The sequence below is a fragment of the Prinia subflava genome, chromosome 1 (genome assembly GCF_021018805.1).
Source record: "Prinia subflava isolate CZ2003 ecotype Zambia chromosome 1, Cam_Psub_1.2, whole genome shotgun sequence".
Lineage (NCBI taxonomy): Eukaryota > Metazoa > Chordata > Aves > Passeriformes > Cisticolidae > Prinia > Prinia subflava.
This window is the reverse complement of record NC_086247.1, coordinates 3,618,999-3,725,803: the sequence shown is the minus strand read 5'-3', so window position 1 is coordinate 3,725,803 and position 106,805 is coordinate 3,618,999. Positions and strand designations below refer to the sequence as shown.

At 48.3% G+C, this 106,805-nt stretch overlaps 1 protein-coding gene and 1 long non-coding RNA gene across 2 annotated transcripts; one reads left to right on the top strand and one right to left on the bottom strand.

The window, feature by feature from the left end:
* The first annotated feature begins 9,665 nt into the window (after positions 1–9,665).
* Positions 9,666–44,583, top strand: LOC134561914 (uncharacterized). The gene is made up of 3 exons (XR_010083013.1): positions 9,666–9,806; positions 42,430–42,543; positions 44,061–44,583. It is a non-coding gene; the product is annotated as an uncharacterized LOC134561914 (long non-coding RNA).
* An 8,348-nt stretch (positions 44,584–52,931) lies between these two features.
* On the bottom strand, positions 52,932–95,056 carry PTP4A3 (protein tyrosine phosphatase 4A3). Its single transcript, XM_063406485.1, has 6 exons — positions 94,907–95,056; positions 62,923–63,738; positions 61,563–61,655; positions 58,434–58,564; positions 58,026–58,100; positions 52,932–57,572 (listed from the first exon to the last, which is right to left on the bottom strand). Exons 2-6 carry the CDS (start codon positions 63,025–63,027, stop codon positions 57,455–57,457), a joined length of 522 nt encoding a protein of 173 aa, XP_063262555.1. The 5' UTR covers positions 63,028–63,738; positions 94,907–95,056; the 3' UTR covers positions 52,932–57,454.
* Between the last annotated feature and the right edge of the window lie 11,749 nt (positions 95,057–106,805).

Genomic DNA, 106,805 nt, shown 5'->3' with positions numbered 1-106,805 from the left:
AGACCATCTATTTTAACCCCCTGCCATGGGCAGGGGCACCTTCCACTATCCCAGGTGGCTCAGAGTTGCATCCAACCTGGTCTTGAACACTTCCAGGGATGGGGCATCCACAGATTCTCTGGGCAGCCTGGTCCAGTTCCTCACTACCTTCTACATAAAGAATTTCCCTCCCCCAGCCCTGAGCACCCACTGTGCAGTCAAAGTGTGCATGGACATTTTTGGTTGATACTTTTGAGGGATTTGGTGAACACCATTAGGAAGTGGAATCTGCAGGTGCAATCACTAATGCCAAATTACTCATGGCAATCAATCACACCTATGTTTAGGGGTTTTTTTTGGCCACCAGCTGTTGGGGGTTAGATTTAGGTTTTTTTTCTTCTCACAGAATTTTTTCCATAAATTTCCAAGAGGACTTGATGACTACTTAGTCAGAACAAAAAGGGGTACTTGAGAGATATAGCAGCACGAGGCTACACCTATTGTTTATGAGTCCCTGGGAGTGTCCTTCAGAGGGGAGAGATGATGAGCTTTGGGAAAGGCAAAAAGACAGATCTGGGGGAGGGGGGGGCACTCTTGCTCTCAGCGCCGAGGAGGACGGTCAGGCTGCCCTCTGCCTCTGCCTCGTCCTGGGAAATCTACCGTCATCTGCTGTGTACCCGGGAATCCTGAACTCGCTTTCTCCAGCCTCTCCCCCCACCGCCGCTGCTTCTTCGGAGCTTTGAGGTTCCCCTGCTACTCTGTAGCCCTGCACTGCCCAGCCCTGCCGGGACACCCCTGCTGTTCCAGCTGCCAGCGCAGAGCTCCTCATCTCATCCACCAGCCCGGGACTTTCCTCCCTTCCAGTTCGGCCTCTCGGAGCCCTGCAGGGGCGCCGAGATCAAACTGCTCTGGGCTTTTGTAAAAGAAAGCCCTCAAGGTTCTTGGTTCTGTTTATTATTGATGCTATAGTTGTTGTTTTTTTGTCGTTTTGTCATATATACTAGTAAAGAACTGTTATTCCTACCCCCATACCTCTGTCTGAAAGCTCCTTTAATTTTTTTTAATTGGAATAATTTGGAGGGAGGGGATTTGAATTCTCCATCTCTAGGGAGGTCCTGCCCCTCCCTAGCAGATATCTGTCTTTCAAACCAAGACACCAGCAAAGCCAGATGCCTTTGCATGACCACATAACTTCCAGGAATTCCAGACTCAGGCTTTCATGCCCTAAATGCTGGTAGGTTTTTTTTTCAGGTTTTTGTTGAGTATTGTGCTGCAACCTGTTGAGAACTTGGATCTCAGAGCCTCAGGTAAGGCAAATACAGAATTTGCCCCCGTGCTGCTGACCAACTATAATTAAACAATTAAACTGTGCTCTCTTTGGATCATGGATCACTTTTTCAGCTCTTAACACAACTGGTCTGTCATCCATTATTAGACCATCTGTACCTTGATACAAATAATTTATTGTAAACTTTTAGGAGCAGGCACTGAGACTGGTCTGTGTGAATCCAGGTACCAGACTCGTAAAGAGCACCAATGACCTGATGACATTGATGTGTTGGGTTTGGAGGACACTTGGCTGTGCCAAAAAACTCCTGCAGGGAGCAGGGATTATAGACAAGGAGGCATCATCTGGTGCTGCCAGGATGATTGGGCTGTACTGGTTTATTTGGAAAACAGTAGTGAGAAAATAGTTTTTTACTCTGATGTACCATCACTGCAGAAAAGAAGAGACACAGAAAGGGAAAGTTCTTGTTCAGCACATCCATGGCAGAGCCAAGTAATAAGTCCAGTTTCTTATCCATTGGATCACACACTCCCAGTCATAAATAATTCTACTCTCAAAGGTTCCCGGTGTCCTTGTCAGAACCAATACACTGTTCATGGCTGAAGAAAGACAGACTCTTATAAAAACCAGAAAAAGAGTTCCTTGTAAATCACATCTATACTTAGAAATGTGTTAGACTTTTCTAAGCTCCAGTTCAGAGCATATAAAGTATTTTTTTTTCTTTTTCCAAGTTGAAAAATCCATCCAAAGGTCAGTCAGAAACAGGAATAAAACTGTCTTTCTAATCTCATGCTGCTGTAATAGCATTTTTGGCAGTGAATGATAAACTTGAGCAGTTGAGGTTTACATGACAGATGAAGTGAACATGTCTTTGTCTATACATTAAATGACCCACCACTGGCCCTTTTTCATCTCTTCACCCAACCTATGAGACTATTTATAGATTTTTACTACAAATGGACCTCCTGAACAGAGGAAGGCAGGTTGGCTAGGTCTGAAGAAAGCATCACAGTGGAGCTGTGCCCATAAAGCCATCATTCCTGGGCAGGATTCCCATTTTAGTGATAACCTCCCAGGAATATTAACTCTTCATTTACCTGACAGGGATTTTTACAGTCTGTCACAGTTTTTAGCAAGTGTAAAGGGTTGTTCAGGGAGATCCTGTGGTCCTGTAGGTGTTGGACTGAAAGCAAAGTGCCATATTCTGGCTAGAGCTCTCAGACATGTCCAGGAAATGAGATGTACTGTCACTACACAGGTTGCACCTGGCTGCAGGAACATGAAAGCCATGATTCAGAGCTCTCAACTTGAATGAAAAATGGACACTTCTCATTACATAGTCCTTGATGGGTAGATAGTGATAACACTCAAAGATGGCAGAGATTTGGGGCTTTTCTCTCTCATGCCTCATAGATAAGAAAGCCTTTCTGGAGACCTGCAGTCCTTGCTCTGTTAACTCTGGAGGAATATATTCAAAGTGGTTTCTTTTGAATATCTGTATGTTCCTTAGAGTGGAGGCTTTTCCATGACCCTGGCTATGTCACTGCACAATAATGTGCCCTGTCTTTGCAGGGAGTCGTAGTGGAAGCCAGGAAATTTCTACTGCAGTGAATATGAGGCTTTCACCCCTGGATATTTTATCTTGGTTGCTGAGGGTCAGGTCATGGATTTGAATCCTGCTGTGTACAGGAGGGGCTTTGCAGTAAGAAAGAAGAGTTCTCTTCCTATTTTGAGTGAGTTTTCATGCTATTGCCTAAAAGGTATTTGAATAAGCAAGTTCTTCATCTTTTGATGCTCTTCTGCAGACTGGTTGTGCTGAGGTACCTGCTGGGCTGAACTGCCACTGATCTCAGCAAGACTCAGTGGTGAGGTGGTTCTGGTGAGCAGACCAGATCTGAAAACACAGGTACCTCCAGGCTCAAAAAGGTGTCCTCAGCCTCACAGTGAAATATATTGGCAAGCCTCCCCTAGGTACACTGGAGACTTCAGGTTCCAGAGCAGCTGGGGAAGGAGAGATTTAAGACCACAGTTTTTGACATATGAGCCTGAGGTGGGAGCTAGGGAGGCTGTAGGCTCCCAAACCTTTCAGGAGGATGGGGTCCCACAGGTCCTCTCCTGGATGGCTGCAGTCTGTGGGACATTTTCTTCTTCAAAGCTGAACAGCAGCTCTCCAGGCCCTGCAGGAAGCACTTGGCTGCTCCTTGCCTTTAGGATGCCTTGGTGCATATTCAGCTGTTCATGGCTCCAAGCAAGATGCTCCTTTCCCCATCTTCCCTCTTCCTCCAGGACAGGGGCCCCAGGCAGTGTCAGACTCAAAAGGCTTCAAACTTCCAAGTGTTTTAGGTACTTAGAGTAGCTGATGAGCTTTCCAATCCCATGCTGTGTAGAGGAGCACAGAGCAGCTGGGAGAGTATAGATTTAGCCTGGCACATGTCTGAGGAGTTTTTGAGGATGGAAGAAAATATTTCCTGCAGTTCCTAGTGCTGGGAGCAAAGGTGGCCCTTGGAGCCTGCAGGAGCTTGGCTCTGTTCTTTGAAGACATGAACATCCAAGGTATCCTGGGGAGACAGAGCAGAATGGGCTCTCTCTGCTCCAACAGCTGCTTCCAAACCACTTCTGCAGGCAGGCAAATCTGCATCATTCCAGAAAGAGCAGAGGCCTCTCCAAAAGTGAACATGCAGAGATGGAGTCAAACAAGTTCAGCCCTTCATGGAGTTCAGCCCTTCATGCTGCCAAAAAAATGCCTCTCAGCCAGTAGAGGACGGCACAACACTCTTGGAATCCTTGTGAGCACAGTGGGAGCTCTTCGCTTCAGTAACATTTGCAAAAAGCATCCCTTTCCCAGCCATCCTCCTGTGTCCTTCTTCAGAGCCAGGCTGGGCTGTGAGAGGCATCAGAGCTGGCAGTGGCACACAGGACATTGTGGCCACGTTCCCATGGCTGGTCCCAGGGCTGCATGTCAGCAGCCAGCCCAGCCTGGCATCCTGAGCTCTGCATGTCAGCGCATGTCATGGCTTGGCTTAGAGGAGAAGGCAGAGAAGACAAGCTTGGGGCTGGATTCAGTCTGTCTGTATGGAGGTACCTGGTCCCACTTGAGATGCTGAAAAGCCACTGAGCTCACAGGTCTTCAGCAGGACTTGTGCCTCGTCTCCCAGCTCTGTGAGGAGTGTAGGTTTTATTAAAACGTCTCAGGCATCACTAGACATCAGAGCACAGAGAGCTGGATTCACTCTGGTGTGAAGAATCCTAAGCATTGGTGTTTTCCTGTCTTCTGGGTGTCCAGATTCCTGCTCCAGTCACTGTGTTGACTCCAGTCAACATAGTCAGGTAGTCTAGACAGTGACTCAGGCCCAAGCCAGGAGGGTCCCCAATTTGTTGCCTACATGTAGGTGCATTTTAGAGGTGCTAACTTCACCTGTGTTTGCTCTTCTCTAATTACATGGGCTTCCACGTGCCATAACTGCAGAGTGTAAAGGGACAGCTCCAATGGGTCAAGGTGCCACCAGGTGCACAGCCAAATTGAGCCCCAGCACCCTCTCCCAAACTGGATGGGCAGTGGTATTGTCACTTGGCCAACTGTTCAATTGAGGGATGGAACAGAACAGATTTCAGCCTCTTTTGTCTTCATTTAAACTCTTGAGTGGTGCTTGAGCCGTGTGATCAACATGGGCTGTGTTGGTGGGATGGAAAACAAGAGGAACTGCTGGAGGTCCTGCAGTCAAACTTTAGCTCCAAAGGGAAAACTCCACTGTGAAGTTTACAGGCATAAGGGACAGATGCAGACAGCAAGAGGGTTTGTCCATGAAGACATTTCAATGCTGTCCATGCAGCTTTCTGGGGTAAATAACAGCTGGATTCTCAGAGTGGTCCCAGGCCACCCTGTCCACTCAGGGACTCGATTCTGTTTTTCCAAATGTGTTTTTTCCTCTTGCCTCACAAAAGCAGCTTTTTGTGAATGAGAGCAGGTCCATCAATGGGAAACAATAGCTCATAAAGACATAATGAATGATTCATTTGAAGTCCTGCCAGGGGTTATTGTTTCTCCCAGTGAGCTTTTGCCTGAGCTGGAGGTTGCATTCAGAACCTGCAGTTTCCTTGCTTTGCTGCTCTGTGAAAGGAGCTTCAGCATGAGGATACTGGGAACTTGGCTGAGCTCCTTTTACTATGAACTTTTCCTTTTATTCCTGTCCCATATTACAGAAACTTAGGTATGAGACCAGACCCAGGGAAACACGAGACTGTATCTGAGGAGTTTCCTTACCACATGAACATGGGGATATTTTTTCCCACAGTGACCAAGTGAAAAAGCAGATTGCAACCAATCTGCATCTCCACTTTTCCTCTTCCTCTCCTGTGACGTAAGCAAATCTTCAAGAGTCTTTAGTCAATATCTACAAAAGCATTTGAACATACAGTACTGCAGTGCCACTGTGAAAGCATATATGATGGAGCAGCCTGGTCCCATGAACTGTCTGGCTGTGTGATGGCACATGTCCTCCTTTCTGTTGTGTAGGAACACATGTTCCCTCCCTTCTAGGCTTGCCACAGTAAATACAGCTCCAAGAAATCATTCTTCTAACACCAATAAAATCTGTCATTTCAAATTTTTTAAAGCAGTCTGTTTTGTAGCTATTTTTGGGATCTCTGCCCTGTGTAAAATTCCATGCCCATTTCAAATACACTTACTACATTTCTCCCATCCTCTTGCTCTGCCATTCTGGCTAAAATTAAGATTAAAAATAAAAATAAAACCCAGAACCAATGTTCTGTACAGCCCAAAGTGTCTCAGCCAAACTGAGTGATTTTGAGGCTCAGTGGCCCAACCTTCAGAGCCCTTAAGGTTTTAATTTACCATTAGTCAACAGCACAACTCATATGGGTCGTAGTTCAGCTGGTCAAAGAAGGACATAAAAGACTGATTGGTTAATGGCAGATCATCTGGCACTTGAGAATTTTCCATAGTTAAACTTTTGATGGAGGAGGTTGGGTGGAAGCACCTGCTCCCATTCCAGCTGTGCAATGGGATGGGTGCCCTGCAGCATAGCAGCAATGCCAACACCAACTGGGTTGGTTCCCAATCTTGACAAGGGCTACCACAAACTGGGTATCAGAAAAATGCTGGTCCAGTGCAAAGATGCCCCTTTGTGCACTTGCACCTTGGCTGCTTGAAGTGACTTTGACAGGTAACACGCAATTCTTCCCTGCAAGGAATATTAAGTGTTGGAATGGGCTGCCCAGGGAAATGGTGGAGTCACCATCCCTGGAAGTTAAAGAAACAACTAGATTTGGCACTTGGTGCTGTGGTTTACTTGACATGGTGATGTTTGATCAATGATCTTGGAGGTCTCAATGACCTTGGAGGTCTTTTTCTACTCAATGATTCTCTGATTCTGTGGTTTAATTTCATGTGTGGGTATGTAATCCATGAACTTGGACATTAGAGGGATTTATTTGTCCCAGAGTAGAAAAAGGGAGGGAAAAATCTATTCCCTTTAATTTCCAGATTTATGGATTCATGTTCTTCTTACCCTACTCTTGTTAAATGTGTCCTTGCTCTCTCTCAACTAGTTTGCTGTAAGTGTGTAGCGAACTCAAAGATCTATGTCTGGGACGAGGTGAGATGTTTGGGAAGGAAATAATACCCTTGTTTTATGTAGATCAGCACAGCCAATGGAGGAATTGCCAGGACTTTATTGGGCCAAAGTCAGCTGGCTGGAATTTGGTGGACAATCCCGTTGGGTTGATGAGTAAGTGTGAAGAATCTGAACATTACTGATGCAATCAAGCGGGTTAATCTTTTGCAGTGAAGTCTCCTGTTGAAAAAGATGGAGAGGGACTTTTGACAAGGGCATGTAGTGATAACTGAGAGGGAATAGCTTTAAACTGACAGAGAGCAGGTTTAGATTGGATATTAGGAAGAAATTCTTTTCTGTGAGGGTGATGAGGTCCTGGCACAGGTTGCCCAGAGAGGCTGTGGATGTCCCATCCCTGTAAGTTTTCAAGCCAGGCTGAAGGGGCCTCTGAGAAACCTGGTTTAATGGGAGGTGTCTCTGGCCATAGCAGCAGGGTTGGAGCAAGATGATCTTTAGGGTCCCCTCCAATTTAGACCATTCCATGATTCATGACTCTGAGAAATCTGTGGGAGTTTTCCTTTCTGTCCTTTGGCTTTTAGGCAGGATCTTCCTCACGAATTATGGTAGGCCATGTGTCATGCACAGAGACATGAATACAAGAGCTGTCACAGGACTTTGTGTCTTTACTTGAGATGTATTAGCTGTTCCTTATCTTCTTCAGAATAGTACTTTCAGATAAAAGAGTTTCCCGAAACAATTTGTTAAAAGCCAACCAATTGAAACCTGAGACGAAACCTGAGCTGAAATTATTTTAATTCCTCTTCTTTTTAAACTCCAGGTTGCTCATGGCTGAGTGCTCCTCTTTCTTTGTGTATCTACTGAGTAGCCCCGTCTACACCCAGGGCAGGGGGTGACAGCAGCCTTCCTTGGAAAGGAAGCTCTCTGGGCTGTCCCTGAATTACAATTTAAAGTGGTCAAGCTCTTGTATGAATATGGCAAACCATCAACATGCTCTGTGGTATATGCAGGGATATGTTACATAGACAAATCCACCTGTGAACCTGAGTCTGAAACATGCAAAATTTCCTCTGATGATGCAAAGGAGCCCTAAAAATGTAATATGTTTTGGATACAAATGTAGTATGAGATGCAAATGTAGTATTTTTTTTAACGTCTACTCTGGCATAGAGGAAATAAAGATAGTAATAAAGAAGATAAAAACGGTCTTGTAGTAGCGACAAAGTTACTGCTCTCAAGGGACTGTTCTCTAGGGCTGGAGGCCACATTCTGAAGTTGCCTCTCTGTCTGTGGGTGGACAGGAGTCATGCCTGAGGTCCTGTTTGTTTCCTCTGCTTCAGTCAGAGCTCTGCAGTCTTTGCACCATCCCCTCCCAACCAACTGCACATTTCTCCTGCCCCATTTGCACTGGGCAAATGCTGGAGTTGGCTCCTTGGAACTGACTGAAGAGAGTTGGAAGCGGAAGGGTCTTGGAAAAATGAAACTTTTAATCCCATGCTAGACCAGTTCCTCAACCAGCCTTTCTGCAGAAAAGGAGCGTGGGAGCTCATGTGAGCTCTGAACATCATGGTGGCTGAAGCAGGACTGGCCTTGGCTGCAGCAGTTTGGAGATGACTGCAAGGCTACACTTGGGCAGATGCTGGTAAGGACACAGTGCCATGGGTTATTAACATTCTGAGCTCAGAAAATGCCTCTTTTCTTCTTTTCTGATGTGCACTTGGCCTCTGACATCACCCCCTGCACTGCTGTGGCAGCCTGTTGGAGGGGATGTGCTGTGCAAACTTGGCCCATGTGCACTGAAGCATCGAGCTCCCTCCATCTGCTTACACAACTCGTGGTATCCATCAACCTGCATTCAGCCAGAAGCACATCAAGAAGATGAATTGACACAAAAGGCAACAGTAAAATATTTAAGGAATAACTAGTCCACTCGTATATTTTATATTTTTTTAATTTGCACTATATAAAGCTTTTCTGTGTGCTTGAGCAAGGAATCCAAGCTCTTTCCTTTAGGAGTTTACTAGAAACAGGTACTCATTTCATTCCTGGAAATTATTTCAGTCCTGTTATTGATTTCTTTCTATTGATGACTTTGGTAGCTTTTGGCAAAAGACCATGGGTATAAAAATGGAGGAAGAAGTAGATCTCAGCAATATTGTTTTGATTCCATGCACCCAATGACCGTGTGGCCATAGATTAATGGGAAACTGATGTTACTTGTCTTTGTCTGCCAGCACAGCTCTGAGGCAAAGCCATATCAAACACAGAGAAACAAATGGGGCCTGTGTGGGTGCTCTGTGCTGTTACCAGAATTGGCCTCTGGTTCTGAGGTCTTCCAAGGTCACTCCTGACTGCTTTGGATAGGACGCAATGACATAAGCATGACTTCCCACCTAGATTATATTTGTTACAACCTGTCTTTTATGTATTTGATATAATTAGGGCTATTGTGATATTCCATTATTTGTAAAGAGTTCGTATTTGTAAGTGACATTCTGGTCTTCTTTGTTCTCAGTTTCAGTTTTGTTCTTTCACTTTCATCACTACTGAATCAAAAGAACTCCTAAATCTCCTCCTAAGTTATCCTGATCATAAAAGTTCCCTGGCGTGCCTTCAAGGGCAGATGTGGGCTCAGTAGAAAAGGAGACAGTCTCCAAGACCAAGTTTAGAACCCGGTTGTGCTGTGTGTGTTGCTGCAGAACCAGCTTACCCTGATCCTTTCCAGGTATCCCTGCTGGTCTTCCCATCTCCCACCTGCTCGTCCTATTCCACTCCTACAGGTTCATATTAGTTATTTACCAGAAAACACTCTGACATGTCCAGGGAGGGAGATCCTACCCATCTGTGAGCATGAGGATGAGGAGCTTGCTTGCTCCAAGGGAGGAAGAAAGGAAGTGAGTACCTGTGGCTTGATCATCTCCTCTCCTGGCTTTGGTGGTTCAGCAAAGGTGAGGCATTTTCTCCCAGGTTTCTCCAGAGCCTGGAAAACAGTGTGATCTTTGGGATGTCTGTGGAGACTGTGACGTCCTCAGTTCTAGGAAGTGCTTGCACTGCACATGCTGTTTCTTTGACTGGGCTTTGTGCTCTGGCCAGTGCATTTACTGCAGAGTGCTGCTGCAAGGGCAGCATACCAAGGGCTTGACTCAGCCCCTGCTTTTCTTTTTATGGGGTCTCAGTCCAGTAGAGCCAGGATGCTTGGCTAGCCCAAGGTCATCTCCTGAGGTACTCAGATACTGCAGAGAAGTGCAAACCCCTTCATTTCAAACGTCAAAAGTGGATTTCTGTGGAGGATGAGTGAATAGCCAGTCCCAAATCATTCTGAAGGCAGCCAAGTATGGTGCATGTTGCCTTCTCCCTCATCCATCAATCCTGCCCTGGCCTGATGCAAAAAGCCTGATAACCTTTCTCAAAATACTAAAGGGAACAATCTGAATCACTTGAGGATGAGTCAAGTTTGTATGGATTCCCCACAGGCAGGCTTGGCAGCTGGCCTAGCACTGTTGCAGAAGGATTAACTTGTTCTGTCCCATCACAGCAAGAGGAGGAAGAGCTCTTCTCAGAGTGGCTTGAGTTTCTAAACTGGGGCCCACCATGCTCTGCACAAGTATTTGGGGGAGGCACATCAGGTGCCAAATGCAATGTTCCTGGCAGCTGGGGACTCAGATGGGCTCCATGTGCATGAGGAGTAGGCTGAGGTGAAGGGGGCAATGACAATGGTCTGGGGGAGCTTTAGCCACACTGTTTTCTGTGATTTCCCTCCTCATCACTTGTCTGTGCATTTCCCACCACCGAGGGCTGTGACTTCTGGTTCTTCTCTCTGAGTTCAGTGAGAATTTTGCTATGGACATAAAAGGAAGAAATAGCTGCCCATTTCAGGACTCTGAGCCACCAAGAGCCCCAAGTTAAACCTCCAAGTCTGGTAGAGGTGCTGGGTTTGGGTGTATGAGAAGAACATAGAATATGCTAAGTTGGAAGGGACACCCCAGGATGATTGAGTCTAGCTCCTGCCCCTGCACAGGTCACTCCAAAGATCACACCCTGTTCCTGGCAGTGTTATCCAAACACTCCTTGAAATCAAACTGTTCAAGTCAGATGGTCAGGAATGGTCAGGCTCCAGTTACCTCAACAGGGGCATTTAGTGGTAATTGAGGTACCCTTGGGAATACTGGCTCATCAGTTGGTTCAGAAGGTGGTGGATCTCCTGTAGTTCCTGAGGGGACAAGTCTTCCATCCCCATGTGGACTTCCCAGACATTGGCATGAGACATTTTGGAGATTGGAGCTTGCACAGGTTGTGGGATGGAGGCCAGTGGCTCTCATTCTTCTGAGGTTGGGTGTCCCAATTTCTCATCTTGCCTCTTCTGGTCACTCCTTGTAGCTCTTTTAGGGAATTTGGGGCAGGATACTCAAACTTTACATGGATAATAGTTCTATTTGGGTAATAGCAGGTGTATCTCTTCAGCATGCAATGTATTCCAGTTTAACATCCCTCCTGGCTGGAAGGCAAGTACAGGTGCTCACATGGAGGGTCTGTACCTGCCCATTGGACTCCTTTTTTCTCACTCAAGTTCTTCTACCTTCAAAGGAGCTGAACCTTTGGGTTGAAAGATAAATTTCCAGCTGTGTGAGCTGTGTGAGGTGGGACATGCAGCAAACCCAAGCTACAAAGCGTGTTCTTCCCCCCTCAACCCTTGCTGTGTAATGCTCATGGTACCCACACCCATAAAACCCCTTGGCCAGGTGAGTGGGAATTCATCTAACTGCCTCCAGGGTGGAATTCAGCTCTGGATGGAGACCCAGATGTGTGGGAGTCTCCATGTCCATGTATCCATGTGTACTAGGTGTCTGAACTCCCATCATACCTGGTGGAGAGAGACCAGCCAGAAAAACCTTGATTCACTTGCAAATGTGTGGGTTCCTAGCCCTGTGTGAGATGCTTCCCAGCATCTCCCATAAAATCCTGGAATGAAAGAATCATTAAGGTTGGAAAAGACCTTTAAGAACATCAAATCCAACTCAGCCTCCAGCTGCTCACAGGGATGGGGGCTTTCAAATCTCGTCTGTTTATTGTCCTAAACTTTCCAATTCTCTAAAACATCCCCAAGGAGCCAGGAAGAACAATCCAGGTATCTCCAACTTTCCTCCAGCTTCTCAGAAGCAAAGGAACAGCACAGCCTGACCCACTTGTCCCCCTCCTTTCCCCAGCCTTTCCAAGGGAACGCTGTGGCCTGTCCTTCTGCAGTGCTTCGTGACACCAGTTTCTCCTAAGGCAACACAACCGCAGGGCAGAGGCGAGGCACATTCCTGATAGGACCAAGATAGCTTTTTCCCATAGCTCCCAGGCAGTGGGAACAGGGCGCTTTTTCAAAGGATTGCTGTGCCTAAAGTTAAAATAACAGGAGGAACAGAGTGGGAGATCCAAGCTGGATTAGAATACTTGGGGCTCGATTCCTTCAAATTGAAGTGGAAGAGAGAAGATGACAAAAGGATGCACTTGGTGAGTTTCCAAAATACTTCTGTGACCATTTTGATGTCTCTTTGGTCTCAAAGCACCACGGGAGTAAATTTGCCTGATTCCAGTTTGTACATACAATCCAAACTGCAGCTTTGTTTTGTTAACAGGGATTACCCAGGCCTGTGGTTTTGTTGTTGTTTCCAAAAGTTTTCTCCGGCAGTTGGGGTAGATGAGTCCCTCTTCCCACTGAGTCCCTCTTCCTACCCCCCCATGGAAGAACAATATTGATATAAAGTCTAAAACACTTAAAATCAGATGGGCTGATGTTGTTTTATAGCTTGGAAGCCCCAAGCTGTCTTTGTCCCTCTGATTTTTCCACAAGTTTACAAGTAATGGAAAATCCTGTCTGCTTTCAAGCTATAAATCTCCATTGGCTAAGAAATGCCTCTCATGAAAGAATAAATATATGGGTGCTCTGGGGTCACCATGGTGTTGTAGGTGACAATCTTTGAAGCTTTCACAATGGAGCCAGTAAGAGCAAGGAATGGGAAAATGTGCTCCTTGTTATTTTAAAGCTATATCTTGAAAAACAGGAACTTGTGCCAGGACAGTTTATTTTGGTTAAAGCCAAGTTGTGCAGCAATTCCCTTGAGGGAAAACTGAACTTGAGAGGAGAGAGCAGGAGAGAGACAAGCTTGGGGGGAGACTGAGTGTTTAATCAATGCTGAGTGGTTGTTGATGCTTGGAAACATCAGCACCAGTTTTGGATCAGATGAACAATGTTCTCCACAGATGTCTAGACAGCTGTAGGCCATGAAGAACACTGTGAGTTTAAGTCACAGCTGGACTCACCTCATCCAACACGTCAGTGTCACTACAGCTCAGCCTTTGTGCTGTTTTGTCTTCACATGTCCCCCCATGGCTGGAGCTGAGGGGGATGCACAGGCTGTGCCTGCAGCAGGAAATTACTCAGGACCATGAATATCATCTGTACAGTTAAACTGGATGGGCTGCAAGGCAGGAACTGGCTGAGAAAAGTCCCTCCCACTGTAGGAGATCAGGTTTGTGACGACCTGAGGATTCTGAACATGTGTAAGTCTGTGAGACCTGACAAGAGGTATCCCAAAGTCCTGGGGGAATTGGCTATGCAGTTGCCAAGCCACTTTCTAAGATATTTTAAAAATCATGGCAGGCAGTGAAGTCCCCAGGGACTGAAAAAAGGGAACCATTGAACTTATTTTGAGGGAGAATAAAAAGAATGACCAGGAGGACGCTGGGAATGACTGACCTGTCAGCCTGAACTCTTCTAGCACCACAAAATCTTGTCATGAGGATTTTCAGAGTGTAACCACGTCACATGAAGAACTGACTTACGTTTTGCCTTGAAGACTCCTTGTTATAGTTTCCTTAGATTTCCCTAGATTTTGCATTAAAAGAGACAGTGAAAAAATCACTGAAGCCTTTCTGTTCCTTTCATGGTTTTATAAATCTCTGTCATCCTTCCTATTGCTCTCTCTTTTTTTCTTCCCCAGCCTGAAAAATCCTGGCGTGCAAGTCACTCCTAACTTTCAGAATGCCAAAATCCGAGATGATGTTTTCATGGTGCTTCTAAACCAAGATCTTGTTCCAGCCCATCATTTCAGTCTGTGTTTTGAAACCTCGCTTAATCCACTTCCGATCCTTCCCACATGGAACTAGCAGCACAGCTTGATCCTCAGAGCAGCCAAATTTTCCATACAGAGATCTGTGATCATTTCATGGGGAGACAGAAGGCAGCTGAGATGAGTGTCAGTGGCAACATGTGGCTGTTAAATGTGAGCAGCAGAAGCAATAGCTGCCCAAGGCCCTTGGGAGTACGTGTCACCCCCTCTGTTCACCTGCCAGGGACATGGAAAAGCAGCTGCAGTTCAGGGAGGCAGAGTGGACAGTGGGATTTGAAATCACACCTGGGGCTTTGGAGCCAAATCTCTGTGACTGCAGGCTCCAAGCTGAGTGTGTGAGAGCTGCAAACAGGAATCACCCTGGGCACACATCCTCACTCCTTCCAGGAGCACAACAGCAGCCAGGGCCCTGGGGACTTCAGTGTTTTCCATCCCTCTGAAGTCCTTTGGAGAACTGGACAGGCTGGCTTTGCCCAGAAAGGGAAGAAGGTTTATCCTATGGGAAAGCAGCTGGAATGAACACAGATCAAAGCTACCCTGAGACACAGCAGTGGAAAGCATTGGAGGAGGAAATTGCAGAAAACTCATTCTGCCCTTTGGATAAGACCCATCAGTATCAATTTTTCCTGTTCCTCAGACTTCTCTTTGCAATGGTTCTGGAGGAGTTATCACTGTGGGTGTTGTGCCTGTCACCAGGTGAGAGGGAATGGATGATAAGCAACTTTCAATGATCCTCCATCCTGCTGGGCTTAGGTACCCACTTCTGGATGCTCTTCTCCCATCCAACATGTTTGGAAAAAACAGTTTTTCCTTTTCCAGAATTTCTGACTAACTAATTCCTACTCCACACTTGTTTGTCCCTTCATGTACCCTTGTTTTATTTTTATATTCTGGAGAAACAGATGTTTGGAGGGAGAGCTGGTGTGTGTGAAGTGCTTCACCATCTCATCTCATCTCCAAAGGATTTTCTGTCTCAGGAGAGTTTTCCTTTCCATCCTCTTCTCATCACCCAGATTCTTTTTCTGGGAATTGCCTTCCAGAATCTGCCAATCCCTTTTTGCCATATCTGCTGTATTCCCTAGCTGCAAAAAGAGCATTTTCAAGCTGGTTGCCATAGTCAGGATTGACAAACCCTTGTTTGTAAAGAAAGGGTTGCTGAAAAGCCAGATTGTCATTACAGACCAAAATATTCCCATTAAGGACTTCGGCAGTTAAAAACATGTAGTTTAATGGCTCTAAGAGTTAATTACTGCACTCCTGTGCTTTTATTTTATTGCACTTTATTGTATTATATTTATTTTATTACTTACTTTATTACATCTTTGCTCCCTAAAGGAATGTTCAGCCTTTTTCCCCCCCTTTTTTTTTGTTTTTCTTTTCAGATAGAAAACATCTCACCTCAAAACATAAAAACAAAAATTCTGATTTGGCTGCATTTAGATGAAAATGAAGATCTTAAGATTAAACAGAGAGAGGTTGCTGCACCACAGCCACTTCCCATATCTGGGTCAGCAGGGATGTGTTCCCTGGACATCTGCCCTGCTGCAGGTGCACCCAGTTCCTTGGGGTGCCCCTGTCCCACCATAATTTGGGGACATGGGAATGACCAGGGGTGTTGTATTTCTCTGGGGAATGGTTTCTCCCTCCCCAGAGACCCCTGGAGTCTTTAACCATGTAGTTTAACCCTTCCTCCCCTTTCTGACCCTATTGGCTGAGTTCCAACTATCTCTCCTTAGCAGGAGCCTAGATAAGGCCCTGTTCTTCCTCATTTATACTCTTTCCCCCCCTGGAAACCATCTAAAATAAACTTCTTGGACTACATCTGGGGGTTAGAGCCTCTTTTGGAATCTTTTGCCTGGTCCCTGAAATATTCCTCCAAAGCTCTCTAGGATCTGAGCTAGCCTAGGAACTCTGGGGGCTGCAGGGGGAAGATTTCACAGGGGTTGCCATATGGGGAAGGGACCCGTGCCTGTGGATGTGGATGGCATCTGTGGGGTAGGGGCTGGTGTGGGACAGGGGCAGCCCAAGGAGCTGTCGTGTGGGGAGAGTGTGGGGCAGGCTGGGTCTGTGCCCAGCATGGGCAGGGCCCAGGGGAACAAACGGGGCCGGTGGCAGAGCAGAGCAAAAGGCAATTTTTGGCATTGGCTTTCCTAGTACAGGAAATGTGAAGTTCCAAGTCCCCATATAAGGAAGAGCAGAAGAGGAGCCATGAATCATGGCAGGGCATGAGTTGGGGAAGGACTGCAGGGTACACGAGCTGGAGAGGCTGAGCTGGGAGGTGCCACAGCAAACCTGGAGCAGCATGAGGTGCCTTGTCCTCCTGCAGCCTGGCAGAGGCCCCAAGGACATGGGGACTGAGGGTGTGGGAGGAGAAAAGTCCCTCGAGCCCCTTGGGTGGGACCACAGGCCATTCTTCTCCTGGGGAGGGATGAAGGAAGGCTGCTGGGCTGTGTTCAGCCTCAGCAAACATGGACTTGTGCCTCTTCCCTGTGCTGCCTCCTTTGTGGGTGCTTTGAACAGGGTTACTCTGACACACTTGAACCTGTGAAGGGGACCAGGAAAGTGGTCACAGCAGCAAGCCTGACAGAGTTCAATAAGTTCAATAGTGGTCAATAAGTGTTTGAACAATGATCTCAGGAACTTGGTGGGATTCTTGTGATTGTCTTATGCAGGGCCAAGGGTTGGACTTGATGACCCTTGGGGGTCTCTTCCAACTCCGGATATTCAATGATTCCATGATTCCATGGTTTGATCTCTCTCTTCCTATCAGCACTAAAACCAGACTGCAAATCTTCAGAGTCACTGGCAGATCTCCTGACTTCAGCAGCCTCAGGATTTTGCATCATTGCTGGGTAATTTGCCCAAAAGAGTTTTGGGAGGAAGTATTAAGAAAAAGGATCCGGTAGATGACCAGTGGCCAGACATCACGTATGAGTCTCTGGATGCTCTTATTCACCATCTGCATTAACTCCAGATGTGCACAGATTGAAAAATATATTTGGGGAGCATCTACTGACCTGACAAAGTGAAATAATTTCCCATAGACTTCCCATTTTAAATTATTTGTTTCCATCTTTCTGCTCCTTTGTAGCAGAACCTGTGGGGTTGCAGTTGGAAGGGAGGAGATGGGGCACCTTGGTGAAATGGTGTGTATTAGCATTTTTTTTCTATTCCAGGCTACAGCTGACTGGAAAAATCACTCTCACCACTTTGAGGGCAGAAGCTCATGAGAGAGCAGGAACTCTTGGCAGTCCCCATCCAGTGCAATGGAAGGTGCCAGCACTGTGTGACATGGGAATGGCGTGGCAGCGTGGACCATGTTCCACACAGTACCCAAACCCAGCTCTGAGCATGAGACAGTGCCACCAGACCCAGCCCTGGGACTGCACAAGGTCTGTATCACCAACAGCTCTGTGCAGAGCATGGTTGGATTCAGTGGCTTCATAAATCTTAGAATCATTAAGGTTGGGGAAGATTTCAAAGATCATCATGTCCATTAACCCAGCACTGCCAAGCCCACCACTAAACCACGTCCTTAGATGCAACATCCATGTTTTTTTTAACACTTCAAGGGATGGTGTTCTACCACTTCTTGGGGCAGCTTCTTCCAGCACCTGACCACCCTTTCAGTGAAGACACTTTTCGTATATCCAATCTAAACCTCCCCTGGCACAACCTGGGGCCATTTCCTTTTGTTCTGTCACTTGTCACCTGGGAGAAGAGACTGGCTCCAGTCTCTTTTCAGAGTTGTACAGAGTGATAAGGTCCCCCCTGACCCTCCTCTTATCTTGGGATCTTGGGTTTGCACTTGGGAACAGTGTGGATGCTCTTGGCAGGGGCACAGCACCACCAAAGGGTTGGATCCAGAGGGAAGCAGCAGCTGCTGGTTTGTGTTGGGACACAGGATGGATGCTGCCTTGGGGGTGTGGGCTGTGCTTGAGCTTTGGGTTTTACTTGGTCATATCTTCCTCTTAGCTGGTGGCAGGATCAGTCTGAGGTTAGTTCTGCACTGGCTGCAAACCCACCTTTCCTGCTTGGTAAAACCCCCAAATCTTCAAAAGTTTGTGGCAAAGGGTGTTTCAGAGAGCATCTCCTTTGCCATAAGTTATGTTTCACTGGAAAAGTCTTTGGTTTTGATTTGAGGGTCAAGAACTGGCAAATCCACCCCTTCCCATTACTGACTTGTTTCAGTGTTTTATTATCCATATTGTTTAAACATGTGCTTAATTTTTCTTTTGAACTTGTTTGGTTTCCTAAACACAAGTTTGAGCTGTGCTGTCAGACATTAAATCTCTCCTGCAGACACTCCAGAGGTCTGTTCTGACCTTGCCTCATTCTTCCTTTGCCTGTAGACAGCCGACCACTGGGGCAGAACAGCTGATTTATCCTGATGTAAATCAAAGCACAAACATAGCCCCAGCATATTTTTATTTGGCCAAGAGAGACTGTTGAGTACAGCTGTGATTACAGGAATGCAGTGGGTGACCCGTGTGAAATCTGGGCTGCTGAGAGGCACAGATAATCCTGCATGATGCTGTTAGGACTATCACCATCACAGCATGACCTGTGGTGGGCACAAAGCCAGTGCAGGTACCAGGCAGGGTCAGTGTGCAAATTCACAGGAGCACAGAGAGCTCCAGCATTCCCAGCTTTCTGTGCTGAGCCCAGAAAAGTCTGGATGGGGAAGCAGAGTCACTGTCCACCTTGCCACGTTTGTGCCTCTGCTTTTGGACTTGTATACCTGTACCTTGCACTCTCCCCAGGGTCATGTAGCTCAGTTTTGCCCTCCAGCAAGCTGTGATGCATTTCTCAAGCTCCTCTTTATCAGCTGAGGAGCCAGGGAGCATCCTGAATAAAAGCTACGAGCAGGACATCTGCCAGAGAATTGCAATTTTGCCTCAAGTAGGTGGGTATGAGCCAGATTTGCCGTGTGTTAAATCTTGATTTTTCATCATACATTCAGCACCGTCAGCTAACCCTTTTATTTTTTATTTCTAATTTTATTTATTGCTGTTTTGAAAACCTGAGCCTGCCCATGGCTCTGCTGTGGTTTTCTCCAACAACACCTGCCATGGAGGGAGTCAGCTGCCAAGAAGAACAAAAATACTGATCCCAAAGCCTCTAGCTGTGCTGGCTTTGCATCCTTGCCCTGCTGCAGCAAACATCTACCCCTTGGCAGTGCAGGAGAGGTGGTTTAGAGGCAGCTGTCTCTGGTTCCTGTAGCTCATGTGGAAAGCTTACTCTGCACCCACTCTTATCTAAACATGCCTAAGCCCCAGCATGCTGCTTCAGCTCTGCTGGCTTTACACTTCGGGCTGTTTTGAAAGTGAATTTGTAAAGCCATTAACATTATTTAAACAGTTTAGCCACAGAATTACCCGGTGGTGCAATCCAGCTGCCAGAAGTGGAGACACAGGGCTCCTTTGCTCTGTGGATCAAACAAAACTTGGCCAAAGCATGTGGGCCCTGGAGGATGCCAAAACCAGGGGTGATGGAGGGGAGTGAGAGCTCACTGGCTTTCCTCTTGGCAGGAAATCTCATCAAGTGTTGGGTTGTAATTTTTTCTTTTATGAGCTGGTTAGGGTCCAAATCGGACCAAAACCAGATTTGTTTCCCCTTGAAGCTTCTGGAAGACTGGAAGGCATCAGGCTGCTGGTTGTCCTGATGCAGCTGGCTTCCCAGGGAGCACATTTCAGCTGGTGGGTCCAGGGCTTGGGTTAGGGACACGTGGGGACATCAGAGTTTGCAGACAGGGCTTCCCACACCCTGAATCTCATGGCAGACCTCACCTCCTCTTGGACAACATCCCACCAGCTCCTGGTTTCCCCTGTGCTCAGGGAAAGTCCTTTCACAGTGCAGAAAGTATTCAGGGGAAAAATGCTCAAGAATTTGAGGAAAGACTCTGGAAACTGAGCTTTTTCAGACAGTTGCAGATAATCAGTTCCTCCAAGCTGAACATGTGACAAGGGTGATGGGGGTGAGGCCCTGGCTTAGGTTTCCCAGCGAATCTGTGGCTGCCCCATCTCTGGAAGTTTTCAAGACTGGGCTGGGTGGAACTCTGAACAACCTGGTCTAGTGAAAGGTGTCTGTGCCTGTGGCAGGGGGTTGGAACTGCTTGATCTTTAGGTCACTTTCCAACCCAAAGAATTCCGTACTCTGTGACATGCTTCTTATCCTGATGCAACTATAATAAAATGGATAAAGCATAGAGGAGTGGAGAAACTGAGGCACAGACACTTCAGATGACATCTGAGAATTACAGTGGGTTTCCTATGAAAGTCAAGCTTTCCTCCTGCAGATTCCACTGTATGTGACATTCAAGGCAAGATCCTTCATATTCTGATAATATGTAAGAGGGCAACTAGTTAAAAACAAACCAAAATCGAGTTGTCACTCTTGTCGAGGAGTCTGAATCAGGATTGTTTTTTCTTACTTTTCTTTTTCTCTTGGCTGCTCTCTTAGGACAAGCCCTGAAATTTGTCATAGTTCAGAATAAAACATTCTTATTTACCAGTATTCTTCCTTTTGAATGCATTGCCTTTCTTGGCTATTTGATTTCATTCCTCTGAAACTTTCAGCCGTGCAACCAGGAGAAACAACGGGCATTGTTTTATATTTAGACTGAGTGTTAAAAGCTGGAACATGAAAAGCGACAGCAGCTGCTGGAAGGGCTCAGACCATCAGCTCCCTCTGCTGACCTGCATCGGGGAGAAGCAGTGCAGCCAAATTTTGGGATAAAAGTGAAGATTGGAAGGGCATAAGGCAATATTACTTCAGCAGCACAAGGTGGGGACTCAGGGATGACTCTCCACAGCCTCTGCCAATTCAAGAATGAGAAGACACCAAGAGAAATTACTGAGAGTCACATTCCAGAAAAAAAGAGGTGGTTGTTCACACACTGTTATAAAAGCTGTAGAGTGCCTTGCTGCAGGAGGTTGTGGATGCAACGCTTGTGTACGCTCCAAAAGAGACTGGAAAAATCTGTGGGAAAAGTTTATTGATGACTACGAAATACAAAGATCCCTTTTCTTACCTGGGAAATTCCCAAGCCACAAGCTGCTGAATGCTGGGAAGTGTTTCAAGGAAATATTACATGTTTGTTCTAAGCTCATGTTCTTTCTTGGACATCCACTGCTGGAGGCAGGATGCTGACTCACACAAGTTGTTCTCCTGCTGGTCCCAGGGGATGGCTGAAGGGTCCAGGAGAGGTGATGGACATACAGCATGGTGCACTGGAGCCAGGGAATGAAAACATCTAGGATGGAGTCAGAGAGATCCTTATTTCAGTGGGAAAAGGGATGCAATTATGATCTGTTGTTGTCTCAGTCTCCATGCTGAAGGAACTGACAGTGTAGAGACATTGACACCAAATGGAGACACTGAAATAGCCCAGAGGATACAGACCTTGAGTTCAGACACAGCCTGGTGACTCAGGGTTTTCTTCTGAATCCTTATTTTTGAGCTAGTGGAAACAGGCCAACATGACTGACATTCAAATGTAACCTTGTAGGATGAAGAAACTCCTATCAAACAGGATGACCATAATTTGCAGAGAGGTCCCACCATCACTGGTGAAGCCACTGCTAAGACTAGGTGGGAAATGGTGCAGAAATAATAGGAAGCCCAAAATATAATGGATATTTCTGAAAATCAAGAGGTTGCATTAATACAGCATGACATTGAGCTGGAGAATGGTGATTGTTTTGAGGTGTCTCTTCAGAGCTTTCAGGGGAAATGTTGCTCTGGTACCCTTGGGAGCTGAAAGCTTTGTTTTTCTCAGACCTCACAGGAAAGATGGCACAGATGCCTGACACTATCTTCAAGCTTTGTGGGATCATTTAGGCAAACTCACGGCAAACACAGTATGTATGTTTCCCAAGGGACAGATCTGTACCTGATTTGTCAGTGCCATTGACCCCCATGGAGCAGTTGTGGATAGGGTTCAGCTGCTGAAACGCTCCTTATTTGAAGTAGATCCTGTGTCTTATCTAAAGAGCCTCATGTGCATGACTTAGATACCCTTGAACACCTTTCTAGATGTCTCCTTCCAGGCAAGTAAATCCACCCCAAGGTGGGTATCTACTGGAGGTTGGGCTGGATCTGGTCCTAGGGTTTTTGACTATACCTTTAGTGCCTATAGTGGAAATTCAGACACCACATCTACAGGGGAGCACCTAAACATGGGTGTCCCCACCTGGAGGGAGTCTCAACCTGCTCTTCCTCCTAGGAGCCATTCATGCACACCATTTCATCCTGTCTTCATTCCCCTCAGATAAACTGGGGAGGAGAGAACAAACATTTGGTTTGTTACAGAATAATGCCCCCAACCTCCACATATAAACCCTTGGCCACACAAATGAGGGATGACAAGGAAGAATTGGCCTGGAGTACAATTTTCTTGGGGTTTTTCTATCCACTGACGAAAGTGGTGGTACTTGTGACAATATGGGTCAGCAATTAGGTCTCTGTGGCCTTTCCAGGCTCTGTTCCATTTTCCAAAGACCCCTCTGTCCAGCAAGACAAGAGCTTTCTTTGCTCTCAGAGCAGGCAAGGTAACTGTTCTAGGAAGAATTTGACATTTTTGTCATGGTTGGCCCCAGTATTCCTTTGTTTATTTATGGTGACATCAACTGTAATGGTGGCTTACAGAAAGTTGTGCAGCTCTGGAACTACATTTTCTTTTTTCCTTTGAAGAGCTCTCAGGAAAAAATGTTACAGTCCCTGGGACATAAAGCCTTCACTTGATGGATAAGAGTTTTGTTTATACAAGAGCTGGAGATGAATGCCTGAAAAACCTATGCCCCAATCCTTCTCCTTATGGCCACAGCTCTGTAAGATGAGAGCTCATGTCACACCTGCCTCCTTCTTTCATCTTATAAAACATTTATTCTTCCTTCCCCCATAAAGGTTGTCAACACTTCTCTCCCTTAAAAAAAAAAGAAAAAAAAAAAAAAAAAGAGAGAGAGAGAGAAAAAAAAGAAAAAGATATTGGCATACCTCCAAGAGAATAGTTGTGTCTCCAAGAGCAAAGTTGCATCTCCAATTCTATCGTGTTCTAATTTTCTCTGCAGGACTTTCAGAAAGGAGGTGTTGTGACTAGATGAAATGAGAAGTCATTTCTGCCCCACCAGGCAAACTGCCCAAGTGATGAACTAGACAAATAAAGAATAAATACCCTTATGGTGGGAGTATAGTGCAGACCCTCCCATACCTTGGAGCATTGCATGGCACTGACGTGCCAGCAAATCCAGTTGGGTTGTTAAAGCTCCAAGCAAAACGGACTGTAGTGCATGTCTGCCTGGTTCCTGCCATGCTTATCTGCTGCTTAATGTGGGGGCTCCTGGGAAGCCTGGGCTTTCTGTGAACCTTCAGCATGCTTCACAGGTGAAATGGCCAGAGCTGGAGATTCCAGGATGCTTGCCTGGCAATCTGCCTTGGATCCTGGCCTCTGTTCCATTTCCTGGGAAAATGGAAAACACAGCACCCCAAAGACCCTTCCCAGTACTGTCACCTTCATCTGCACAGTGTCAGCAGCATGGGGTGATGAGGACAGCCCCTGAAATCAACAGGGAATGAGCAACCACTGCATGACGATGCCATGTGGCAATGCTGGGAGGCTCCCAGCCCCACGCCTGATTTCCCTCATCTCTCTCCTTGGTCTGGCATGATGGATTTGCAAAATCCACTTGTCTCCTGAGCACTGCCTAATGTGGGCCATGTCAGCCTGTGGGGCCTTCTCTCCGGGCAGAGCAGGGTTCTGATCTCAGCAGCTCCTTGATGTACGTTCACCCTGCTGTGAACCTGCCCTGACCACCCACACACAGGCTGAGGGCTCGTGGTGACGGGGGGAGTTTGGCTCACACAAGGCCTTTGCAGATAGAAAGCTGATGTGCAGGTACATTTATGGCAACAGTGAATTTGCTGCCTTTCTTTACCCTTTTTTCCCCAAGGCTGTTTACTGCTGCCACTGAAACCTCTGAATGTTTTGCTGTTGGCTGAGATAGGAACATGATCTTCCTTTGAAGAGAAGTAGCTTTAAGTCATGGCTAGAGGTACAGAAGCACAAACCTACCAGGCACAGAGCAGCCCTAATTCCTTCTACCTTTGCTGCTTTGTTCTTCTCAGGGCTCAGATAAACAGGTCTCATTTTTTGCCCCTTGGAACCAGTCATTTTGGTAAGGGCAAGGCATTGCATGACTGGATTGAAGACTTCACTGCTGTGGACACAAGGTTTATACTTGGCTTGGGCAGACCAGGCAACACTGTGCAGTTCCTGGGATAGCTTTCCTGGGACTGTGTTGAGAAATCTGTGCTGGTGGGAGCTTCCCACAGTCAGATCCTTTGGGGAGGTACAGCACAGCCATCTCCACCACTGGAAATAGGTGCAGTCCTCCCTGAGCTCACTGCCTGCCTGGTGACCTGCTGGTCAGCCTGTCTTCCTGCTCAAAATCCTGGGAGAAGGAGCATGCAGTTATCTTTTCCTTATGTGGAGTCATTCCCCAGTGTGGCCCCAGCCTTCCCCAAAAATGCATTTCACATTATCACTGATAACAGAGCTGATTATTAAGATTAACTGTGTTGCTGAAGGGTTGTCAACTTCCAAAGCCCAGTTAGGCTGGGTGGAAACTCAGGACCCAGTCCAGATGTCAAGTGCTGAGACTGTGAGGAAGAAAATGCCTTGTTCTTCCACGAGGAAGGACCCACCACCTTCCAGACCTTGAGTGGAAGGGTAGGCACAGTGAATATAAGCACGGCAGGGTATGGAGGACATTGTCTTTGTTGCCTTTTTTTCAGGTGCACATTGTGGTTCAATCCACAGATAGACACAGATCAATCTGTATTGAAAAAGGTACAGAGCCAGGAATGCCACAGAATCACAGAATGATTTGGGTTGAAAGGGACCTTAAAAGTCCCCCTGCCCATCCCCAGGTCCCTGACATATGTCAAGGTACCAATGTCTACCAAGACATTTTCTTCTTTCAACTTGGACCTCTTCACATCTGATCCTGTTGCTCAGGGGCCTTTTGAGGCAGCCCCATTCTGGATACATCCCTCACCTTCACCATGGACAGTGATTCTCTGAAGGGTGGACGGGAAAAGGAAAAGGAAAACCAGGAAAAGAATCAGAAGGAGAAAATCATCAATTTGTAAACCAAAAGATCACTTTTTATCTCGTTCTGGGGTGTCAAGGAACAATTTTCTGGTCTGAAGTTGGGCTGGATGAAGGTTTCATTATTGAATCATGGAGGGCTGTTATAGAACAGATTTAGCAAGCCCTGTCCAGGATTCAGGACCCTCTATGAGTGAGAAAAGGCCTGGAAAAACTCTCTAGTCATTCTTGCTGCAGAAATTATAATATGTGTGTGTGCTGCTTAATGTAACTCAGGAGCTCTTATCTGTATCAGATCCATCTTTTTTTCATCAGCATTTTTCCATCATTGATTCCTGGGCCTCTGTCCCAGTGGAGATGAAGGGGAAGAAGTTCTCCTTCAAGAACTGAGGGGCAACCCTGGAGATGACAAATTCTTGGAGCTACCAGACACAGGAACAGCAGGTTGGCATCAACACTGCTGCTGATCTTGTTAGTGGAGCCGGCACATGGGGAAGAACTTTGGATGTGCAAGAAGGCCACCTTCTACCCCCAGATGGGCATGGGGGAAAAAAGGGCCATTTTCTGTAAATTCATATGATTTTAGCGTATTATTGTCCAGTTTTTCCATGTTTGAAAGCTGAGTGAAAATAATTTTCAGGTTCTTGGCAACTTAGTCTAGAGGGGGGAGGTTGAACCAGATAGCCCCACCAGTGGTTCCTTCCAAACTCAGCCATTCTGTGATTCTGTGACTAAATTGATAACATCCATTAGATGGACTGAGTTGTCTGTCCCAGGGCATTTTTGAAAGCCAAAATTATTGCACAAAAATTGGAAACTTCTTGTATAAATTACCAGTTGGACAGAAAATGCTGGATTTCATGCAAATAAGTAGTTTCCTACAAAAAAAAAATTGAATAGTCTTTAATTGTTGTCAAATGATTTCCCCAGATTGAAAGGCACATATAAAAGAATGAAATGAAGGCTGAGTACATAATTCAGTTAAATAACACATGCCAGGAATTTAGCTTCCTTTTCTTTTTTTAATTTGTCCTCTAGGGGATGAAGGTTTTCTTGATTGTACATATTATAGGATATTATTTTTCATCTTGTGGTGGTAAACATTTCTCAGTTAGTGACAGCTTCATGTCTGGTTAACTTTTTGCAGGGTAATACACAGATTAAATAGCAGAATTTTTGATCTTTGTTGAGATTAATGACATTTAGGATGAGGCTGCACCACAAAAGTTAACCCTCTTGAATTATTTTTGAATGTTCACTTAATGCATGCCTTATACACCAATTTTCCTGCCAGGAAAGCCATCCACTGGCATTCTCACTATTAATTCAGCAAAGAGGAGACTCATGAGAGGCAGATTCACTTCCTCCTTTGCACTTTTTTTTTTTTTTTGACATCTTTGCCCATCCCATCTCTCTAGCACTGGCACCCTTGATTTTACCAAGTCAGCCCACATTTCTGAGTCAGACAGCTGGGAAAAACATAGAAGTGAAAGCAATTCACATATTGCTGGAAAAATCACATCGTTAAATGCCAAGAGGTTCTGACTGCACGGATTGAGAAAGAGGCAAATGCCAGTAATTGGCCTCAACACAAATTTATTTATAGCAAAACTTAAGCAGGGTGAAGTCTGGTCCTCTGGGTTCACCTCTCAGGATCAGGCCCTGGGTCTCGTGGGATTTCATTTCTCAGAGAACCACAGGGATGGCAGATGGGAAAGACTTGTTAGGTCACCCTGTCCACATGCCCCGGCAGGAGCGGGACGAGATTGTCTCTTCACTGTGTTCTCAAGCGCCTCGTCCAGATTTAAACTCCTCCAGCAGGAGAACTGTTATTGCAAGAAAATTCCACTGCCCACATGCCCTTCTGCAGAACCGCTTTTTTAAGGCTCTTGATGTCCGCTCTGTTAATTTTGTCCAAATTGCATCACAAAAGAGAAAAGTGAGAGTATCGAACGTGACCTTGGGCAGCTCAATCTATAGGATGACTTAAAATAGAGTTAAGAGCAGACATCACAGTGAAATGTGGATTTCCTACAGTTTGAGTTAATATTTTTGGCTATCCTACCTTTGTGTTTCTTTACATTGAAGTGGTTGGATTTCTTAAAATTTAATTTCCCAGTGTTTGCAATGCTTTTTTCTTCTTTTTGGCACCTGCACTCTGTAACTTGCTTACCTGAAGGTTGCTGATAAATTTTCAACCTTGACTTCATCTGGTTTTAAGTTATTTTTAATCTGTGGTTTTATCTCCTGTTTCCAGGCTGTCTGAAATAACCACCTTTATTAGCTATGTGGTTATATTATGCATGCTTGGCCCTTGGTTGGGTAGGAGAGGTTGCACAGATGTCCATGTAAAATCAAGGACAGGCACATAAAAGTCCTACTGTAGCGAGTAGAAATATTAAATTTCTTTTTTTTTTTTTGTACTAAAAAGTCATGGGAAAATACCAATTCAGCAAACACAAAATTAAAACCCGGGTTAAAAGTGATTTTACTGCGTCCAAGGTTAGGCTTCAGTGGAAGCTGGCCAGGATTATGGGCCAGGAATTCTGGAACCTGCCAGTTTTGGAGCCCTGGGTGAGTTCACAGAGCAGGGGAACGTGGGCGCTGTCCGTGGCACTGCAGCACAGTTGGTATCAATTTCTGATGTGGAACTGATAAAATGCCAGCTCTGGTGGGTGTGCACCATGGCTGGAAACTTTCCAGTTTGTAGGAAACTAAAAATGAGGCATTCACTGACATGAATCCAATTTGGACAGGAAATTTTTTTCCTGTCAACTTGGGAACTGCAGTCTCCTGCCAATTACAGTCACAATTGTGTCATTTTGTCTGTGAAACTCTCGGTCTCACGGATGCATATGAAAAAACCTGTGCAACTTTAGTATCTTTGTTTAGTTTGTAATACAAATGAAATTCATAGCTCTGGAGATGAGCTGCTTAATTTCCAGGTGTTTATGAACTGCTGTACCACATTACCATCCATACTTGTGAACAAAACCTGAGAAATTATTTTTTCAGCATAATTTTCAAAAGAAAGTTATTAGACTCTAAATCAGGTTTTTCTTTCCCTGCAAGGAACTGAATTCTATGCAAAAGCCAGCCCTTGTTTACTATAACTTGTTATAAGGCAAATATGCAAACACTTAAAGGAGAAAATTCCATCTTTATAGGAAGGTATTTTTATCAGAAATAATTAACATCTGAAAAGACTCAGCTACAATACACGTGGGATGGTCTGTTCAGATACTAATAAGAGAAAAACTTAAATGATGGATTCATCTTTAATGCTTAACTGTTGGAGGCCTGTTATAAAGTGAAATGAGTTTTGCTCTCTCTTTTGTTAGTGCAGCAGTGCCTGGTTTGTTTTTCAGAGTTGGCTTTTATTCTACCAGAAAATGGCAAGCTACTGAAAGAGAAGGGCATGGGGTGATAGAACAAGGGTTAAACTGAAGGAGGGCAGGTTTAGATTAGATATCAGCAAAACTTTCTTTACTGTGAGGGTAGTGAGACCCTGGCACAGGTTGTCCAGAGAAGCTGTGGCTGCCCCATCCCTGGAAGTGTCCAAGGCCAGGTTGGATGGGGCTTGGAGCAACCTTGGGAGAGTGGAAGGTGTCCCTGACCATGGCAGGGGGCTCAAAACTGGCTGATTTGTAAGGTTCTATCCAACTCAAACCATTCAAGGATTCTGTGAAACTTTGGAAAGCTCTTGTGAACTGCCATGAGAAGTGCAGTAAACACTGCCTTGGGAAGGAAAGGGAAAGAGCTAAAACTGCAGCCCACAGATTTGTGCTGTGGAGAAGAAAAATGGTTGCTTGTGCCCTCTCTCTCCTGTCTGAGAACCAGCCAAGGAAGGTCTGTTTTGCAAAGATTAAAGCAAGATAATTTGGGGAATTCAAACAGCACAAGCAGCAGAAGGTGGAGGTACAGAAAGGCGCAGGCTGAGGTGTCTCTGAGTTTCTAAAACCAGGGCTGGGTGTTGGTGGGTGGGAAGCCAGAGAAGAACTTTGGAGGAGGACAAGCAGAGAGATGGAACTTCTTTGATCACAGGGGCTAGCAGAGAACAGATCTGCTGGTCACAGCAGCTGGGAACTGGTGTGAAGGATGAGTTCCAGTCGCTTGTTTTGTAGGCAAACATGGAGCAAAGTCCCTGGCTGCCACACTGACTACTGGTCCCACTAGGAATAGTCCTGCAAAGCTCTACAGTTTGAGCCATGCTCAGGCAGGAAGGGCAGCAGATCCAATGCCCACTCATCTGCACAGGCCACTGATGCCTGCAACAATAAATTCTCCTGAATTAGGGAATTTCCTACTACTCTGAGCTCTGCGGAAATGACCGGGGCATGGCTGAACACTCCTTACGTCCAAGACAAGGTGGCTGTGTGCAAGTTATCTGGTGGGAAAGCCTGGCTTTAACTCCTGACTTTTGTGTTAGGGAATCATGCAGGGGAGTGCTGGCTGTGTCAGTGGTTTGACAGTATGAAAAATGACATTCCAGTGTGGTCCCAGGAGTGTTTCCCTGCTGACTTAGAAATAGAGACTATTGGGCTTGGGTTAAGAACAGAAGCAGGATGAACTCTGCTTGGCTGAGCTCTTGTGGGTTTTATGAAGATCCCTCTCTAACAGAGTCCCTTTCTAGTTATTCAAAGGTGGTAGAAAACCAGCAATAGTTACATCAGGTGTGCAATTAGGAATTATTCTGCTTTCTTAGCTGCAAAGCTCACAAGGAGAACCAGCAGCCTTCCCTGGCTCTGGAGCTTTTCCCATTCCTAATGAGACACTGCTGGTATGGGACTGTGAGGCAAGGTGCAGGGGTCTGGAAATGGATGAGTTTTCCTCTGGAATTGACTTAATGCATGATGCCTTATCAGTCACTAAGGATTGCCTGGGAGAGGGGTCCCATGGGTGGGTGGGAGCAGGACAAAGCTCAGCTCTGGTGGCAATAGGGTCTCACTGGGGCATTACAGCAGCATCTGTGTGCATCCAGCTCAGGCTGGGGTGGACTGTGAGAGGCTGGCTTATGAACACTGTGGTCAGATGAAGATCTCAAAGGAGGTCATAATTTCAACTAAATATTGAGTTACAATGCACTGGGCTCTTCACTCGGTGTATTATTATTAGCAACTGCTTCTCCTGGCAGGTTATTCTGGTAGGTTCCCCCCAGAGAACAGGCCAGCTCACAAAAACCTGACTCTTCTTGTTATTTTTATCCAGGAGCAGCTGACAGTAAAAGTGACAAAAGAATTGATGGGGGAAGTGGTCCAGAGCGTGAAAAATCCGGTCGTAAAAGCCAGAGTGTTTGCAATAAAATATCTATACATAAAGGGAGAGGAGGGAGGGGGGCGGTTTAGAAGCAGGGCTGGACAGAAAGCAGAGCAACAAATTGTGAAGACAGAGGAACAAATTGTAAATCCAGCTGTCAGGGCTATAATATCCATTGGCACCTTGTTCTCCTTTTCCTCAAGGGAGCTCATGTCCATGCCAGTGTCTACCATGGGTCAGGGGTTGAACCCACAGGGATGATAGGATGCTATGGGGTGGAAAAATGGGCTTGGAGACTCCCAGGGTCACAGGCAGAGCCAGAAAACCCCTCTGCTGCTGTCTATCTGCTACAAAGGGTCTTTCCTCTGATGATGAGCAGGATTGCTGTAGGGATTTGGGACTGGGAAGATGGTCTGGGCTGCAGAGCAGGGCAGCAAGCTGGGCTGCAGGGTCAGCAAAATCAAATCAGGAAGAAAAAGCTGAGTTAGTTAAATGGATAAAACCAGTGCATTGTTAAACTGACCCAGCTTTTTGGGGTTACTCTTTGCAGGGTGTAAGGCTCAGGAGAAGCTGCTGTTTTCTCCAGTTCTGTTTGGGGACAAGGAAAGGATCAAGAGCTGGGAGCAGAAGGAGCAGAGAAGATGCCAGCCCAAAGGGAGGTGAAGTGCTTTTTCACATACATCAAAGAGCAAACTGGGTGGCATTAGACAACAACTTCCTGGTAAGGTTTCTCTTGGTGCAATCCCTTGGAAATTGATGCTGAAAACAAACTGAGTGTGAAGACACCTGAGATCTCTCTCTAGGCTTGGCCCAGTGCCCTACACTTCTGTTTCAGAGATGGGAGAGGGCTCCAAAGCATGCCTAGGAAAGGAGGTGCTCTTAGAGGGCACAGTGGTGCTGTCTTGAGACGTTTAAATGGGAGTGAGAGCTTCCATAATCCCACAGCATTGGGCATTAGAGCTGGCACTGGGGGAAATGATAGTGATTCCTGGCATTAGGTGTGGGATTTTCAGTGTTTTGACTTGTGCTCCTGGCCTGTGCTGGACTGAAGATACATCCCTCCAGTGGGGACAGGGGAGAAAATACTAACGAACACCAGAGAAGACCCTGAGGTGTATCCAGCCAGAAAAATGTAAAGAAAGGAAGGAAACTAATTTTTTTTTCCTTTGGCAGCCCCTTCTGAACTGCAGGATGTTTAACTCTGAAACGTGTCTCTGTTATACTCACATGGAGTAGCCTTGGCTGGGTGATGGGAGCATATGGGGGACAGGAATTGTCTGTGGCATTTCTGTCAGCATTTGGGCTCTGCAGGCTGGTGCAAGTGGCTAGGGGAGTGGGGGCAGGAGGGAAGCTGAAATGCAGCACATTTAAGGCTGATATTTCCCACTTTGCCTCATGTAGATGGGGTGCTTTAGGGCACCATCCTGCAGCCATTACCCCGTGGTGTGGATGGGCCAGCTGAGGCCCAGCCTTGCACCCAGAGTGATGCCCAGCATCACCTCCAGGCAGGCAGAAGACACCCAGAAGACATTCTAGGCATCAGACTCCTGGCAAAAACAAGTGTGGTGAGTTCTGGGCATGCACAGGCTGTGGTGCAGCTCTGAGCCTGCCCCTGGGCCACAGCTCTGCTCTCTGGGGGAGGCTGGTCTGTGCCCTGAACCCCACTGACTCACACAGGGACAGCCTCTGGCCCAGAGGGGGATGTTGCCTCTCATCCCAAATAGCTTGGTTCTCTGGGGGATCTATGCTCATCAAACCAGCAGAGAAAGGTCTGAAATCTCCTCTTTTCCATGGGCTGCCACCATCCCAGGCCGAGTCTGTGTCAACCAGCAGGAGCTGCAAAACTTGCCAGACAAATTGTTCTTGTTTGGAGGCAACTTTTCTCCCTAGTTGCCTCCAGAAGCTGAGTCAGCTGGCATAAATTCTTCAGAGCAGGAGCAGATCTCCTCTCTACATAGCATTTTCAACTGCTGGGCTGCTGGCTAGGGTATCACAAGGGGTAGGAAGTGAGGAAGGGAAAGTTCTGGAGTGTTACATCAGGATCTGACACCAATCTGTGACAGAGCCATCTGTCTTTGGAGAACCTGGGATCAGCTCATATTATGGATATTAGAAAAGTTTATTTAGGGAATGACAGGGAAAGAAACTTCAAGATGTTTTAAGATGGTGGCAAATCCTGTAAGAAGAGATAAAGCTGTCCTGTGGGAAGGGCTGGGGTCTGCCAAGCAGGTGCACACTCTGTGCTTAGTATGCACAGTATCCTTCTGCTGGCAAAAGAGGGTTTCTACCTTTATTTCTGAGGACTGGCTTTTCTTATCGTGGGTTGTTTAGAGGACTTGATTTATACTTTCTCCAGCCCCTCAAAGTCCAAATGGCTGGTGAATCACAAGGGGTACATATTGCTCATTGCCAAGTGAAGTCCACACTGTATCAAAACCTTCCTGCACCAGCTCTTAGCTGCTCTTGGGGCACTGCTAAGAAATCTTCCCCTCCCTGCTGAAGACAGTTCTGAAGGGGGAGAAAAAGGCTAAAAATCAAGGGAGAAGAGAGAAAGATACATGGCTTGGCACTGGAGAAAGGCTCCTTGGCCTGCTCCCCTGCTTTTGGATGGTGCTGAAGTGCCTGAACTCCATCAGACACCTGCATGGGCTGTGTGTGCACAGCACTTCAGTCAGGGTCCTGTGAACTCTCAAAGATTGAAGGGACGCGAGGAAAACTTTGCCAGGACCCTTTGCAGTGCTCTGGGCATGCTGGAAATTGATGTCCTCACAGTCAGGAAAAGACAAAAAGAACCAGATTCCTGGGAAAGGAAAATCTCCAGAGCCTCGTGGAAAACCAGGCACACAAACTGATTTACAGCAGTTGAAAATCTGTTCTCCACATCCTATTAAATATAGAATAATGTCCTTAATCCCCAACCTTTCTTTGTCACCCTGGTCAATAAATAACTGCTAAACTCTGCCAGTGCACCTCAATCTGCTGCCCCTTCAGTGGATCTGAAATGCAGATGTCGAGACCAAGGCAGACTCTGCCTTTCTTTTTCAGTATTTTAGGGATTTCCTGACGTAGAACTCACAGCCAGATCACTGTGCTAAGTTATCCCAACGAAATCCTCCACAATTTTTAATAAATCCTTTGTCATCTCATGCATAATGTTGGCCTTCGCAACCTCCTTTGTTAATGAGTCCCACAAATTAATTACATGCATTGTGTAGAAGGACAGCCCTTTCCATTTGCTGGTATCAAACCCTTTCCCTGCCTGACTCTGGATACTGGTTGGGTTCTAGCATGATCTGGAGTCAGAAAACATTTTTTTGTCCATATTTTGTCCTAACTGGTTTCCAGTTTAAGGAATTCCACCTCAGAAAGCACAAAGCACACAGGGCTTTATTTCCAAAAATCTGTAACCTTCATTCATGATAAAGAACTGGCTTTGTCTGCTGTCTGAGATAATTTAGGCTAGATAGGGGAAACTGAGAAATAGTGTCCTAGAAATCAAGAAATTTATGTGGAGCGTTCACAGGAGAATGATGTTTTTATCACTGAAGTTTTTTAGTCTACGAGTAATTTGTGTTTATTTTAGCCTATTTTATCCAATGAATAAATAACACTGTGAGGAAGGAAGTCTTTATTAAGGATTCAGCCTCCTTTCCCTGTTCAGTTAACGAATTTAGAGATTGCAATAAATATACCTTTGAATCCAGAAAAGGCTTTTCAGCAGAACAAAGGCAGGCCAACACGAACACTCCTAATCAAGGAAAGACAGATATATTAAAGTCATCAATCCAAAGCCTTTCATGCCTTGTTTCTACATCAGAAAGATTTCTAGGTAAAACCTGAAAGCCCAAACATCTTGATAATGAGACAAAAGTCTGCCATGAGTATCTTTTTTGGGTAAATATTAGCAAATTTGTCTAGATATGACTAGAATGTTTTCTGATTAATTTTTCCCCCCATAACATGTGCTGTTATAATTGAAAATGAAACTTTCAGTGGGAACATACGCATTTCAACGAAACCTCAGTCAAGAAAAAATTCTTAGTCCCAGTCTGAATTTGGGGCCAAAACCAGCGAGGCAGGGAGTTTTTGTGCTCTTTTATCTGAGCCTGGAGGATGTGGAAATCCCACAGAACAGGGATCACAGTGGTTGAAATCCCTGCTGCTGTGAATATCAGCTTTTAGAAAGTGGAGTGACACAGACCTGACAGTGGAGGTTCTTTGCAGTGATTATTAACCACGGATTGGGCTCTGTTATCTTGACTGGGCAAGGCTCTGAGTCCAGCTTTGGGAAAGGTTGGTGGCCTTCCAGACCATGGGATTCTGGAATAACAGGGGTAAATATGTTTTCCCTTGTGGCAGTGGTTGGAAGTTGGGTAGCTGGGTTGGATGAAGGTGGAACAGAGATGTCAACTGTGGTAAGTGACCTGTCTTTGGCTGGGTGAGCCAAAGTAACCACATCTGTCCCAATCCCTCTGATTTTCTGGGGATAAAAATGATGATTTAAGTTTTTTCTCAGTCAGAAGTTCTGAGAATAAGGAAATCATGGTATTACCTGCTGCATGGAATAGAGGCTAGTGACAACTCTGTGCAGTATCTACCTCCCAGCTGCCTTCATCCTGCTCTCTGTTCATCCTTCATCTCTCCTCTCTGAGCTCTTCCCGTGTTCAGATGTTGCTTATCCTGTCATGCAGGGGATTGACACCACCTGCAAACACATCTGCCTGACTGAAGAGATCAGCTGGGTCATGGCTGAATTCCTTGAGAACTTCCAGAAGAGAAAGGTGGATGAATTCCCAGTGAGCTCTGTCACTAATTTATGTAGCTCGGATCCATAGCTGCTAAACAATGACTGATCAGGGTTTGTTTGACAGCCGTGGTCTAAACCTTTGCACATGTTAATGTTAGGACATATTTTGGTTCTGATGCAGAATTCCCCTGGGATCAGGCTGTGCTTGCAGGGGCAGGTGGGGGATGGAAATTTTTACTGGCTGTGACCTGGTTTTTAAACCACGTCAATGTATAGCAGGTAGTTATTATTGCAGTAGCAATGGAAAAAGTCATGTCCCAGTGAGGCCAGACTGGTTTATTCAACCCTGCCACCTCCTCCCTGCTTCCCCACAGAGACTTCCTTCACCTCTGCATAGGAGGGAGACCAGGCTCCCACCTGAACAGGTAAATCACATTCACAGTCTTGTTCAGGTAGGAATAATCTGTAAAAAATGCTGGACAGTGATGGGCCAGGCTGGGAAGCTGCATCTTTCAGCCTGTGTATCCCCAGTGTGATAATGGGGCCAGTCCCTTCTCGTTGGCTGCTGGTTTTCAGACCAGCATGTCAGAGCTCTGTGCAGAAACAGCTCAGTTTTCCCAGAGAATGCCTTAGCAGGTCTGTTTTGTGTCCAGATCTGCTCATCACCCTGTTTTGTGTCCATGCAGGTGTTTCTGTGTGCAGCTCACAGCCCTGCTTGTGCTGCATCCCAAACCAAGCCAAAACATTGGCAGAGATGAGTTACAGAGCTTGTGGAATGAGCTCTCCTCCCACCCTTGGGGTTGCAGGGCTGTGATCCCACCTGGACAGGGATAAGATGGCACAGGCAGGGTCTGTCCTGTCACCCTGCCAGCACTTCCCACCCAAGAACGAGCTTTGTAAATCCAATTGCTCTTTACTGAGCAGCTCCCTGACAGATTCTGGGAGCTCTGGCAGCGTACCTCAGGGTGGTGAAAATGCTCATGGCCAGGCAGATTGGGATGGCTGCAATCTGCCTCTGGGAGTGAGTCCTTGGGAGCTGCTAGGGGGGAGCCCCAAAAAACTCAGAGACTACAAAATCTGCTTAACATCACTGCAAATCAGTGCTGCAGCATGTGGGGGGTCAGTGATCAGAGATGTGCATTTATCAGGGTTCTGTGCAAGCTGCTTTTAACCCACTGAGGCAGGAATACCTACATGTCTGTATGAGGTCAGGGTGGTCATGGCCTGGCAGGAACTCAGAGAGCATTTGGACAGTGCTCTCAGGCACATGGTGGGGTTCTTGGGGCTGTCCCATGCAGGGCCAGGAGCTGGACTTGATGATCCCTGTGTGTCTCTTCCAACTCAGGGTATTCTATGATTCTGATTCTCCTGGGCCAGTGGACAGGACAGTTTCTTGATGGCTCATGCTGCTCAGCCCTGACCTTGCTCTTGACAGCTTCCACCCCCTCTGCTCTGACCCCGTATATCCAGCCATGCTTTAATCCCTGTAAATATTTCCTTGTCCTGAACACAGTGAAGGCTGTTTTCTCTCCTCCCTGTCTGTTCCTCACAGGGTGATGGCAGTGAATTCCTATGGGAGCACACCTTAGCTGGAGACAGGGCGACACCTGCCAGGCTCAGGGATTTCAGCAGGGATGAGCCGTAAACATACAGAAAACCCCAAACCAAACAAGCCAGGGATGCCTTTTCGGAGATGAAGCTGGAAATGGGCTGGTATCGCCATCTGCTGCATGTTCCCAGAATTAACCGAGCAGCTCCAGCATGGAAATACCTGCCTGAAAACCTGACCAGAACAAAGGTGGTGTTGCTGGTGTTGCTGCTCTTATCAAGGAGAGATGACTTTCATCCTCAGCATTTTCATCCTAATTCTCCCCTCAGAAACATTTAGGGCATAAAAGAGCATGTTGATGAGTGCTGGGATAGAGGAAAGAAAGAAAGAAATGGGCAGTGGAGGCTGAACCCCTGTTTTTCATAAGAAGCATCTATGGGGTTGCTAAATGTTTTCTAACATATCTTTAAGATAGATGATCTTTTCTATTTAAGATGGAGAGCTGAGATCACACCAAAAAAAGTTTTATTTTCTAGTCATGGGGGCAAATAACTACAGAAGTTGCTATATAATACAAAACAGCAGCCAAATAGCCAAATTTTTATTTTCCTCAGTCTCAGTGTTTTCCTCTGCTTCTTTTCTGTCTAAGGAGAAAGCAGTACTGTGTTCACAGGCACCACCAGCACAGCTCAGCTGAACTAAGGATCTGGGGCTCTGTGTGTGTCATGGCACAAAGTTAAAAGCAAATGTTTGGCACTAACTTTATTCAAATGAAGATATTTTATTTGAGTTTTCCGGGAAGAAAAACAAACAAACAAAAAATGGAATTATTTGAGCAAAACCACAGCTTTTTCTCACAGCAAAACTTGATTTTGCAAAACTTGCCTTTCCTGCTGAGCAATTGTTCCTCAGACAATTCCTACAGCCCTTTCAGAAAGGCAGGGGATCACCAGCTGGCATCTTCTGGACTGTATGCAATCAATTAGTTCAAACCAATTAGGCAATTATTGGGTGTTCCTAAACTGGAGTTAATTTCAACAAATTGGAAACAGCCGAAGCATTTGGCATCAAAAAAGCAAATCCAAAGGATTTCCCAAACCAGGTACTTCCCTCTCTGCACTCCCTTTCAGAACACTTACCTGTGATGTTGGCCTTGGCCCTGTGACAGTGAAAGAACATCATCACCTTCCTAGGCAGGGGATCCCAGAGGTGTCTGACCCATCACAGAATGGGGCAGAAAAGCCTGTCCTGAATCCGCTCTGGAAGGGTGGATCAGTGGTCCAGATTGCTCCAGCAGGGATGCAAAACCAGCCAGATTATTGGAGGAGTAGACTGGGATCCTAATCATGGGCACCCATCTGAACGTTGCTCTAGGAATATTTTCCCTTTAAAACATTCCCTTCCCTCATGTGGCATTCTTTCCAAACAGGAGCTGGAGCAATAAAAAGCAGAAATGAGACTTGGAAATGGGGCTATCCCTAACTTTACAGTGCAAGGCACTAAATGGCATAAGCTTTCTCCAGGTTTCTGGGGGTTTAAAGAGAATTATGAAGTTGTCTAAACATCTGGTACTGTTCAGAATACTCCAGGATACCCTACAGATATTTATGGAAGGCCACGAAACCCTTAAGACACCCATATCCTCTTGTGGCAGCTGGAGGTTGATGGGAACACCCTATCTGATCTGAAAAGCCTGTGTTAGGACAACAAATTGCACCCTTAGCATAAAGTAAAGCCCATGTAGACAATTCCATAGCCAGTCCTACGATATCCTGAGTTGGAAGGGACCCACAAGGATCCTCGAGTCCAGCTCCTGGCCCTTCACAGGACAGTCCCAAAAATCACACCATGAATCCCCAGTCAAACCCTCTGTTCAGTGCTGAACACCTCATGTTGTTCTGGACTTGCTCTGCACCCTGGGAAGGTGCAGATTTGTTCTGGTGGGACTGGAGAAGAAAGAAGACTTCAGAAGAAAGGATCCAAAAAGAAGTTCTGGGTTTGTGCCAGATCACTGTAAGAAGTGATCTGAAATGGAGGGAGGTTGAGCTGGAGCAGCACATGTCTGTTTCCCAGGGTCTTCAAATGACCATGTGAACAAATCCTACAAGATCCCAAAGATCCCCATCTTCCTTCTGATCAGCTGAGAAGTAATTACTGAGATTTATTTCAGCTGAAGTTCTCAGTGGCACATGTTGGTTGACCCTCTGTACTGAATATCCCGTTTCAGGGAAAAAACCCTCCAATCCTGTTGGATCCAATAACCTGGTTGTGAACAGGGTCCTTCACCACTCTTTAACACACTGGGTGGCAAAATGTCTGCTGAATGCAGGGGCATGGATTTGAATGGTTGTGAAGAGGGATTTTTGACAAGAGCACACAGAGAATGTACAAGGGGAGTGGCTTTAGGCTGAAGGAGGGTAGATTTAGACTAGGTATGAGGGAGAAATTCTTCCATGTAAGGGTGGTGAGGCACTGGAGTTGGTTGTCCTGAGAAACCATGGATACCTTATCCCTGGAAGTGTTCAAGACCAGGTTGGATGGGGCCTGGAGCAACCTGGGATAGTGGAAGGTGTCTCTGCCCATGGCAGAGGGATTTGAACAAGATGATCTTTCACATGTTTCCCAATCCAAAATATTCTATGATTCCATGAAGGATTTGGTCAAGTCAATATGGGACTGAAGACAAAAACCTGTGTCTGGTCCCAATGTATCAGTTTTCAAGGGGGAGTCACTAGGGAAAAAGCAGCGAAGGTTTGTAGTGAAACAGGCCACTAAATATATTCCAGCACAAAGCTGACAACAGCTAGAGCCACATGTGATATGCCTCTGGAATCCTAGCAGGGTTGATTTATCTTGGTGTTAGGCCTAATATACTTAGAAGCCCTTTATAAATAACCCAGGACCTTTTGCACTTGCTGTTTTACAGACTTGCTTTGTTTATTTGACTGGTTGAGCTGGGCCTGTAATTTTTAATGAAAATAAACTCCTTGTCAAGGACCTTTTCCTTTTGGGACCTTCCAAAGGACACATAGAGCAATTCTGTGCTTCTTCCCTGCTTCCCAGCAGTCCCATTTATCTCTTTGGCTTATGAAAGGCAAGGCCTGGGGAAAGGTTAACTGAGCCCCCGTGGGTTGTGTTTCTTCAGGCCCTCAAAGAGGAATCATAAAAATCAAAGAATCACAGAAAGGTTTGGGTTAGAAGGGACCTTAAAGATTGTCTTGTTCCCTGCCATGGGGCAGAGACACCTTCCACAATCCCAGGTTGCTCCAAGCCACATCCAACCTGGCCTTGAACGCTTCGAAGGATGGGACAGCCACAGCTTTTGTGAGCAAGGAGCCTTCTAAATCTGGGTTTGGTTTTTCTGAGGGGTAGGCACTCAACATGCAAGCAGAGCTCAAGTTCACCCCAAAGGATCAAGAGGAATCCACAGAGGAGGGTGGGTGAGCAGCAGACAGGTGACCTGGCTCATGGTTTGGAAAGGGGGTAGGAGGGTAAATTCCATCTGTTCCTTTTCCAATATCCAGCCTAAACCTCCCCTGACACAGCTCCAGCCATTCCCTTGGGTCATGTCACTGTCACCAGAGGGAAGAAATCAGCTGATAGGGGGAAACTATATTTACTACTTCTTCATTTATCACTCTGTTTTTTTTTCTTTTCTGCCCTCTGATTTTCGGGTATTCTCCATCTGGGATGACTTGGTTTGTTTTTTGCTATACATCTGTTTTCCCCCTGTACTTTGCTTATCTCTTGTCACCAGCATTTTTCTTCTAACATCCCTGGGATCAGCAGAGGGAGTGCAAGAGCAAGGAAAAGAGAAATGCACACACTGAATGTGAGGGGGTTTGATCTGAGGTGTTCCCTGTGCCTGGCTCAGGGGTGAATGAGCCTTCTGGAGAAGAGACCCTTCTGGCCACCTGCTGAGTGAGTCCTTCTGCATTTTGACACAAAAAAGGGACATCAGACATTCTCAATAATCTTTCTTCTCCTGGTGGATATGAGAAAATCTCCATGATTACATTACAGCAGCAGCACCAAAAAGCAAATCAAGGTAGTGTGAATTTAGAATCCAGGTTCAAAGGTTTTCATATAGATAATCTAGAAATCAACAACATTCACGCACAAACCCACAAAGAAAAAAGTAGAAACTTGTGAAAATCACCTAGTCAGCTACTATTTCACCATTTCAGAGAGAACAAAAGGGATGAAGGGCTTTGTGCTAGTCAGCAACGTGACTCGGTGACCCTTGGTTTGGCAATGACAAATGTTGTCTTTGTTATCCAGAAAATCCAAGGTCCTCACATCTAGCACGTTGCACAAGGTTGCATTTACGTGCCACTGAGGCCAAGGAGATTTGAGCACACAGCTGAGAGTGCTCTGCTGAACCACAGCCCCAGCCTGTAAATATTTGATAACTTAGCCCAAGAACACAGGGAACACAAATCTTATGGATCCAATGGGTAGCTGGTGTAGCAGTCAAGGCACTCAACCCTTTCCCTCATTTAACAAAAACAAACAAACAAAAAAAGTACTTAACTATTCAAATATCTGCCCTTCATTAGTCTTTTCCCAGCAATTATTAGCCCAATAAGGAAGCACATCATATGGCTGCCTATAAGCACAAGGCATTATTGCCCATTCCTTTTGCTTTGAAAAAAAAGCAGAAAGAAATCTCCCCAAAGCATTTAAACTGTGTAATTAAGATAAAGCCCCAAAAAATCAAAGGCCTTCTCTCATATCTATCTGCCTCACCATGTGATGGGACCATTTTTTCAGTGTCAGCTCCCAAAATAAGGGCACAATAGTAATGAATACAAATGACCTAAAGGAGAAAAAAACCCCTGAGACAACACTCACAAGGTATCACAGGGGTTTCAGCTCCCCTTACCCAGTTTGATGGAGGCAGCATGAACATCCAGCCCCACCTATCAGCTGAAAGGGTACTTAGAAACGTTGCTGAATTTGGGGTGCACCCATCTTATTCTGCATCTGATCCCGGGCTGGGGAAGCAGTATTCTGTGCATTATTCCTGAGAAATGCCCACTAGGAGACAGATCTTCACTCCTCAGCCTCTGCACTCCTGAGGAATACTTTAACTGGGCACACTGAATGTCCAAGGTGAGGTATGTGGCTTTAGAAAAAGTGAGGTTTTCTCAAGATGCTGTGGTTCTCCTCTTGGAAAACTTTTGGAAGAGCACTCTCCATGGTGCACTCTCCTAAGACCACTGCTTTGGAGTCTGCTGGGCTTCTTAAAACCCAGGATCCAGGAGCAATTTCTTGGTCTGGCCCTGACAGAGTTCATTCAGGAAGGGTTGGGTCCAGCTGCTCCAAGCAGTGAAGTTGTTTCACGAACAATCTCCTGTAACGATTTTGACAGGAACATCCCTTGCTATGCACAGGTTCTGCCCATCAGCCCTAGGGAATCTGCTCCCCTCCAGGCTGCAAAAGACCCTTCTGCAGAGCAGAGCCCAGGGAGCAGCAGACCTGTGCCCACAGAAGCTTTCTACCCTCGTGCATGGCACCCTGGAGCAGTGACATCCTGGGGCTGTTTTTCTGACACCAGTAGGTTTTCCAGCCCCAGTTTGCTGTGAGTGGCTCCAATTCTCCCAGAGTTTGGAGCAGCAGAGCAGAAACACTAAAGAAAATTCATTGCAAACCTGCTGTGGGTGCTACAGCAGAAAGCTGAGAGCTCTGCAGTGTGAGGGGCTGGAAAAGGCCTTGGCCATCCAGATGGGAGCCTGTGGAAGGCTCATGGTTTCATTTTTATATGTGTCTTCTTCCTTCTCTTGTGTCCCAGGTTTGGGTAACCACGCTGGGGACATCCAGCTGAGCCAGGAGGGCAGGAGATGAGGAGGAGCCTCGTGACATTCCAGTGAGCAGCCATGGCCCATCCCTGACATCCTCAAGCCATGTGAGTTGTTACTCCCACTCTGAGGGCCAGACCTGTTTTACCACTCTCAGATTTCCTGAGAGCACAGGGTGGTGGAGGTTATCAACAGTGATTGTTTGATGTGTTTAATTGGCCTGCAGTTAATTATATAATGTTTCTTTATAAAGAAACTCATGAAAGAGAGCTGCCAGCACGGCTGATGCATTTGTCATTCACATGGCCTGCCTGGGGGATGGCCAGGTTGGCCTTGTTTAAGTGTTTTAATCTTGGCTCAGGAATAGTCCACTACAGCTGGAGTTACAAAGACCTGCTCCCAGGTGTTCTCTTTTGTTCTATTTATTCTGTTTTATTTTATTTAGCCTTTCCCCCCCCTTGCTGGTTTCTCCAGAGAAGTTAGTGGAGAGGAAAGAATTAGAAGTGAGTTTGCCTTGTCATGCATTACATCCCTTCTGCCTCCTTCTGTCCTCTCAGACCATGGAGTTTGCCTTAGGACCCTTCCCTGGCTGTCCCATGTGGGGAAGCCCAGGGTGTGCTGGTGCTGCAGGCTCCTGGAGAGGTCACTGATACCCCACGTGTGGCTGGGCCAATGCTGGGCTGGGCTGAGAGCAGCTGGGCCTGCAGCTCACCCACGTGTCCCAGCCAACCCCACTGTTCCACTGCCCACCACAGCCAAGAAACTGTGCTCCAAAAAGGAGTCAGGCTGCTCCAAAAGAGAATTGATTTACCAGCAGATGAGTGGCTGTCTGAGGCTGCACCTCAAGCCTCCAGCCTTCTCTGTCTCTGTGTCCATGACCTCATCTGCTGCCTCATGCTCCAACCCACAGTGGTGTTTTCTCCCCAGACTGGTGGCAGGGTCTGAGATGCCTCCAGAAGGAACTAGATGTTCCAAATGTAACTGAGCATCATCATGAAGCCACACCCTACAGTTCCTTCTTCCCAATCCAGCATGTGTCCCACCCTGACTTAACCCCAAACCCGAGGCTTCCGTCTTCCTACATCCTCTCACCTTTTATTACAGACAAGCCTTGTGTGATGGAAAATGCACCATAAACCAAAGCACAACTCTACAAGGCTGTGCAGAAACTCCACAGTGAGTTCTGACCCCTCTGACCCCTTTCTTTTCAGGGGTCAGAGCTGATAAATGATCCTGAGCCCTTTTTTCCTTGGAAGGGGATGAATGCACAGCTTGTCCACCCTGGACAGCAGCAGGGCTGGGCCCAGAGCAGTTTGTGTAGGTCTGCAGAGAGGACATTGTTCTCCATCACCCCTGGGGCTGGCAGTCCCCAAAAACATGACAGGCCAGTGATGGTTTATGGTCTTCCCAAAGTGCCACTGACAGAGAGGGGTTGCAAGACCCCAGGGAAGGCTTTGCAAACCCAGCAGGGATCCTCTTGGCACAGCAAAGTGTTTTTACCACCACAGCCCAGCTTTTCTCCCTTGTTTTCCTAAAGAAGCAAGATATATGTGAGTAATCCAGGCAGTTTCAACACAAATGATGCTGAATAGAAGAGTCCTTAAGGAGATTTTTTTCTTTCCAGATTTGCAGGGGAAAAGCAGCCCCTGTCCTTGGGACTGTGGCACTGAGGGTCCCCTCCCTGTGCTTGGCAGGATGGAGGACAGAGAATCACTGGTGCAAAAATGGGCTGAGCTGTGCCTCTGCACCCTGAAGAATGTGACTGTGGGACATGGTGCCATCCTGAGGGACCTGGACAAGCTTGGGAAGTGGGCCATGGGAATCTCAAGAGGTTCAACAAAGCCAGTTGCTGCACCTGGGTTGAGGCAATGCCTTTTATCAATCCAGGTATGTGGGGCTGACATAGGTCTGAATTAAGGCTCCAGGTTCTGCCAGTGTCTGTGTGAAAGGCAAGCGAGCAACTTTCTCATGTTAGCCTGAGAAATCTTAAAGAAGAATTCAAATAAACCTTGGGAAGTGAGAAACTATCTGCAGGTGGTGTTTTTCCAACATGTTTATTGGAAAGAAATGTTTACAAAAGGGTGCAGACACTGAATAACCAATCATGTTCTTTGTACCGAACTACTCTATAAAAGTAGAATTTAGAAGAATAAAGTTTGCTCTCATCTTTACCGTCATGGAGAGTCATGTTGTTATTTCTGTGCCATCTGAAAATCATAACAACACAAGTACAACACAGACATGGACCTGTTGAAGTGGGTCTAGAGGAGGCCCATGATCAAGATTAGGGGGCTGGAGCACCTCTGCTTTGGAGGCAGCCTAGGACAGCTGGGGCTGTTCAGCCTGGAGATGAGAAGGCTAAAGGAAGGCCTTTTCAGTGCCTAAAAGGAGCATATAAGAAAGATGAGAAGAGACTTTTTAGCTGGGTCTCTAGTGGTGGTTCAAGGGGCAGTGGTTTAAACTGAAAGATGGTCAATTTAGATTCAATATTAGAAGTTTTTTTACAGTGAGGGTGGTAAAACACTAGCACAGGTCACCCAGGGAGTTGGTGGATGCCTCATTCTTGGGAACATTCAAGATCAGGTTGGATGGGGCTCTGATCAACCTGGTTTAGTTGAGTCTGGACTAGATTACATTTTAAGGACCCTTCCAACTCAAACCATTTTGTGATTCAGTGATCCATGGAAACCCCTCTGCCACCTGCCTCTACCCAGCCTCCATGCAAGCATCCCCATCCGTGGCACACTGGCTTTTAAAACCCTCCCAGTCTCCTGTGCCAGGCTGGATCAAGGCTTATGGAGGGGAGGGTGCTGGGCACCACCTCTCTTGGCTGTTTACTGACTTCAATAAATCCTGTTTGCAGCCACAACAGCCTGTTTTTCAAGAGGGAACAGTGACACTGGAGTAAACCACAAGACCAAGTGGTTTTTCACCCAAGCTGTCTCTCAAACCAAAGTGGTGTTCCAGGCCAGTTGGCATTGCAAGTCTGGCTGAAGCTCTCCATGGTCTAACAGGGCAGTCATGGCATCTCCTTTTCCCTTCAGCTGGACAGGGAGGTCAGACAACCTCTGCTTCCCAACAGGACACAAAGGAAATGCTCCATTCGTTAGGGTTCATTCCCTATCTGGGGGCAGTGGCTCACAGCCATCAGTAGATGATGGGACCAGGCAAGCCGGGCCATGTGTGATGGGAGGAAGAGAATTGAAAGGGTCGGACGCTTGGATTCATCCCGCTGGGTTGTCATCTCCCCCCGGATTTATCACCCAGCGCTAATGAGAGGCAGCCAGCGCTGTGTGATGTGGACAAGCCCTGGCTCCGCTCGCAGGCAGGGAGGGCAGATTTTGGGCTCTGGGATGCTCCAGCTCAGCTCGTGTCCTCAGGAGCTCTCGGGCTGAGCCGGGGGCTGGGGGAGAAATGCGAAGGGCAGCAAAAGCGAGACAGGCTCTGCTGGGGCAAGCACAGCCCTGAGCCAAGCTTTTCCTCTGGCAGCCGGCATCAGGCATTCACAGGGGGATTATCTTCTTCTCTCTCTCTCTCTTTTTTTTTTTTTTTTTTTTTTTTTTTTTTTTTTTTTTTTTTTAAACTTTTGTGTGTGTGTGTCCTGAAGTGTCTTGTATAGGCCCTGGAGGGGTTAAGATTATTTAAACCTGACGTGTCCCCTCTGGTCCTCCTAATGTTGCCAACCCCGCAAGGCTGCGGATGCTTTCCCACCTTCGCTCACTGCTCCATCTGCCAGGAGCTGCGGATCCCACCCTCCACCGAGCCATCCCCCAGGCCGTCCTGGGCTGGAGGAAGAGGAAGCCGCCCACACCACCCCGAGAATCCCCCCATTGTCCTCCTCACTCCTGGGAAGCCCCAATGACACAGCCGGGGCTGAGCCTCAGCAGGGAGGGGAGGAATCTCGGGCAGGATGCGAGGAGCGGGAAGGACCCGCAGCGCGGGTTGGGTTTGGCAGCCCCGCTCAGACAATAAAAGGTCAGGCTGCAGAGAAGCTTCTTTTTTTTTTTTTAATTTCCCTGGCTTTTGTTCAAGGCTGTGTCCTTAAGGACGGGGATTCTCTACGCCGGTGGCAGGCTGAGAGCACGGGTGGGCGGCTGGGGCTTTGTCTGGCGGGGTTTTTAGTGTGCAAATGATTTTGCTGGAGCACAGGCTGCGAGAGGAGGAGGCTGGGCTGGGTGTGAGCTCAGGGCGAGGAGGTGAAACTCTGCACCAGGATTTGGTTTGGTTCAATATCTCAGGTATCTTCTTTTTCACACTGAAGTTTTAGAGGTTTCCAGGGGACCCAGAAGATCAGGAATTGAAGCAGATGCTATGGAGGAAAGTGCATGTGTGGAATAAAATGAGGGCAAACAGCCCCAAGCAGAGCCTGAGATGAGGCAACAGGAGGGTCTGTATGGAAATGGTCACACAGGGTTTGACAGCTTGCTTCACTGGTCTCAGCAGTTCAGCTGCTTCACCTTTGATTTTGGGTAGGATCTGACATTTTTGAAATGGTGCTGCTGCTTCCTAATCTTTTCAGGGCAGGGACATTTTCCTAAAGCTGTGCACCCTCCACTGAATCACCATCCCTGCAAGTGTTCAATAGACACTTAGATGTGGCCCTTGGGGACATGGTTTAGTGGTGAACACATTGGTGCTGGGTTTATCGTTGGACTCAGTGATCTTACAGTTTTTTCCAACCTTAATAACCCTGTGATTCTGTAATCACACCCAGCCTGACCCCTGCTGTCCCACAGCCCCAGGGTCCAGGACCACAGCACTGTGCTGTCATACACAAAGAGGTTTGCAGGGTCACTATGGCTGTGCCCCTCCTCCAGCTCAGGGAGGTGAGCTCAGTCTCACCTGGTGTATCCTGCCAGGCTCCCCACAACCATCTCCTCTCCTTGGCCACTGTGCACAGAGACACAATGAACCCTCACGAGTTTAGAGGCTGCCATAATATCAGTCTTCTGTCTGACTTTCATACAAACTTCAGGACAAAGTAAGGAAACCGGTTTTTGGATACAGAACTGCTGCCTCAGGCTCAACCCAAGCAAGCCTGGAGCTCAGATCCTTGCAAGATGCAAAGGCCTTGATGCATGGGCCAACACCTTCTCCTGGTCTCTGGTACCAGTGCTAACGTGGGGCTGAGCCTCAGGAGCCTGCTGAGCAGCAAAACTGCTTTTGTGGGCCAGACATGTCTAGGGGTGATGTCAGGCTAGTAATAACAACAGGCTGATTGTTAATAAAAACAGTCTGATCTAGAATCTGATTCACGAAAGCATAAATAACAGAAATATAAAAAACGCCAGTCAACGTGGTGTTTTGGAACAGGGGTCTGGTTGTGCCAGCTTGATGTCATTATTTTAGATCATAAGGTTGGCCCATAAACATAACTGGGTGTGCAACACGCTTGTAAAATACTAGATTTGTACAGTGTGGTGTTCCAGTGGGGGGAAAAAGCACCACGCATTAGAAGAGCACGTATTAAATGAGCTAAGAGTTGGCTGTCTGACAGATCTCAAAAAGTAGTGATCAGTGGGCAATCACTAGGGCCTGGATTTGTTTCTTTAGTGGAAAAGGCCCAAAGCTGTGCAGCCTTTTCCTCCAGTGAGCTGGAAATAAATGTGAAATTGCTCCTGAAGAAGCTGTGAGGGGAGAAAAATGGGGTGGAAAAGGACAAACACACACAGGGACTGGTCAGCCCCTCTTAGTATGAAACCATTTCACAGAATCATAGAATCATTAAGCTTGGAAAAGACCTCTAAGTGCACCAAGTCCAACCATTAACCCAGAACCATCATGTTCACCACTAAACTGTGTCCCCAAGTGCCACATCTACATGACTTTTAAATACCTCCTGGGATGGTGACTCCTTAGCTTTCTTGGCTGGCCTGTTCCAGTGCTTGATCACCCTTTCTGAAAAGAAATTCTTCCTGATATTCAATCAGAACCACGCCAGGTACAAATTGAGGCCATTTCCTCTTGTCCTGCCATTTGTGACTCGGGAGAAGAGACCAAGCCCCACTTGGCTCCAACCTCCTCCTTTCCTCCAGGTCTCAGCTCCCTCAGCCACTCCTCATCAGAGTTGCTCTCCAGACACTCCCTCAGCACTGGTGCCCTTTTCTGGACACACCTTGGCATCTGCATTTCCATAGAAATGTTCTATGACTTCAGTCCATCCAGCTGGAAAGGACCCCAGTGGTGGATTGAGGGATCAAAATGTGAGGGGGCCCAGCTCAGACTCTTCAGGACATGATGGATCACGTGGCAACAGCTGATGGAGCCAGAGACATCTCTGCAGGGCTTTGAGTGTGGTAAATCTGCATCTCATGAGAGAAACACTCTCAAGAGAAAACAGAAGACAGGTTGAGTTATGGGTGCATGTAGAGGAGTGATTTAACTGCTTCAGATGAGTCTGAAAGCCACATCTGATGAGTTGTGGATGTTGAAATCTTCTGACAAGCTGTGGATACCCCATCCCTGGAAGTGTTCAAAGTCAGTTTGGAGTGGGCTTGCAGCAACCTGGGATAGTGGAAGGCGTCCCCGCCCATGGCAGGGGGTTGGGATTGGATGATCTTTGAGACCCCTTCCAACTCAAATCATTCTGTGATCCCAGGATTCAATGAAACTGAGTACAATCACACTTTAGAGAGGACACTGAGCTGTCTGCGGGGGGAGCAGGCAGCCTGGACATGATTCCCTCTGTAGCCATGGACATTTTAACTGTAACACATAGAGCTGGAGGAGACAGGTGCAGTGTCAGGAGAAGGCACATGCTCCAAGGGGAGCATCTCTCTGGAATCTCCTTCAGTGACCCAGTTTTGCACCCTGTGAGCTATAAGATATCCTTTCTTCTCTGGGATCTTCATAGGACTACACGATGATTCCAGCTGGAAGGAGGTCTCCTGCTCAAAGGAGGGCAGTAATGGGGGTCAGCCCAGTTCCTCACAGCTTTACCCTGAAATATTCCCAGAATGGAGACTGGATAGAACAAATTGAGGAACTGCAAACAGAAGGACGAGATTTCTCTTCCCAGATGTGTCACTGGGCTGCAGCTGGGGTAGTCACAGTCGTGCCTCTCTGCATTACCCAGCTGTGTTGTCTCACTCACCCCAGCAGATTTGCAAGGCAGACAGAGGCACAAGATGGTATTTGGCAGCTCCAGATGAGTTCTCATGATAAGCCCTTCATCACAGCCCTTGTTTTGAGTGCTGAGCACCCACCTATGAAAACCGAGCACCTTGAACGGGGCCCCCCAAAACCAGCCTGGCCGTCCTCGCCTGTCACCCACGGCTGCCTGAGCGCTGCAAAACAAGGCGGCGTTGTTTGCTTTAAAGATCAAAGCTCATTTAAATGCGTTGCTTCTCCCTGTCTCCACCTGATATCCAGACAAGATGCCCTGGCTCAGGTGAGTCAGCCCTGGCTGAAGTCAGCCGCGGTTATCTCTGCGAGGCGGAGGCAGCTCTTGCGTCGTGCCTGTGCCAGGTCTCTCTAATCGCCTCCGCCCCCGGTGCTTGGACCGAGCCCCGGCTTGGCCGTGACCCGTCCCTGGAGGCTGCCGGGTGCTGGGGGAGAGCGGCGCTGCCTCCTCTGCCCTGCGAGCCCCAGGGGAGGTGTTGCAACACAAACCGGCACCTGCAGCCAGGGAAGGGCATTTTTCACAGCCACTGCTTCTGCACGGAGCTCTCCGGCTGCGTGCGGCACATTCAGCTCTCCAGTGGGATGCGGGAGAGGCTGTCAGTTGAGTTTTTCCCTTTTTTTTTTTTTTTTTTTTTTTTTTTTTTTTTTTTTTTTTTTTTTTTAAACGATGAGCTGACAAAGCTCCAGGTGGCTGTTTGGCAGTCACGCTTTTCTCCCCAGTTGCTGACGCCGACAGCGAGTGACTCAGCCCTTTCCAAGCTCCCTGCAAGCCTCTCTTCTCCTGCTGCCACTCAAATGTTCTTTCTCTCCGATGGTTAAAACAAATTCTGCCTCGAGGTCCTGCCCGGCGAGAGGCTCAGACAGGGCAGCACGGCTCCTCGCTGTGGTCATGGCATGGAGCGGGGATTTGCAGGATTCCCTTTCTGAGCCATGGGGGTCATTGCTTGAGACTGGGCAAAGAGTTTCTCCTTCCCCTCCTTGTTCTGTTTCCCAAGGAAAGCTCCCAGGGCAAAACCCACCCCTGGTGATCCGCATTCCTGTACCTTTGCCAAGCAGTGCCTAATTCCCCACTTGACTTTTCAGCTATATTTGTTGCAAACATTATAATTTTCTTTCCAACCCAAGAGCTGCCCTACATTTTCATCCCTACGAGCATGGGAGTTTCCAGATACTGCAGTGCAAGCAAGGCAGCACCTCCCACCTTCCAGGACCGTGTACCCAGACCCACGGGGTCTGCCAGGTCCTGGGGGGAGGTGGGACCTTTGCCCCTGCACAGCTGAGGGTTCAAGACTCCCTGGGCACAGAGGGAAGTGGGGAGACCCTTTCAGGCAGCAGGATGTCCTCAGGTGGAGGTGTTGCAAAAGGGCTGATCCCAAGCAGGTAGATGGGATCAGGGATGGGAGCTGTGCTGTGCCTGGGAAGAGCCAGTGCTGGCCATGGCAGCCAGCAGCAATCCAAAATAATCAAAGGAAGGTTTCATCATGGTTCAGAATCTACCAAGGCAGCCCTCAGAAAATATTTTTTAATCCAGTCTTATGAGGTTGGACTGTGGCTTTGCCTCCCTGCTCTGTGGAGACCTGGCTTGCTGAGGTGGGTTAGGAACAGGGACAGGGAAAGCTGTGAGCCATGGGTCATGTCCCAAGGCTTTGGGATCTCCAGTATGAATGTGTGGGTGTGAGCTGAGAGTTCTAGGGGTCCCTCTGTGGTGGTGGAGCTCTGAAAGGAGTATCCATGACAGTCTGAGATCAGTCTCTCTGTAATCTATGGCATTGTCCCTTGATCTGATGACTGGAAAGGGAGTCAGGGATAAATCCGAGATGGGGGTGTCCACCTGGAGGTGGGGGGAGGATCTCACTGATTTTGTTGTTGGCAGGACTGAATGCACTGCAAGATGGGGCTGTGCTGGGCCTTGCAGGTACCAACATCCTCTGCAGATGGTTGAAGGCACTGTGGACCATGGCACCAGTTGGGAAGAGATCAGAGAATCACAGAATACAATTATAGAATAGTTTGAGTTGGAAGGGATCTTACAGATCATCCAGTTCTGCCCCTGGCTCCACCATGGGCAGGGACACCTTCCACCAGACCAGGTTGCTCCAAACCCCATCTGACCTGACCTTGAGCTCTTCCAGGGATGGGACATTCACAGCTTTTCTAGGCTGATCCCTGTGAGTGGCCAACTTAGCCTTTTCCAGAACCCTCCAGTTTAATGAACTTTCATAGTACTCCTCTTAGGGAGGGCAGGGACTCGTGCATGGGGTGGCAGCAACCTAACACGGAGAGCTGGGATCTGGCCTGCAAAGAGGTGCACGTTTTTGGTGACGGAGAGCAAGGAGGAATGCAGCAGGTAGGAGACAGCATGTACAGGCAGGAGCATGGGTGGGTGTTTCTCTAGCACACATGCCGTGTTCAGCAGTCCCCCTGGCCGTCCTGTTTGAGAGGAGAGGCAGCAATTAAGCTGATTGAAGGCCCAGTTGCTTCTTGCTCAAGGAGGAGGCAGTGCTCCTTGCAGCTGCTGTTCAACGCTTGCAGGAGATAAGGATCTGCCATGCTGAGCACTTGGGAAGTGCTGGGGGAATCCAAGGACAGCTCTGGCCATGCCACTCTGCTTCACCTCTATCTTCTTCCCAGCTGGTATCTGGCTTAAAAGCCTTCCTGAGCCTAGAGCAGCACAAAGGGAGTTTCCTCCCCACTCTTCCATGCAACCCCATGTAATTACTTGGGAGCTCACACAATTTTGTGTCAGCTTTCCTTGCTTACCAGCCTGTTTATGCAAGCTCCAGCTCCTCAGCCTCTGGTCTTTGCCTTCCTTGGTCATGGGGAACAGAGTTAAAAACCCAGCTGACTTCAGGTGGGGTGCGTGCAGTGTCTCCTCAGGGTGTATTTTGGGGTGTCCAGTCAAGGTTAGGCCATGTTCTACTGGATGTAAAATCACTGAATGGTTAAGGCTGGAAGAAGATCATAGAGTTCCAAGAGCCTCACCATTTTCCAGGGAAACCTTCCCCTAGATCAGGCTGTTCCAAGCCCCACCTAAGCTGGCCTTAAACATTTCCAGGGGCAGCCACAGCTTCTCTGGGCAACCTGTGGCAGGGCTTTACCACTCTGACAGGCAAGAATTTCTTCTTTGGGCCTAATCTAAACCCACCTTTTGTCAGTTTAAAGCCATTCCCTGTTGTCCTGTCACTCCAAGCCCTTGCAAATGCTCACTCCAGTTCTCTTGTAGCACTGGAAGGTGCTCTAAGGTCTTCCTGAAGCCCCCAATTCTGCATCTGGAAGAAACTCCCCCATCACTTCCACCCTTGGCCAGAGTTTAGCTCTGCCTTTGCCTCCCACATCCTGATAATTCCCATTAGCAGCACCAGGCTCACAGGGATGTACAAAACAGTGAATGCTTTTTATTTCGCTGCTGGAGTGTAACCACTGTAATTTCATAAAACTCAAAAAACCAAAAAAAAAAGTGATTACCGAAGGCATACATTTTTTTGTCCTTTTTACACAAGACGTTAAGTAAACAGACAAGTTTCTTTTTAAAAAGGTTATAAAGTGTCAAGATCCTATACCTCATCTGCATATTCAAAGTGATGCCATCTGATACAAAAAGCATTGGGTACAATAATTTAGCTATGGCTCAGACAAAAAAAAAAACCAAACCAAAAACAAAACAAAAACAAAAACCCCAAACAAAAAACCCAAACAAAACCAGCCCCAACAAAATAAAAGTCTTCTGGGCTTAATCTACACACTACTATGGTCACCCAGGGGGTTAAAAAGGAAAATATGCAGTTCTTTGTTGCACAGAAAGGAACAGCAGGGAAGTGGAGAGTTCATTGGGGGATCATAGTCTGAAGGGAAGAGTGGAACGCCCCCCTCCCCGGGAATGTCTGCAAGAGCTCAGCCCAGAACCCCCCTGTGCCAAGAAACCAGCCACATTTGTCTCCCACCAGACAGAATCCCATCCAAACCCACCCGCCAAGCTGCACCTACCCAGCGTGCTGGCAGCAAATAAGATACAAGACCTTGGAAACTGCATGGAAGTCACGAATCTCCCTGTGCACTTTCCCACTGGGACTAATAAAAACCAAACAAACCCAATGAAAAAAATAAAAAAGGAAACGACTCGTTCTATTGTGGGTAGAGCCAGACTCTGCTTTCTCGGGAAATCTGTTCCTCATAAACATCTGAAGCTCCCAGCCCAAGCACCACAGTGTCAGCCTTACTGCAAGACTCATAATATGAATTTAAAAATGCGAAGTCTTTAAATGCGTGTCATCAGAACTTCCTTAAATGAAGAGCTGGACATTTGTGATGGCCACATTTCCTGCCTTCCCACCATCCCACCCCCTCCACGTGCTCCATCTGACTGGGAAACAAACAACAGAAGGGATATTTGAGGGCATATGTGTGCCATGTGCTACTGGTGAGAGGACACAGCTACAAGTTCGTGCTCAGATTGATTCCCTCACATGAGACTCAGCCATGATTGACTCCTGGCTAAAGGCTACAAGCTCTTGGTTTGATGGTTGGGGCATCTCTGCTTTGCCATCTCTTGGGTCTCCAAAGCTCTTTCACCGATTTGGAGCCTTGTCCCTGCAAATTGTGGTGGCTTTCCACGGAGGGTGAGGGGGTGGATAAGGGTGAGAAATTATAAATCCCAGTTTCTGAAGGAAAGGGCAGGATGAGGTGGCTGCTTTGTAGCCAAGGCCATGGGGGTGTCTGTTCCCTGTGACATCTTCCAGGACTCAATGGAAACAACCAGAGCAGTGACAGCATTGGCAGATACATGAGACTTTTAAGGGTCTCCTTTCAGCATCTTGGCATTTGAGGTGAAACAAGGATCAGTCTACAAGGAGAGAACCCTAGACCAGCCCAAACCATGAGCCCTTGGCTGTTTAGGCCTGGCTCTGGTGCTGTCTTACTGAGCTTCAACCTTCCCTTTTGCCTAACTGTCTCAAGACTTTCAAGCTCTTCTTTGAGATTTCTAACCCAAATCCCCTTTGGAAGACCCCTCAATTTCCCCAGCCTGTTGCTTCTGTAACCCTCTCTAGGCTGAAACATCGAGGAGCTGGTATCTCAGAGGAAGAAGCCCAAGTCCATATAAAAAAAATCCCAAATAATTGGCAGTCCAACCCAGAGAAACTTTAGAATTCAGCCCTTCATGCAGAACAGCAGCTCTTGGCCTGCCGAGGCATCTTTCCCATGGAAGCAGCAAATTTTAGGGTTAAGGGGAAGAAAAAAAAAAAGGAAAAAAGATCTAGGACAATTAAAACACCATGATTTGGTTTGATTTTTTTTTTTTTTTGCAGTGACTCATAAACTGAAGAGGATCAAGATGTCACTCTGCCATCCAGATGCCCTCAGGATTTGGCCACAGGGTTAGGTCAAGGACTACTTTTATACCAGAAGCTCCCTAATTTTAAGGTGACTGGTTTGATGCTACATAAAGCAAAGCCTGTCCCTCTCATGTTCCCCCCAAGCCAACCCCCCAGGCTGAGGCCTGAGTGAAGTCTTGCTCAAGAATGGCCAAAGGAGGCTGAATTCAAATCCCTCTGTCCCCAGCCTGACTCCAACTCCAAGGCATTGGGGCTGAATCCCAGGACCTCTTGCCCTGGGCAATGTTCCAGGTGGTGCTGCCATGAGCATGGGTGAGGAAAACTCATCTTGCCAGGACAGCAACATCTCCAAGCCCATAAAGCAACAATTCCCACAAAGAAGGGCATGGGATCAGGAGGTTTCCTGGCTAGCAGGGATTAGGGCTGTCACCACCACAATGCCAAGCCACCTCCTATGTCCCTGGGGATAAAGCAGCACCTATTTTAGCAGCAGGAGGACAGACCCAAGCAGGAAGGGGATGGTGACCCACCCAGCAGGGTGCTCTAATACAGGGTCAGGCCTTTTTATCAGCCCAATCCACACTATTCCAAATCAACACAGACCCTTTGACCACTGCTGCCTTCTACACGAGCCATGGCAACCAACAGCCTGGGATAGAGCAGAAGAAACTCAAGGGACTGAGGGCTGTCCCACAATGTTGGACAGGCCCAAGATGTGTGGTATGACAACTCTAGGACGTGTGGAGAGTCCTCACCTCACTCAGCACCACAGCTTATCCCAAGGGATGGTTTTCCCTGCCCTGCAGGGGGGTTGGCCCCCATCAGGACGGGTGAAGCGGTGCTGGAAACAGCTCCAAACACCTCTGCTGCCCGCCCATGTGGTGGTACAAAGCAGTCCCCAACCTTCTGCAGGTACTGAAGGTACCTGGTCCAACCAGCCTTCCTCATCACCTGTCCCAAGGGATGAACACTCTGAAGAGGATGTCTCTGGATATCTACATTTTGGAAGGCACACAAACCTTTGGAGAGACCCAACAAAGGACACTGAGGGCATCTCAAGCTGGTCGGCCTAATGCCCCAAGAGGTGGATGATCAGCCCTCCTTGTCCCAACAACTGTGATCCTCTGCAGCTGAGGGGTGAGCAGCAGTGAGCCCAAAGGACACCTGGAGCATCCCCTGGGCCACATGCATGTCCTGGTGACAGTGGATGACACCAGCTGTGACACAGTGCTGGGGATCAGTCTGGGGGACCATGGGGTCACCTCCTGGGCTGTACTGGGCAGTGATGGGAGAAAGAAAGGCCCGAGGATGTGTGGAAGACAAACAGGGTATTTTTTAAAGTTTTTTTTTTCCTTTAATTAGCAAATGTCTTTTTATCCTCATTAAAAGAAAAAACCACATCCCCACACCCCCTACGTGCCCACTGCTCCAAGCGTTCAAAGGCAGAAAGTTGAGAGATGTTTTATGTCCCAGCTCAGGGGCAGCTCTGAGCCCACCCCACCTGGGTCTGTGCCAGGTGCCTCGGTGCAGATATGGAAAAGGCAGGTACAAAATTAGGTGATGTGCTCTTGCCAGGAACCCCCAAAATCCCCTAGGAAAGCTGCAGCCCAGCCCCTCAGCCAGCAAATACAGTGGTGGTGCAGGACACGGATGTGGCCTTGAGAGGCACATTGTGTCCCCAGGGCACTGCAGCCACAATTGGGGTTTGTGCCACTGCTCAGGGATGGGGACACGACAGCAGAGAGCTCACCACCCTGGGCACTGAAACTGGAAGCTGTAAGTAAGAGCACCCCACCCTTTGTGGGAATCAGTGCTGATGCAGCATCTCAGCAAAGCTGAGTTCCTCAAAGCCCTGCCGTGGTCCCTGAGGTTCCCAGCAGCTCTGCCTTCACTGGAGCAAGTCCCCATCTGCAGCATCCTGGCTGGCACTGAGGCAACAGGGAGGTGGTGACGTGACAGAGGGGCCAGGAGAAAAGGAATGGCACTGGGGGTCTTAGCTCAGCCCTTCCCCTGGTCACAAGGGTCACTGAGCTAAGAGCCCTTGTCACCTCTCTCACCTCTCCCTGCAATCAGCACCTTCCCTCCCGAGGCCACTGTGCCATCCCCACCTCCATCCTTGCTGCTGCAGCCCTTGTTTATGGAGAAGAGGTGGGGAAAGGTTTTTTGGAGGTGCTCTAGCCCTTCTGCACCCCATCCCTTCTCAGCTGGCACAGGCTTGCCTGCATCACCCCAAACCAAGCACCCTTTGCCCACCCCTCTCAGTGCAATGGGAGGGGAAAGGGAGGAGGAGGATGGTGATGAAGAACAATCACACGAGCTCATTGCCTGCTAACACCAAGAGTCAAAGGGCAGTGCTGCCTTCCCTCCTCGGGGCTGCAGCTGGAGACAGCAGCCTTTTTTCGGGATCCAGCAAGACGAGTGTGCTGTGAGTGCTGGAACACACTGGAGATGCTCCATGTCCCCAGCCCAGCCCTGGCAGAGGGGTGGCATGTGGGGAGGTGAGGGGGTGGGATGTGTGCGAGTGCCCGGGGGTCTGTGCACGGATTTTGGCAAGAGGTCATTGAGGTTACATGATGCAGCATTTGTTCTTGTGGTTATGAGGGTCCTTAAATCGGAGTCTCTGCTTTGGTCGGTATTTTTCCAAGTACGTCAGCTGCTTGCTGTTGATGGCTCCTCTGCGCTTCCTGTGGGGACAGAGGAATGCCACAACAGTCACAGGTGTGGCACGAGATGCCCCCCATGCCAAACCACCCCTGTCATTGTGCTGAGCCCCCCAGCCTGGAGCAGGAAGGGATTTTGGAGGCTGAAGCCAGGTGCACCCTCCAGGGATGGAGACAGGCTCTGACCCCAGCAGCTTTCCTCGCTCATCCACCCTTTGAGTACCATGACATGGAGAGCTGGGAGTGGGGCAGAGGTGGGGTGACTGCCAAAAGCCCCTCAGGGATGCTGCCAGCTGCTGCCCCAGTCTCCTGCAAAGGCACACAGTGCTCCATGCCAATGCCTTGTTTTCCCACTCCCAAAGGAGAGAAAAGCAACCCTGGGACAACCAAAAAAGCCAAACCCTGGGACATGCCAGATCTCTCCATTCCTTCGGAGAGGGACTTTCTGCCCCACCACCACAACACTGCTCCACTTACTGTCGGATGAACTGGATGGCATCTTCATACTTCATCCCACTCTCGATCAAGGCCAGCGCGACAAGGACGGGAGCGCTGAAAGACAAAAGCAGTGGCTGTCATCCCCAGTCACACAGCCCGAAGGCTGGTATCCATCATTTAAAGTTCAAGGAGAAGCTCAGGTAGCAGATCCCCCCCATCAACACCTATTCCCACTAAGGTTTCACAAAACTCTGCTAAAAAAGGGACTGGGACAAAAAAGGAGGAGCACTGGCATGGTTGTCCCTCTCCTGCCTTTGTGGGGAGGTGGCAGCGGGGACAAAACCCTGCTCAAAGAGGGGCTGGGGAAGGGAAGGAGGAGAGCTGGCATGGTTTTTCCTCTCCTGCAGTCATGAGGGGTGGCAGCTGGAGTGCTGAGCCAGGACTCACCGCCCCAGGCCGGCCACGCAGTGCACGGCCACGCAGCAACCGGGGTCCTCGCAGAACTTGGTCTTCAGCAAGTTGAGCCAATCTTCCACAATCTTGCTGGGAGGAGGTGCTCCATCATCGAATGGCCAATCCTGCAAGGTTGGGAAGAGAGAAGGGCTGTCAAGTCTCTGGGGAAAACCTTTCAGGGGTTGTTTTTTACTCGGGGTGATGGCGTTTGGGGTCTCAGCTGCAGGGAGGTAAAAGAGTGCCAGAACTAGGCTCACAGTATAGCTCTGTGGAGATACAGGTGGCTTTGTGGCATCATCTGGCATACAGGAATTCCCTGGCTGCTAATTCCAGCACTTGGGGGTACATTGTAAGGGATTTGAGCAAAAGTGCCTTGAAGATGGCGGAAATCTCAGGACTTGATGTGGTGCTGAAATTCAGCTTCCTGCAACGCCATGGAGGGGAAGACCAAAAGAATGGTTTGGGGACCCACTAACACAGCCCTAGAGAAAGTCAAAGGGAAGGACATCACTCCAAATGGGGCCATTTAAATACCATCCTTCAGGAAAAGCTATTAAGGGACAAAGGAAAACAAAATCCCATCTTCTTCTGAGCTTCATCCTCAAGTTGCAGGGGTTCAAAATTGGAGCACGGTGAGGAAGTTGTCAAATGGGTTCTGCATTTGATACCCCTCAGCCCTGGGCTCAGTTATGAGGGGTAAGTGGAACAAAATGGGGATTTCTTTCCCTAAAAAGATTTGTCAGGAGGAGCATGGCCACTGGCTATGCAGCACTGGAAGAGAGAGACAAGAAGGGCAGCATCACTTGCAGAGGATGTGGCTTGGTGAGCCCTGAAGGGTGGGGGGCACCAGGCCCTAATCCTAGATTTTGAGGAGTGAGTCACTAAGCTGCTGTGCTGGAGTCATCCTTGGTGTGAGATGGCAAAGTAAGCTGCTTCACTTCAGTGTTTGAACAGGTGGTGTGATTTCTGTTGGGATTTGATAGCAAAGGAGCAGGCTGGACTTCAGGGTATTTGTAGGGCTTGAGTCAGCTCCCCCTGGCCAGCTGGGCCATCTCCTCTGCAAGGCCCTGTCCTCCCTGCAGCCATGAGTGCAGGTCAGGGGCTCACACCAGGGATCAAAAGCACACCACAGAATCATCCTGGGATGGAAGGCACCTTCAAATATCACCTAGTCCAACCCTCTGCCATGGCAGGGACACCTTCCACTATCCCAGGCTGCAGCAACCTGGCCATGAACACTTCCAGAGATGGGGCAGCCACAGCTTCTCTGGGCAACCTGTGCCAGGGTCTCACCACTCTCATGATAAAAACCTTCTTCCTTATGTCTCGTATAAATCTGCTCTCTGTCAGTTTAACAGCATTCCCCTTTGTTCTATCATGACGTGCCTGTGTAAATAGTCCAGCTCTCATGCAGACCCTTTAGGGACTGGAAGAGGCTTTAGGGTCTCCCTAAAAGCTTCTATTCTCCTATATATGGTCTATATATAGAACCACAGAATTGTTTAGGTTGGAAAAGCCCTCTAAGGTCATCAAGTCCAACTGTTAACCCAGCACTGCCAAGGCCACCACTAAACTGTGTCTCTAAGTGCCACATCTACAGCTCTTTTAAACCCCTCCAGGGACAGTGACTCTATCACTTCCCTGAGCAGGCTGGTTCAATGTCTGACAACCCTTTGAGTACATAAATTTTTCCTAATATTCAATCTAAAACTCCCCTGGGGCAACTGGAGGTCATTCCCTCATGTCCTGTCACTTGTTACCTGTGAGAAGAGACCAACCCCCACCTGTCTACAACCTCCTTTTAGTTGCAAACAGGGTAAGATCTTCCCCAGGCCTCCTCCAGGCTAAAAACCCTCAGCTGCTCCTCACCAGACTTGTGCACCACGATGTATTTATACATAGATATATTTATAAATAGATATATCAGGATACAGACAAAAAAATATACCAAATTGAGTATACCAAATAAAAATATATACCACGATACATATATCGCAAAAATATATAGAGATTTGATATAATTACAGAGATACTTCTGTATCTGCAGAGATAAATCTATCTACAGAAAACCAGGTTATAAATATCTCTTGATTTCCCTTATACAGTCTCTATATGATTATAGAAACTTTGATACAGAAGCTATTTAGTTTCTATACAGTGTCTTGTATACTTTCTCTTAACTCTCTATATAAAACACATCCTAGATATGTATCTTTACATATAAGAGATGTAAAGAGGTATGTATATCCTAGATATAGAAACTCAGACTGGAGGCTCCAGTTAGAAATGGGGTAAAATACAGAATTTGGGGTGTAAGTCAGCAGATATGATCTCCAACATATGGACTCCATATATGTAGGATACAGCAATCTCTCCAAGATACATCCTGTAGAGACACAGATTGCATCTATATCTAGAGACATCTGCATCTGGAGGATCTGTATCTAGAGAGCCACGGGATTATCCACCTATAGTCCTGAGGATCTAAGACAGAGCCTCATCTCTCTTACACTATACAGACAGAGCTGTATAAAGAGGTCCTACACACAGAGGACCACCCCAGGAGACACAAGGCACTTCCAAACCCTTCCCTAAATAATGAGCAGAGCCTCACTTCCCAGCTGGAGCTGAACTCCCTGGCAGGGCTATCATGCCTGACATCATCTCCAATTACTTATCAGCCAAGATACAGCCCAGGCAGCTGCCTGCTCTGCCTTTCCCAGCTTGCTGCCTGCTCCCTTTCATCTCCCCCAGCTGCACCAGCCGGCTGCTGGAAGAGCAAAAAACCCTCACACCACCCCCCAGGATAAGATAACACCGGGGGTAATGGGAACCACGCGCATCTTCCACGTGGGATCAGGCGCTCTCATCCCTGGATGTTTCAGAGCCTGAGCAACAGGCAGGGAAAGCAGCTGCCGACTCAGCCGGGTGAGTCACAGTTTCGGCTGCGTGGGCAGAACTTCTCTTTTTAAAGCACCAGCCTCAGCTCGGCTCAGCTGGGCTTCCAACGCTGCTCCTGCCTCGCCGTGATGCTGTGTTGGGCTGTTTAACAGCCTCAGGGGATGAGATGTTTAGGGCGGTGTTGGGGCAGCCCTCAGGGTGCCCATCCTGCTGCCCACTTACCATGACGGTGATGCCGTCCTTCTCCAGGGGGGTCTTGTCATAGGTCACTTCACACACTCGCACGACCGTGGTGGCACCGTATTTCTTCAGGTCCTGGGGGGGGGAAGAGAAGGAGGGGTCTGAAAAGACCCTGCCAGATGCACCCCAGTTAACTCAAACATATCCAAGCCCTGCTATGACCACGTGGAGCAGTATGGACCCTAAAACAGTGCTGTGCCCCTTCTCTGAACCCTTGACCTGTGGTCCATCCAGCCTGGCAGGCACAAAGAAACATGAAATCCCAAGACACCAATTGGGATTTTTATCCAGCATCTTCATGACTCCTCAGAGTCACAAATACCAATGGGGCCATTTATTTTTAAGCCCTGACAGCCACATTGGCAGGCGTTTTACACCCCAGGCAAAGAAGCATCCCTGAATGGGTGCAAGTCCTCTGAAGGAGAAATTGTTTGTGCCTGGGGAGGTCACACTCCTGATGCAGAAATGCATGGAGGCAGCTGGGGGGGAGTCATAGCATGCCCCACCAGCCGAGCTCAGCATCTCACAGATGGCTCAGGGGCTCCTTCTCCACCTCGCTGCCGTATCCCATCATCACTCCAACACGCTGCAGGCTCAGGCGTGGGATTTGGGATGCTTCCAGCATGGCTCATTGCCCGGCGAGAGGATTGCCCCCGGACTATGTGCCCGGTGCGCCGGCCTCGGCGGGCACCATGAGATCATCCCTGCCAATGATCCACCTCCTTTGTTCCCCATGTGCTCACCAGACCGTGGTGAGCCCCACAGGCTCAGCAGCTTGGCCAAAAGTCTAAGAGACTGGAGGAAAGGAGAATTTTTCTCCCTTCCCACTGGTGTGGTCCCCATTGCCTTGTGCACAGCTTGCAGAGTATGGGGTGGCTGTCCCCAAATCACAGCCACCTTCCTCAGCACTCACACAGCTGCTGGCTCTTCAACACCAAGCCCTCCAGCACTACCCAACACACTCTGGGCATTGGAAATACACTGGGACATTTGGGATGAGAAGCTGTTATTGAGGTGCTGGGAGGAACAGGGCAGGTTGTGTGTACCCATGTGCATCGCTCCAAATCCCTGTGACATGACGTGCTGGGGGATCTGGCAGGGGATGCAATGGGAATGGGGAAACTCTGCTCCATCTCTACTGTGCCCAAACATCACACTTAGAGTCCTGAAAAACAGTCCTGAAAAAATCCCATCCCAAAAAGTTGGCAATGATTGGACCCACTGCCCCAGGATGCCACTAGTGGTATCAAAGAGGATGTACTGTCCTCCCATTGACATCAGCATTTAGCCCTAAAAGCTGCAACTGGACCCTGGTCCCCAGCTTCCAGTCTCCCCCCCTTACCTCCAAGAAGGTGTTGAGCGTGGCATTAGTGGGGTTGTGGGTGATGAGGAACCTCATGTTTTTGTAGCAGACCTCCACGGGCGCAGGGCGGTTCATCCGGGCCATGGTGGGGACAGTGGGAAGGTGAGGTGGTACTGATAATGGTGGGGGAAAAACCCAAGAAAAGTGTGGTGTGGAGGGGCCGAAAAAACCACCAAACAAAAACCCAACAACCCCTCTGCGCTTCAAAAATAAAAATACAACAGGATCGAGAACTCAAAATACAGACGTTGTGCAAATAATCCCAACTCCTGGGAGCGTGCCTGCTTCCTTGACACACCACAAGCCCCCCAGGGGGAAAAAAAAAAGCCAGATGGGGGGGGAAAAAAATAATATTAACGATAATAATAATAATAATAATTAAAAAAGAAAAAAATCCCTTTGCTGTAGTGTTGGCGTCCTCCGCGTGTGTGCGACGGCGAGCGGCCGCCGCCTCCGGTGCCGCGCGCTCCCGGGCGCTCTAGAAAGGCCTCTGCATGTGGGGGGTGGTGGTGGCGGGAGGGTGGCCCCCGTCACGTTACCCCATCGGGGTATGTGGAGTACTTGGGGGCGGCACGGGGGGCCGGGAGCCTACGGGGCGGCGTCGGCGGCGTCCGGCAGCGGCGCCTCGCTGGGGCGATCCATGCACGGGAGCCTTGAATGGTTGAGTCGGAGGGTCGGGGTGCTGGGCGAGACGAGGAGAGGCGGCCGGGGGCTGCTTCACAGGGCGGGCTGCTGCGGGCTGCGGGGCTCACAGCTGCTGCTCAGCACCTCCATAAATCCCAGCGGAGAGCGAGGCTGCGGGGGAGAAAGGGAAACGCGGTGGTGAGAGTGTCCTCCTCCCTAGCGAAGCTCCTGCCTGGTGTGGGTGCCCCTGAAGGCACCATCACTTTCTACGTCCCGTACATCCCTGAGCATCCTCATCTTCACAGGAGACCACAGATTAGAAAGCGAGGTGGTATGTAAAGCTAAAGCTGGAATATCATCTGGAGAGCTGAAATGGCACTGGAAAGCCAGAGCAGGTAACTCACATTTCACCCGCAGAACGGAAAAGCACATGGCAGAGAAAACCTTGCTCCCATATGCCACCCAACATCTGCACCTGCTGGTGCTGAAGCACCCAATCCATGCCAGCTGACCCCACTGACACCCATCCAGACCCTCCAGACCTCACCTTTGTGTTCCCAAAAAGCACGTTGGATATCTCCACCCCAAATGCACACTGTGCCCGAAACCAGCTGCCGCTGCTGCTAATCGGCCACATGCTCCTGGCGCTGGACTCATGTCCACCAAATGCACCTCTAATGCTCTTAGGAGAATTAAGCCGCCTGCAAATGAGCTATCTTGGGAGGGGGGGCGAGGAGGGGGTTGCGTGTGTGTGGTTTTGCCAGGGTTAGTGATGGATGTGTCTCCCTGCCTGCTCATCCGCATTCCCACACCGCCGGCACATCGCTCCCGGTAACGGAGCCCGGCCCCTCAACCCGAGGCATCTTTGCTTTCAAGGATGGCAGTGGGAAGAATTAAAGAGAGAATCAATCCCCACTGTGGCAATACCCAAATCCATGAGATGATGGGCCCAGCGGGGAGGCAAGGGCTCTGCCAGCCCCACTCAGAGCTGAAGGAAACACAGCCAGAGCGTCCCCAGGTTGTTCCCTACTGGACTCTTGTTTTGAAGCTGGTCCTTCCCCCAGGTCAGTGGCTGCTTAGGGCCGTGTAGCCAGAGCCTCAAAATAGACCATAAGCACATAAGTAACCCGAGCCAGGCCAGCAGACACCTCCTTGCCTCTCCTCACAACAGCCAGAAACTTTCCCCTCTGGATTGCTTCACCCTTATGCAATGAGACAAGGTGGGAGCAGGGAGATGAGCTGAGCCCTGGCCAGCTCATCACAGCACCCGGCTCAGTCCAAGCCTGAGCATCATTTACAACGTGTTTAACAGCTCCTCCAGTGGTACCCAGGAATGAAAAAGTTAAATAGCAACAGGAAAAAAGCCAGGTGAGGTTTTTTTCCCCTGCAACCAGGGGAAGCAGAGCTGCTCTGCTGAATGTGCCCAGTTTGGCTGCTAAAATCATGGACTCTTCCCAACAACCATGTGCCATCACACCTGACTAATTTTTTTCCCATAAAAAATGGGATAATGCTATCCCAGAGCCCTGCAAGGATGTTCTGCAAAGTTCAAACCCTGCCTGGGCTGCAGGGCATGTGTGGGGCATTCAGGGGGGAAGACTTTCCAGTTTCCATTGAGAAACCAGATTTTAGCAGCTGATGGAGGCTGGGAGCTTGGCTGAGGCATGAGAGAGGTGGGAGCTGCCTCCCTGCAGCATTTTAGGTGTGATTCAGAGCAGCTCAGCCCACAGATGATGCTGAACCCCCCTGGGTAGCTGAACCTCCCCACCTGGACCACAGCAGCTGGAGTTTTTGCTCAAAGCTTGTAATGATCCTGCAGGATGGGCTGGGAAACCTGCTCTCCCCACAGTGTTCACCATGCATTTTCAGTGATGATCCCACCCATCACTTTGTTTGCAGGGTTTGCTTCTCCCCAAGATGATCTCACCATGGCTGGGTAAGAACCAATTTGGTATTTCTGGAGGGTAATTTTGGGCTGGTTTTGGCTATGTGGCTCCTACATGTCCAGCTGCCAATCTGCTGGCCAGCACAACCACAAAAAGAGCCAGCAACCCAGTGAGGGAACATTTCCTGAGGGGATTGATTGCCTGCTGGCAATCCCCTCACCAAGGTTCACCTTTTTCATTTTAAGGAAAAGAGAGCTTAAAACCCTGCAAAGGGATGGAAGGTGGGAGAGATGGGCAGCCACAGTTGCCTGCTCAAAGAGAAGAGCTGATGCAAAGTAGGAATTGTCCCAAACCATCACCTTCAAAGCCCAGTTTCTCTGAAACAAAGGACTTGAGGATCGTTTGCTTTTACTTTTCATGCCTTTGCTCTTCAGGTTTCCAGTGTGTTTAATGCCATCTGTCCTAATGATTTGATCAGATCCCAACGATCGATCTGATTTGATGCACCAGAGGTGCACAAGGGAAAGCATAAAAAAACAACTTTTCCCCCTCCAACCAACCTCATAGCTTGTTTGAACTGTCTGCCAGGGACATTAATACAAACTGTGCCCATGTTTACCCATGTCCTGGATTAAATCCCACCCGCTGAGCAACCCCGTGGGACTGGGAGCTGCTGCCAGCACCAATGCCTGCGCTGCCCCTGCCATCATCCCAGCTCATGCTGCATTGGCGCTCCGGATCCCGGACAGTTTTTTATTGCCTTGGGTGTGCTCTCTGCCAGTAACGGAGGCTCAGTGGGAACTGCCTGCCTATGAGAACACCAAGTGCTCCTTTCCCACAAGGTCTCCTCTCCAGTGGAAGCGTTTCAAGTATTTTGGCAATCGCAAGTCCCAGCAATTCAGCCCCGAAGCCTGTAAATCCCTAATGGATATTCAATCACAAATCATCCCCGGCGTTTCAGGCTGCGATGCTGATCTCCATATTAAGCATGGCAGAACAATGTGGAAAAGAGAATTTCAGCTAATATTAATAACCTGCCAAGTGGAATATAAATCCTTCTGATCTGAGCGCTCCGGGGGATCTAGAGGAAGCATGTGAGGACACAGTGAACAAGCCCTGGATGAGGATTCTCACCAAGGCAGTGCTGGCCTGTCACGCTCAAATCCATCTTGGGGAGGCCCAATGAAGAAGATGCAGCCAGGTGGGGGCTGGTCTCTTCTTCCACGTAACAAAGTGACAGGACAAGATGAAACAGCCCCATGTTGTTCCAGGGAAGGTTTAGATTTGGTATAAAGAAAAACTTCTTCACTAAAGGGGTGCTCAGACATTGGAGCAGGCTGCCCAGGGAAGTGGTAGAATTAGTATCCCTAGGAGTGTTCAAAAGAGGCACGGATGTGGCACATGGTTTAGTGGTGGACCCGGCAGTGCTAGGTTAACAGTTGATCTCAGAGATCTTTTCCAGCTTTAATGATTCTGTGATTTTCTTTTAACCATGTCTGTGGAAATTTCTGCTTACACAAGAATTCTGCAGCCAAGAGCCCACTGAGGATCCAGTAGGAACATCAGTGGTGGCAAGAGAGCAGTGAAGGATGCTGCTCTGGAGGATGGGGACCACTGAGCCATCATCTCCTCATCTTACAGCCCCAAAGCTGAGGGGATCACAGGGCTCTCCGAAATATTCCTTTGCAGGGTGGCAAGACCATTACAAATAATTACATTACCACCAGTCCCAGATGTCCAGGGACTGAGTCTGCAACAGAGGGATGAGGCTGATCTTCCTCACAGCAACTTGATGGAAAATAAAGGTCAGATCTTCACCCAGAGAATGGAAGAGCTTGGCTGAAGCAGCGAGCAGATGCCTGACCCGATGGCTGTGCTGCTGGTACCCAGCTAGCGGGACAGGGATGGTGGAGTCAAGTTTTCCTAAACACAGCACATCCCCAAGAGAAGGAAAAGGAAGCCTTGCAGAGCCAAAGTGTCGCTCCACATGGGCTTTAGCAGCGGGACTCGGAACAAAGGCTCTTACTCACCCAAACAATGTGTATCTCACCCGTATATAAATATAGCGATCTCGGAGTGAGCACATCTCCTGTTCAAAGTTCATCTTCAGAGAAACCCAACAAAACACCCAGCTGTGTCACACTTTCTTGACCTCTCTCCTGCTTTCAGCTCACATTGCAAGACACCGACCAGCCCTTTCCCCTTAAAGCTGATTAGGTTCTGCTCTCCCTGCTCCCAACAAGCACTTCCATCATCCTGAAAACTGAATCCTAGTTTCTCAGTATTTGTCACCAGTTGTCATCGTGCAGAAGTTTCTGCACACATTCATTGCCACTGACACGAGTGACCATGGAGAGCAGGTCTGTGAGGCAGCAGCTGCACATGAGATCTGTACCAGCAGTACCACCCTGTCACCACTGTCACCAGCATGAGCAGCACCATCAGCATCACCACCACTGCCACCAGTGTCAGCACTGCCACCACCATCACTGCAACCAGAATCAGCAGCACCACTGTCACGACAACCACCACAATGACCACTGCCATGAGCACCACCACTGCCACCAGTGTCACCACTGCCACCACCATCACTGCAACCAGAATCAGCAGCACCACCACTGCCACCACAATGACCACTGCCATAATCACCACCACTGCCACCAGTGTCACCATTGCTACCAGTAGGAGAAGCACCACTGCCATCACTACTACTGCCACCAGCATGAGCAGATCCACTGTCATCACCACATCACCACTGCCACCAACACCACCACTGCCGCCAACATGAGCAGCACCAGCAGCACCACTCCAACCAGTGTCACTGCTGCCACCACTACAAGCAACATTACCACTGCCACCACTGGGTTCCACCAGCACGGGCAGCACCATCAGTGCCACCACTGCCACCAGCACCACCACTGCCACCAGCTCGAGCAGCATCACCACTGCTGCCATCGCCATCACTGCCAGGGAGGGCAGGTCCCAGGACACAGGAGAGCCACAGCGCTGTCCCCAGCCTGTGACTGCAGCTGGGACATGGCCAACGAGCTGAGACTTCCTCCAGTTGCATCCTCACGGAAGGAAACAGGAAAGGCCCGGGAGGAGAGCGACGGAAACAAAACACCCGGCAGGAGCCGGCATCTGTGGGGAGAGGTGTAAGCAACCACTGGCACATCCTGCTCCAGGTGCAGAGCTGGACAGAGCAGATGGGATGTCCTAGAAAAGCCATGCTGGGTACTGTGGTGACTGTGGGGTACTTGCTGCCAGGAGCAAAGCAGTGCCCAGCACTATCTGCCAGGAAGGCAGTGTGGGGTTTTCCTCCAAGAGATTTTTTTAGGTTCTTTCTCTTGCTTCATGTGATGTTTTCTTAGCAAAACACGACAAGGAGGAATAAAAATGCACAGGTGTGGAGGGAGAGCGATGGGGGGCTCTTGGCAGCCCATGAAAACACCTGCAAGATAAACCATGTCATGCATCTTCCCCCACATCCTTTTTAGTGTGCAGTAAATACTGGCTAACATGAAATGTCACGAAAGAGAGCTGTGCAGCCCTTGATTTTACAGCTCCTGTTGGACTTAAGGAGTTTGGTAGCATTTAGAGAGCAGGGAAAGATGCCAGCATGATGTTGGCGTGGACATTTGCAAGCAGGAGGCACTCAGGACACCAGGAAAGAGGGAGGAATGGGGAAGCTGAGGCACTGAGCCAGCCAGCCAGATAAAAAGAAGAGCAATCTTCCCAGCACTGTACAAGCTAGGAATGCACCGGAGGCACTGGTAACATGATCAACTCTCTCTTATCTTGTATTTGCACCTTTTGTCTTTGAAAAGAGGCTGAGGCACAGTGTGGAAAGTGTCTACAAAGGTCCTTTGGGAGTTGTTTTTCCCTCTCACCCAGATTCACAACCCCTGGGCACAGACTCTGTGCCCACATTGAGACTCCTGAGATGCCACCAGAGCTCATGGGGCAATGCCCTGGAGGAAACATGATGCTTCAAACATCCCTTCAACAGCCCTTTAACTGGAATTTCAGCTTTCCCCTTCATATGCAGCCCCCCAAGCAACAAGAATTTGAGATCTACCTGGACAGCTTTTTAACCTAATTCCTTCTTGCACCAGAAGAAATGCAGCCATCAGAGGATCATAAAAACCATAAAAAGGCACTAAACCTTCCACACTGTGGGGAAAAGGAACCCCTCCAGCTGAACACAGTCCCCCATCCATCCTTCCCACCGTGTCCCCAGCAGTGGACGACTCACAGGCAGTCAATGGTGGCCCTGCTCACAGCGAGATCCTGGTGTTATGATCAGGGATATCAGGGATATCCCTTCCCCCAGCAGCCACGAGGAGCTTGCAGCTGTGGTGCCGATGTCAGAGGCTTTTCCTGGCTTGAATTTGAAGGGAAAGGAGGAAAAAAAAGAAAAAGAGGGGGGAGGAAGAGAGGCCAACTCCACTGGGAAAAGTAATAACAGGCTTGGGGCTGGCTACCTCCCAAATCTGCAGAGGGTGTGCCCTAGAGGGTTTTTTTGGGGGAGGGGTGAAAGGCTCGGTTGTCTGGGGACAGATGGTCCCCACGCTCCGGAGCCCGATGCGCAGGGAAGTCAGGCACTCCAAATTCTGGGGGCCAGCTCCCCACATCCTTCAGGGGTTTCTTTTGGCCAGAAGAACCAGGAAAAAAAAAAAAAAGCAATTCTGTGTGTGATTGGGCATTTCCAGGCTTCAAGCCTTGTCCAACAGTATATTTGGAAAGAAAAGAATCCCAAAGCAGCACCCTCACCCCAAAACACACACAGGGGGCAAACTGACCCCAGTGGTCCCCCTCAACAAGTGCCACTGACATTTGTCTCTCCCAGCCTGAAACTGTGGTGCAGCTGAACATCTGCCCAGCTTTTTTCTTGTGGTTTCTCACAGTATTCTGAGAGAATTTAATACTTATAGCAGGTGGCAAAGTTTGGGGGTGGGGGTGCAGAATGATGCAGTTTTTGAGAAACAGCAGCACACTCCTGGGAAGGGCAGGGAGGAGCTGCCATGACCTTGCTTTTGAGGTACAGTTTGAGCCTGAGCCTGCGTCCCACCAGACCTGAACTTTGCTATTTGCCATGTCCCTCCTCGGTGGGGGGATTCTGATGGGAAGCTGTCCCTACATGACCTGGTCTTACCTCGTCAGGCCACCAGCAGCCCTGACCCAAGGCCACCAGAGCCGTGTCTGCGTCACTGGCGCCTCTTGCACAACCCCCAGCCCAGGCTGGCTGCGGTGGCTTTGATGGAAGTTTGCTGATGATGAAGGGGGCTCCAGGGCACTCAAACCTACCCAAAGGGTGGATTTTGACCTGCAGACAATGTTGAAATAGCGCTCTGTGACATGCTGGGGAAGCAACACAGGACAGAACATGCTCTGCCTGTGATGTGTCCCATGGAAAGATCTTTGGTGACATCAAGCTATGGTCAGGATTGTCCAGAGAAGCCAAGCTCTGGAGAAAGGCAGCTCTTCCAAGTCAGTGGCACAAGGTTTAGATGGTGTTTGTGGGTCTCTGAGCTTCCTCCACCATCCAGACCCTGTGCTGCCTGGGGTTGTCCTCCCAAACCATCTCGCTCTTGCTCTGCACTACTTGGTTTACACATTTCACCCCATGGAGACAGAGTCACACAGGCTGCTGGGAGGTGGCAGCACCACCAGCCCTCTCCTTTGTGGTGGGCACCAAAGCACTTCTGAAGGCAGCCACCAAGCTCATGGGGACAGTGCTGCATGGAAGCCCCTGGGTTGTCTCCTCCTCATCCTCCCCAGCCATGGCCATTGTCACTTTAACAGCAGAAACTGCCCCTTGAAATAGCCCTTCCAGGGATGTTCCTTTTCCAGCAGGATGGGATGCAGAGATGCTGCATGTAGGTGAGAAATGTCCCCTCAGGACTATCAACAATACAGAGATCCTGGGGGAAACACAGTTGAGTGTCAGCCAGGCTAATTAAAGGCCATGGAGGAAGTGAAGGGAGATGGGAAAATAGGCTGCTCCTAGGTAGGATGTGGCAAGGTCTGGCAGTGTTATCAAGATCCCCCAGCATGTCACACTCCCGGCTCCTCCCATTAAGCCCAGGTCCTGCAGAGAGTTTTTTCCCCTAAATTCCTCTTCCAGAAAACTCCTTAACTCCAGCAAAAAGCCACAGCAGAGCTCTGTGGTTGCCATAGGACAAGTGCTCTGCAAAAGCAACATGTCGACAAAGCTCTAGGGACAAAGGTGGGTACTTCCAAGCTGCCAGTTTTGGATGCATGGCTACAGCATGGCCTGATCCTGCACCCTCTCTTACCCTCCTGGACCCAGCCATCCTCAGCAACAGGGACAAAATCCTCTGGTCCTGCTGCCCTTGCGCAAAACCCCAGAGCTGTGCCAAGAGCTGTCCCCCACCCATGGGAGCTCGCAGAGCAAATGAAGGTGGTTTTCTTTCAAATAAAAGATCAAAGGGCATGAAATGCTAAAAAGTCACAGCTGTTCTTGCTGGAGGGACATCAATGTCTCCACTCCCTCTGCAGAACCTGTCTGATGTGTAAAGCACTGCCTGATGTCCTCAGCCCGATCTGCACCTGGTCCGCATGGGAGACGGGAGACTAAACTGGAAGGAGGAGGAGGGAGGATCAAGCATCACTTTGGAGGAATCACCTTAATCCAAGGTGATTAAGGCAGTGCAGAGCTCAGATTGCTCAGTGCCTGCAAATCAGAATCATAGAATTGTAGAATCATTCAGGTTGGAAAGGATCTCCAAGCTCACCAAGTCCATCCTTTAACCAGCCATCCTGTCCACCAAAACACATTCCCGAGTACCATGCCTACCTATTTTTGAACACTTTATTTCCACCACTTCCCTGAGTAGCCCATTCCAATGCTGAGTTGCTCCTTCAGTGAAGAACATCTTCCTGACATGAACCTGCTCTGGTGCAACTTGAGGCCTTTTCCCAACTACAGAACTTCTGAAACTCAAAGCCCCTTGGAAACACACCTTGCAGCTGGGCTCAGATGGGCATAAAAAGGTGAGGATGTGGCTGTGGCTCTTTCTCCAGCTCAGGAATTGGTGGCCAGGGAGACCTCATTGCAGGCTTTCAATGTATTAAAGAGAGGTTGAAATAAAAAGACTGAAAAAGACTTTTACACAGGCCTGTAGTGACAGTATAAAATGTAACAGCTTTAAATTGAAAGATGGCACATTCATATTGAACATACGAAGGAAATTTGTTATGATGGGAATGGTGACACACTGAAACAGGTTGTCCCCAAAAGCTGTGGCTGCCCCATCCCTTTAAGTATTCAAGGCCAGGCTGGATGAGGCCTTGAGCAACCTGGTTGCAATGGAAGGTGTCCCTGCCCATGGCAGCATGGTTGAAACTAGATAATCTTTAAAGGTTCTTTCCATCCCAAACCATTCTGTGATTCTCTGAGTGCCTGATGGTCAGGATGGTTGGGTGTCACCATGACCCTTGCCCTGGGTTCTCCACATCAGCTCCCACCCAGCTCCCCACTTGTCTCTTCATCAAGTGGGGTTCAAACAAGATTCCAGTTTAACCAAGGTATTTAAAAAACCTTGCTGGAACAGGACACTCTGAGAATTAGGAAGATGGGATGAAAAATCCTTTGGGCTGGAGCCCTACAATGCTGCAAGTTGGGACTTTCATGGTCTTGGATTGCAAAAATGGGCTTGCCAGTTGCCATCAAGCCTGTCCCTTTCTGGGCTGCACACCAGAAGCAGAGAGCAGCTGCTGCAGCCCCAGATGAGCATATTTTAAATCACATCCTCACTTGTCACACAGAGATGCTCTGGCATGCCAAGGCTGCTCCCAGCCACTGTTGGAGGCGAAACCAGCTAAAAAAAGATGCCAAACTATACAGATCCTGGTGCTTCTTGAACTTAAATGATCTGTCTTTTGATACAGAAGATGAACAGTCATCCAATCCTGTTCCTGTCATTCACAGGAAGGATTTCCAGCAGTGGCTTTGTAAAAGCCAGCAAACGCCCCGGTATCTCAGGAAGGGAAATTGCAATGATTTGCATGAGCAAAAAGCTCGTGTCAGAGCCACTGTGAGATGATGATACTTGGTGCTCTTCCCATCCTGCCAGGGAAAGCAGGGAGAAGGTCATGCAGCACAGCCAGCTGGCTTTGATGGACCGTGCCCAGGAGATTCTGGAGATCACCGAAGGAGAAGAACCACATCCTTGGGGGAATGGCAGGATGAGGAAGAAATCCATCCTGCCTGGAGTGGAAACATCATCTGAACACCACAACAAGAGAGGATGCCACATTCCATGGAACAGTGGACCCAGGAAAAAAGCAAATCCAACAGCAGGACGCCACAACCTCAAAGCACCTTTCCAGACTGACACCACTCCTGGGACAACATGGAGCTGAAGTGGTCATCACCAAGTGCTTTTGGGGCTGCAGGAACCTGCAATCAGCATCACATCTCCCCAAAATGCCAAAAGGTTGGAAGACAAGCGTCCAACTGTTCAGGAAGTGCCCAGGAAAGCTTACTCATGAGCATGCTTTGCCTTTGACTTTCTTTCATCTAGATTTTTGCATAAATCCGGTGCTGCCTTTAGGGAAATGCAAATTCCCTGGAGAAAGGGGAGCGTTTGAAGGTGCTGGCTGCTCTGACGCGCCAGGCAAGGAAGCGACGCTTTTATCACCTGAAAATTAAATAAAGGCTGAGATGTGAAGCCTCCCCACCCTGCTAAGCAGGAAAACTTCCTCAGCTCCTAGGGCCGGATCCAGCAGGGATGGGACAGGCAGGATGCGGTGTTTCATCCGTGCTCTGCACATCCTCCCCAGCCCCAGGGGTGATCTTTAATGGCCTGGAGACACGCAAGCTGCTCCGGCTCTGCTTGGCTCCCAGATGGTTTCTGAGGCATTTTGACACCCTGGCGTGGGTGGCATTTCCCAGCCACCCTTGCTGTGCTGGAGCAGGCTCTAATCAAGCTGAAAGCAAATGAGCTTCCCTGGGTAAAGGAAGCTGCAAGCCCAAATTCATCATTTATCATGAAGCCGACTGATGATAGTAAATGTTTCTGGAGATGCACGTGCTCTGCCTCTCAGCAAGGTAAAAGGGAAAGGAGGTGAATGAAAAAGCAGCACCAGTAAAGCTGTCTGGATTAAATAGTGGCTTTGAGATCTGTCCAGAATGGTCCCTGTCCCTCTGCTCCCAGGGGCACATAAGAGGGTTTCATCCTGGGGAGGAGGCAGATAGACATTCCCTATTCTGCTGGCCATGGGTGTATCCTGGGAGGGGTTTTCTCCATCTCTTTTCCATGCTGCTTCCTAAAGAGCCAGGCTGCCGCAAACAGAAAAAAAACCATTGAGGAGTATCTATGGAGACTTTGCAGAACACCCAGTGCTGACTTAAGGCTCAATTAGTTCCCCCATTATAAGCTCTGTTGGTACAGAGAAAAAGCAAAATGAGGGCATTCCTATTAATATACCTGGCTCCATGCTGAAATCCACACTATTTCAACTATCCTAGAAGAAATACCCTACAGGCACAGATATGTACAGAGTACTCCAGCAGCCAGCACAAAGGATCTTTTGCTACTTTACAAATAATTTAAATTTGGCATTGCATGTGACAACCAACAGCAAAACCAGCCTGGCATGGGCTGGATCACAGTGGGACAGAGGGAGCAGAGACAAGGGACACTGAAGATGTCCCCTCCAGCCACAGGACATGGGGCTCATCTGCTCCAGTTTGAAGTCAGCAGGTACTGGTTTGGCTCAGTTCCACCAGCACGAGGCCATTGTGACATCGACTGCCATCTTGGCAAAGGCACCACGGAGTCGATCTTGCCATGGGAGAAGTTAAAAAATAAAAAAGTTTATTTTCAGCTTGATCTGTTCCCAGCTCATCTCTCTACAAACAGGCAGCTGTATTGGCAGGGCACTGTGGGCAGCAGTGGACAGGGAGCCAAAGGTTGCTAAATGAGCACTGTAATTCAATGCTGAGGCATGGGGTGAAACTCTGCTGTGTGTTCCCACACGGGAATTTCTCTGGCATTTTCTTTTATCAGCTGGTCGATAAAACATCCCCATCCTGTTTCCAGATCTCCCGTAAGTGTCATTCGTCACGCAGATGGAGCACATCCTCTCTGCTGTCATTAGCACGTCCCGGGCTGGCATTTACAAGAAATGCAGCACAGGGACTTCCCTCAAGCTCCACCAGATAGTGGCACCTGAAAGATTGTGGGGACCTCAGCAAGAGACTTCTCTGCAAGGTTTGGAAATGCAAACCAACCTCTCCCATATAGCTGGAGCCAGTCTCCTTGTCTGAACCTTGCAAGCAGGCAGGACTGTGGGGATCTGCATCTGGATGGGTGCACCCATGGAGCCATCACCTAACTCAGACACAGAGGAACACCTGCCCCAAATCTGCTCCTAGGACTGGCACAGTGCAGGAATAGGAGATTTTAGTTAACACTATAGATCAACTCTGAGCTCACCCACTTCTCCAGCTGCAGGCAGGAGCATCACTGTGGCATCGCTGCCTCCAAAGCTGGTGACAACATCACCAACTCCTCACCAGGAGCATATCCCAGCCACCCTTCCAGCATACAACCAAGGATGACACCAAGGATGAGGAAGATTCACAGCATCCAGGACCAGTAGCACATCCTTCTGATGCCAGGGCATTGATAAAATTCTGGTCTTGAACCTGTCCACTTCAATAAAACAAACAACAACTTCATGAAATCTCCCCTAACTTTAGTGGACACCAATTTTAGCCCAGCTGCCTGCATGACGCCTCTGCTACATTTCTATGCCTAGCTTCAGGCAGATATTCTGATTTTTGTAATGCCTGAAGACAGTTGTGGGGAATACACAGCCGTATTTAAAGCAACGGCAAAAATAAATCAGTGTTTTAAAGGGAAACAGAGGGGGGAAAATAGCCTTGTTCTGGAAAAAAACCCTAAGATTTGTTGACAAAAACCACCAACATGTGAGACACTTCTATTCTGACCCCCATCTCTGGGCCATGAAATCACAAAGCTGCACCACGGGCTGCTCCACTTGTCCACAGTTCACTGCCACTCTGTGCTTGTTCTCTTGGGGGAATGGAGTAAGGTTACAGGGCCTTCCTGAGCAAAATCTTTTTGCACATTTGTCATCATTCAGATGGGTTTAAAATCTGATTAGTTTTTTCAGCTTTCATTTTTGGAAGTGATTTTTCATGCCTTACATTTTAGCAGAAAGCACTAAATGGATGTAGGATGCTAAAGAGCAGCTCTGGGATATACAGAAGGTATCTCCATGTCACATTACAGTACAAGCCTTGTACAATACCAGAATTTGAGACAAACTTTGTCTCCAAATCACGCCTTTTTCAATGAGTTCATTTTCAGGAAGCTGTCCCATCCACTAACCTCAAAAAATGTCTCTGGCTAGCATCCATTAAACCAGATAAATGGGAGTTTTTAAGTTCATAACTTGAAATGAAGTTAGAAAGTTTCGTCTTTCGTTTTCTAGAGCTGATTCACGGCCAGCCTGACCCAAAATGTGGGCTTGCTTCAAGTTTTTTGTCATTTCAGGGTTCAATTGCTGTTTAAAGTGATGCTCTACTCCTGCCTTAAGTCTCCTGTGCTCTCATCCCAGCTCAGTGCTGGTACAGCTTCTCTCTGCACTCCCCAAGGCCTGTGTGGACACATTTTTTTAACTTGATCAGGTAAAATGCCCCTGGATTTGCTTCTTTGCCAGAAATTCAGAGCAAGGAAAAATCAAGCAACGATTTTGGTCCTGGGGCTACCCGAGCATCATCCCTGATGCTGAGCACAGGCACAAAGCACCACCTTGGACTTATTTTTATCTCTAGAAAGACATCTGAGCTTTTCCAAACTGAGCTTTCCCCCTCTCTGCTACGCCAGTAGAAGAATTGTGAGCTTCCTTACCACACTGAACCTGGCTGTATTTCTGGTCTGCAGAATCAACAAGAGGAGCAGCCAGCTTTTTGGCTCCCTTGGAAACTCTGCAGTCCAAGAAAATCAGACGAAACATTTGAATGCGCTCAAGCTTGTTCGTCAACAGTCTGATTTCTGAGGGAGCTGACCCTGCGTCCAGGCCAGCCAACGCTGCACCAACAGCAATATTTTTGGGTCCTGTGTGGAATACTCCTGCAACAGTCCTGCTGCCAAGTCTTGCAAAAGTTCCCAGGCTGAGGAGCTGGATGTGAGGAGCATCCACTGCAGGCTTCATGTGAGTTGATGAAACATCTCAGCTCATTGGGGAAGGGTCAGAAGTGGGGAAGGATGTCCATCATGTTAACTACAACGCAATAAAAGCAACAAAATACCTACAGAGGACTGTCTCGCATCTCACACTGACTGTCACAGGAGGGCTGAGGTTGGAAGGGATCAACTCCAACCTCCCCAAGGGGTGGATCATCGATATGGACATCCTGCAGATCAGATGGTCACTGCAGTCATGCATTACCGCCACGCCTTGATAGAAAGATGAAATTCCTGGTCCTGGCTACTTGAACTGTGCTCCTCTGAGAAATAGCATCTAAAGTACAATCCTAGAGTTAAAGGATATAATTTCCTCCCTTTGCCCTGCCCAAAGTCACTGAAGGACATGGAGCTGTACGGAAACACAGATCTCCTTTCCCAAATGCCCTCTCTCAGCTCCAAGCAGCACCAAACTCTTTCACTAGGGTCCTTCAGGGACAGGAACTGCACCCTCAACCCCAAAATGTGGCCATCACTCTGGATCCTCCAAAGAAGCTCATCCACAAAGCCCAGCTGAGGCACAGTGCCCAGTAATGGCCCAGGATGAGGCATCTGAGTGAGCCCACAAGGTGGAAAGTTCAAGTGGCTGCTATTTATTTGGCTTTGCAGAGAGCAGTCGCCCAGGCTGAACATGGGCCAAGCACCTTCCCAAGGCAGGAAAGGCTGCTGGAGTCTTTAAATAACCACCAGTGGTCAGGGCTTTGGTTTACAGCTTCTCTGGATGGAAAACCATCCCTCACTCTGTGTCTGCTCCAGCTCTCTCCTGGGTGTAAATGTCAACATTTGTCTCATTACCTTCTAGGTATACATGTCCATATCCACCAGCCCCACGTGGAAGCTTGACAGAAGCAGGAAAAGTTCTCCAAGCACAGGCATAAAAACACATATGAGCTTCTTATCCCTTGTGAAAGATGAATTTTATGTCCTTTAGTCAAAGCTTCCCTTTGCCTTTGTGTAAATTTGTTCCCTGGGGCTCTCCTCACCCTTCCCTTTCTGCTTTAAGGTCCACACACATCTCCTCAAACTCCAATGCTCAACTGCACCACCATTACTGCTCCTCACCTTCCTGCTGCTGGACTGATGCGTTACCAGTTCGTAGGATTAAAATCAAGAATAAAATCCTTCCTCCAGGGCAAGTAGAAAATGCCAAGATCCCTCCACAGAGGCTTTTCTCAAGTATTTCTCTGGGGACTTGAAATCAGAAATCTTGCCAAGAACCTGGGTAGAATGGGTCACCCAGTAAATCCTGCTTTACTGATGGAAAGTTCCCAAAAGCTGTTTCACTGGGAAGCCTGGTTACTTTGAGCTTTCGGATTGCCAAGACTCTGGGGAACATAAATGATTTTTTTTACCTATAGCTGTCATTAACATATTAACCTAAAATGATGGCTAGTAAGAGGAAGCTCTGTAAATAAGCAAAATAACATTTTACAGTTGGAAAACAAGACCTTGTCCTGACCTCCTCCCTTGGGCAGATTCACTGGTGCACAGCAAACCAGTATTTTATTTTAAACTGTGCTTGTAAAAAGTTAAAAAAAGCTGCTTCCTTGACACTTGAGTCAGGTAAGGACACAGCAGGCCAATCTGCCATATAAATAAGCCTGCTCTTGTATACACATGTGTTTTAAAATAAGCTTATGAAATGTAAACACATGGCCTTTAACAAAAAATAATTCAGCCTCACTGAAACCATTTAAGTGGGACTGAGCCAGGCTTCAGAGATCTGCACAGGGCACACTAACTTTGACCCAAAAACCCCTTAGAGACAAATAACACACTCTCATAAACATGCAAAAAGGAGTAAAATTCAGTATTTTTCAGAAGGATGATCCCTAGAGCTGCATTTCTGTCTTGGCTATAGGAAGAAGATATTGGGGAGGGGGGAGAGTTTCTTCCAACCCATGTGACATGTTCCATACTGCCAACCTTTTTTGTACCACCAAGATGGGCAATTTTTCTATTTGTCCCTGGCCTTTACACCCCAGGAGAGGGGCCAACCACCAAGAAATCTGGGCTTTAAAAATAAAACACAGCCTTAGATTCAGAAGGGCAGGTGCAAGGGGAAAAACTACTTTTAACCCTCACTCTGCAAGAGGGGAATGCCGAGACCCCTCTGAGTGGTGCTTGTCTGAGTTTAGAAGATTTATTTGGAGTCGATGGAGGAATCTGACTGGTGGTTAATCCTTCTGCTGGGCACTGGGGCTGGGGAAGTGGACATCAAAGCATTCCTGCATCTGCTGGGGAAATGGGAGAGGCGGCAGACAGGGCTCTGCCTCCTCCCTGTGTGGCGGCTGAGGCGACAGGCGGCCCAGACCTGAGCCTGGAGCTCTCCAGCACCCAGAAAAGCTGTCTAGGTGTCTAAACAACCCCCTGAGGATGGATCTTCCCACTTGGTTTGCTGGGTTTCCATCCTGCTGCAAACATAAACATGAGGAGATGCTCCAGCCCTCTGATCGTTTTTGTGGTGTCCTCTGGACCTGCTCTGGCAGGTCCATGTCTTTTTTGTGCTGAGGACCCCAGATGTGGGCACAGTTCTCCAGGTGGGTTCTCACAAGGCAAATTCTACGATTCTATGAAAATGAGCTCCCAGCAAGCTCATGAGACTAGTGGCTGGTGTCTCTAGATCCATCCATCCTGAGATCCATGGTGGAAGATTTTTCCTACCACTGCTTGAGGATGGTTTAAACCTCTCGTGAGCTGGTTCGGCAGCAGTCCAAGAGTTAGCATGTGGCCTGGAGATGAAGAGCACATTAAGGATTTAGCAGGACCTGACAGCTCATAAAGGGTGGCTAAGGTAACTTTGTCAAAGGCTGGCATTCCGGACTTCTCCACCCAAGGAGCCAAACAGCCTCAGGCCAGCTGTCTCAGGGGAGTTCTGGGTACACTGCATAAATCTCCAACCTTATTAAAGCTCCAAAGACCACAGAATCCAGCTCCTGACCTTCTCTGGAGCAGAAAATGACAAAACATTTCCTGTTATTTATAGCAGCTGGAGAGCCTGATGGGAAAACCCCACTTGTAAAACGTGGGCTGCTTGCCACGGCTGCTCTCAGGGAACGGTCAAGCTGCTCTGAACTCCAGCCTGGATGGACCATTTTATCCCTGGGGCCACTTCAGCCTAGGCAAGACGAGTCCAGAGGCTGTGCAAGAGGAACAGGAAAATCGATCTTGCTTCTGCTGGCTCTTCCAGGTCATGTTTGCATGGCCCAACTTGAATTAGACAAGGCTGAGCATCCCAGAGAGGCGGCTTCACCTGTGGGCTACAGGCACATGGCTACTCTTGAGGAGCACTGTTAGCCTGTATGAGGCTCCACCTGGATGAGGCTGACCTCACCTAGGAGGCAACAGTCAGCTTTTTAGGGAAACTGAGGAAAGGGCACAGCCCCCTTGCCCACCTCCACTAGGTGCCATCCCCTTCCTCCAAGCACGGCAGGACAGGCACTGGCATGTTTATCTTCTGCCAGTTGGATTTCCACCATTCTGGCACGCAAGGAAGGTGCCTTCTAGTCATGCAGGTGCAGGAAACCTCGCATCCCAAGGCGAGCTCTTCCTGCACCGGGCTTTGCTGCTGGGAGCCTCTCAGCACTGGCCTAGCTAGAGAGGAGTATTTGTTGTCATGCTGTCGATGAGGATTCCCAAAGCTTCTGTCTTGGGCCGGCGCCAGCGCGGGTGTTCTGCTTGCTCCCAGGCTGAGGGAAGCAAGCTGCTGGTCATGCAGGGCTGTGAGATGCTGTGAAGGAACTCACCAGCCACGAGAGGAGCAGCTGGCCCTGGAGCTGCCATGAAAGGCTGAAAGGCTCGATGGCACCCAGGGACATGCATTGACCACTGCCCTGCCAAAGTCAAAAATAAGCCACTCGGCTGAGGGTAGGGTGACACTGAGTGTCATCAGTGTCAAGGCACCAGTGAACAGCTGTTGGGATTTAGGACCACACTGGGAACAGCACAGGTCAGAGTCCAGAACTTCATCTCCATCATGAAGCTTCTGCTCCTGTCCAGGTAATGATGCCTTCTGCAGGATTCAGCTTGAGAGCAGAAACCTGAATTTAGGGACCCAGGAGCCGCATTAGTCATCACAAAAATCACAGAATGGTTTGGGTTGGAAAGGAACTTCAAATGTTGTCTAGCCCAACAATATTTAGTCCTGCAATGAGCAAGGAGACCATCCACTAGATCTGGAGACCATTTCAGTCACCTGGTCCCAGGCTTCTTGACAGGCTCCTCCTGTCCTCTGCTGTTGGTCAATCTATGTGGCCCCATGGCCAGTGTGGGAAACTGAGACTCTTGACACATCCCAAACCAGAGCCATAGCCAAGGCCTAGGCGCATCTCCAAAGAGCCCAGACCGATCTTCTCCCAGGGAGATCTCGGCCCTTGCCATGGACAAGTTCTTTCTAAACACCCCCAGGCAGTTTGCCTGCAAGCCCAATTAGTAACACTGTATTTTGTCAACAAAGTCGGGTCAGCAGCAATTCATAGACTTCACGCTGGTTAACCTTTTCCCATCAAACAAGCCCAGGGATATTTTGATTCTCTGCCCTTGAGAAGTTTATTTGTGTAGGATCCATCCACTTACCAGCTTCCGGCAATGAAAAGACACACAAGGAGCAAAATTGCTTTCTAATAGTTGGGGAAAGACTCAATGGCTGTGGCCAGGGCTCCCTGGCACCGGCACTAGAAAAGCAGAGCACTTGCCAAAGCCACCTGAGAGAGTCCAAGAGGCTTTAATTAGCCTGGGAGAGAAATCAGAATGAGTGCAACAGCCCGACCATCGCCCCCAGATGCAACAAGATCTTCTGTGGAGATCCTGGAGGCGTTCTACTTGCTGGAGGCAAAACGTGTGGACAGGGATTGTGGAATATTGAAAGAAGACTCAACAGAGAAGAAACATCAGAGAAAGCCATCCCCACTTTCAGCCTTGTCCATATGCCATCACCCAGGAGATGACTCAACATCAACCCAGTTCAAACGTAACTAGTGCTTTTCACTGCCCAGGACCACATCTCATCATCTGATGCTCACAGGATTTTGAAGCAAAAGCAGATGACTGGGATCAAGGGAAAGGGCTACCTTAGCCTTGGCCTGGTGAGGATTTTATACCTCTTAGAAGAAGAAGGACCAAGGAGAAAGATTTCTCACCTTCTTCCTGAGACGTGTGGGATGCATTTCTCAGCCCAGGATCACAGGGTGCTGCAGCTCACAGGTTGTTTCAGCTCCATTAGCCCAGAAACCTTCAATGTGATTCAAAAGGATTGGCCAAAACAGATTCAACTTGAGACTCCCTCACTGCCTGGGCTCTCCTGGCAAATGATTAACAGATGCTGCACTGGCTGGCAAGCTCTTCACCCAGACAGAACAGCATCTGGCAGGCCCATTACTGCCTTGTGTGGTGGGTGTGCCCTGGAGAGCCTGGAGATTTATTGCCCAGATATAAAGTGACTGAGCTCTGTCCCAGGAGCACTGCGAGAGAAAAGCTGAATTTCTTCATAAAGGAGCCTGCTTATCACAATTTCAATTATCTGGACATGAAGGGAAGGCCAAGAGGGCAAAGCCACCCCAGGGTGATATGGGGAGGTGACACAGTGCTGGCTGCAGTGGGTGCTGCCAGCTGGAGGAGAGGGTTTGGTTCAGTGAAGGAATGGCCATCCCAGAAAGGGGCAGGGAAAGCTGTGCCTTTTAGCAGCAGTTGGGATATTTTCTTCAGCACATTCCTCTCCCTCCAGTAATCTTGTGGGAGCCTGGAAGGACGGGTTGTGAAATGTAATTTCTCCCTGCCAGCAGCTCTATGGGGATGCCAGGAGCCTGAGCAGCCTTGCATGGAGGCAGGACCAGTGTTTATCCTGCTACAAACATGAGACACTGACAATTAAACTGGGAGGTGAGGAGAAAGCTTTTCTCACCATATACCTCCTCCCTGGCCTGGCTTGTCACTGCATCAGGATGGACTCAGAGTGTCCCAGATTGAGGCAAAGGATATGGGGCATGCACATCGTGATGCAATATTTACCTTTTGAGATCTGGGTGAGGTCAGGCATTTGCATCACTTTGAGCTGTATTTGCTCAGGGACACAGAGTAAAATCCTTCAGCTTTCACAGTAAATCCCAGTTTGCAGCAGTAACTGGGAGAAGAGCACAGTGGGATGCACTGGCTCCTGGGTGGCAACTCCAGGCCACATAGGACCTTACATGGTGTCTGAAATCTCAGTACATCCCTTGGCAGAACATTGGGCTGTATCTGGCAGCAGCTTGAGAGGACACTGGTCACAGCCACGTGGTGGGCTGAGCTGTGCACTCTGTGGTGTGTCTGTGTGACGTGCCTTCATCCATCTCTGCTTTCAATTAAAGCTACTAATGGTTTTAGCAAGAAAAGACTAAACCAAGAGCATCCGTGGCAGGCTTGCTAATGCTGGCCAGATGTGCTGCTCCTGGCAGGTGCCACAGTGGTTGCAAGCGTGCAGGTGGCTTTGCAGGGGGAAAGCAAGAAAAACCAAAAAGTTATAGGTCATTGCCATCAAACCAAATCTTCCAGACTCTGAAAAACTGAATGGAGCCAGTCCTGGATGCTTTGCGGTCTGGGCTTGGGTGAGGCCCTAGGGCTGTAATGGTTTTATTTAGGGCATGCAATAACCTTTGGCTCCTATTGTATTTGGGTTTGCCAGAAAGGCAGTTGGTCTGCCTGAATTAAAGCTGGTGGTAATTACATGCCAATGCCTCCTCTGTAGCGAGGAAGGGCAAAACCTAAAAAGAAAACCACGTGTGTATCCCTCTATTCACCACTTCACGTGGAGATATCCCTTAACCTCCCACGAGCAGAAATCCAGCTCATGCCCAGCATTAACGCTTTGGAAAGTTACTGACAACGCAGTCCAAAAAGGAGGAGAGATGTGGGAATGCTCCTGGTGTCAAAATGCATTTTGTAAGCAAGCAGACTCATCCCCTGAAGGACACCCTCTGCCTTGCCCAGCCACCAACCCACCCAGCAGCCTTCCAGCCTTCCCGGCTTCCCCCAGTGAGCGTGCCAAATACAAACCAGATGCTCCAAAATGCCTGCTTGAAGACATTCCCTTTCATCTGGTAATTGCTGCTTCCGAGGGAAAAGATCTTAAGCGGTCTTCAAACCCTCTTGAATGACCTAGACACCTATTTTTGTCCCTTCTGGGCTTCTAAGCATCTTTGGCTTTGGCATCTGAGCCATCCTGCTGCTCCTCATCCCCTCTTCCTGCCAGCTGATGGCCAGTCCCAGTCTCCTGGGCAGCATTTGCACCCTTAGGACTGGTTTATGGCCACCCACTTGCCATTAGCCATACGTAATCCAATCCCACTACATGGGGTGCCAAGATGCCACTGAGATGGGCATCACTGCTCCCCCAGCATCAGACAGGCATAGTGCAGGAAAGTCAGGCCAGGGGTTACAAAAATGAGGTGCAGAAGGCAAAACTAAGATGCTATTTGCAGTAATGGCAGTGATAACAGCTCCATCTAAAACTGCAGCAGGAGGAGACCCACACCCTCCCCAAATCTGACCTACACAAGCCTAAACTTAAATGAGATACATCTGCATTGAGGATTTTCTCTTGTCCTCTTCAGTCACTGCATTTCTAGCTTTGACAAATAAATAGCCAGTCCTCAAACCTCAGGCTCTTTATTGCTTATGGTTCCTTCCCCTTCATTTCTAGGAAATTAATAACAGGAGGAGAAGGTTGCAAAACACACTCTGACCTCTCCTTTAAATACAGTGAGAAATCAAATAAATAGGGAGAGAGGAACAAGGAAGATTGCAGGCAGAAAATGCCCAGCTGTACCCACTCTGAGCGCTGGAGGCTGTGGATGCTGATTTAGGCAGCGAGAAAACAAGATGCACAAAGCAAACCCAGCGATGAGAGCAGGATGTGATGCACTCCCATGCTGGAGCTGCAGCTGTGAAGGAGCCCATGGGCTGCTCAGAAAAGACTCAGGAGGGGAAGTTAATGCCCAGTGTGATGTGCTAAACAACCATGGCCTGGAGGAGACGAGCTAGGGGTCAAAAATCACTTAACATGGAATGATGCAAAGGGGCCTGCTGGTTTCCTCCTGGTATCTGCTGCTGATGCTCAGTGCCCCATCAGCATCACTCTCCCTGACAGTGCAGATGAGCATTAGAGGGAATTGTGTTACACCAGCCCAGCAGCTTCACTGGAAACTGGGAGATGAGAATAATCCTGCTAATAACCACAGAGGCCAGCTCCTCCTCGATGATGCCAATTTACCCGTGGTTTAACAAGGGCACAGAATGATGGAAGGATACTGCAGGGAAATATAAAATCCCTCCTCAAATGGACACACACTGGTGCAGTTTGGATTAGGCAGAATGAAAAAAGAAAGAAAAGGTTCTGAACTAAAGAACAACTTGGAGGAAGTAAGGAGCTGGTGAGTGATGGCACCTGGAGCATCATCAGTATCAAAGGTATCTTCCAACCATCAAAGGAACCAGTCAAGTTCTGCCTGCCAAGAAGAAGGCAGGGTCTAATTTGGGATGGATAAGCCAGCATCACAGCATTACTAGGAATAAGCACAGAGCTCCCAAAGAAAGCAAATGAAAGGCAAAGAAAACCCATGTCAAATATGCAGCAGTGAAAAGTATGGTGAAAAATTATCATCTTGAGGGGAAAGCAAACAGGCTGCAGCTCTTCCCATACATCCTGGATGGTCCAACACCTCCAAAAGGGGGCCAGTGGTAAGGTGCCAGGCATGTATTTTGATCTGATGAACTTTCACATTCTAAATCCACTTCAGCCTTTAAGCAAAGTGCCTGGCACAGGTGTGCAAGGGAAATGTCTGCTCCACAACACCAGGGCTGAGATTAGCATGGGCAGGAACACAAGCCCTGGCACTAGCAGAAAGGAGAGGGAAAGGTGCTACTGAAGGCTGCACCAGGAAAAAAAAAAGCTCATCAAACTCAAAATGGTGTTTGCATTGCAAAAGAGAAGTGTGTTAATGAAATTAGGTAATGATTTCATATTGGAAAGCCTTTGTCAGGTGAGGATGGTTGGGGTTGTCCTTTTGCAGGCTGGGACCATCCCCAGTGAGAATGTTGAGAGGCTGCATGGTGGATTTTCCTTTTCAATGGGTAAGCTGCAAATCAAGTCACTGGGTCTGTCTCCTCTGCAGGAATGAGGAAGCCTAGATGCCCTTATACCCCCTCCAGCCATGCTCCACCAGAAGCTCTGGGTTATTTATGTTGGCAGACCCACGGCACTTGGTAGAGCCTGCCAGAGGATAAATACCAGAGCAGGGAAAGGAGCCATCCAAGCTAAAAGCCAGTGCTAGTACAAGAAGAACAAGGCCAAATGGGTACGAGTCATCCACAAATAAATTTAAGCTGGAAACGAGAGCAGTTTGTATCCGTGCGAGCAGCAAGGCTCTGGCAACAGCCTTCCCAGAGGACTTGCCAGGGTCAAACAGCTCATTAGTTTTAAGAAGGAAGCTGGCAGGGGGTTTGTGTCATGGCTTGTAATGGCAGAGAGGAGGAGGGGACCAGCCAAAAACTGATGGTGGCCCTGGGGCTACCTTCAGCAGGACACGGGTCTGCAGCCACAGCGCACACCCCACCTGCGCTGCTGGGACACAGAGGGATCCACGTGCTCTCAGGGAGAGAGGGAAGCTGCACAGGGAGGAAAATAAAAACACACAGCTCCATTTTTCCAGCTGACAGGAGCTTAAATACTGGCTGGGAATTGGGCTCAGGGCCCTGTGTGAAATTCAGCTTGGCTTGTCTTGAGACAGCAGCTCTACTCCCTGAGCACCCTACGAGAATTTCAGTAATAGCAGGGGGAATCAGACCTACTTGTCAAGCGTGTTGCTATTTGTACAAATGCTCTGTACTGGAGGGATGCTTGAAGAACAAGTCCCCTTTTTATAGAGCGTTGGATGCTGGCAGTGAGCCTGCAAAGTAGAAGGAATTCAGAGAGGAGCAACAACAACAACAACAACAAAAAGCCTAAGGGGCTGGAGGGATTAGTTTGGGAAGGAAAAAAAAAAAAAAAGGAGCTAAGTGTGTGGTCCAGTGGATGAGACTTTGGGTTGGGACTGTACCCAGTGCTGTCCTATCCACAGCAAACCTTCCTGTGACATGTGCAGGTTTCCCTACTCGTCCTTAAGAGGCAAGATGTGTTTTCTGCCACCTCAGGAGACAGCTCTGCTATGTCTACACAGAAAAAAAAAATTAAAAATTACATACATGATAGAAAGTTCAGCAAGAAGCTGCCAGAGTAAAGGTCAGCCCATGAACAAAATCAGTCTGAGCTGGGAGCAGCTTAGCCATGGCAATGAAGGGTTTGTGGGGAAAAGCCCCCTGCTGCAATGTTTATTTAAGAGTGGTTTTACCCCAAATTAGCTCAATTCATCCCTAAACCCGCTAAACCACTCAGAGAGGTGCAATAGCCCCAACTGGATAGTCTTGCTATCAGCATCCTTATTTTTTGGGGCTCTGAGAGGGGCAGGAGTGACCTGGATCATGCGTTTAATCATCAGCCTTCAGCCTGGCTGCACTTGCACTGGTGCCAGGGCCCTGGAGAGGGGACTTGGGCAAGAGCCCAGCGCTGTGCAGGGAAAAGCTTTGCTGTCCCCAGCTCGGGGTACTCAGCCCCACGGGGACACTCTCATGACCAAAAAGTTGCACTAGCCGGGATGCAGCAACGCATCACCCTGGGGAGCACCAGCACAGGCACATCCAGAGCCTTTCAGGGATGAGACTAACTCTCCAGTTTGTTGACCAAACCTCTCTCTTTTAGTGCCTGTCACACAAGCACGGATGAAGCTGTAATTTGCCATGACGGGATGTAGGAGAGGAGAGGATGGAGGCTGGGACAAGCCTTCCCTTAAATGCCCCCTAACGCCACCTTAAAAAATAATGAACCGGGGGCAGTGGAGGTTACTGGTTTGCTATGAGAATTTTCATGAGCATGAGAAAAAGAAAGACCACATTGCTCCAAAGTATTTTTTTTTTTAAGCTAGCTTCAGGGCTCTGGGAGAGCAAAGCTTGCTGCAAAGTTTGTTTTCTGTTGCGTCCACGTTACCAAGCAGAGCTGGCTGTGGAATGTGCAGCGAGGGGCATCCGGCTGCGCTGCACCCCTGGGTAAGCACTGATGGCCAGGTAGGGTGGCATAGTGAGGGCCACTGAGCCCTGGCCATTGCCTCCAGTCCAGGACATTGCCCAGCCACCCATTTTCCCTATTTAGCACAACTTTGCTTCCAGCAGTGCCCCATTTCCAACAGTTACGTTGCACATGCTGCTAATACATAAACATCATACAGACATCAAAAAAAGTGTTTTTTAGATGTTGGGATAATCAGGGCAATTGCCCTGGCACCTTTTCCCGACGTGCCAGGGTGCAGTGTGGTAGCTGGCAGCTCCTAAACCCTTCTCCGGAAAAGTTCAAACCCTCAAATACTTGGAATTGCTCTTTGAGGGAATTTATTTTAAAGCCGCTTTAACGGCAGCTGGGAATTACCAGGGAGGCACTTTGCTCTGCTATTTCCCAGCTGCTGACCCCGTTCACATGAAGGGGGCCCCGGGCAGCCGCCCAGCTGGGATGCTTGGGGACATGTGCCGAGCCAGCACTGCCTGGAGTTGCACCCAAAATTCCCTTTATCCCAGCTTGCAGTAAAAGCACAGAGAGGGGCTGTTGGGCATGGCAAGAGTGAGAAAAATCAACTCCCACATCCAGCAGTGAGGGAGTGAGCTGGGATGTGGTAGGGTTATCTTTTAAGACCCTGCTCCCATGAGGGCTGAAAATTGCACCCAATAATGTTGCTTCCTCCCCAGAGCAAAAGCAGAACTAGAGGGTGTGAGCCTCCCAAAAAACAAATCAACATCCCAACCTGTTGGTGGTATGTTGTTTTTTAAGCAGCATTTTAGTCTTAAAAAGAAAAGGGTTATTGAGCAAAATCAGTGACAGCAAGTCAGCAGCTAAATGTCATCAGGACTGCAAGTGACAGGTCCTGATGGAAGGTTGGAAAATGGCACCACCAGAGCTGTGGTTGCTCCTCCTGCAAACCCTCCATATGGCCATTTCCCTGAGAGGGTTAAGGAGCCCTTCTCCCCTCCACACCTACATGGGGACACCATGGCCACCCTACCTGACTCAAGCCCTGGGGATGAGCTGGGAGCCTGGAATAGGTGCAGGTGGCTGGATTGGGTCTGGTGTCAGACAGAGGCAACTCCAAGCCCAACAGCCGCCAGATGTGAACCCACCTGCAGCCACTAAGACACCAAAGTGAAGGGGCCCCCAAAGCCACAGGCAAGAGTTGGCCTGATAGGCATCAGCCCCCTGCAGCACCCGTGGCTTTATTCTCCCTACCGTCACGCTTGAAAAACATTTGTGGAAAAACACAGCAGAACGAAGAGGGTTTGAGTGGCAAGTCAGAGAAGGAGCTGGGGGAAGAAAACAACTTGGCAAGGAAGGAGGAGCTGAAGGACACAAGTGTTCCCATTTTGGTTCAGAACTCCCTAGGGTGCCACTTGGAGCATTTATTGACCAACTCGCCTGCCCTCCACGAGTTGGCCTTGCAAACTGTGGCAGGAGGGAGGCTATTCCTGGTCAAGGCATGTACAAAAGCAACACTTTCTTAACTCTATAATCAACCGGTGACACACAAAATACACAGTCAAGGACTTTCCTGGAGAGGGCTCCAGCTCTGCAGTTACTGCACCTGCAACATCACCACAAAAAGCCATCAGGTGCTCTCATGAAATGCTTCAATGGTCCCCAAAAAAGAGGAAAAAAAAGAGCTGAAGTCCAGCCAGGCAGACACACTGCTTACAAAATCAAAGTGCACCCTTGACTCCAGGGATGCAGCAGACAGAGAGGACTGAGTTGCCTCTCTCAGTATTAGAAGGATAATAATCATTGTCACGATAAAAAAGAATGAGATGCAGCCAGGTCAGATTCATTAAGGGTGAAAGGCAATGGTTTGACTCCAAACCCAGCTGTTCTCCCCAGCATTGATACGATCTTCCCAGCACAAGTCTGTGCGGGAATTCATCATCCCCCCACTATTCCTTGCAACATGATAACACAGCACATCACCCCCAGCTCCCAAGTTAAACGTCTTATTAACTGCAGTGACGTAAAAGAGGAAATCTCCAAGAACTATTGCAGAGATGAGAGGGAACACATTTACCATCAATAGGCAATGATACTGCTGCAGAGAGATCTGCACATAAAGCAGCACCCAGCCCCTCCTTCCCCTCCCTCCTCTAATCACTCCATGTCATGGGAAACTAAATCTGACATCCAAACAGCCCCGATACGAGACACTCGCTGTAAAAATATTTTTAAGATTGAAAAACAACAAAAAAACTTGCCTTCCAGGAAACCATTTGGATACAAACCCTGCGCAGCTGCAGCCACCCTCGGTGTCGTATTCATCCCTCCTGCTTCGGCTTAGAAATCAGGCAGGGTGGGGAAGAGGAAAGGAAATAAAAAAAAAAGAGGGAAAAGAAGAAGCGATATTGCAGCTGATGAGCTGCGAGAGGCTGTTGGCAAAGTGGTCCAGCAATCATCTGAAATTCAGACGGTCACGTGTGGGTTCTGTCTGCAGCTCCCGCGCAGCCCAGGCTCAGCACTTCGCCCAAGTGCACACGCAGCAATTCCCCGTGCCGAGCTCTCCCGCCCCACTCCCACACGCTTCCCAGCCCGTGCCCCATCCCAGCCGTACCCAGCAGGTTTTGGCACTGCAAGGTGACCCAGCTGCTCTGGCCACAAAGGTGGATTTCTGCCATGCAAGCGCAGGGCACGCTGAAAAGCATCGCTAAGCTGCAAAACCACCCTCCCTTGGAGCTTCTCCACCTAAATCCAAGCCCTGCAGGCAGTGCTGTCTTCTCCACCGGGATGTGCCAGTGGCCATCAGCCCACTACATCATCTGGGGCTGGTGGGGGGTCCCACTGGCCTGGAGGAGTGCCCAGAACATGCTGTACCCACTCCCGAGGCCAGCCTGTCCCTGGGCAACCCTGGGCATGTCCAGCCCCCGAGCTCCCTGAGCAGCTATGGTTGCGTCAGAGAGCAGTGGGTGAGCCCAGACACCTCTGGGGTGAGGTGGCAGCCAGCTTCTTTCTGTCTTTTTCTTCCCTTTAATTTTCATCTGGGACATTGCTTTGGAGCCAAGGGATGCTTCAGGCTCCATCCTGCACTGCCCTGCAGTGCAGCAGCTCCTGCGAACTCACCAGGACCAAGCAATCACCAGAGGTCCCTCTGCAAAAGGCCATGATGTGGCTGCAGAGACCCAGCCCCACTGTCCCATCCCCAAAAATCTTTAGGACAACAAAACCATTTCTTTTTTTCTCTGTTTGCACCCATTCTTCACATAAATTAGCAAGAGGAATCAGGAGACTTAATGTTCTACACCGCCTCTGCTTCACCACCCGGCTGGAGACGCATCGCATGGCACTAAAGTCAGGCAGATACAGTGGGACTAAAAAAAGAGCATGGTTGCTTTTTTTTTTCTTTTAAAGCCGGATTGCCTTTCATGGTGGCTATATTTATAGGTAGAGCTGTTGAAATTTTAAGGGCTCCTTGCCACAGGAATCCAATCGGGTCTTGTGTTCGCAAAGTGGCGCAACTTGGCAAAAATGAACATTTAAGGCCAATGGGTGATGCTTCCCTTCCTTAATTTTGGGTTAAATCGGAAAGGGAAAAGGACAAGATGTAAAATTAGCCATGCACGCTGCTGCCATGTGCCACAGTCTGTATTTCCCAGATTAGGAGCGTAACGAACACGAGACTTCACACCCGCCCCTAGACCGGCACTTTCCTTTTCTGTCAATGACCAAAAAAACCCAGCTTTCACGGGTGTTTATTTTTGCTTTCGGTTTGGCTATCTGTGGCACACACAAAGCCTCCTCTGCACTTCGTTTTGTGGTTGAAAAATCCCGTCAGGGTTCAGCTGCAGAGTGGTAAAACTCGCTCTCCCTGTCCAAAGCCGCCCGGGAGCACCACCCGCCAACACGCCGCAGCACACGATGCCCAGAAACCCCGCAGTCTCAGCCCAAAAGTTGGCAGTTTTCTTACACAACAGCATGCTACGCTGCTAAACCCCTTTTTATTTTAATTTATGCTATAAAAGCGTGTTACGCCCTGTCCAAAGACGCTACCACCCTACTGAGCACGTCTGGATGCTAAACTTTGATTCCCTATGACAATGTGTGTCTATTTAAGACAAAACCCAAACCATAATTAAAGTTATCGATAGGAGACGATGTTTATTGTTTGCTATTTTAACATCAAGTGCTGTTCGACTTCAAGCCACTGATTTCCATGGCTTGCAGGGGATGCTGAAGCTGGAAACACGCCTTAATGTCAGGGTTTTTGATGTTTCTCTGGGCACTTCTGCTGTCAAATCAAAGAAATGCACTTAACAGGCCAATCCCAGTGGATGCTTCTCACCCAGGACTGCCTTGACTGGAAGTCGAGTGATCTTTGAGCTATTAAGGCACACATAAAAATAGAAGTTTTAACAAAAGCTTTTTCCTTCTGCAGCCCCCTCCCTAAGCAGAGCCAACAGGGTGATGGCTCATGCCCACACCTTTGACCCAAGTTAACCAAAGTTAAAGTTTTAACATTCCCAAAAGGAACAAATTTCAGGTTGGAGCTCTTACCAAAGGTTCCTTCACTTCAAAGGTCCCTTCACTTGCCCAACTGTAAAATTTGGTGGCCTCTGAGAGCCCCACAAAGTGTCTGTGTCAGAGACTGTGCTGCCAGCCAGCATCCAGGTGGTTAACTCTGAAGCCAAGTGACAACACACTGTTAAGCCCTTGGATGTATATAAATATTGGTGCAGAACATAGGTGAGCCCACAACCTCAGCTTTAAATCCACCTGCAGCATTTTTAATGCATGTTATTAGCAACAACATGATAAAAATATCAGTGATTCTTATAACACTGGAATTTAAATCCAGCTCACAACCTCGTAGGGAGCTCTGTGATATTTTATACACAAACAAGCCACTAGACCCATTTATCTACATTACTCTTTTTCCACTGCTGCCAATAAATATACGACTTCATTAAGGCTCAGTTTTCTTGCTGGTCCTCCTTTGGCCAGAAGGATGCACATAAACCCAACCCAGCAGCTCCACACACTCAGTTGCCCCGTTTACATTTCAGTTCCTTTGAGCAGAAAGATGAAGCTGTAACCAAATGAACTGGAGAAACTGGCAGCAGCACAAACTTGACAGATTCCAGTTAATTGCTTGGATTAGTAATTCCAGTCGCATGCAAAAATGCACTTTACCTACGGCAGAGAAAGGCATGGCATGGGGTGTCCTCCTGCTGTGTGACCTGCCTGCCCAGGGAGTGGGAACTCCTGGCCTTCCCAAGCCCCCACGGGTGGCAATGCCAGGAATGGCTCAAATACAGAATCACTGAATCATCCCCACTGAAAAAGACCTCCAAGATCACCAAGTGCAACCATCAATGCACCACCACCACCACGTTCACCACTGAGCCATGTCACCAAGTGCCACAGCCACATGTTTTCTGAACACTTCTCTGGGCAGCCTGCTCCAAACACGGCCCAGGAGAGGCCACCCCTGCCGCAGCTACCGATGCAGAGCAGCCCCATTCGTTTGACGAAGAAGGAAACATCCTTAGGGATGGCGAGACCGGACAGCCTGGAGCACGGCGCTTCCCCCCTTGGGCCCCTTGTGACACCGATCGCTGCGTCCGGCCCCGGACGGGGGTGGAGAGGCCCCGCGGAGCCCTGACAGTGCCACGCTGCATCCCACCCACGGAGCGCGGCGGGATGGGCGCTGTGTGCGGGATGCTCCGTGTCCGCACCACGGGGTGGGGGACTGCGGCACCGCGCGTGGGCTCCCAGCGGGGCTACGGCGGGGAGGAGGCAGCGTGAGTGACCCTGGCACACCGGGGCTGCAGCTTCCTCCCTGAATTCTGGGTTCAATCTGAAGGTGCTGTAGCCTCGCTGGGGCCCGGGGGGGTACGCACGCTGCTAGACCCCCACCACAGCCCCAGGATGGCTGCAGCGGAGCCATCGCCCCGCTCCGGGGGGACATCGCCCCGCGCAGCCTCCTCCGCACGCCGCGGTGGCCCCGCAGCCGGCGGCGCACAGACCCCTCCCGCCCGCATTGTTGCGCGGGCGGACCCACGTGCGGCCACCACCGCCGCCGCTTCCCTCGCCCGCCCGCCCGCCCGACCCCGCGCCCGCGCACTGACCTGCCCGCCGGCTCCGCTCGGCTCCTCTGGGCTGCGCTCACCCCGCGCCCGGCTCCGCTCGCCGCCCGGCCGGCCCCGCTCGCCGCCCCCCGCCCGCACATGCAGCCGCCGCCGCCGCCCCGAGCGCGCCCGCGCACCCGGCCCCGCCCCCGCGCGCGCCGCCGCCGCGTCACGTGGCGCCAGCAGGAGCCAATGGGAAGGGAACAGACGGCGGAGAGGGCGTGGTCTCTGGTGGTGTGGGCGGGGCCGGGGAAGGGGCGGGATCTGTGGGAGTGGGCGGGGCCAAGGGCTGAGGGGAGAGTGAGGGAAGGGGCAAAAAGAAAAAGAGAAAGAAATGGAACGAGAGGAGCTGGAGCACCTCTGCTGTAGAAACAGGCTGGGAGAGCTGGGGTTGTTCAGTCTGGAGAAGAGAAAGCTCCGCAGAGAACTTAGAGTCCCTTCCAATACCTAAAGCGTCTCCAGGAGAGCTGGAGAGGAATTTTGGACAAAGGGCTGGAGTGACGGGAGAAGCAAGAATTGCTTTAAACTGCAAGAGGGCAAGTTTAGATGGGAAATTAGGAAAAATTAGGACTATTAGGATATTAGGAAAAATCTCTTCTCTGTGAGGCACTAGGACAGGTTGCCCAGAGAAGCTGTGGCTGTCCCATCCCTGGAAGTGTCCAAGGCCAAGGTGGATGGGAACAGTGGAAGGTGTCCCTGCCCATGGCATCGGGTTGGAACTGGATGACTTTAAGGTTGCTTCCAACCCCAAATATTCTATGATTCTAAGAAGAAGGAAATTAAGATGATGAGGAGGAGGAAGAAGAGGAAGAAGAAAGAAGTGGTCATGACAAGAAGGAAGAGGAGGAGGAAAAGAAGATAAAGATAAAAAAAGTGATGAGAAAGAGGAATAGGAGAAAGAAGAGGAAGAAGGAGGAGGGAGAAGAAAGAAGAAGGAGAAGAAGAAGAAAAGAAGAGGGAGAAGGAGAAAACAAAGATGATAAAGAGGAAGCTGAGGAAGACAAAGAAGAGTCTGGGGGAAGAGTGAAGGGGACACAGCACAGGCCTGGGCTCAGTGCAGCAGTGTCCCCTATGGGGAGATGCTCTTAGTTCCCTGACCGATGATGGAAGGAGGCTGCCCATTCCTGAGGCTATACAGGATATATTTAACATCTCCCATTAGTGGCTCTGAGTACGTGTGAGGCACAGGGGTCACCCAGTGTGTCACAGACTCAAGCTGGCACAATTCAGGAGCTCCTGTCACTTAATAGCCAAGGCCCTCACCTCAGGTTGTCAGCCTTTGTGTCTACAACCCATGTCTAGATCTGTGATGTAAGGAACCACCATAAATTCAAAGGAACAGGAGCAGAGCACCTATTGCCATCACAAGTTTTCATTTATTTCTAACTTGTCAAGGACTCTCTTAGCAGAAGTCACCACAGAGGCAGCCAAAGGCTTAAAAAAATGAAAAGAATAATAGGGAGCTTGGGGTCACAGGCACAGAGGTATGAGGTGATTCCTCAGGAGACACAAACACATAGAGATGAATATCAGGAGATCCTCAGATGTTATTATATTTTAAGGATATTTTTACCTCTTCCCTGAAAGGCACTAAACTGGTGTCCTCTAAACCAGAATGGTCTGAGAGTGCTTTATGTTTTTGAGAACACTGTTCAAAGTATGCAGTCCTCCTCTGTGGTTAAGGGATGACCTGGAAGCATAGATCATAGAATATCCTCAGTTGGAAGTGACCCACAAGGATCATCAAGTTCAACTCCTGGCCCTGCAGAGGACAACCCCAAAAATCACCCCTGAGAGTGTTGTCCAAATGCTTCTTGAACTGTCAGGCTTGGTGCTGTGAGCACTTCTCTGGAGATCCCCTTCCAGTGCTCAACCAGTGTGCTGGCTTTGAACTGATTGACATTCAGTGAGCAGAGAAGAAATCCTCTCCTAAACCTATCTCACAGCAGAAGGAATAAGTAATTCTAGTGGGTGCATTGACGTTTAGCCAGTGCCCAACCCACCACAGCCACCCTCTGGGTGAGGAACCTTTTCCTAATATCCAACCTAAACCTTCTCTGACACAGCTTCAGGCTGTTACACAACACAGCCTTGACGTCCCAACCTGTTAGGACCTACAGCAAGTCCTCCAGCAGGACTTGAGAAGGGCTGATTTGGCATATGACTGTTTCAAAAGAGTAAAGGAAATAAGTAAAATTCACCAAAGTTTCTTAACACCATGAATCTTATGCAACTACAGTGTAATTCGTGTAAATGTATAAATGGATCCTTGGATAAAAGCTTTGGAATCTGTTGATTGATTTCAAAGGATATTCAAGATACTTAGTGTCTGCAAGTTTGAAACGCACTGCTGGATAAAAGGGATTTTCATTCTCTCCTTCCCCTTCACCTCTCAGTGCAGAGCATAAGTTTAACCTTGGTTAGGCATCAGCAAATTCACACCTTGCAAAGAAATCTGCTGAGAACAGAAAAAAACTTGTGACTTCCTTTGCTACTGACATTTAGGTTCTGCTGTCTGACTCCCTGCTACTTTTTCGAAGTGAGAGAATTTTCTGTTTTTCACATCAACGTTTTTTTAATGAAAGCTCAGAGTGTGACTTTTGGTGATGCTAGAATCAGTCTGGCAAAGCCTCGGGAAAGCTCTGGAGGGCAGAGGTCCCACTGCTGACACTGGTGATGGTGGGACCAATGGAGAAGTCTGCCTGTGACTGCTTTCTTTAAAAGCCAAAAAAACTGAAAACTGAAACAAACAAACAAACAAATCCAAAGAAAAATGTTGCAGTTGCTGCATTTGGTTGGGTATTTTTGGTCAGATCTTTTCTTGTTAGAACAGCACTATGCCTTTCCCTTCCACGGGGATTCCCAGGCACGATGGGGAACTGTGCTTGGCTCCGAGGCAATATGTTTGTTTTTCTGCATCCTTTATTGTTTGTAAAAACGACAGACTCGCCTTTCTCTCAGACACAGCAAATGTCAGTAATCTGGTTTTGTTTAGTGGAGAACCTGAGAGCGTTGGTTGGCAAAGCTGTTCTTTTGCTTCCCATCTGAAATATCACATGGCAAATTGTAGCGCTCGAGCACAACCTCAGCTTGACAGCTCTGGCAGAAGAAAAAGGACCAACAGCATGAGGCTCCACCACATTCCCTCAGAAGTGCTGTCAAACCCAGCTTGATCCCTCTTGCATGGGTGAGGCTGAAGGGTTGCTGTGCCTGGGAGTGTTGTTTCTTGGCTGGGGGTGTAAATTCATACCAGTTTGGCTAATGCTCTTGGGCACCACAGAATCAGAGAATATCCTGACTAGGGGAGCTTTTGTCCATTGTGAGCTGGAGGGGAAATGGAGGCATTAAAAATTGATAGGCAATGCAACTGGGGAACACCTTCAGGTCTCCTGGCAAGCCTGAATCCATCTTCAGTCAAGCATCTGCCTTGCTTCTCTGTATTTTGGAAAAACAAGCAAAGAGAAATGTTTCCACAATCAGGTCACAGCCTTAAGAGGATCAAGTAGGCTTCACGTTAGCTGTAATTTCTGAATTTGAATGGATTTTCAGTACAAATATCGACAATCTCCTGTGCACGTGAGCATCCTTGAGCATGTTTTTCAGCCTAATGCACTGAAAAGCAATGTGGAAGGATTGTAACCTCTGCACAGATGCTAATCCCAGAGGGCTGTTGCCTTGGCGTTAGTGGAAAGCCTGGCTATGTTTTAATGTGTGCTTGTCAAAATGCTTGTATTACAGCTGGGACACTTTCCTTGAACTAGCCCACGCAGCCTCCGTGTTTGCAGAAAGGCTAGAAATGCAATCCATACACCTGCTTTGTCTAAATTTCTGTAATCTTTTTTTTTTCCTGCCCCTTCTGTCATTTCCATTTCAGCCAAACTCAACTTTCTTCAAGCCAGGACACCATTAACAGTGAACTGATGGAAAAAATGACTCTGCTTCTAGCCACCTGCAGACAGCACTTCTCACAGCCGCCGTGTTAGAGGGGGAAGCAGCACAAAAGTGATAAATCTGGGTTGGAAAGGTTGCAGGAGGAATCACTCCTCCAGGCTAGGAAGTGAAACATGAATTCTTGAGATGTCAGTGTTGATGTTCCAGCACTGCTACCTCCTTCCCATCCACTAAATGTTCAAATTGAGCAAGTCTTCCACCGATTTTCTCAGCCACTGGAGCTTGTGTCTTGACCCTGTACACGAGGTACTTCTGGTCCTTTGAGGCATTATCACACCATGTTCCTCTGGGGCTGCACCATCTCAGTGAGGTTTCCTGATTGAGACATCACATTCACAGGCATGACAAGCCGCCAGGATTTCTCCAGTGACAGAAGTCCCAGAAACTTCTCTGTGTTGACTACTGGTTACTTTTTATTTCTGGGAGAGATAAAAAAGTTGAAAAATGTGAAAAAACCACTCCAAAACCACACACTAAAAAACCCCAACCTCAAAGCTTTTGCAATAGTTCTGATTTAAATATTTTTTTTTTTAATTTGGCTTTTCCTCCAGTAGAGGCTAAAAATGGAGCACTTAGCTCTTCAAGAAGAGTCATTTAATAGCTGGACCAGCACTTGGAATTCACTTGAAGGCACTGACTAATTCAGCACATGAGCGAAACTGAAGTTCACTCATACGTGGTAACGCCTTTCTTTTTCCCACACTCATCAAAACCTTGTTTGCCTACTTCACAGATTACCCAGGTATTAATATCCAGTGAAGGCTTCAGAACAGAAAGAGCTTGGTCCAGAGACTCCGAGGTTGCACTTGCATGTTAAAGAGATGGGCTAGGCTATGAAGCGAACTCTACCACTGCTGCAGATATCCTGGTTTCTTACAGCTGCCTTCCTACACAGCTGAAGCTCAGTCCTGCTTTCTCAGGCACAGGGCATAGTCCAGGGCTCTCCTCTGGGCTGAGAACATCGTTAAATCCTTGCAGGCACCGAAATCTGGAATAGCATTTTAACCACATCAGGGAAGGCGAGATGGGTCTCCCAGGGCAGGGCTTCTTCACAGGCGGTCCCTGCACTACTGGTGGTCCCCAGCGTGCCTGAAGGTGGTCTGCAGGATGATTGCAATTAAAAAAATGAAACCATACACGTTGCATTCCCATGCACGCAAGCCAGCAATCAGAAAGGGGGATGAAGTAACAGTAGCAGATAAAGATGTTGAGTTTTAGGTCCTGGTGATGGTTCCTTCATTGATGCTGTCTTCAAATTTTGTGGGTTTTTTTTCTGTGAAAGAAGCTGAATTATCATTTGGTAAACCAAATTCAGGGAGGTTGGTGTGGGGCAGCTGGTTGCCCCACTTCATCTGGCACTGGAAACCAGGGCTGGTCCATGCTGCAAGAGCCCTGCTGCTGCCAGAAGTTACCTGCAGCCAACCCCACATACCTATTCAAAGCACCTTCGTTTTCCTCATTACAGGACATTCTTGCATAATCTTTGTTGTATGATAAGGAGCAGTGCCTACTTTCTGTCTCACTCCCAGGCCTCCAGACTTAGCCAGGCCTAAGGAAAAGACTATTCTGCATAACCAGCTCCGCCTGGGAGTGTAGACGGGTCCTAAGGACATGATACTGTCTGGGTGGGGGGAGACGGTGCTGCCCCAGGCATCCAGCACTGGAGCTCACAGGCTGGTGTGGAGACAGCAATTGGGAAAGGGTGAGAAACACAGCACTCAGAAATTTCTCCGTGCCTCAGAGGAATTTCCCCTTTAGTCCTGTTAGAGAAAAAAACCCACAATGCTTCATTTCTTTTGTTTGGGGTGATGTTGCTGTTTAGTCTGGGGAGGATTTTCTAATGGTGCTGCTGAAAATTGACTGAGGGAAGGGAGCTTGCCCACCTTCACTTCAATAACGAAGTGTCTGGATTACAAACTGAACCTCAAATAAATGGACCTGACACCATTCAAACCAGTAGAGTCCTAAGGCTGTACATGGGGTAGATCTCTGGCCCCAGCCATTTGTTCTCCTATAAGATCCATAGGATCCCACATGGCTGGTCCTGCATTCACACCTCTGTAGATGTTCTCAGTATGGATGAAAGCATCTTTGATGGGGCTTAGCAAAGACTACTTTGATGAAACCTAAAACTTAGGTAAAAAACCAAACACCTGGAGCACAATCTGGGCTTTCCCAGGAGGTTTCGTTGCAATCAGTGATGAATGTGAAAGAAACTCATGGTTCCTGGGGTGGCCAAGGCAGGGGATGAATGAATCAATTTGCTGTTGGGAGCATGGTGTGGGGTAACAAGGCTGTTTTTTCCTTGCAGAAGTGCTTCAGGTGATCCAAGACAGATTTGCACTGTTCAGGAGAAAACAGCAACTTGTTTTTAAGCTTAAACTGGAAAGAATTCTACTTTCAGTCCTCATGAGCCATGGTTTAATACTAGCGGTGGCAGCAGAGGGAGTGAAGCCTTCTGATGGTTTCCTCTCCATTTCATGGAAGGTGGAGGCAGGCAAATGTTAAGTGACTTTCCCAAGGTCATGTAGGAAATCAGTAGGGCAGGAGCCAGGTCATTAGAGCATCTTTTCTCCAGAATTTAACAAGAAGTGGACCAGAGGTGCAGAGAACGAATGGGACTTGCCCAAGGTTGCGGGATCATCCCATCTCCTGAGGCCCTGACAGCAAGATTATCACTCACTTCCCGTATTTTCACTGCAAAAGGTGAATGGGAAGGGGTGTGTGGGGGAAACAAGCCGGTTGCTATTAATTCAGTTGAGCTTGACTGGACATGCACAAGCAATCTGGAGAAGGAAATAGCTCTAGTTCTGTCTGGTTCAGTAGAAACTCCGCCCACTGAAGCTTTCCGGCAGGAAATCAAGTTACAAACATTAAATGATCTGAGCAAATTCTCATACACTGATCCTACCCTGGGGACAGGACACTTTTGCGAGCTGCTTATTGAGGCTGTAGTTTGAGATACATTAACCCTTTCTGCAGTGACACTTGGAAGGCATCACAGTTTCTTGTGCTGGCCAGGGAGGAGAGATCACAAGCAAGAAAAATAAAAAAGATTTACAACTCTTTGGGGTCATTCTTCATCAATAAAGAAGCCCCAAAAGCTGTCTTTATGTGGAGAAAAAAAAAAAAGAGAAAGGCTAGGGAGTCATTCTTCTACTTGCTTTTCCTACTAAAAAATTGAGATCTGTTGACAATATGTTTCCTGGAACACCCTAAAGATGACCAAAAAACGTGTGGTTTCTGGCACCAGCCTGACTGTGCAAGTGAAACCTCTCGATGGAGAAAGGAACCAAATTGTACTTGGACTGTTTCAGACCCTTTGTTTTTCATTAGGAGAAATGCTTGAGAAACAATGAGTTGTCATTGTAAAAATCCACCTACTGCTTCAGCTAGGGGTTAAGATAAATTGTAATCTGCATTTAAATGATATGATGAACCTTAAGGAAATAAACCTTGATGCTTGGTAATAGCCCCAAGATTTAAAATGAAAAAGCACAGTGAGAAGGGGAGCTTTTCTTTTCACGGAATAGGAAGCAAAAAGAAGCACAGCTCATATTTTTCTCTTTATCCAATTACCGGTAATGTAGATGAATGTCTGACACTGAGGAGGGAGGGGAGGTGGAAACTGCCTGCAGAGACAGCAAGGCTATTTTTCACATGCTGGCTGGTTTGGGGGGCTTGCAGCCCCTCAGCTCATTGCTGGAGAGTGGGAGGGTGGGGATGGCCCCTGCAAACAGTGCTTCCCTCTCGAGCCAGCCGTGTCTCAGGTTTCCTTTCTCTTTGCTTGAAGAAGCAGAGCATCTCCCGATGAAGGTCACAGCTTTGATCCCCATGGCTCGCTCTCGTGTTTATGGATGGCCATTATTAGTAACACAGGGTAGTGCATGCACTGCTCCGTGCCTGCCCTTGTCTGGCTGCAAGGGAGCAGGGGCAGGATAACAAAAGAAAGTATAAATAGAGCCTTTTAAAAAGCCTGTTAAATAGGAAGAGACTTTTAGGGAGGAGAGAGAAAGAATGAGGCGTGTTACCATAGGAACTGCCAGTAGTTTATTTAAGAAGGGCAAAGAAACAAACACCACAAAAAGATGAAGCCAAGAGGACTTGGGGATTACTGAAGGTATATGTCAGGATACAGACAGGAAGGGCCAGGTAAGAGCTGTGAACTTCTACAAAAGCTCTGCTGAAAAAATTCCTCTCACTTTACCTCTTGAAAAGTGGTCTGGAAAATGTTACTATGAAATGTGTGTTTCTAGTTAAGGAAACTGCATTTCCAGGTTCTTTGAGAGAGATTGAGGCTAGAGAAAGACATGAGAACAAATGTCACATTGATGAACTCATCAGGAGCAAAGGGCCATGTTACCTCTGACTAATCTGAACCCACTTAATGTAAACTCATGCTTTTGGTCGCCCTGATGTTAGAGGAATAGCAGAGGATATTCTGATGTGTTGACGATGAGCAATATTTTTGATTATGACGATGGTGCTGATGATGGTGATGATGATGTGGTTGTCCCATCCCATGAAGTGTTCAAGGCCAAGCTGGATGGGACCCTGAGCAATCTGGTCTAGTGGAAGGTGTCCCTGTCCATGGCAGGGAGTTGGAACAAGATGATTTTAAGGTCCCTTCCAACCCAAATCATTCAATAAGTCTATGATTCTCTTTCATTTATTGTTCCTTTTCTCCCACAGGAAAGCTCTCACTGGATCAGGAGCAAATACTGAAGAGTGAGAGTGCTGCCAGCTGTGATGGCCAATGATGCTGTCTTCCTTATCCCAGCTGCTGTCTTGACTTCTCAAATGTTTACTCTGGGATTTTGTGTTTTGTAGGTAAAACAGATGATTGTAACAATTCACCTTCATTTTTCCCATGTCCAGAAGATGGATCCTGCCTGAAGACCACCTTGTGCTAAATGCTGCACTTTCATAGGACAGAAAGATGCTTTCTGGTCTGAAGAGAACTCAACACCAGGAAAGAAACAGCAGAGAGAAGAGCAGGTGTGATGTACTCGGAATCGGATGAGGTACTCAGAAAAAATGCAGCGGGACTGTCCCACTCTGGGTTTTAGAAGCTCAAAGACCAGAAGAAACTCAAAAGTCCTTGCAGTTGGGTGTTTCTTGATGTTTTGTTTTTAATCTTTTAGTTTCTAAATCAGTGTAAGGATTTTCTAGTTCCTGATTCGTAATTTTGAAAACTTCAGGTCTAGTACTACTGGAAGAGTTCAAATGGTGGAGAAGCCACAAAGAGAGAGCAAGTGTCTCTGGGAGGAGAGCTAAGAATTGCAAAAATTGTTATTTCTTTTGAGAACTGCACCAACAACTTTATCTCAGAGAGAGAAACAATTACAAAAGCCTCCTAGCTCTCTTCAGTGGAGGAAGGACACTGGAACTTCCCATCCTTTTTGGCTTCATGAAACCATGTAAAGCAAATTCTGTATTTGCACAACAGAGCAGGAGACTTTCTGTTGGATTTCCACCAAGAGGCCCATTCCTCTCACTAAAAAGGAGGCATATTTTTTGAAAACTGTGAAGTATGAGCTGAAAGCTCTATTTCTCCATAGAGTAATCATAGAAGCATCGAATGATTTGAGCTGAAAGGGTCCCTAAAGATCATCTTCTTCAAATCCCTCTGCCAGGAACAGGGACACCTTCCACTAGACCAGGTTACTCTAAGCCCCATCCAACCTTTACTTGAACATTTCCAAATCCAAAAGTTTGTTCTCAATTTGTTTCTCCAACACGTCTCTGCTCACTGAGTGCATTGCAGCAGCAGCACCACAGCAGCATCCCCACATTCCTGATGCCCTGGATGAAGTCTGAGGCACAGCTTGAAGGGCTGATGCTTCTGTGAGCCCATTAACACAGACATGTTTGCCAGGAGACGGGAATGAATTCATCCACAAAATGCCTTAGGTTACCTAACTCAGTCCAATTTTTGCGCAAAGCCAAACCTATGGGTGGCATGTTTATTTTTAGGCTTTGAGCTAAATTCTCTTCATTTTCTCCCCCAGAGCAAGAGGCAAATCAGAACCCGACTGCTCCACTTTCTACATTTCCCTGACCCTATGGAGAGTTATCCCATATGCCCACCCATGCATGAGAAATTCAGGGTGAGCATTTTCGGAAGGTTTCACACAGCCTTTGATGTCTCCCAGCCTGGGAAATTGGTCCTCCTCCTGCTTCCCAGCTTGGAAGGTCTCACTGTGGTATCTGCAAGAGATAACGCTCCCTTTTGCAGTCTGCACTCTGGGTCAGTCTGACAGTTTGCTGTGGGATTGCAAAAGGGATATTTCCCTCCAGATATTGCAGAAGGGCCCTCTTGGAGAGGCTGGCCAGCCTGCAGAGCTGGGCAGTCCACACCACTCCTCCCTTCTCACAGAGATTGAGTTATGCCAGGCTTTGACCTAAGTGAAACTGCTGACGGTCACAGGGATTTGACTAATCTCCTTAGGTCGCTGTGAAATTTGTGATTCCTTTTAGGGAATAGAACTTTTTTTATGATTTTCTTTCTTCCCCTTCAGGCTAACTTGCAATGTAAAAATAAACTGGAGCCCACGGTGGGAGATTAATTTCCTCCCGAACTCAGGAAGGGCAGTCAGTAAACGCAAGATCCTCCTGGCCCATCCCAGGAGGATGCTGCTCCTGGATTCATTCCTGGAGACAGCTGCTGTCCGACCTTGCCATAAGACTTCCTTCCCCAGCGCTCTCCTCCTGGCCCTGCTGTAGCCCTGTGGGGTCTGAGTGCAGCCCCTGGGCACAGCCCAAGACATTTCCTTCCCTCCTGGCTCTGCTCTGCCTCAGAGCTCTTAACTAGCAATACTTCTGGGGCAGGGGAGCTGAAATGATAAAACCCTAATTTCTAACCGTATCTGACCTATTTCCTAGTGAGGGGAGAGCCCACATCTCCACAGGTATCCAACATCCAGGGGCTTGGGAGTAATTTTTTCTCCATTTCATGGCTCAGAGAGCTTCTTTGCAGCCTCCTCCCAGGGTAACTGTGTCTCTTCTGTGCAGAAACCCCCGTTCCTGTGGTTTTCCCATCAGTCCTGCTTCCAGCATGCTCCTGCCCTTTCAAAACTTGGGAGTGTTTGACTCATGCCCATGATACATCTCCTACTTGAACAGCATTAGCCCACCTTTCTGATCCTTCCTGACCCAAATTACATTGAAGGCCAGTTTCATTATAAATTCCTCAAACACCCTGAGTAGAATTGCAGTTTGACATTGTGCTCTTGTACCCAAACCTCTGCAGAAACCCTAGACCCTTGTGGAGGTTTGTACATGGGTGACAAAGAAACCTCCACAAACTGCTCAATGCATATGGTTGCTGCACAATGCTTGTGTTAGTCAAATAATTAAGAACTGGTTGCTCACAGAAATGCCAGAGCCTTGCTCATTTCTTAGATGTGCTCCAGGGGTTCCTGTTTCTGGACATTCCCATGAATTAAACTGAGTGAGCTGGCAGGGAAGAAACAGTCTCTGAATGTTGGCATGAAAAGCCCCACCACAAATTCAGCTGTCATTGTCCTTCTGCTTTGAAAATTTTAAGCCCTTCAATTAGGGAGAAATGACAATACCCAGAGTGGGATTCCTTTGCTCTTATTTTGGCATATAGAGTTGAGATGTCTGGCTTTGGATGAACTAGTCACCGTCAGCTCCCTTTGTTGCCAATGTAGAAAAATAGGAAGAACCAGAGTGTGATTCAATCTACAATAGTGTGTGAGAGAGGTCAGATGAATCAGACTGTAAAGGAAGCTGAATCTGCGTGGCCAGACATAAGATTCTACATTTTGGAGGTCTAAATTTAAGTGGAATGAATTCTACTCCTGTGACTCAGGTGGTGGATCGTGCTGCAATGACAAACTGATCATGCTGACTAATGCAGCTCTGATTTCGTGATTTACTTTCACCTGTGCCTCTTTTCCCTGCCTGTGTAAAGGTCAACAGC

Excerpts from the sequence above, each read along its gene's own strand:
- PTP4A3 (XM_063406485.1), bottom strand. The coding sequence starts at position 63,027 with ATGGCCCGGATGAACCGCCCTGCGCCCGTGGAGGTCTGCTACAAAAAC. Across the intron at positions 61,656-62,922 it reads CGCTCAACACCTTCTTGGAG|GACCTGAAGAAATACGGTGC; the intron begins GTAAGGGGGGGA and ends TCCCCCCCCCAG. Across the intron at positions 57,573-58,025 it reads GCCATCCAGTTCATCCGACA|GAAGCGCAGAGGAGCCATCA; the intron begins GTAAGTGGAGCA and ends CTGTCCCCACAG.